Source organism: Bactrocera oleae, chromosome 4 (assembly GCF_042242935.1).
Source record: "Bactrocera oleae isolate idBacOlea1 chromosome 4, idBacOlea1, whole genome shotgun sequence".
Lineage (NCBI taxonomy): Eukaryota > Metazoa > Arthropoda > Insecta > Diptera > Tephritidae > Bactrocera > Bactrocera oleae.
In genome coordinates, this window is record NC_091538.1 from 3,885,203 (window position 1) to 4,029,381 (window position 144,179).

Below are 144,179 nucleotides of genomic sequence, written 5' to 3' on the forward strand. Positions count from 1 at the left end.
CTTTATGGGTCAATAATACCCGAGTAAAACAAACTAATAATAACAGCTTCGTTCTAAGTTATCGTTTATTCCTGCAACATCGAAGAGCTTTGATTTTTTGACTACTTTAGTGGTTTTTCGGTACAAATGCTTGTGTGTATGTGTGCATATGTCGAACCTTTTGTAAGCATTCGTATGTTAAATCGAGTAGAAACTTAACAAATGATACATATTTCATGTTGAGCAAGCTTCTATACAACACATATGTATTGTTATAATACAGTCAACACGACGGCGTACATTTGTAACTATTTGCAACACTTTATTATTTAGGAAATGAATTTACATATGCATTGATTTGCCTCTACTTGACCTACGTTCCAATTTAACTTCTGAACACAATGCGGCAACTAAACTTGCTTCTAAAATACCAACACAATATATCACTAACAGGAAGACTGAATACATTTTAGCATACAAAAAACCACTCAAGCTCCTCAAGCGAAATGCGCATTTAGCTTGGCTTCATGTTTCTTCCGATTTTTCTCGGAATAATTACAGTTAAGCAGCTGTTAATAAGCAGAGTGTAAGGTTAGCGACGGAAAAAATTCATATTAAATGTGTGCCATATTGCCGCTTATGCGCCTAAAAGCAAGCTACGAACACATCTCTACTCATCACAAGTCGCTTGTGCGCTTTTTGCGCTTCGCTTCGTTGCGCACGATGAAAGCAACTTGAGACTGTTGGTAGGTCGAACTGTTAGCGTTGTGCTGGCACTGTGACGAAAAAATAATAAAACAGCCAAAAAACCAGTAAGCCATCTACAACAAAAAGTTACAAAATGCTTCAACAACAGCAATTCGTTTTTGTTTTTTGTTTGAGCTACACGCGCGCCCACATATCTACATATTTAGTCACACACGCCAAACAATGAGATGTGTGTGTGTGTAGAAAAGAAAAAAAATGGCGCGTTGATAGGTTTCTTGTTAATTTGCCACAAATGCCACAATTGGGAATTTCATTTTCCATTATTTACGGCAAGTTGACAACAGCCATACACATTACGACAGGCTCCACAAACCACTACTCATGCATATGAGTGCGATAAAATATTCTTTTTGGCATCGGCTTGTATCTTCGCATGCGTGGTCGACTCCCAAAATACTTTGGAGTGCTATTAGCATAAAGTCACTTGACGTCTGGCATGCGTCGCTTTGGGTGGTAGGGGCAGATGGCGCGGAGGCATATATTTAATATGTGTGTTTTTAAATATGTGCAAGTAAACGAACTTTTGTTGTAATTTTCTTAAATATCGCACTTCTTATAAAGTTGTTGTAGTCTAAATAGAAAATCATCATATCCAGAAGAGGGGCGTGCCTTCTGAGTCTATTAGAAAGAAAAAGATTGTCCGCAACTCGACAAATGGATTAGATTACACTGTGATGTTATTGGTAATACAATATATGGTATATAACAAGTAGAAGACCTAAAGAAATCAGTTATTTTACAATATAAAAATCTGAGGTCTTACATATATTTACGGTTGCTAATTTTAGATTAGAATATATTTTCTTCTACATAATATTTTATATATCAAATTTAATCAATTAAAGTGGTCGAAATAGAGAAAAAATTTTATTTATAATTTTATTTCGTATTTCGATGTAACCCCGCATGCCTCCTAAATAATAATACTACTGGGCCATAGAAGAGGTACATATACTAAGCCTCTTTGTGAGTATTATATTTATGGAAAGAGGAATAAAACTAATTATTAGGCTATTTTAGCCTACGAAGAAGTTTGGATCAACCAAAAAATTGAGTTCAACTGGTCTCGCTCTCGTAGGGAATCTGTGAATACACCACATCAAGGTCAAAATAAATCTGTCGAAAAAGCTATATAATCCGTCATTGTAGGCTGTCAGCAGTTTAACTGCCTTTTTCTGTACATTGACAATACTTCTCTTGGCAATTTTGTTAAGTAGCAATGGTCCAGTATTAACCACGATAAACATGACTTATTTATATTAAAAATATTTCAGCTTCAGCTCATGTTAAAAAATGGCAAACATTGTTTGAACAGAAAAACTTTGTAATTAAACACAGAAATAAAAATGTGGAGGAAAAGATTGTGGCGACCATTCTAAATGGCAGCAGCGTCTAACTGGCGACGCGCTGATAAACGAGTAGGTGCAACAAGCGCATACATGCATAAATATATAAATATGAGAACACACATACATATATCCAATTCACTTGAAACTGCCTTGGGCGGTGTAGACAAGTGTTGCAAGCAAAACGCAAAAGAATAGCGAGGAAAGTGCAACAATGGCTGCGCAAACGACAAAAACAAAAGATAAGCTGAGTTGTATGACAAAAGCAACGAGCGGCGGAGCAATTGCTTTAATAACAAGTGCAACCTGCCGCATGCTTACTAACAAACACATATACGAGTATATAACTTTGCCTGCAACATGGCATTATGTGGCAGGGAAATAAAAATTACTGCAATAGGTGCTAATTACAGTTGGCGGACGTTTGCGCATCACTACACGCGCGCTTATACCAATTAACACCAGATATATGTATGCTCATATATGCTGTTAGGGGCATGCAACGTGCGCAACTAAATATATTATATGTATTATAGGCCGTCGTATGATTGCGCAAAGCCGCTGACCGTGGCTCGTTTGTAAATTACGCCAAATGTGCGCTGATGATGGCATGTCAAAGTCAACAGCAAAAAAAAGCAATAACTACAACAACAAACGCACGGTTGCAAGCACACCTACGGCCAACCGTCGCGCAAATAATAAGTTTGACTTGTTGCAGCAATGAAATGAAATGCAAGCAATGTGCCGTAAAAAGTAGGAGGGCACAACAGCAAAGACAACAATAACAAGTGCGGCAAATATTAACGCGCAGCTATGGTGCAAACAGCACATTGTATCGGCGTTACGTGCAACAAGTGTCTGCAGTTCCACAGAAATACTTACAATACACTTGCAACATGGCATTTGTACATAGTATGTGCTGTGTCCAAATTGCAACCCGGTACTTTTCGCATGGCCCAGAGGTGTGAGAAATCGCAACAGCTACAACAACAGCAACGCCAAATAAATGACAACGTTGAATGAATTGTTGCTGTTCGCGCCTGCGCATTCAGCCAATGTATTCAGTTATGCAGGCAGCGCCTTGTTCGTTGCTTCTACACGTTCAACGCTTTGCTCGTGTTCTTTGGCTCATTTTATTTATTTCCTTCCACTTTGCGCTGTCACTCAACGCCATCATTTGCGCTAACAATCTGCTACAGATGGGCAACCATTACTTTTTTTGGCAATTTTAAAACGCGCTAGTGATGTTGTCAACGTTGACGTGTTGCATGCAACATTAGTTAAAACGTTTTTTGCACTCTTCGTTCGTTTTATGCTTTGTTTCGTCTAAATTTTTCATACCTTTCTCGTTTAAATTAATTACGTTTCAGTGCCTTCTGCAGACCAATTTTTCACAATAAACTCTTTTTTTTGCCAAACCTCAACATTCAACTTTTCGGTTCGCTCATTTGTTCTTCGGCTGTCTCGTTTATCCAATCACATGCACATACTCCTCTTTACTCAAATTTTCAATATATTCGCTTAGCCATTTGTATAAACTTCAGCTGTGCGCGAATATGCGGAAAGAGTGTTGCGCATGCGCAGCAATTCTTCAGTTATTTTAGCTTGCACTCATTATGCGCGTAATTTCCCCTCGTTAAGTCGCATACATAAACTATTACATGTGTATTTACATTATGTGCTTGTCGCTTTTGGCCGGACCGACTCATGCTGATACTCAAGCTTGCATACTTGCCACACCCCTTTTTAGCAATTACAACGCGCAGTTATAGGTGCTCGCGCGCTTAAGTGAGTCGTCCCATTTTTATTTAATTTCGAATTTTTATTCCATCAACCTTTTCTTTCTTTTATTCCATTCTTTCGCATTCAGCGCGTCTGTTTTCTTTGTGCTGGCAGCCATGTTTATTGTTGCTCCGCTCTATAATTTGCCGCATTTCGTGCCATTTTTTATTTGTTACGAGTTGCGGCATCTGTTCTTATAATACAAGGGGATGTTGCTAACGGGGGCGTGGCCTATGTGGTTTCATTGAATTTGAGTTTCCGCTATTTGCCGACGGCTTTCTTTGACAACGAAGTTTAACAAAAATTCTTTTATTGGATTTCGGAATGTTGTGGCAGATGTGTCACTAACTCACTCTTGGAAAAGACCATACATAATAAATACCTAAAATTATTACTAATTTTCTTGAACAATATTTTAAGAGAAATAGAAAATTTGCGTCTAAGCGTTCTTCGAGCGCTGAGTACGGAAATACAGACTCCAAAGATAACCTAGCTCTGACAGCGTAGTTACGCTGAACGGCTGTGCTTCAGATATTTTTTTTTTTAAATAAAAAATGCTGTCCCTACACCACCACAAGTAGTAGATTCAAACAATTACTTACAGTTTAATACACAGAATATTTTAAATTTCTTTCAAAAGTTCAAATTAAGATCGAAAATATCAAACAAGCACACCGTTGGGTGTAATGAACTGTGCGAAAGCTCGTTTTTTTACAGATCGCACAATGTAAAAATGCGGTAGCAACACTTTGGGTAAGCAACGTGCAACACATGCATACGCCTACATTAGCGATGCCACCATATACTTCGAAACATACGCCCACAAGCTGCAGTGCCCTACTACAAGTACTCCTAAAGGCGACTACTTGCACCTGTGCAAGTATATTAGTCAATAACCGAGCCGTCATCAATCATGGAAAGGCACACTGTACGCGACTAATGTGCCGCAGCTGTCAAAAATTAATAAGTCATAAAAAATATGACCGGCAGCAAAAACTCAGCGCAGACAGTGGAGCAATAGGTGAGGAAAGTAAACGGCGTGAGCGTTTGTGTTGGCCGCCTCAGAGGTGAAGCTACTAAAAAGGTGTGAATGAATGTGGCGGACGTGGCAGTTGACAGCCGAACTGCCCTTTCAATGTTGCTGCGGAGCGCACAGGAGCCATGAGTGAGAATTGAACAATAGCGGGCATAAAAAAAAAACACATCGGCACATAATAAAAACAAAATCTGAAAAAACAATAGAAATGAAAGCAAAAACTTCGCTGCGAAAGCTGGCAAACAGCGTGGGTATGGCGAATGTGCCACATACTGTGGCATGTGTGGTGCGCACGTCAATGGCCCGCTAACGCTCAAAGAGTGCAATGAACAGTTGTACCGCCATGGGTGCGGAAATGAAAAACAGTTAATAGGAAGCTGCTTGTTGCCTTCAACTTAGCCATTATGCAACATTTAGTCAAAAGGGTGGCAAACAAATTCATTCTACGTAAACGTACACATATTGTGGCAGCTAATGGGAAGCAAATGTTGCTGATGACGTTTATGTGCCGCGAAGCGCGCAAATGTTGGAGTTTCGAACGAAATATGCAATATTTTCAGTAACAATCATTTACATATTGCACGCTTCGTTGCACACAACAGTGGCCAGTTGGGGGCGTTGGGTCGTAGCTAGCAATGTGGCAAGCTAAAATGATAAAAATGTGGAACTCTGTAAAAAGGCAACAGGAAAGCAATGAAAAACTACGAAAGGTAGAGGAGGACTACTTAATATTCAAAAATATATCAAGGACGCAGCGAAGTGATTTAGCTTTAATCCCAACAGATCTATAACGGCTATAACACACAGACGATAAATATCGAACTCAAAAACTAGACAACCTATGGCCTTATGCTAACTTTATTAGTTGGTTATTAAAATTTGTCTCAGTCGGAAAATTGCTATGACAAAATCTGGTTTTTATGCAGTGGATAGGGCTCTAAAACTCTGTCAGGTTTGCTGATATATACCTCAAGTCCAAAATCAAAAGGCATTCGTCCACTTTTTTTTTTAATATAAAGGGTACACGGTCTTAACATATATCTAGCCAAGGAATGTTCTCTCAATTTCAGTTTTAATAAGCATTATATATGCAATGGAGCATGTACATATAGTTTTGCGAGCTATTTAGACCAGTTTTTTAACAATTTATATTTCCAAAAACTAGATTAAAAGCAGCGGGCTCCACTTCGGCCAAATTTTAGATAGATACGAATAGAAAACAAACTGGTATAAATTTTAAAACTCGCATAATTGTGGATATAACAGTTTTATAGAGTAGCCATATATTGAACAGAAAACTCCTATGGCAAAATCCGGTTTTTTATATAGTGAGTAGGACTCTGAGGCTTTGTCAGGTTTAATTAAATATATGGTACATATCTCAAGTCCAAAAATCGAAAGGAATTCGTCTACTTTCTTTGGTGGTATAAAGGTTACACGGTCTTAATATATATCGGGCCAGGGAATGCTCTCTCCATTTCAGTTTTAATAAACATTATGCAATCGGTCATGTACTCATAGTTTTGCGAGTTATTTAGACCAGTTTTTTCACAAATTTTTGTTTCCAAAAACTAAATTATTACAAATGGTCTTTACTTCTGACAAAATTTAGATATAAACGAATCGAACAAAAACTGATATAAATCTTTAAACTGGAATAAGAACGATTATAACAGTTTAATAACTGACATAATAACGATTATACCAGTTAAATAGTGTACCCATTTGTTTAAATAAATTTAAAAACTTTGCCTGTTAATCACAGCTTAACCTCAAGGTACAGAGAAGTGGCGAATCCAAAAAGCATACGGCTCACTTACCTATTTAAGAAACCCATGGTTATTCGAAATTTCTAAACTCTAGAATAATGTCGTCACAAACGTTAGGACGTAGTTATACTTATTTACAAGTTATGTACATCCCTGCATAAATGCAAACTAGAAAATATCTGAAAACAATAACATGGACATATTATTTTAGTAGACTGATACTGATAACTGATCCATCGAAGCGTCTAAATGTTCAACAGGCGTAAAGTCCACAATCAATATGCAAATATTGAGCAATATACAGCGGTAGTAGCACCATGTTGCAAAAGTGAATGCCGAATACATACATACAAACTAAACAAAATCGAGAGAGTAAATACCTTAAGGAGCATGGAAAAATCATGCGAGGAGAATGCAAAAAAAGGCAAGCTTTGATTATGCAACTCTGAGAAAAATATATGAAGGTATTCATGCAAAGTAGTATATAGCACTATAAGTAGCTGGCAGGCCTGCCACTAATTGTAGAAGTGCTTTAGAAACAAAATGGCTGTGTTGAAACTCGCAAACGATATTCTCGGTGTTTGTTATTCGCGCTCAATTTGCTACTTTTCCCTTTGACTTTCGTTGCATTGTTTCCACTTTCATTACGGTCTAATGTAGCAGAACTTTTCACGAGTTTCAATGCCACTTACATGCACTACAGCCGCTTGTGGCGCTGATGAGACGTCCTTACACAGCTAACTAACCGTCCAACTAACTAATTAACATACCGAGTTCATAAGTGGATGAGTTATGGTTCGCCAATACAAATCAGTGCAATCAGAGTTTGTGAGAGTTTCAAAGCTGCCGCACAGATTACAACAATATTCTAGCAACACACATACACACATATATTCACAAACGAGTGTGAGTTAATAATATTGCGCCATATACCTGTGAGTACGCACCAAAGCTATGCCACTGCTCCTAATTGTATGCTAATACATTCTAGGTAAAGGTAGCTATAATGATAATTATTATGATTTGCTGGAAGAAAATTTTTTCTGCTACGCTAGCCAGCAGCTGTTGTTTACATAGTTTTGCTTGTATAATTGCCATTGGCTGTGGCGTTGGCGTTGACTGGCCATTGTGCGTGATCAGGATACAATTAATGCCGCTCACCTACAACTACAAGTACAATAACAACTATTACAACTACTACGCACTTTTGAAGTGTGCGTACATATGAAACTTTAGCTGAGCAGTCTTTACGGCGTAGGCTATCGTAGCTTTAAGCTCGACCATTGTTGTTGTTTGCTTATTCTCTTGTTGTGCGCTCACTTGTTATTGGTCTCATCTGGGTTTTCCTTTTGGTCTGTCGAGCAATTAAGCAAAATTTCATCTTTGCATTGTAATTAGTTGATTACTCACTGACTTGTTGTTTTTTGGTTTTCATATATGTTTTTAGATGGAAATATGCAGGGGTTCCACAGCGATTGATTGCTTGTTAAATGCATATTTGCATAGCGTGAGTTTGTGGGTATTGCTTGCATTATCAGAGTGTGTTCGGATGATTTGAATGCTAGAGCATAATGTATACATATTATATAATATTATATGTATATCTATCTATCACCTCTTAATACTGTTTTCCCAGCGTTTATTGTTAAGGCGTTGCATTTTTTCATACCCATGTTAAGAGCGTGGAGAGAAGCTCCGCGACGAAGAAGTAAACTTCAGTGAAAAAAATACATCGTTTTTAATTAAGCAAAAATCGTTTCAGGTAACAACTTTTCTTTCAAAAATATGTTAAATATTTCAACACTTTCTTTCAAAAATCAATATTATCCCTATTTAACATGCCTTTACTAGTTCGCAATTAGTAAAAATCTAACCAGTTTACAATGTCGTGGCATACATAAATATATAACCATCAGTAAATTTGATTATTTTTTATCGCTTACGTAAAGTGGCAAATAATTATTGCGTGTTAATGCAACAATGAACTCAAAGTGATTTTTAATATATTTTAAAAAGGTTGGCGTTAATGACTGATAAATCGAAAAAATATGATATAATCATTGTCGCTACATACATACAAATAATATGCATACAAATGCATATGTATTGTAAATATAATATATAATATTTAAAAATACAAAAAATACAGAGTCCATGTGAATGTACTTATCAGCATAAACTCCATTTATTTACATTTATCTACATGCACTGCCACTGCGCTAATTGCAAATGCATAATTGCACACATATGATTATTTAAAATTATCAATTTGCCTCAATAGTTATAATGTAAATGTATTTGCATACTCTTTGTATCATTTACATACCTAGGCACTTGTACTTACCCAAGCATATATATGCGATTTATCCACAATTTCTTGTTATTATTTCTCATTTTCACTATTAATTAACTCTACTCAAAGAAATTAATTGCATATTTCGCCTTTTTGTTGTAATTTTAATTTTAATTTATTTTAGTTGTCCTTTATATAACCACCATGCATACGTATGCGCTTGTTTGTGGCAACATTGGTGCTTTTATAAATGGCCATTTTAATATTATAAATAGACGTATTTAAAAAAGATTATTTTGTTTATACAATTTGTATCACTGATGAAAAGTTTCGTTTAAATTATATGCTGCTTCTTATAAAAGAAGTAATGAGTTCGGTTTGGCAATATGAGTTTTAATATGGCCATTATACGTAATAATTATAATAACTAAAGCGGATACTCTTTTCAGGCGCTTGAAGGTGAAATCTTATATAAGAAGAGCAACTGATCTAAAATCAAGTCTCTCTGGCGTGCGTAAACATTGCTTTTAAAAAAAACCCGTTTGGGTAGTCTGACCATAAGAACTTTATGTTGAACGTAGCAGTTAAATTTGGTAAGTGGATGCATCTCTATTCTGCTTCAGTTAATAATGAAATATCTTAATGAAATTAAGTGAGAAAGTTTTCTTAAAAATGATATGCTTCGGTATGAAAATATGCTGCCTTTAAAGGCCTACTACTCTTACGCTCATATACCCAATATAGTGATTTATGGCTCTCCCGTGGCCTAAGTGACATACATCAGTTCGTGAGCGATATATCTCACTAGAATTAGATAATGTGTTTCAACTATAATAATATGCTGTTACAATACCCTATACCCTCCTTCATATAGCTATTATAGCAACTTTTGTGCGCTCGGTTGACTTTATCATATAGCATATGCGTAACAAAAAGTGGCGCTCACTGTCAACGACTTTTTCTGGACTACATAAATACAATAAAATAATTTTCTTTTCGTGAATATCTCATGGTAGTTGGTTCACAATATTGCTTAACGGGTGAGCAAGGCATATAGGTTCACTATAATCAAATTCACCTCACGAAGTTTGATTTACGCTTCATGAAAGCCCTGTATGCTTATTATAACCTGACTTGGGTTTGCAGCGAGAACTCAGACACAGTGATCAAGATCGGGTATAGCTTTGCAACTGTGACAGTATCTACATACAGAGGTTGCCACAAAAACAATACACGCATGTAAGCCCACTAAATCAACATAGGGTGTAGCATGCCGCAAGTATCGAAGAAATGAAATTTGAAATCGCTTATGAAATATTCTAGAATTTGCAAAAGTTTTATTTTCAAAAAACTCTCCGCGACAAAATAAATTGTGCATATCGAATTGCCGCACATACAATTGAGCGCAGTGTGAAAGAGCGAAAAATGCTTATTGCGAGTAAATATCCTGCAGCAATCACAGTCAACAGCCTACACATCGCAGCGCTCGCTAGTAAATTGTTGCCGCCACCACTATTGCAACCTACAGAGGATTTAATACGCCGACGTTGTAGGACAAATGGTTCTCCGGCTGTCGACTGGCTGTTGCAGTATGCTGTACATCGACGCAGACGATGGTCGCTGCGCGCACAGCTTTTGTGCGCATTGAGCGCGTAATGAGCAAATTTATGGTCAATTGATAATTTAGTGGCATACGGACACATCAATTATGCGCAAAGTGCGCAAGAGTTGTGACCAGCATCTTCCACCAGCTTCGCTGCACAAATAGCGAGCATACGGAATAAGTTGTGTGTCTGTTGCTTTCTGCAACTGTCTGTGCATTGCATGCGTTGCGCTGAAGATGAGGTATTGTTATTGAATCGAATGAGGCACAAATTGTACAAAATGTTTCGCATTTTTTACCGCTGTGCGCTTTGTGCTACACTTGCTCGGCGGCGGCGTTGTGCTTTGTGGCAAGCGGTTTTGCTCTTACTGCGCTTTTTCATTGTGCGTCAACTCATTTTGTTGCCACACAGCTGCTCGCCTCCAATGTGGCAAGCGATATGTGACGCGCTCACACGTTGCATTCACATGAGTTATGTTTATGTGGGCTTCATTAGGTTTTTTTTTGCTTCATTCTTTTTAGCGCATTTTATTTTTCGTTTCTAAGCTTTAATATAATAAATTTATTTTCCTCTTACTTTTTGGTTTGGCCGCTTCATTCCAACCATACACGATTGACCACGCAATAATTTATTTAATTTGCGCGCCATTTTTATTACCGCAAATATTTTTTCGTTCACGCGTGCGCAATCGCTCTTCGCCTCTAATGCAGCTTGCTGGTGTTCATTTTGCCGCACCTACACTGCACAGCCTCCACATTCTACAGTCGTGCCATTAACTGTGCTATGCACCTATTGATTTGCCTTTTGAGCTACAGTTGCCTGCAGTTCTCCCTCCGCAGGCCGTTAGTTGCAGCGCAACACTTTGTCTGGGCCATTCGTTAGCTTTGATGTATTGGCTCATCGTTTGCCAAGCACCACCGCCGTAGAGGCCGTATTTGCGGCCAGCATCTTCAAGTGCCGCCGCCGTCAAAGCAGGTTGTTACCGTTGTTGCTGTAGTAGCAGCCTGTTAAGCGCTTTGACAGTATTTATGGCTAAACTAAGTGCACGAAGATATACTTTCGTAATTTCAGCTAAGGTCAGAGTACTAAATCTGTAAGTACATAGCTAGCATATAACCATAGATCTGTATCAATGGCTTTTAGAAGCAGTTAATTTTAATAGAAACATATTTAGTGCCACTGTGGTGTCTTAAGTCGTTACTTACTTAATGGTTATTACAAAAAGAGAGAAACAGGAATAAAAAAAATATATATTATTAAAATATTTTAACAATAGAATGGTCTTAAAAGGCACAAAAAGTTGGCGGTAACATATTTAGAATAATCCTAAAGTATCGTTCATCGACACACGTGCTTTTAATAACACTAACAAGAAAATGAAAATTATGTTTTCCTTATTGATTTAGAATTGCTAAAAAATAATGACGGATTTATTATTGTAGATTTTATATATCTCTGACAAATTCCAGACAAAGTCCGAGCAAGTAGCAGCTGTTTGGATGAGACCTATCGCCTCTTGAGAAACGTTTCAATGGAAAAAATAATAGGCAAGTCGAATTTTTCATAAAAAGTATGCATCAAAACAAAAGTTTACCACCATAAATAAAATTTAGTCACGTTGCGTCTATTTTCTGCCATACTAATATATATTTTTTAAATGTAGAAACCACACAAAAATCATTCCTTCAATAACAGAAAATATCATCCATTAAATATCTTCACTAGTGGCAATTACGTGTTATTTATGTCCTACATTTGCACCATTCGATTAGTCTATACAGTAAAAAGAAGCTTTTTTCCAGCAACTGCCGGACAATAAGGAAGAACGCAAGCTAAGAGTCAGAAAGCGAGTACGCGGTGAAAAACGGTGAAGACGTACTTTTTTATACGCCACTATGAAACAGTAAATAAAACATGGCACAATTCGTGCTGCCATTTAAGTTAGTAGCGCAGCAGCAGAGGATCATCGCCAACATCATCATCCTCATCATAAGCCAGTACAATGCTGACTAAGCAATTCACGGCGTACTTCATATGCGCATACGAAAGGATACAGCATGAGAACGTAAACTTTGCGTCAAGTCTAAACTAATAAAGTCGAACATAAGTTAAGTTGCGCTCAATGGTATGGTTGAGCAACAAAAACGAAGCAAACGGCGCAACCGAGTTATGGTTGCATTTTATGAATGAACAAAAAGTGTGTGTAGGAAAGCTACGAAAGCAACGCAGTTTGTGTGTGGTTTGTATGGGACCCAATGAGAATTTTGGTATTGGGTTTTGGAGATACAAGTATGTCCATGACAGTGACTTCATATGCAAGATTATGCGCAATCTCTAAGGTAGAATAAAATTCATAGGTGGCTTGCGCTGATTTTATATAATCATTTTTTCCATAAACTGGTTGAGAATTCTGGATGAATAGAACTAATGAATGAAAATAAAGCAGTTTAAGGTTATAACATAATGCGTCTAAATAAATTTGGTTCTGAATGCAGTGTACTCTAGTTAAAGTTAATAATAATAAATTTTTGAGAATTTAAAAAGTACTTTTTTCGTGGCTATCGAACGTACCATAAAATATTTATAACATAGATCTCTAAGTCTTCAAAATAATAAGTGACTACTATATTCAAAAAGACATTATAAACTCAGTTTTAACGATATTCAGAAAATAAAAAACACACAAGTCGGAAAACACTGAAGGCCTGTATTTTATACCCGAAATATACCCAAATATGTATTTCCTGCAAGAGGTCGATAGATTTTTAGGTGGTCAATAGACTAAAATTTTTGTAAACACTTTTTCCAAGAACCAAAATATCTGTCAAACAACGTGTACTATGAGCTTTCTCGTCTCGTCTGTTTCGTCTTTCCGAAAGCGCTGTAAAGTTTTTCGTGCACGAAGTTCTTGTAGTCATTCGCCATCTCGCAAACAATATAGAAAACTATACATACTAACAATTTAAGCCACTAATTGAACGCTTTGCTTGACACATCAAATAAATCACAAAATTTTTGCAACAAATAAAAGCTGAAGAGGAGCTTACAAAAACTACAAGTGGAAGCCTAAATGAAGCAAATGACTACCGCTGCAAAGAAAATGGTCAACAATGATGCTAATAATGATGATGATAATAATACTGGATGCGCTGTACAGGCTAGTGTTGTCTACTACGCCGCTGCAACACGTAACTGTGGCAAGTTTAGAGACTATGCCGCACGAAGCTAGTTGATTTAAGCGCACCAATTTTGTGCTCACTCATTTGAGTGCGTGTGTGTGCACTCGCTGTTTTTCAGCCTTGCAACATGCAAGGTGCATGCAGCATCTAGCCACTGCACACACAAGCTGCCGCGGTTTCGTGGTCAATGGCTATGTTTATGCCGTTTAATATGCCATAAAATATAGATAGGCAACGTTGGCAGTTGGCTGTTGTATTGCGCAAAAACCACGTATGTTGCACGAAAAATAATCAAGCGTAGCTGAGCTGACCAAAGCAGAAAATGGGTGAAGAAAAAGTCTAGCGCTCACCGCAAATGACGGCGCAGTTGCGCTGCTGCACGGTAGCAATGGTAATAGCATTTTCATATGTGACAGCAATGCAGGCGTGTATAACGCAGCGCATGGACTGTTGCTGTCAACATTTTTGTTTTCGCTATTTCTACCTTTCGCAATATTTTTACGCTCATTGCTACGGCTGCTGGTGCCTCATTTATCTGTCGATTTGGTGCATGTGTTGCACACTTTGTCAGCAACATCATCGAAATGTTGCCCTTGAAATGTTGCCACAGCCATTGCCATTGTCATCAACGTCGTCGTTTGTTGTGCAGCTACTTGCAACAAAAAATTTTAAACAACAAGTGGACGCGGGTAATTTATCATTGATTAAGCAAGGCTAGAAATACAACCGTGCATATGTATTTGTTTGTGTGTGTGTGTGTGTGTGCGTGTGTATGTTTGGTTGACAGCGTTTTTCGTCACTGTTGCCAAACATGGTGACAATTTGTCCATTTGCAGACAAAATTTCTTGACGCAACTCAAATTGTTATTATTGTGTTGGTTGTTATTGCTGTTGTTGGCTAGTCAGGCTTATATGTCTTGTCTATGCTTAGTTGCTGACGTAGTGGCAGCAGCCATTGCCATGATGACTTGTCTATTTGCTTAAAATGAAATATTGCCGGTAATGTGCTCTTCTGCCCGCAGCCACTTTGCCATCCCTCGTCTATTCCGGCTATTTATTTACTGTTTAGTTTTTTGTTTTGCCGCGCGCTTTTTCAGCTTTCAGTTACGTTACACGCTTACTACTTTTATTTTATTTTATTTTTTGATGAGTGAAGAGTAATGGCTGCTGCCACCCCTTATTTGGCGCTGAGAGAAAACTAATTTCGTCTAGACTCGCAGCGCATTTGTTAGTGGTGATCTATCGAAATAAACTTCCATTTACGTATGTGAGCGAAGTAAACGAGCCAAAATAAGTAGATAAATAATCAGTAAAGAGAGACGAAGAAAAACTACACTCTTTCTTTATGAGTTTAAGAAAATAGTTTCATTATAGTTATAGGTATAATAAGATTTAAATATGCTGCTGGAAAATATTTTTATTTCAAATATGTCGGTCAAGCTGTCTTCAAGAAATCAATGAGTCCATAAGTAATGTTATTAAAAAAAAATTAAATATTGGCTGTATTCGATTCACCATATCTCTACTCGCTATCTTTGTGCGCTGCTGCAAAGTAATTGCATGCAAAAGCAACAACAAATTTATTGAATTAAAACCGTACAAGAGAGTAAGCGAGTTCCTCATTAAACTGGTAATTTCAAAGCCTCCACGTTTTATTTTATTTTGTACCAGTTTTACCATTGTGAATGGCTCAAATGAAAAGTTCCTCTCAAAAATTAAAATTCAAGTTGATTTTTATTCATTTCAAAACTTAAGACTTGAAATAAAGTATATTTATTTATAGAAAGCATAAACTAAGAAATTAATAGATTACTGAAAAACTTCTTCCGTCGAAAAGTAGAATTTTTCCTTCAAAAAAAAAGCTCACAACAATTGCGCTTGCGTCATTTAACACAGAATTGTAACTGCAGTGCTTTCAGTTTGTGTTCAATAACGGGTATTGCTTGTTCGATTCACTACTCGCCAATGCTTGACGAAGTGAAGACAGCTATTATCTCTTTCAAAGCTCCTAATGATTTAAAGTGAATCAAAAGTATTCAAAAGACTCTGTGTTATTATCTTCGCTAGAGAGCATATTGTGGATTGGGTAGGTGATGGAGTGTGGAGAAATAAAGATTAATATCAAAAGTATTTTCTAACTGTTTTTCTATCCTGTGGTAAATGAATCTTTATAAATCTGTGTATAGAGCTTTAACTCCATCCATTTGGAAATTGCCTCGAACGACAATATGGTGGGCCATTTAAAGAAAAATGTATACAGAGTAAGGCTCGCCAGATCAGGATAGATAAAAGCAAAACTAAGCTTTGTGATCTTGGACCGGGGCAAAACAAAGAATATTGCACGGAAATAAAGTGTAATTTGAGAGTTCAAGTTCTTCGAAACTATGATAAATACAGTAATTGCGTGTGATTTAGCGTACATTTTTGTGTATGTTCTTGACTATATATAGATATATAGAAACATTTGATATGCGACTTTAAAAATATTCGTTTGATTTCTTGCCGTTTGGCAACATTCCTTGTCATTCTTTTTCGTTCCAGTCCATTTCTCTTCATTCCATACTGTTTCTCCTTGCTTCTTCATTTAATTTCGTTTATCATTATTCCGATTTTTTCTCTACATTGCGTTTAATTTCATTTCATTCCATACCGTTCCTTGCCATGTCATGCCATTTCTCAACATTCTATTCTGATAATCTCCACCTAATATTATAAAATTACTTATGAAGTATATCCCATCATTCCTCTCCATTCCAATTTATTTCTATTCACCGTATTACATTTCTCTTTCATTCATTCTTCATACCATTTCACTTGACTCGCATGCAAATTACATTCAATTACCATATGTGTAATTAACCGCAGCTAAATGAGCAATAAATAAATAGCACAAATACCAAACATATGGACATGCAACAGTTGTGGCTGTCTCTTAAGCCTGCAACGGGTGAAGTAACCCAGGAAAGCAGTAGCGGTGTTAGCAATAAAGAATGACAGAATAACACTTAAATACCAGCTACTTGCATACGCATATGTTGCATGCAACACAGCGTATAACAGCGTACTCGTTAAAAACGTAATTGGGTATGAACATTTAAATGCCAAATTAGAAATGTCGCGCTTTAAGACAATGTCAACACCATAAAAGCCACAAAGTGAACGATGAACGTTCGATGCGCCGCAACGCAGGCCACAAAGCCAATACAAGCGTTCGGTGCGGGCAAAGCCAGAAACTTTTGCGGCAAGTAAGCAAGCAAGCAGCTGGAAGAAGGAATTTTAAATAAATGCGTGAAGGCTTGAGCTGCAGCTTCCACCAACAACTTTAGCCTTATACATATGTACAAACTGTCGTTGCACTGCAATGCAACATCATGGGGCATGACCATTTGCGCTGCCGCGTCAGAGGTCGCTGTGGCCGTTGCCTTTGTCGTCGTCGTTTGCTAATATTTTATTAGTCACTCGTCTATTGGCCTGCAGAGCAACTGCTGCTGGTGGCTGTTGGCTGACAACTCGGCTGGGTCTAAGTGGCTGCCGCGAGTTGTTGCAAGCATCTGTGTGTGTGTATTTTTTCTAACTTTTTGCCTTTTTCCGTTTTCTTTGCGGTTGCCGTTTGGTTGTCACCGTTTGTGGCCATTTTCCAATTCAATTATTTTGCAATTCGATTTCGTGCTAAATCTGCTATGCTGTCCTGCGCCATTCTCCGCATACGCCCCTAGCCACCATTCACCGCCGTGCTCATCATGTCTGCCGTTCTTTCTTTCACCCACTTCTATTGTTCTTATGTGCATTCAGTTGCTGCTTGGTTTTTCTTTTTGTGACTTCTGCAGCATTTTTTTCGCTTGTGCCACTTTTTTGCATTTCTTTAAATGGCATTTTCACTTTAAATGTATTTTTACAGCAACAAAATTGCATTTAAGGTTAATTTCAGTGGCAAATACCTGCCACAAAGCGTTGACTACACCTGGCATTCGTAACGCAATGGCTGCTTGTCGCGAAGACACCTTTTTGCTAAAATATTATTGGTATGCCATTGGGCACATTGGTCGCATTGATCGCACATTGGCTGCATATCATGCCCGAACTCGGCGAAAACACCAGCGCTGTTGCCACAACTGCTTTGCGCTTGCTGGCTAACTTAGCCGCGCGCCTGTTCTGCTGCGGCTGTGGCTGGCGGAAAGCTTGAATTTATGTGCTATAAAATATGTGTGCGACGTGTTGCAATTTTAATGAAACTGTGTAATTCAACTACACAGTAACTTTTAAGGGAGCATAGTTTAATTGAATTCGATATTTAGGTCATAGAAGCGTCCAGATTAAATTTCAAAGCGTTAGCTTATATTAAATTAAATCGATGCCAGTAGTTTTAGTTTAGAAAAATATTATCCATTCTTTCTATAAACAAAAAATTATTTTTGAACTCTGAATAGCAAAATTTAAAAAGCTGAAAATATAGTATACAGAACAACGAAACCTTTCTTTAGATCAGAGTTGAAAATCGTCAAACCCACTTAGGAACTTTGATAGTCATCTAAACCTCTTATAGCGTGCCACCGCACACATTCAAAGCGACTAATTGTTTATTCCAAGCAGACAATTCCATTCGCGACAGATATCTTCGGGAGACCCGAATGGTAATGTTATTATCTCTTATAAACAACACAAGCTGTTAATATGGCGTCCCTTTAAAGTATTGTATATTGGGGATATTACTTGAAACTTTCCGCTTTCTCTTCAATAAAAAAATGTTAATGTATATAACGTCGGATAGTCAATACATTCACGCTTAAATATTTCGCTAGAATATAGTTTTGGCATAGAGTCTCTTGTCCAGTCCTTGTTTGCTTGATCCTCAACTAATCTTGTCATTGCTAATGCAGAAAGTTACACATAGATTCATTACTACTTATAAAGTGTAGATTCTTGAATATTCAATGCGTCGCTATAATAGCAGTCGTTGTCGGCAAAACTCTTGTACTAGAGCGGAATGAGCGATAAACTTAATTTGTATACAAATAAAGTGAACCAAATTTTAGCCACTTGGTGCCAAATGGTTGGCTATAATGGAAGTTTGGTTCTTCGATATACTAATCAAAGCTCTACAAAGTAACCTCTACAGGGGTTACCTGATGGAGTCCATCAGTATGCTGATAAAAATTACCGTCTTCGAGTTTCGGACCATTTTGGACTTGGAAAACTAAACATAAACATCGCAACGCCAAGCACTAACTACAAGATCTTTAATGCCGATAATTAACTAAAAAAATATTATTTTCGAATCAAAACATAACCTTAACCCATATCGTTGCTGAAAAGCACTACTTTTCGCAACTCCAGGCAGTAAATCCTGCAGCTCCAACGTCATAAGAAATTAATCTTTACTTATGTAGCCGTATAAATTATAATTCAAACCGAAGCGGTTAATTAACTTGCAGCCTACCTCAATGCCGCAGCAAAAGTCAGAGCGAAATGAGAACAGCAGAAGCAGAGGCATAAAATGAAATTGAAGAATATTGTGCAGTTCAATGCCAATTTGTTTGCATTTATTTAAATTTATTGCATTTTAAATTGCAATTCCGCTGTCATTATGTTGAGCGCAGTGGGCGACCGCCATGGCGAATGCGCACGCCTCATATGCATACACATATGTAAATGTGCGTGTATAACAACAGGCACGCAGGTAGTTGGCGGGCGCTCTCCGGCCGGGGGTGGTGGGTTGGGAAAAAACAAAAAAACAGCAGCAAAAAAGGAGTTTCATTAAGTAGTTAATTTGATTTCTTGCGCTTTTCTGAATATTAAATCGACATGCAGCGCAGCAGCGGCAACAATAACCGTCATAATGACTACGGCAACAACAACAACAAGTGAATCAACAATATTTGTTTGAGAGTATATTTGCAGTGTACGCGCAACGCATACACACTGCGAATCGATAACCAACGCAGCGGTATGGTGCACGCGGCAGCAGGATGAGCGCGGGTAGTAGGCGCGCAGCGCTTGGCGGGCTTGTGGCGACTTCATTTCATTTCATTTGCGTTTTGAATGGTTTGCTGTATCAGCCGGTAGAATTATGAAATGAAAATATAATTGGTAATTTATTGTACTCTAGATTGGCGGCATCGACATGCGACTGCCGCGGCGCAGGCACACAACCGACCGACTGCGGCTGGACAGTGATTTTTTCGATTTCGAATCCGTTTTTATTTATTCGTCTCTTTTTTGTTTGAGTAAAAAATTCTCTTTATTGCTGTCAATTGACGTTGTTGGCGGTGGCGCTGGCGGCGGCGGTTGGAGGCCGCGCTACACAATACAAAACACATTCAATAAATAAAAGCGTTTAAAAAGTTTATGCACGTCTGCGCTTATGGCAGTGGTACCTGCGTACTTATGTATGTATATGAGCTACGCATACGTCGCGGTTGTATTGCGCGCTGTGAATTGTCGGTGTCTAGTGGTCCCTCGTAACCGCCAGTACCGCCAATGTGGCGGCCAAATAAATCACAACTTTGCAGACGACACGCAATTGCCATCAACCTTGTGAGGCGAGCAAACAAACATACAAACAGGCGTTTATATGTAAATATATATGTTAGGGTGGATTGTTGGGTGTGAAAAAAAAAAATAAAATTTAATAAATATATATATATTGCATAAAAAAAATAGTGTACCGGAGCTTCGATTGGAAACTGAAATCCTGAGCACTAAAATATACCCTTAAATGTTAAATATTTTAATACATCGAATAAGCTTTCAGTGGACGGAGAAGAGGTACACTAAGTGGACAATAAAATTGTCGGACGGTAAACTAATTATTTAGCAAAAAAAATGTAATTAAAATCGAGTTTTAGTCATAATCGCAAATATGAATAGTTGAAAACAAAAAATAATTAAAAACCTCAATTAAAAGATTTGCACATGTGCAAACTTAAATATAAATTTTTTTTTACTTGCGCTGAGTTTTTGAAAATATAAGAGGCAGTGGCTTTATTACAACTCCATACCGTTTTTAGTGAAAATCAAACAGTACAGTGTTGAAATTAAGCGATAACTATTATAAAAAGGAATTCATAAACCAATTGAGAATTACAGATGGTGTGAAATACCAACGAAATAAGAGTTATTTATGAAGCAAACGTGTGTTTCTTATAAATCAATGCTCTTTTTTGCTACTACCTCAACTTGCATTACTTCCCTCTTTCACCGTTGCCTACAATTTTCTTTATCTATAACATATGTATAAAACTGGAAACTCAATACTATTCAAATCTAGCATCAAATTTTAAGGTTCTTTGATAGCCACTCACACTTTGCCGCAAAAATGCTTGTTTGCCTCAGTAAAGCACGAGCATACGCACATAAAATTTTCCACTTTCTGACAATCAAAGTTAGCTAAAATTAATTTTCAACCTTTATGCCAAAATTATTGTGCTTTTTGAAAAGCAAAGGTGCTCGTGTAGCATATTTAGCATTAGCATGTGTATAAATAAATACTTTCGTAAACATATATAAATAGATATGCGCACAAATTCACACCCAAAAGTTCATAGATCTTTTACACCAATCCGATTAAATCAACCTTGACGACTTGACTTTCTGTTATTGTCACTGTCAAAATGCTAATTGTCTTAGACCAACGGTCGTAGAAAACTTTTGCCTATCTGTTGTCTTGGACACACCATTTGACTCACTAACGCCCTAGCAATGAGTCTGAGAAAATGTGACCGTGACTTAGAAGACTCGTAGCAATTTTGAGCAATTGTCATGGATATCAGTTTCTCAGCGTTGACAATGGCCAGCTGGCAGAGCAAAAGTCCACCGACGCGAATGCTATGAAAGGAAGTTCGCATTGTACACTGCTGGCAATTTTGGAAGGGAGCACATTCACCTTTTGCCGACAGGTTAAATGTGTAGTTACGTGTTTGCTCTGAGTTACTAGTAAATGATAAATATTAAGTGGCAAAATATGTGAAACTAGTGAAGCAAAAGAGGCGGAAAATGTGGCATGAATGGTGAAAGGCATATCGTAGCCTTTTTAAATGAATCCTTTTTGAAGTGGAATTACCTACGTTCTGGAATGGATACTAGACGGGTATGTTTGTATTTTGAAAAGGGCTACAACGTGTTGTGATGGTAATATATAATTTTGTTGTAACTCTAAAAATATGTCGCTCTTTATATTCATAAAAGTATGGGCTAAAAAATTATTTAGCATAATATTTGACAAATTATTTTGCGACTTAAATTCCTGACAAATTTAAATGCAAATATAAACCATTGTGAGAAAAAAAATACCAAAGGCTTCTGTATATATCTATGGCGTTTAATCGCGTTTTCCACACTGCCACAACTACACAATTTTGTGTTAAAAAAATTTAACCTTGATACAAGCTTTGTTCACCAATTAATTGCGAGTGCAAAAATTCCTGATTTTCACTTTCCTAATACATACAAATATATTTTTTTGCGTAATTTACAACAAAAGCTGCACTAAAAATAAATAATTTAGCGCTTAACACGACGCATTGGCGCAAGTATCACTATCTTGCACAGCATTCACCGCAGCGTGATGAAATATTTATATCCACCTGCCTGGGCGACGTCGATGAGATGTGTAGAGCGTTTTAAGTGGAGCAGCGGAGAACGCTGTGGCCGCGCGGTGAGCGCTTACGAGTCGAAATTGCAATTTTTGTTCATAATTAATTCAATTTGACAGCAATTACATGAAAGTGCAATAAAGTTAACATAAATTTTAATGTGCATACATTTTAGTCAGGCGTCCGCCACCGCGCAAGGCGCACTCAAGGCGCGCACACATACATGCATACGCGTTGCGTATACGCAGCTTTAAACGTAAGTAATGTGACTGGTCGCAATCAAAGCGCTTGCAATTGCACTTAAGTACGTCGAAATGGCAGCAGTTGTCAGCGTGGTGGCGAGGCGTCAATGCTACGCAGTGAATATGTGTATGCACGCGTGTTTGCATGCGGTGGAATGTGCAAAATCGCGTTAAAATTGATGTAATTTACGACAATGGCCATTAACTTAAATTAGCGCGAACACAAGTTGCACCCACACACATGCAACGGAGCAGGCGGTGAAAATGCATTGTTGCATGCCAGATAATTGCGCATGTGATAGTGCGGTTGTCCGAAATGTTGTCGATTTCGGAAATTCCAAAGCGTTAAATTCCAACGCGTCAACCAGTCGCTTGCGCCTGAAAGCATACTATGACTTGACTGCCATGTTTATAGCTTTTGTTGCTGGTGTTGGTGTGTTGCCACGTTGGCTTTGTTGTATGCTAGCAACCAGTCACGTGCATTCGTATGCAAAAATGCGTTTATCTTTGGTCAAATAATTTTAATGTGCATCATTGCCACTTCCACAAGCATTTCGCTCTTTGACTACAACTGCTTGACGAACCCATTGTCTCTCGCTCTGAGTCATGCCGACTGTGACTCAGTCAACCGCAGTGCAGAAATTCGCTGTCTGTCTGTTTGCTGGCCCTTTGATTATTTGTTGCACGTGCTGTGTTGTTGCATGAAGCGGCTTACATATGAATTTATAGATATATGTAGAATGCATTCAATTAGTTAATACAATTGTAAATGCATATATGTTGCTGTCGATGAAACACTTTAAGATGTGTTACTGCTGTAGAAATATTTTATATATATATATATATATATATACGCATAGCTAAGTGTTTCGTACTCGAGTTAGATATTCGATAATTTCACCTATTGTGAATACTTCGTCGAAAAGAACGCATGATGCACAGAGAAGTTGGTTAAAGGAGCCTCAAATTATTATTAACAAAACATCGAACAAGTTTTTGAAAGAAAGGCGAAGAACTCGACTTTGCATGAGCTTTAATTTGTTTCATAAAAATACAATGTTTCTTCCAGCATTTTTTGCGCAAAATATTTCAATGAATGGAACGCTAACAATTTGTTTGTTGGGTATACTGTTTGTTTGGTGTAAATACAATTCATACTTGAGTAAGCACTTCACTGGTCATTCCCTGTTATTTTATAGTTACCAAGACAACAAATCCACAAAAAGGCTACAAGCAAATTAACAGTTGATTTTCACAGTAAAAAGTCACAGCTTAACAGAATGAAATTTCCATCAACAGAATAGGAAAATAAATTATTAGAGAATGTATTGGAATATTTAATAAAACAGTGACCTGAAATAAACGCCACTTTTTAAATAAACTAAAAACTTGTTAAATATGAAAAACAATTTCTATCGAAAAATATTCAACTTCATACCAAACAAGCCTACCTGTCTTCGAGAGAAATACAGCCATTTCTACCACTCACACTCTTGCCAACAGCAAACGTTTGCCTCAATGCCACTACCTACAATTATACACACCACAGCTTCTCTACCAACTGGCATTATCACGTACCATTACAAAAATTATAGTCCCCCATAAATATTTGCTGTCGACGGGAAATACTTTGATTTTAATTACACAAGAATTCGCATTCGCATTTTTATTGCACTTGACTGCTCGCTAGGTATTTAACTGCACTTTTGTGCGTACAACAAACACTTATGCAGCATGCTGATTGTTGTTGTTGTTGTGCGCTTTTTCAACAATTATTATTATTATTTTTGTTTATTACCGAAAAAGGCAAATTAATTTAAATGCTGGCTTGCCGTAATTAATTGCACTTTATGGTAAGCACTCAGCGTGTATAGGCGAGTCTCTGCACGGAGAATGGGAGAAAGTGAGTGTCAGAGATGAAAAAACGTAGTAGCAGTGTGCGATTTCAGTATTTTTATGCAAATTATATATATTTTCGCTTATCTATGAATTTATTTTATTTGCTGGCTATTAATGTTGCTATAAAATTTATAGCAACTATTATTGTGCTAGCGGGCTTTTACAGTAAATTGAAAAAATTTTATTGAAAGTTGTGGCAATTGATATGACAATCACATAGAATTTTGAATTATGATATTAGACTATTATATGGCTAGAAATTGTTGTTAAAAGACTTAAACTGTCTCTTTTACTTAGCCTATCTCAAGGCGCCGATAGTATTGCAAATGATATTTATTCAATTTTTATTATTTTTAATGGTTTAATCGTATTCTGAATGGACTTAGGGTAAGCATCTTAGATCTTACAACATCGAAAAAGTGTTTAGTGGGCAGCTAACATTCTGAAGATGGAACGATAGGAAAATAAGAAGATGGAGGGTTATATTATTTTTAGTAGGTACACAGACTAATGTATCACAAATTCTCTTCATTTAAACTTTTTATGTTTTTTATATTAGGAGGTAAGATTATTGAGTCTCAAAAGCTCGTCAAAAGCTCGTCGAAAGTTCGTAGAATCATCATATAAAGATAAGATCGTCTCCCTTCGTGAATCTGTTGTGTATAAAAATCTAAAAAAATGAAAAAAAAAATTTATAATAGATAAAATTAGACCTACTAACTTTACCAAAGTATTTGTAAGCTCTATCGGCGCTCTCCTTTTGTATAATTTTTCTCTTTTAATTTTTTTTTTTTGTGTTTGTTATTTTGGTGCACATTTTTTCAAGCGATATTATTCTCATTTACTTAAATATTATCATCCTCTAGAATTCATTCTACACGAAACACACGCTCATAAAATATATAGGACGTATTTTTAGAAAGATGTATTTTTCTAGAAGGATAGCTGTCATAACGGATCTTACATTGTACCCATCTCTTTGACATTTATGTGCCGAAAACTTTAGCAAATTATTAACCAAATATTTTTTAGGCTTTTACAGCAAAATTACATAGCCATTCGCTTACATATATCAGCGACGAGGCACAGTTCTTGCTTGACAGGAATGTAGTTAAAATAAACTGTAGACTATGAAATGCAGCAAATGCTGATGAAACTTTATAGGGTGTCTCAAATTAAAAAAAATTTGGAAAATTGGTTTCAGAGTTCAAGGGGAAAGAACGAATTTGCCACATAACTCCATGCACACACTGATTTCCATGCCATTGGACATGAGCCACAAACAGCACAATTTATATGATACTTTTATTGATTTTCCGGTGTTTATTTCAATTAAGCTATCATTTACCTCCAAAAAAAACACCCGCCATGTAAAACGCGATTGAGTTCTTAGTTTTTACACACAATCCATTTTAGTTGAGTTTCAGTTTCTTATTCAAATTACAAATTGAAAAGTTGGCAACTAAGGGCAATTAAAGTTTCGCAGCGCAACACAGTGTTCTTCACTACCGCCAAAGCCCCAACAAAACTGTTGGCTAACAACTATAAATGCGCATGTGTGTGTGTGTCTAGAAGTACGCTTTCGCCTGCTGCGAGTGCTCATTTTTACCAATTTGCTGTTTTTACTTTGGAAGCAAGCTGCTTGCTACTATAATTTTCTTTTAAGCTCGTAAAACTTTCAAAACTTTGTGTTATTTTATTTACTTTTTCCATTATTAAAGATGTGTGTGTGTGTGCATTTTGCTGCCTGCTCGAGTTGCGGCATACGTTGCACACGCATATATGGCTATGTGAGTTGGTAAAAACAGGTTATAAGCAGCGCATACATATTTACTTCTTTTTCTTATGAAAGTAGTCAACTCGAAATATTAAGATTTAGGCTGCTGAATTTGAATTTGAACAGAAGACAGCTAATGACACTAAAGTAAATATGTGTAAGAGCGCAGTAAAGCTAAAAATAATCATTGCTTGCTAATTTTTAAACCATAATCTTTAGAATCTCTTCACTTTCTTTACAACAGCTCTACACATAAAATTTAAATTCTTACGAAATTATGAAAATAATTTTATTTCCGCCTGCTCCTACTGGGTCAGCTGCTCGCACACCACTGGCACAGCGTGCATTTTCACCAACACCTCTCTTTCGTTGCAGTTTGCTTCGGTATCCACCTACTCTGTAATTAAAAGCTCGCTATTATATTCCAAGCAGTCTACGCTTACGCACTCGTACACATAATAAATATGTGTATGCTTCTTAGCTGGCTTATGCGCGCCTTCAAGTATGCTAACAATAATTTTTTTCTTCAGTTTCATAGCAATTAAATAGTCTCATTTGAGTGCGAGTGTGTAACTGTATGGACAAGTGGTTGTGTGTGTGCACACTTTATTATAGTTTACTTAGTTTATACTTTTGTAATTAATTGTAGGCGAGGTTTTAATGTTGTTTAACTTTATTTACATCATTTTTCGTTTTTTTCTCTTCATTTCTTGGTGAAAACTTTGATTTGTGTGGGTATTTCTTATTTTCTTTGTTTCTTTTATTGTATGGAGGTGTTTTGTTTATTAATTTTGGCCAAATTGCCGTAAATTTGTTTCCTTAAGCTTGTCGGTAATTAAAGCATACCGGTATTTAAATGTGAAGGTCATGGCCTAAGTGGGTTTGAAAATATGAAATAAGTATTTTGTGTGGACAAATTGATTTTTTGTTAATGTGTGCGGCGTACGGTGTAACAAACAAAACCAAAAACTGGCGTTTTCTTAAAAATAACGCCAATTACTCAGCTTTCAGTACTTTGAGCGAAGACTTGTTTTAAGGTTAGTTTTAAATTCTGATCTCCCGGAAAACCACACACAGTCAAGAATTTTGACGCATACAATGCCTACAAGTAGCGAATCACAAAGCTTACTGTAGGTAAAGGAGCTCACTGGAGCACTGGCAATTTACCAAAGACCTCAGTGAGATATTGAGAATAAAGAAGAAGCTTTCTTCGCCTGCAGCGAACTACCTGGCTGTATACACGTATCCAGTCTTTAAGCGCCAATAAAGTGTACAACGCAAACAAGAAGAGAAATAATTTTAGCTTTGAGTATGAAATAACTCAGACCACAGCACTTTCAATAAACAAATAAATATTAAGAAAATTACCTAAGCGCATACCAATATGCCATTCATTGAAAACTCCTTTAATTCTTTGCACTAATTTGCATTATAATCCGCATTACGTCACAGCCACCAAGCCGGCAGCACACTTGAAGTTCGTTGCGTACAACAACTATCTATTTAACACCGTTAAACTGCTGCAGCGACACAAACGCGAAAAAAATGCAAAAGCGTGAAGTCAAGCGCTACAAATAGCCAATGGATGGTGAGTGCAATAATCCTTGCTGGCTGCTACTGCTGCTGCTGCGCTTCTTAACATTTACCCTTGACTGAGCTTGCCAAACAAACCGCCGTGCCAACGCGCTTAACATCCCGTTACGCTGTCAAGACATTGCGCGACCTTCGCTGTCGGCTATATTTGCTGATTTCGCTGTTAGTCGCTATTCTTTTCATTTACTTAATGCACACAATTTCACTAAGCTCACTCGTACGACTCCTACTTAGCGCTGTTTCTTGAGCCAATCTCCGCTCCCTGTCTCTCCCGTTCTGTATGAGTGTCTATTTTTCGCTAGTCTTTAGTTTGAAAAGCAATAAGAATTAAAGCTTGCTATAGTGTATTATGTTTTGCTACGTTCTATTTGCCATGAACTTTCGCCCTTCGCTAGACAGCCTGCCCTTCTGCGTGCTAGACGCATCTTAGTAATTGAAAGCCGGCAACCTTTTACTTTTACTTCGTCGAACTTAACTGGCTGTTTGACCCTCCTTCGCAGCTTACCGCTTTATATCTTTTCTTTATTTCTTTTAATTTTTTCCGCCGCCATTTTTCATTTTTTCAACCTGCCGCTTGTAATAAAATGCAACAGCGCGCTTTTGTATCGACTGCCACCTAAGCACCTCATACACCTCATACACACATTAGTGGAGTATGGATTTGAGTTTTTCTGTAACTCCACGTTTCATCGCAGGCATGCAGACACATATATACAAACAGGGATTAAAAAAATTGTTATCCTATTCGAAACTGACGGCCGACATGACTGCCTTGACGAATTGTCTACTACTAACATATTCTACTCACTCTCACTTGTTGGCTTGCAATTTTAGTTGGAAAGTAATTTCCATTTTATATTATTGTTCACGCTTTTTTATGAACAACTTCATTGGTGAACTGTTGTTGGAATAAAGTCTTTGAAATTCTTGTATTTTATTACTTTATAATGGCTCAAAAATAATTACTGCAAGTCCGTATCAACATAGCATCAGCAGCATAGTTGCAGTCGTTAAATTTAAAGCAAGTTTCTGTAACCTTTAATTCTATCGCTTCAGACCTATTATCTGTACGATGTATGGCCTGGATTACTGGCCGTTCCACAAGTTCAGAAAAAATTCTAAAAAGCTCAAAGAACATAGTTTTTAGTAAGAAAATGCAAAGTTTTACTAGTCCTATCAGTATTATTTGGCGGTGTTGCAATCTCGCTGCAATTAAAGCATATTCGAATACTATTCAGTATTTTACCAGATGATTGGGAAGATGAAATATGACTAAACGCTAAATTGAAACTTTTATAATCGAGGTCTTGGGAAATGCTTTTCTGATGTCGTCTTGAACCGCTCCTCTTTGAGTTCATATACCGCCTTATTTTGAAATTATAACCTACAAAGTAGTGGACCAAGAGAAGAATCCAGTGGCGGTCCGTACCTTTTCGAAGCTAAACGTGATAGCTCTTGTAGTTTATTATACTTAGACAGCCAAAGATTTAGAACTTCGTGCGAACTACCGTCTATAAATTTCAAACATTCCCGTCACCACCCGCAGCGAGCGCAATTTGCAACGCAATCAAGTTGTACGAATGGCAACATTTGCAAACATAGACCTTTTAACTTACAAAATGAACACAAACACCACGCCACAAAAGCCTTGGCTCATCACAATGGCTCATCACAATGAATGCCAATAGTTTGGCGGCGGAAATTGTCTTGGTGGCTTGGTGTCGGGCGCGTCACATTAACATGTGGCTGGTTTAATTAAAATGTTCAAACTGGTTTAATGGCGTTAATGACCGACACTTTTGATGTGTTTGTACGCGGATAACAACAGCAACGACAAAAACAACAACAATCACCAACACAATGCGCATTGCAAATAACTTATAAAAACATATAAAACAGCAGCAAACGCGGCGGCAATTCCAATAGTTGGCATCCAAAGGCTAAGGCTGCGACCAAGTCAAAGACAAAGGCGCTGACGAAGGCGACGGCGACGGCACACAGCAAACAGCAGGCGGCGTTGAGCAACATTTTACTTCATTAACGAGCGAATGCGTCGCAACAGCAACAATGTTGTCGTACGACAGCAACATCCGCGGCAACGCCGCCAACTACTGATGTCAGCCGAACCGGGCGGTAGCCGTGTGCGTAGTGGTCGTAGGAAACAGCCAAAGTTGGACATCAGCAACGTGTTTGGCATTCTTTCCTCTTACTTTTATTGCTCTTGCTGGCTGCTTCGCTGACAATTGTATGCTTTTGTTGTTGTTGCTTGCTTGCTTGTCGCTCAGCATCAATGTTTTATATTGTAGTGCGCTTTTGCTGAAATTTTATTTTGATTTTGCTTTCTTTGATTTTGTGCGAAGTACAGTATGTATGTGACAACATGTGTAGCTGCTGGAAATTGCGTGCGCTGGTTGGCGCATGCGTGCGCATGTTAAGCATAAGTAAAATCATTTCATGTATTTAACAACAACATGTCGCAATCGCTGTTCAACACTTGTGCGCATTCTTCTACGCTTGCATTTTTTGTGTGAAGTTAAATTGGTGCAAGCAAGTTTATGGACAATGTGTATTTGTACAAGAATTTGTGCTAAGGATAATGTTTTCTCCTAACATGCGATATATAATATAAATTTAATTTGGAGCAAGAAGAACATCCTGCTTTAATTGGTTGATTGATTTGCAGATATTAGGTGTATTGAAGTAACCGAGCGGAAGCTAAATACACATGAAGGCTCCGTTACAGACTCATGCTAATAATTTCCATTTTCGAATGGATTTTACCGCACACGAAATGAGCAAAATAGCTTTTGGCGCTGCTTTAAACAAATTTTTATGTATAATCATTTTGTTTATGGCATTACGATCATTGCAAACTAATATTGCTATGCTTTGCTGCTGAAACTCTCTCTTGCTGAAGTGACGTCATCAAAATAACTCGTGCTGTCAAAGTAAAACTCTAACACTACAACTATTACCCATTTGTACCCACATATGTATATTGATAAGCAAGCTGCTATAATCACCTGACATTCTATGCGCCATCTCTACATCCTTCTTTCTCCTCTACAGCTTATTCTTCTTACATAATATTGTCATCATTTCTGCACTCATATTTAAATACCGTACGTCATTACAACTTTGTTGTCACAACTTTTTCTTACCAATCTTCACTGTAATATTGATTTTGCTGCGTTCGGATCGTATCAATATTTGATGCATTAACGTCAAAATTTTCGCTGACAGCCAGTTGTCAGCAATATTTCATAAATGTCTGGAGCAGCCAGTCAACCATCAGTCAGCGAGCATCAAGCTACCAAGCAGCATGCTTTGCCAGGCAGCGTGTGCGCGCTTGTAAATCAATTTTTTGGCGACCGAAATTGATTTTTTCCTACTTCACTTTTGCAATGTCTTGCGTGTCATTAATTTGGTGAAGCGCAGGTAGACGGAATTGTGCACAAAAGGTGTATTGCGCTTGTGCTGCTCTTGAATTCAGTTGTCTTGTGTGGTTTTGCATCACAATTCTGCCGTTATGCGAATTTTGGTGTATCTTCTAGATCTCACTCGATTAGAATCGGAGCTTAAGTTAACAGTTCACTTAGCAACATACTTTTCGGTGCATTGCAGAATTATTTATTGAGTTAAATATTACGTAGTATCTTTAGCTTTAGATATATCTAGTTTCTCGTCCTAACCTAAAGATAACAAATACAAGATGGAAGAACCAAAGATATTGCTTGTTGCAGCGCTTTTACCATGCAATTTACTCTTACCACTTCATACACTTGTTGCGCCGCCGAAATGAAATCAAACAACTACGTAATTGTAGTACTTATCACGCGTTATATTGCGGGTATTTGTTGTTGTTATGTGATGTCAAAAGTTGTAAAAACAAGCATTGTTGCCGCACAACAGCAGCCAAATCAGCAATAATCATGTGTCAGACAGCAGCAACAATAAAATGGAAAAATTGTCTATCTAGTTTTATTGCCGCATTTGCGACGTGCAACAATCAGAGCTGCCAACGCAGAAATAAATTTTCTCAACATATGTCATTTTGCAGGCATACATGCAACACGCACACAGCATGATTGTTAAACAACACAGCAATCATAACAACAGCAAACTGGAAAAAAAAACACAAAAATAGCAGACAGACACAAGCCGAGGAGGTGAGGGTGCTGGCGGCGCAGTGGTGTTGGTGTTTTGGCTGCCACGGCTGATTGCAACAACCGCAATAATCACTGCTAACTGGCAGACAACAACAAATGACACTTGCTCGCCAGTTGTTGTTGTGGTTGTTGTTGTTGTCAAAAAGCTGTTATTAAGCATGAAACCGGCATTTAATCTTAAAGCGCATCTGCTGATTTACGCGAGAGACAAGCGCGGCATAAAGGCGGCCTCGGTTGAAGGCGTCGGCCGCTTGCGTATGCACTAATAAACACATATAAATGTAGTTGCATGCCGACAACTGCAGCAACTGCAGCAACTCAAGCAACTAGTATGCCGCTGTGACGTGCTGATGGCGTTGAAAATTTGCAAAAATGTTATCGCAACGCAGGAGTCTGTGCAACCGGCAAACTGACCGTGCAACTAATGCACACCTAGCGGCACTCTACGCAGCTTCGTCGCTATGTTGGATTTGTTGGTGCCGAATGTCGTTGTGGTCTAACCACTTCATTGTCGGTGTTGTCTAGCTGCTGTCGTCAGCAACAGCGGGTCATTGGTGCAACATGCCGCTCGCTCACTGTTGCTCTTGGCTGGTCAGTTATTTTGATGGTCATTGATTGGCTGGCCGGTGCACTTTTGGCTTGAGGGGCGCGTACGTGCATAGCGAACATCTTAATTAAAATTTATGAAGTTAGAAAAAATCACCAGTTCAACTGGTATGTGCAGCCAAACGCAGTGAATGCGTTTTATTTTTTATTAATATATTATATAAATATATAAGTTATATATTATTTTTGACCTTATGAAACTTGCGCATGAGATGAACTTAAAAAGCCTTTTCGTTATATCAAATATTGAGCAGGTTCGCAGTGCCATTTTAGTAGATTGAAGCTCACAATGTCTTGGTAATGAAGAATTGAGTGGAAGTTAATATAAATTACAAAATGGTAGTTTGAGTTTCGTTCCAGCCCGATCTACGCCACTCTAACGCCTTATTTAAGATTTGGCGAAACTCATCGAAAGATTCCATTAGTTGTTGGGTCCATTTTTCCAACACTTACCATTGAGGTTGACATTGAAACTAATAAAATAGCACTCGGTTTTGACGTCAAAACCCCGGAGTCAAGGAAGCATAAGCTCTTGTCGTTCATGAAGGCGGAAAATGTTCTCCTGAATCTTCTGCTAAGTCAGAAAGCCAACACAGAGTTTGTACAGATTGAAAGTCGCGGGTTACTTCGAAAATTATGTGCAGAATCCAAGACAGATGGTTTCATAGCCTCACTGTATATAAGCTCACGGTTTCACCAGATTTTCAGACATAATTTTTACTCGCTGGCTGGCTACACAATTAAATTGAGTCCACCAAGTCCTTAGTACACTTACTTTTCAACGATTTGTTTTTGAGGTTATGTATTTGAGTTTTAACAGGTCGCTATAACGCAATAAAGCCAACCCTAGCTACGACAATACCAAATTAATATTATATATAGAAATTTTTCATTCATTAGACTCGGGACTTTCACTGTAAGTTTTATATCTGACCGCTGTCTCATCCAATTTTGTTTGACTTTAGTATATTTGGATTGTGAGAAAATTCTTGAGTTTCAATTTAAAAATAAACTAATTAAAAGATTATGACAGCGCTCTTGCGACCGGTCTGGCACCTTTTGAATGTAAATCCAAGAAAAAGGCAAATTTTGTGGCTAAGAAGATGCCGCAAAGTTGGTGTGGGAGGTCGAAACCTAGGGAGGCATACACGTTACACTGCATGCAACGCAGACAGCTTGACGACGATGACAGTGATGTTTTAACAACAACAACAACAGCAGCAAGCAACAAAAAACGGGGCAAACAACATTGCAAACGTCAATGTTGCGACACAATGCAACTAATTAGTGAGGCATGCAAATGTGATGTTGCGCGTAAGCAGGCAACGCCCACCAGCAGGCAACAGCAACCCACTCGCACACATAAACACGCAGATAAGCTGATGTGAATGTGTGCAATGATGAGCATCACTGCACCCGTTGCGTAAGTGTGAGCATGCCGTGGCGCGACTGCGGTTGTCATGCCTCCTTTCACTCATTCATGCTGTAACTCACTCACGCTCATTCGGAAAGCAATGGAGCGGAAACATTTATCAATCGCGCGACTAATTAGGCAAGATTGCGAACAAATGCAAAATTTTACGCGCACAAGCACACAAACAAAAGCTACGCGCTGACGGTGGCGAAGGTGCTGCGCATTGCTGCTAAAGCTTTGCAATAGTTGTTGTTGTGACATTTGGCGCTGTTGCGTGTCGTCGTCGTCGTCAATGATGTGTCTTCTTTGTTGCTTTGTCATTGACACGCACATTGCTGTCACACCACGCAGCCACATATATTTTTAGGCATACAGACAAATACATATGTTGCATGATTAATTTGTCAAATCCAGCGTGCAGACGCATGTTGCATGGCAAGTCCTTGTTGCTGCTATTTATGCGTTACGCCCTGCTGCCACACCTTGCTTTTTCGGTATTTGACGCTTATTTGGATTCTGTATTTATTCACACTTTGCGTTTGGAACTTTTGCTTGTTGCAACATACAGTAAAACACTGTTCAAGGCACACTTTGCACTTGCCACCTGCTAGCCAATAATATTTTTTTATCATTTGTTAACGGACTTATTAAAGTCGAACTGTCGGTTTCCTCTAAGAAGCCACATCAATAATTATTGAATGCAGCAACAAGTTTCCTAGAATGCCATTGTAGCTGAGTGACGCTCGCTTCAATTTTAACAGTATAATTATAGTGATGCACAGCCAATAAGTCAACGAGTTCCGTATTACTCTACCCAATTCCCGGAAAAAACGTATTCAGTTTGGCTTCTGCAAAGCAAGTGATCATTTGCCCCTTACTAATAATACCGGATTATTTAAAGCAATCCCAAAAGTATGCTACGCAAAATCAATATATACAAAATATATAGGAGAAGAGAGAAAAATATATAAACGGAGCGGTTGAGAGAATAAGTAATATAGTAGCATAATCACTTACGTTCACAAAAAATAATTTCTTATCCAAATCTTTAATTTTTACCTTGCAAAAGAAAAAACGCTTAAATTCAGCGCGTTTCTTTAGGAAGTTTTTAGATGTTGCTAAAGTTGTGAATGTGCAATCTGTAGACTTAACACGTCTCTCATAAGCACAGAGATGCATGCAATATAAAACAGAGAAATCTGGGGTAGAGGAGTTCGAAATTTTCTCTTTTGCAACTGAGAATAGCTGCTAAGGACGTTCTTAAGTTGGTTTGTTTTCAGTGCTTTCTAAAAGCCTTATGCCTTATCCATTCTACGCCAATCAAAAGTTTTTTTATAAACCTAGACCCAAACATAAAGCAGTTGTTTGATAAGCCTAAATGTATACTTTTCCAACGCCAGCTAAAAATGTATTATATTTTCGACATATATTCAATTTCTTGGACTGATGCGCCACAGGAATCGAAAATTGAAACCAAGAATTTTAAAAAGTCAAGTCAAAATTTACCAAAAAAAAAAATAGAAAAAAAAGAGTGCTTTTGTGTTAAATATCATCATATTTTCAGGAAGGTGCTACATATTGAGAATATTTAGACTTTTAAGATTATTATAGATAATCCAAGTTCTAAAGAAATTCACATCAATAATTTGGGTTAAAAAAAATCCGGCATAGTATTTTCACAGCACAAATTTCCACCGCTAAGAAGAACGTTCGATAAAACATAGTTTCAAGTATTTAAGAACGCGAGATGAGAAGGCGTGGAATCGTTGTTAAATTTTGAATTGAAATAGTTGAAAGAGATAATCTAAAGCTTTAAACACTTCCAATATCTCTAAGCTTCTACATAATTATCTTATTAATTAGAAATGAAGCTTGTAACCATCAGCTGTACTATCAACCACTATATTCAAGCTACTTTGCAATCACATTTTTTTGAGTTGAACTTAAATTTTACCATTACTCATCTTTAAAAATGCTCTTTTAACTCGAAACAAAAAGTGCTTCGAACACACATCAAGGGCTTCCTATAATTTATTCAGTATCTACTACATCTGTGACATATCCTAAATCAATTTCCTTGTTATGCGCCACAGTAAAGGCAAGAAGAATATGCGCACAAACTGCCAAGCTAGGCAAACAGAAGTATCAAACTATGAACTGCTTGAGGTGCGGCAGAGGTGTACGAGTGGTAGGTATAAGTTGCGGCACATCAGTGACGCCTCGTCCGTCGCTCATCAATTTCAACTAAACGATAACATGCGCACACACTCCCCCTCACTCTACCTGAAGATATGTATGTACTAAAGTTGAGCAGCGCAAGCTTGAGTGTGTGCGTGCAAATGTCTACGTCTGGTTAGCTGTCTAACGCGGCTGCTGGCTGCCGCAATGAAATACGAATTTCAGCACAAATTATTCAACACTTCGTAGTTTGCAGCAGACATGACAGCTGAGATGAGTTACATGAGCAACTAGTGAGGCATGCAATATATATTGGAAGAGATACGGCGCACAAATGTCTGCACGTGTTTGTGTGCGTGTCGGTGTTTGTGTGTGTTATGTTGCATATATGTACTTGTGCGTTGCAAGCATGTAAGCGCCACATGCGTTTAAACGCACGCAACTCAACTATATGTGCATATGTATGTGACAGACATTTGTGGCATGAAATATACTTATACGACGGCATACATGCGTAGCTCGTCAAAGATTTTGTCGAACATGCGGTTGGTAGGCAAAGCAGTGGCATGCTGAGACGCAGCGCACTTTACTATTAACTCAATAATAAATCAGGTTCGCACGTAGCGCAACAGCAAATGGGTATAAATGTGTCTAGAGCTTTCGTATCGTTGGCTTCATTTGGCCTCGCAGTACACTGGCAGCGATTGTGGCAGGCAACCGTACAGCGTAAATGTGGCATGCTACTAATAAGTAATAGCTACAGATTTATATATACATATAAGTCCCTTTTACAAAAACAAAAAAAAAACACATAGTCTTGCAGCAAGCGACTACAAGCACATGTGCAATCAATTCTTCTTGCAACAATTCACGTAAGTCAGTTGGCCTTGCCATCATCCTTCCCGCGGTGACACCACCGCTAAAGTCTCCCATTCAGTTGGTTCGCCTATTTAATCTTATTGCTTCAACTACAACCGTTGACTGACATTTGTGGCAGTAAATCATGCCAATTTAAATGACTGCGCACACACACACATCTTGCCATGACTTTATGACTTTTTGACATTTTACTCTTTACCTTGAATTCTCAACATATGCGTTGCCGTAGGTGTGCTGGCACCCTGCGCCCCGCACTGCCTTGCTTTCTGCACGCTTGCTGCCTCCTCTAGTAATTTTTCTTGGCTGCCATAACGACAATTGCGACAAAATGTTGCATTCATCATTCACACATGTTGCATATGCGAGTAAGTCACTGGCTGCTAATGCACGCTTCGAGCGTGTGGCTTTAAGCGTACAAGTGTGTGCCTACAAGCAGTCATCCTTTTTACAATTTATCACAACTGAATGTGGTTTCTTTGCGCTCCGTTATATTGCTCTCACTCTGCTTGTGAACATTTCAGTTTCATAACAAATTAGTTGAAATTCGTAAAAGTCACAGCTTCGTTTGACCCGTCAATTGATAGTCGGTTTGACTGCACTTTAAAAATGTCATGCCATTCTGGCGGGTATAGACATTTTAATTTTGTTGCTCCGAAGTGTTGTAGTGAGTTATATTTTCAAGTGAATCGCAGTTCTAAGGTCTAATATTTTCGATAAGATCCGTTCGATTTATTTGCAAGCACCTCCCGGCTTTCAAGCGCTTAGTAAATTAGACATAATATCGAAAGAATTTATATATGTGATCTCTTAGCGAGCTCTCGCACTAACAAAAGCTCCCTTTAGTGGTGCCGAAAGTGATCTAAATCACCAACGTAAGTCCACACTACAGGTATAACCTATAAAGATAATTGTTGAATTTTTTGTTCCAAAGCCCAAACCTTCAGTTGACTGAGTACGCTGGAATCGAAGATCTTTCTTTTTGCTCTCCTTCACCTCAATGGTGTTAAATATTTGAGTGTAGGAAGATCTTTCAAAAGACCGTGTTTGAGATATAAATATCGTTGGCTCTCAAACTTTTTTTCGGTCGCTTTCGGTATGACAGTTTGACAGCTATGCTTGTAGGGAATTATCTACTTTTAAAAACACACCAGTCAAGGGAAATAATAAATAGAACATAATAATAGCAAGCATGCGAACTAAAAAGAATTATACCATTTTTCTTATTGGCGCTAATAAATAAAAAAATACTTGGCGAACATTAGCCGACAAGCTGCTATTGCTTTGCAAAAAAAATTCAAAAATATCAGCAAGCCAAAAGTACAAAGGGCTAAATTGCGCTTAGAAAATAAAATAATAACCTATGCATACATATAGTATAAAATATATATACATATATAATATATAAATTATGCACCACACGGTGCATTGTATATCTGTAGTCGGCGCATGGCGCTTAAAAGGCAAATGGTCAAATAAATTTGCCTCCGACAATGGTGAAAAATATGAGCAGGTACTTAATTTGTCTTAGCGAACCACATAAAATCATATAATATAAACGCTACGAATATCAGCTAGCTTAGGGGCAACATACTACATGCCCCATGTTATGCCGCATACACAATATATTTGTTTATGAGCCAAACAAATAACCATTGGCGAGTTGAAGGCAGTAATAAAGGAACAAGCGAATACAGGAAAGATAGTCAGACGCTTTGTCTGTGGCGTTGGCTTCAAAGCATTAAACGCAGCAAGGTCACAAGACGCTGAAACAAATATGCACGAGCATAGTTGGGAGGTTCAATAAGTGTTGGAGCTTCTGGCAAGTCTTTCACAGCAGCATCAAAACCAGTGAAGTTAAAATATATTTCGTTCCAAGAAGCTTTTTATACATTTCTATGTACAAAAAGTGAACTGATGCTGTATAAGTTATGATATTAAGAGAAGCATTATTAAATTGGATAAGTCTGACTTCGAAATATATAGTTTTTTTGGTTGTAATGCTGTGAAAGAGTTTACGCTTTGAGCTTCTAAGAATTAGCTCATGTTTGGCTGGTAATGCACTTATGCGATTTCGTTTTTAAGAGATCTTAAAGTGTCGTCAGCTGATCTGTAGCATTAAGCTAAGACTGCAACCATAAGAAAAATCAGATAAAGCAAAATATGGATCAGGTTAAAATTTTGGTTTATTTCCGAAATTTCACATTATCAAGCGAAAGTAATATACAAAGTGTTATAGGATTTTGATCATATGAAGAAACCTGCATAATCCATAAGGTGAGATCTGTGCTGCACATAAAAATCAAAAATTAATCGTCATACGATTTTCACTTTCTATAAAAAATGTTGTTGAAGAATACACGGAGCGGCATAATGCTTAGATAAAACCAGGTAATCATAACTGGAATGATGAGCGCGGGTACTAAACACTGTCTTTCGATAAAGGATGGTCTGTTTTTTAGCTTTTCCCGAAATCCACTACCTTATCTAAGCACCATCGTACCTCAAGAGATCTAAAGCGAACAACGTGGGCAGTTTGCGGCGTCGGCGATGCTGCTGTATGTTGCCGGCTTAGTTGTCTATGGAGCAAACAAAATTTAGCGATAAACAAGTGCAATGATAGGTAAGGCCATCGAATGGACACACATACACATATAAATATATACACATGCACAACGAACGCACGAGAGCACTTAACGCGCATTTGGTATGCTGCTAGCTGTTTGCACAGGCGCTATGTCCAACTCGGCAGTATGACAGCGCGAGCGCTGAAGCGGCGACGCAATTGTCTGATTCATATAAATATTTATTTATTTGCACACATGTGCACATGTCTGTGTAAATGTGTACATAAAAGGCATAATATCGATAACTGCTTAAAGGTTCATTGAGTGTAGCGCCGCTCTGGTCGCTGGTCTTTGTTCTTACCGCTGTGTGGCAAGTACTCGATTTTGTGGCAAGCATTTCACAGGAAATTAAACTGTGCAAGCGGCGCATTTGATTTAAAGTTAGCTGCCGCTTAAAGTATGACATTGGAGTTGCACTACAAACGCACACACACACACGCACATACACCTGCAGATATATATTTGTTTGCTTGACGCCAACAAGCGTGGACAATGTAAATATATATAGACACATTCATACACACAATATTTGCTCGCCATTTCTCAAAAGCAATTGTTGGTCATAACAATAAATACGTTGCATGCAACAAGAATACAGCAATAACAACAACAGCGCACACTTTTTCTGACGTTCTTTATAAGCAATGCATGCATTATTGAAATCTCTTGGCATTATGCCTCGCAAATAAGGCGTGTGCGTCTGGTCATAGCGGATGCAAACCCAACAAACACATATGTGCGAGGCAGTGTATGCTCATAATAGACGGCACTCTTCCTGCGCTCCGCCTGTTTGTCGCTTAAGTCTTTTGTTTGTCACTTGTATTTGTACGTCATTTGATTGATTGTTGATGTAGAGCCGCGCCGCGTCTATATGCCATAGTGGAGTGCTATGCCACGCTATGTGGAACGGTGCAGTTTTCTTAGGTGTGGCATATGTATTTTTGTTGTTGTATATGTATGTTTGTAAGTATCGCAGTCCGCACGTTAAGCGCCACTTGCGCCGACATCAAAGTCCCTAAGGCACCAAGGACAGTCGCGTTGCTAATATAGCTATGGCATTTTGCTTAATCGCTGGCCTAATGTCTTAATTATTTGCTGTTTTAGTTAAAAGTTCTCGCTCTTGGGGGTTTTCACTTACTTTTATCCATAGTTGGTATTAATGAGTTTTGCTGTTTTCTTATAGGTGAGACTACTTTATATATAGAAATGTCGAGGACTGATATGCGATTGCGCTAGTTCTCGAAATATATTTTTATTTCAGCCAAATTAGTTCTCGTAAAAAGCTCAAAGAAACCAAGTATCGCATAAAGTTCACTCAAATTAAGACATTTTACACTTCACCTTTTAAGTTGTTTTAACAAGCTCCAGTGTCATCTGCGAACTAGACAGTGCTATTAACATAGTTCCGATTAAATAGTTAGCGATTATCGATTTGTAAGCTTCCTTGATGATTTACTTTGAGAACATATCGATGGGAGATTTGCTAGCATAACAAATGGCGTCAGTTTATTTCGAAACTTTCTTAAGGGCATTTGAAATTCCCCTAAAGAAACCGTCCGTTGGTATTGACTGCGACTCTATCCAACTTTGATATAATATGTGATATTCTTATTCTATGAAATATGAGGTGTAAAGACGATCATTGGTTGAATTAAAAATATAACAATTTTTTTTATAAAATATGAACTTGTTTAAGGAGGATAAAAAATTACAATAAAATTGTCTACTTCAATCTCTGTTATGAAAATTTTTAAATGAACTTAAATACTCTCAACCTCTTATAGGTTGTTCGAAAGCTGATTATTTCGTTACTGAATTGTTACCAAACGCTCTAGTCGATATAGGTAATAAATTTCTACCAGAGTCCGCTACAACTAGCAGTATAGATAACTGAGGCATTATATTATATCTCCATCTGTAAAATTTTTTAAATGCAACTTATGAAAGGACTGCATATATAAGCTAACTAGCCATCGTTAACTTTTTATAAATAGTTTCCGTGCAGTGTAGTTGGCCATCTTCTTAAAACAGCTTTACAAAATTTATTATATGTATTTGCGTTTCCCTATCGCAAAACAGACTTACGCCTCTATGCCGCATAACGTTTCAATCATTCACACTTTTGTTTGAAATTACCGTCTCTACAAAACATATTCTCTTTGCTTCGCATGCTTTCGTCATATAGCAACATTATGCTTACTAACGGTTTCTACTTCACACCCAATATCCAACCATAATCGTAGAGAAATTTTCAAGAAAAGCGCTTTTCAAATAAAATTGTCTGCGCCAAGTTTGAAAAATCGCAAGTTAAATCAAATAGCATAACTGCGTCTTTGGTGGCTTTGTTGCCTTATTGGTTGAAATTGAATTTAATATTTGATTGCAGAAATTGAGAAATACGCCAACACATATATAGCTGAATACGCGACCATGAAAATGTGTGCGAAAAAAAATCTTTGCAATACAATAAGCGGCCAATGCTGTGTGGCAGTAACGAAAAAAAAAAAGAAAGAAGTTCAAGGCAAAAGCATTTTGCAGCAGTTGATGCTTTGTATTAAATGTATAAGGCGCTTGTAAAGTTAAAGAACCACTATAGAGTTGCCAGTTTGAGAAAATTGGCCAGCTAAACCGCAGCGCTTTTATTTGAAGAAAGTTAAAAAGTAGTAGGAATGAAATGTTTCATTGACAACTAAGCATAAAATGCATAAGCCAAACAAGCATTAAAATAACTAGTCATCTACTTAATCTTGACACTCTGGCAACACTGCACGCAACGCTAGAAAAACTGTCTGCCACAATAGACGCTTAGTATATAAAGTTGTTTGCGAAGCTCCACAGCACACATTCTGCAGCAAAAGCGGCAGATGGGAAATGCTAGCAGTATTGTTGCGCTTTACAGAAAATTTTGGCTGAATAGGTTGGAGCGAAAAAAATTGCAGCCAAAGTGCACTTTAACGCTCGTTAGTTTGTTGCGCTTAGCTGCCGTGAGTTATGTTGCGATTTTTTCTCTATTTCGCTATTGAATTTCGTTGCTTTGTGGCTAAATGGACACAAATATATATATAAAGTTGGGAAAAGCGAAAAATCATATAATCATTTTAGATTTTTCGCGTTTGCCGGCTGTTGCTGCTATTGCCAGAAATATCTTCAGTTTGTTGTGTCTGCGCGGAGATTGGTTTTGCACATTTTCTGCTTATAGCTTCTGGTCTGCCGGCGCTTATGAAATTTTAAGCTCTTAGACTATTGTATAGACGACAGAAAGTTGTAGAGAAGGGTTGAAAAATGTTATAAGTTGAGAGTTGAGCATTACTCGATTAAAAAATTAATTAAATTGTAACGAGCGCTTGTCTGAACGCTTTTCATATATTCTAAACAGTTCAAAGTATACGAGTGATTGCAAAAGATGAAGAAAAATTATTTAACGAATTATCGAAAGAAAGAAAATTCAATTTCAAATTCTAACTAAGGGATCTGCCACGAAGGTGCGAACCCAAATGATTCAGTCAAACCAAAATTGTCTTACAGCAGATAAGCCTTCAGCTAAGGACAAAAACAGGTACAAAAGTAATATAAAGACCACTGGCAAAAGCTTTGTAGTTGTAATACAGTTGAAGAATTGTGTAGAGCCAATTTAATTTTTTAGAACGTGCTTTTTACGAGACCATTTTTCGCCCACACGTAAAAATTTTTCTTCCGATCCAACATATGAAAATTAGTTCTATCGCTCTTGGACCCACTATACGTTCGTTCATCTTTTAACATGAAACTCACCTCACTCCCCATCTTTCTGGGCACACGTCCGTGTGTGTAGTAAGAATCAGCAAGTTATGAAATGAGAAATTTGGATTACGAAATACTTGCTAAATTAAATTTCGAGTTAGCATGATCCGCTTTAAAGTCGCGAGAACACTTAATCTTAGCTTTACTTACTTCTTGCGCAGCTTTACTTCTAGTTATACACTAATAAACAGTTATTTACGTCACTACAATGAGTACTGCTCTACTTCTTATTTATTTGATCTTATTGCTCATCATTTGTCTGGCCACACTTTCCAGCAGCCAGCGTACCTCCAAATCGCATCAAGTCATCATTATTCGTTAAATCGTGGCAATCGCTCTTATTTACCGAGGGTTTGCCTTCCTTTCACCTACAACCTATGCGACGTCTCTCAATCCAAAGCTATTTGCACCATTTCTTTGCTATTTCCTGCACATTTTTCTAAGTGTGCCAGTGTTGCCTCGTTGCTGTTTTTCACGCTCGTCATCTCTTTTGACCTTTTGCAGTTAGCTAGCCGGCTCTGTGCTGCTCTCCGCCAAGCATGCAATGTTGTTACATGGCGTCCTCTGCCATTGACCCAGCAAGCTTGGTGCGGTTCATGCGGACAGCGTACGATAACTTCACGTGCAATACACACACACACACACACACATGACATACACTCATAGTGGATTTGCGGTCGCGTGAAGCGCTACTTGCTTGTTTACTTGCTAGTTGCTAACACTATTGTTATTATTATTGCTGTTTGGTGTTGTTGCTTGTTGTTACTTAGTTGTTATTGATGCCACACTTGCAACATATTGTTATTGTTTTTGTTGTGTAATGATTTAAACGTTTGCAACGCTTTTGTCCTGTTCAACTTTCACATCGGCGTTTGCATGAGTAAGCTGAGCGTTTGCTGCGCTGAGTTGAGTTAAGTCACCCACCGCTGGGTTGTTTCCGTTACTTGAGAAACCTTCAACACTCAGCTGACTGTAGTTGCCTCCTTTAATGTTCTACCTACTTACGGCTGCTTTCACACCCTTCACCCAACTGCTTGGCGCTTGCTGCTGCTTCTTCTTCTTCTTTTCGAACTCACTCATATCGATTTCCAACGATTTTCCGTTACATTGTTGTGCTGATAGGTTTGTTGTCTTTTGTTAGCGTAAATATTTTTATACAACGCCCACTCTATATAGACTACCGCCCGCCCGCTCGCCTGTTGTTGTTGTTGCTTGGCTGCCACCATAAATTGGTTTGTTTCTGCGTTATTAACAATTGACATTGGAATTTTTCTATTGTTCGCTCTCGTCGAGTGGCGGTGTCTGCTGTGTGGATTTAGGACCACACTTCGCTGGCTTTTCGCTTAGTATCACTATTGTTGGTTGTTGTTGTGGCTGTTGTTGATTGTAGCTATTGTTGAAAGTGGGTCAGTTGGTATATTTTGTTAACTTTGTATTGGGAAAGTGTTATCTTGATTGCCGTTTATCGATACTAAAAAGATTTTTCCATTGCTTTTAAATGTTGGCCATTATGATTTGTGCGCTTAAATTGGTCCCGTAAAGTTCATAAGTCCGCAGACAATGTAGTTCACAGGAGGTTTGGAAAATACTTGTGTATTTTTAAAAATTTAATTTTTCCTTTGCAAGGGTAATTTATAGGTTTTAGCGTCTTCTAAGTCTGATTAAGGGAATTCCAGTAACAAGTAGGAACACTGTAGGGAAACTAAGAGATAGATCCAACGTTTTCCACAACAAAAATCTAGTAGTCTAATAGTCACATAGTCTAGCCAAAGATTCAGCTTGTACAGAAATGAGAATCGCAACGCTTACTATGTGCATTTTTCAAGTTGCGAAATGAGACTGTATCTTGTACTTGGAGTTCGTTCCACGCTAACTTTAACCAAAAATCTGATTCCAGCGGAAAGCTTGTCTGCAGTTTTGATGCTTTTTCAAGCAGATCAATCTGGTTTATTAACGAAGAAATCTCATTTTTAAACACATTATCTACACACAAATATACAGTATCAAGTAGAAGCCGAATTAACGTTGTTTCGTTAAATCGAATATTCAGAAACAAGTTAGGTAAGGTACTGAAGCTGATCCTAGCGACCAAAATCACAGAATCAATCTACTAGAACAGTTGAAACCCGGTTCAGATAAACTGATAAATATGTATCAAAACCTTCATATGTGGCATAAAAATTTTTTGAATCCTTGTCTTGCTAAAGCTGGATAGTGCAAAAGAGAGGTAGACGTAATTCTATCTCGACTTCTTCCAGACAATATTCTTAGCTTCAGCGCAGTTATTATGCTTGACTTACAGCTGTTCTTGTTTTGTTGTTGTGCTACGGTTTATCCCAGGTTACCAACGCCGATTTGTGTTTTCTTTAAATATTTATATAAAAAGCGCTTTCTAAGTTTTTAGGCAAGCATATACACACATACATACAAACTCATATTAATTCGTATGTCAATACATGCACTCAAGGCTAGTTATGTGCGCAGCGAACCAGCGCACCCATGCTCTCAATCAATGCAACCACGTGTAGGGATAAAGCCAAAGCAGAAAAAGAAGAAGAGTTTGCACAAAATCGATACCAAACCCATTAGGCCAATCCCCATTACCACAACCTGTCTAATCTCTATCGCATATTAATCTCTATTAGTTTTTTATTCGTTCATTTTTATAAGCTTTGAATTTTTCCGGAACGTACAGCATGTCCTAGTACCCCATTGAAATGTCATGGAGTGTGGCAAGATTAAGCAGCCATTGTTGTCGCTGTGCGAGATCGTATATATCTATAAGTTTGTAGGTATGTATGTAAGCGCCTACTCCACAGCGCCGAGAGACAATGAAATGACACACACACACACACCCACATATATATATACATACACATTTACAGTTACAAAAACGAAATAAACGTGCGGTATAGTGATACAGCAGCCAAGCAACTGACGATAGTTAAGAAATAATGCAAAAAATGGTGAAGCAATGCCAACAAGAACAACAGCAACAGTAATGTGTTGAAAAATATTGCACATTGCGGGTAATACGCTTGGGAGCAAAAACCGGATAATGATGCCCCACACAGCAGCAATAATAGCTACAACAAGCACAAGCACCAACTTTGAAACGTTGCATGCGGCCACTGCCGCGTTGTACGTCGCCTATTGTTGCTGCAGCTAAATTGTAAACACTCAGCAACATAAATTAGTATGTGTGTGTTTCTGTGGCAGCGGCTGGCCTAGGCATTCCAATATGTCTAAAAGCACTTGTGGCACAATATGCAGCGTCGTGTTGCACGCTTTTTTATTGACGTTGTGGCAATGGCGCAATTTGCTTTTATTTACAGCTGTGGAAACTTTAAAACAACAAAAAAATTATATATAAAAGCTTGCAAACAAATATTATATAAGCCACTTACAGCAGCATGTGTGTATGTGGCTTGGTTAAGACTTAACGGGCATACGTCGCACCCAACATCGTTGGCAGTGCAGCAACGCCGCAGCAGCTATCAAGCGCTGCCGCTGCCTTATAATCCTTAGCATTCACATCCATCTACTTAACTCGCTGGAGCAGGCTGTCGAGCAGCAGTTAGTGACATGTAGCGCGCTATCCAACCATCCATCTAGCTATTTAGCCTTCTCGTCAGCACAGCTCAGTGCCAACTCACTTTTTCCTCTATTTTTCCACGTTTCTTTCCCCCTATTTCTTAATTTTTATCATTTCTGCAGTTTTCATTCACATCAATTGACTTTTTTTTTGTATTTTTTCCTTAGTTACGCTTATTCTATGCTAGGAGTGTCAGCATTAAGTCCATCAGTCGCGCTGCTTTTGTTTATTTATCGTTGATTTTTTTGTTTACTCAAATCACTGTACCTCTCCTTTCCACATAGCACATCTCTGTCTCTGCAATTCCATTGACCATTTTCAGTTTAGGTTTTTCTTTTCAATTGGTTACCCGTTGGACCTTGACTTGCTGACACACATCTTGGAGTTAGAGCGCTGGACTTTGGCTACTCACTTTTTACGTAGTTAATCCACTCAGAAAATAAGAAATTTGCCTTGGACAACATGCGTATAATAACACGATTTACCATTTATAAAGTAGACTATAATAATACAATAATATGTTTATACTAAACCTATCGAAATATATTGACTTTAAGCCTATATTCAATTTACAACAAGATACTTTTTGTTTCCTGCAATTCCACTGTGGCCAGGCATCGAAACCAGTCTAATCATGTAGTAACTTGTTGCCAGAGATAAGAACTCTAGAACATCTCCACACTAGTCTCGAGCTATCAGCGAGCTCAGAGGCAATATCGTCCTTCTACTAACCGAGTAGTTAGTCACCCACTCTAAAGGAGGCCGAGCTCCAGAGTTTTAGATCTACTGCTGCTTTAATGGCAGCCACTTTCGCTTGGAAGACGTTACAACGGCCATTAAGTCTAAAACTGGAGTTCCCAATGGTATACTCATCCACCAACACACCCCAGAAGCTTTGGTGTAAGCGTAAAAAAGTTCAAAGTAGTGTAAAGACAGCCAGGGCTAGGCTCAACGACCTGGTAACTATTTTTGAATTAAATCGCAGCGTGCGAGGATTCTGAAGCGGCTAGGCTCGCAGTTAACTAAGTTTCCAGCTTCTTTGAGTCTGTTAGCAACTTTCCGGCATAGCATTAAGCATCATAGTTGTTTATAGTCATAGAATATTATAAGCTTGACCAGAGCTCGAATAAGATTTCGACGAACAACTTTTCAATTTTTTCTTATAATGTCAGACTTCATAAAGAACAATCATACAACTATTCTTTTTCAAGTTCCAGCCATTCTTGCGTATGAATTGGTCTCTTGTATGTCGCTTTGTTCGCCGATTAAAATATCAAGCGATATCTCCTAGGCGCATGCGTTCTCCCGAAACTATGTAATATCTCTTATGACCTCTCTTATGATTTGTGTGTCTTCCGAGCGCCAACTTTGCATAAATATATGCTTCTTCCATATTTTATTGCGCATATTTTGTTTTATATATATTTTTTTATTTTTCCGCTAATTACAAGTGTTTACTGTTTTTTTCAGAATCTTATCGGCTTTGTTCGGCAGCTCTTCTTTTCGGCATTTTCTCTTTGTTGTACTTTATGCGTCTACTTTTCTGAATTTAATCATTCGCCGCGCTTTTGTGCCACTTATTAAAAAGTAAGAAGTAAAGCGTCATGTCAATGAATCCTTTGGCGCCGCTTATAAACTCATTTTGCTTCTCTCTCCGCTACGATTCGCTGGCGCCTTCATCTGCTGCTTTCTGCTGGCGCTTATAGCAGCTTTTTCTTTTATGCGCTGAATTTTTTTTTTCTGTTGGCATCGCAGTTATTTGTTGGTGTGTTTGTTGTCTTCACCGCTTTAAGTCTATCGCCATGTTTGTTGTTCCATTCGTTTTGTACTGCTTTTAATTCTGCTTCTTCATTTTCATTCGCTGACAATGAGTTTTTATTCGTTATCTCCCCGTTGACATGCGCGGCGGTGCCTTCCCTGTGCGCTCAACGGCCGTCGGCCGCTTCGTTGCCATGTTTGCTGTCATTGCAAATTTTATAATTTGACAGCTTACATGGTACCTCAATACTTAATGCTGGCCACCATCAACAGTGCCACCACCAGCACCACTATCATAGCGACTACCAACGCCGCTGCAATGATCGCCGCGATGCTTCAACTCCGGCTCGTCGCTTTCCTTTTTAACTCGCTGATTAGTTAGTTGCTCGCTGTGCAGTTAGGGTATAAACTACGAGATATTTTGCTACTGGTCTTAAGCGCTGCTTAAATGTTAAAACAATAGTTTACAACAAATAATGCTAAATAAAGCGCAACTATCACTCGTTGGTGCTGCTCGCTTATAGCTTCTGTAAGCAATTGCTTTTGCCACATAGTAACTGCTGGCGTGCCCCCTTCAATCTAGCTGCATTATCCTCCGTGGCGCACATATACTTAGCTATGGAAGCTAGTATGTGCTGCTCTTTTGTTTATGTGTAAATAATGATGACAGTCAGAACAATGCGCCGTTTTGAAAGGTGAGTGCGCGCTTCAAGTTGCTCAAGCGCCTGTGGTGGCTAAGCCGCTACACTTAACCCTACACATATAAAAAGCTCTCTCAGCTGCTTATACTCACATATTTTATTTGCTCTATTTTTTATCACAAAATGTTTTTGTTTTTGCTTTAGCATTATTTCAGTGAATTTTATTGTTTTTGTTCGCTCATTAATTGTGTAATACAAGGTGGGCAATTAAATGCAATAAATATATTGACTTATTTATATAATATATGGACATATATTAACACGCAATTCACACATCAAGCATTTTAATAGCTTTTATTTTAGTCTTTCTTAAAAAAATTCAAAAAAATTTAGAAAACGAATTTTCAAAAGTCTCTCGATTTAAGGAAATATCCTTCTTAAAACCAAGTCTGAAACACAATACATTCAAACTACATACATGGTAGGTAGGTTGGTAGATAGAGTAGCAGTATAAGAGCGCCATTGTGATACCACCGCGACTAATGTTCCTTCACTAAAATTAATTTTAGGACGTTTAGTAATATATATTCTAAAAAACCCGTATTCGAGACTCAAAATAGGTTTGACATTCACATCACGCTTCGTGTTTAAAAAAAACAAAAAAAGTTCAATGAAAAGTGCAACCGACCAGAATCTGCTGAAATCAGGGCATCAAAAGCTATGTCAAATCAACCATTAGAGCAGAAATACTACGCTGGACCCGGGTTCTCTAAGTCCCCTAAGGCAAAGATTGCTCAAGCAGGCTTAGAAATCCTTCGTGATTTATACTCCCCCACCAGCGAACACTTACATCACACGCATGCAACGCGCAAAAGCTACTCACAAAGGCATATCGTCTATTTTGTGGCGCGTAAGAAATGCAAAGCCAATTATAAATTTTGACAAGTATTTGCCATCAATTTATGTGCTTTCGCCACGAGCAAGAAGATATCAAATAATATGTGCCAAAATTTCAGCGCAGACTACCAACGCTACTCATGCTGCTGCACAGTGGCACCTACTGCGTTGACCCACTTACAAAAAACAGTAATAAGCGCAAATATGCGAATACAAATGTTAAAGGAAATATTTTTTATAAAAAATTATACAAATATATTTGGTTGTAAAAAAAATATGTATAAAAACTTAACTGGTTACAGTTGCCAACAACTTGCGGCAGCAACTAAAATTCCAGCTTCATTTATATGCTGTCTGCGTTTTCGTTTTGTGGGCGCTACGCAATATCATCAGCGTCAAAATCGGCAGCCACATAAATTGCAACTCATTTGTTGCTCGTTAATTTTGCAAAATACGCCAAACAACAACAGCTATGCAACAACAACAATAATGTATGAAAAGAAATGAGTATAAGGCGAAACGAATTGCGAACGCAGTGAAAAGCCAAATTAAATGCAACGCAGGCAGCGTGTGGCATGCAACAACACGCACGCACACACGTTGCTGGTACATACAAACAAAGGTCACCTTGCAATGCGGCGACACGCTGTGCGTTTTTGGCAATGCGCATGCGCATCGGCAACTCACTGCGTGACGCTTTGCGTTGTCGCATCGCGCTTTTGGTTTCATGTTGTGCGCGCTTCGACGTTTGTTGGCGCTTTGTTGCTTGTTTTACGCGTTTTATATTTTGAATTTTCTACTGCTTCGCGTATTTCTTTCACCGACATTGGCAGCAGAAAATTTATTACGCTAATTAAAATAATTCTTAATTAATAAGATCGTTTTTGTTTGATAAACGACTGCAACGGTTGGCTTGAACATGCTGAAGTCGGTCGCTTCAATTTGCGACTAAATCGATTATTTTTCGTAAAGCTCGACAGCCGCCGTGAAAGTAAACCAAGCATAGTTCCAATGAGAAGACAAAACGTAGTCTAAACTTTCTGATGGAGGAAAATAGTGCACTAGAATAAAGAAGCGATTTATGTCTGCAGTTCGACTTGCTGAAAATGAAATCGAAGAAGTCCGAAGAATCGAAGATGAAATCGAAAAAACCGAATATTGCTCTAAATGTCAACTCAACTGAATATGAATTGTATATTCAACAGTTTGGCATACTAGTTGGTTTTTGACGCCAACTACTTAGAGATAGTGAGCCCATGTGTAAAAATTAGCTTTAAATTTAAAGTCAAGCCAATTATTCAAAAAAACCGGAGAGAAAGACGAAATATATATTGAGTTAGCACTAAATGAGATTAAGTAATAGCTCTCAGCTCTATACGGCGAATCCGCTATGCCACTTTAATTAAAAAGTAGTCAACACGTGATTAGTTTCATCCTTTATTAAACATGCAAATATGTGACACCAACTGTAACCTCTTTAAAAACATCTGCTGTTGAGATTTTTAAACCTTTGTATACACTTGTAAGTCTACCCAACTAAATTAAAAACATAACGAGGGTGCAGTAGCTGGCTTGTCACCACATTAACGCCTACCTTCGCGCTAACTTCCTTTCTACATTTGACCATATGCGTCTTGCTTCCTCCTGCTCACTCTCACCTTTTTCACCATTACTTCTAGACTTCGCAACAGATATAGCAATACTTGCAACTTGTAAAATAATTACCTCTTCCCTTGCCGCAGGTATCAACACCACAAACGTGCCACATGCTTGCCAATAAATTTCCCTTTTGATAGTCAAGATCTCCGCAACTACGTCTGTTACATTGTTTACACCTGTTGCCCGTTTGAGATCGTTGGCGCGCTGATTTGTTATCGCGCATCCTTGCACATCCTTGCTCTTGCAGCAACGATTGCACCTTGTTGCACGGCCAGCTAGAGCCTGTTTGTTCATCTGGTTGACTGCTTGGCTGCATTGTTGTTGCTTTGCATGAGTATTTATTGTCATTTGTGGTGTTTGGTGTATTTAACTGGCGAGCGGCAGCAAACAATTTACACCTTCTGCTGTGGTTTTCGTCGGTTGCGGTTGCATTAAATCAATTTTCGGTACACAAAGTTTGATATTACAAGGCAGTGGACAGCAAATAATTTATAGTTGGCTAGCTGTGTGTATTTCCTGCTGAGTGACACATGTTGCACGCACTTGGTTTTGGCGGAGGTATGCGCTTCGAAGATGTATGTCGTTTGTATTGAGGTTTTGGGAAGTGTTGCAAGTTAAAAAATTAATTTAATTAAATTCAGTGGGAAATAGACGGACTACACAGCAAACACATTTTTGTTATTTGTAGATCTGTAAACTCGAGCATGAAACTCTCGTAAATATTTGTAACTCAGAAGGAGGAGAGGTTTTAAGTTAATTGTGTTTAATATTAGCGGAGCACAAATTTCGTCAGAACACCATTCTTAAACTAAAGCTCGGAGATTTTATTATAGTTTTCTTAAACCACACAGACATCTCAGTTTTTTGCGATTTATGTACGAAATATAAAAATAAATGAGAGATTCCCCGATTTTAGACGAAAACTTTGCTAGTGTATATATGTATTAGGGTGGAGCGAAAACAATTTTTTTTTGCTGAGCCTGAGGGTAAAATTTGTAGATTATAAAAAAAGAAAATTTTTAGATGAAAAAAAATGCATTCACTTTTATTTTTTTAACATCCAGAGCGAACTCACTTTTAAAGTAAACTTCGAGTTATAATTTTTATTTCGTAAAAAAATTTTGATAAGTATTTTAGAAGCTGTGGAGAGTCCTCTTTCTGGCCAATTAAAAGTTATCAACTTATAAAAAATTTTTGTGGTCATTATTGCAATTTAAAAAAAAAAAGTCTTAAACAACAACATGCTTTCCTTAAGCGTTAAAGTACATTTTCAGTCAAAAACCGTCAAATTCGGTAATTTTTATATAAAAAGAGTTTAAACCAAAAAAAAAAATATCTTGTCCAAAAAAAAATGTTAAAAAAAGTTTTTTTTCCATTTGGTTATTTTATAATCTACAAATTTTACTCACAGGCTAAGCAAAAAAATAAAAAAAAATATTTCACTCCACCCTAATATGTATTTATATGCAATTGAAGGCATGTACACTAGTAGTATTACAAGATCGCCTCTATATAATCGATTTCATTTGACTCCACTTGAAAAGCATTCTGAAGCAGAAAACTCAAAGATATTATTATCAACACCTAAAGTTCACTAAGTATCACAGTAGCACCGCAAGTTCTGCACTGCAACACTTAAGCGGGTTTCACTGTGCAAAAATTTGTATAACGTGGCAGAGCTGTTTAATTTAAAGCACTTACATAATTTTAACACATATGCCACATTCCATACACTTAAGCTGACTTTAATGTGTTGCAAGCGCTTCTTCCTCTTCTTCTTGTTTTGCCGTGATCATTTCAGCAGCGCTAATTTCCCAACTCCGCCACACAACCTTCGATTTCTGCTCATAATCGCTGGCCGTTGCCTCTGCAGCTAAATCACGTCATAGCAATTTCGCCTAATAGTTGCTTGTTGTTGTTGCATTGATTATCCAACATTACGAAATTTTCACTGCTCGACATTATGATTAACATATCACGTTGCACGTTGCGGTGGCGGGCGCAGCCAATTTTCGCCCTGCTGCTGCAAGTATGTTTCAACATTCTACCGCCGGCTTTCCCATCTGCCTGCCTTGCCGCCCGACAGCTAAACACTCCCTTTCGTTGAAGGTGTACCGCTGCCGGAGCTCCTCTCCTTTATGTTGCACGTTTTTTCGTATTTGTTGCATGCATTTTTTTGATTTGTGTGAATGCTGTGAGGAGGAGGAGGCGATGAATATGATTTGTAGCGTGGCGAGGTGGGCAGCGACGTGGCGTGGACGCGGCGCTCGTAAACAAGAGTATCTGACACATTGCCTAATGGGCAACTAATATGCAGCAAAGTGACTTACAACAATAAAAAAACAACAACAACACAATAAACGTTGTGTGGCAATAATCAGCATAACAGCATAACAGCGGATGCAGCGGCAGCCAAACACGTAACGTATAATGGAAAGGCGCTCAACGCTGCAGTGTTGATGGTGTTAAACAGTCGAACATGACAGTACTGCAGGCGGCGAGAGCGACGGCTAAACAAGTTAGCTTGCATGTTTGCACTCCGTGGCAGTCAGGCAGTCCGTCAGTCATTCGGCGTGCAGTGAGACATTTGGTATTACACGAATTGTGCCTAAATTCATGCAGCACGACTGCCAACTGCCGGCTGCTGTGTTTCGGCATGTCTCTGTAGTAATAGCTAGAGCATAACTTGCAAAATTATCAAATGCTTTCAATACGCGGCTGCAGTTGCATATAGTTTCCCTTCTCTCGTGAGGCGCACTTTGAAACCACTATGTCATATGGGCATACAGTAACTTCCTTTTGAAGGTGTAGTGGACTGTGGTATTCCACAACAAGTCCGAGGCTGAGGCATTCTTTGTTTCACTGTGAACACTCTCCCGAAACTACACGTTATTATTTTAAATAGAGAACTTTGGAGATCTCTCCAGTAATTTCTTTCCAGTTCCGAAAATCTACTTTAAATGCGTTTCAACTTAATAAAAATTTCAAGTTGCTGAAAAAATCATTTTTGAGCTCATACCATTTATTTCTTTCTACTTCCCAGAATCTGCTTCTGTATATGTTGCTGCTTACTGTTTTCCTGCAATATGATTTTCTTCAACCCAACGCAGCGACCTGACGACCGCTTTAAGAAAGTATATGGGAGCGAGTGTATTTAAGTCTAACGCCGCGTCTTAAAGGGTCATTCTTAAACTATCCGACAAAAACTATTAATGTAAAGAGGACCAAAAGTTTTAAGAACCCTAGAAATCAATCCTGATCACTTATTGCTTGCGAGGACGTTGATAGATCAGGTGGTCGAAAACTAAAGACAATCTAAGGGTTGTCGCCCCGAATCTCTACAGCAGTTAACCTGATAAATCAAATGTCGGCAGCAAGTTAGATTAGGCGACATTATTATTAAAAACTGCCTTTAAGCCTAATTTTTTAGAGAGAGGTGAGTGATGGCTAAAAAATTAAGTAATTGTTTTAGCAAAGCCCGAAAAATAATAAGATTTCATTACGCTTAAAATGACGATCTATGCACATACATACATCTATTGACAAGACTTTATATAGAAACTCTTTGACGAAACTTTAAATCGAAAGTTTTCAACATGTACTAGATTATACACATGTTGTTTTATTAAAGTTAATAGCTAAGTTTGGAATTTTACTATAAATTGTCGCTTAATTATTACCTAAATTTTCCTACCACCTTAACTTAACTGGCAAGCTTTTCCTTCCTAGAGTTGGTAGGAATTTATACAATACCATACCATTCGCCACATTAACTCTAATCAGCGCCAACGCGCATGGTAACAGTCTACAATATTGCAACAATCAAATCCAACAACAGCGCCTACATCAACACCAACGCCAAGAGCCACAGCAATTGCACGACTAACATTTTAAAATTGCAAAGAGAGAGAAAAACCAAAAAAATAAAATAAAATTACGAGAAATAACAAAATGTTATTAAATGCTTTGTAACGGCTGACTAACCACGTGTTTGTCTGTTCCCCCGCATGCAGCTCGAGCTGTCTGCATATTTACCCTTTGGGGACAAAAGTGAAAACATGTCTTGTTTTCGTTTAATTTTTACATTTTTCTCGCTCACTTAAGTTCGAACTTTCAGCGCAATATATTTGAGATGCATACATGCAATTGCGTAAGTATTTTTATACCCTGCACAGGGTAAATTAAGTTTGCGACGATGTTTGTAACACCCAAAAGGAAACGTCGGAGACCCTATAAAATATATATTTATGTGATCAGCATTATCAGCTAAGTCGATTTCGCCATGTTCGTCTGTCTGTCTGTCTGTATATACGCTAACCAGTCTCTCAGTTTTTGAGATATCGAGCTGAAATTTTATACACGTCCTTTTCCCCACAAGAAGTTGCTCATTTGTCGGAATCATCGATATTGGGTTATTTTATCATATAGCTGTCCTCCAAACTGAACGATCGGCATGAAGTTCTTGTATCGAAATCTTTTGCAATTTATGAGATATCTGTACGAAATTTAGTATAGATTATTTTTTAAGACAACGCTACAATATCTGAAGAAATTTTCTAGTTCCGATTACTATATCATATAGCTGTTATACAAACTGAATGATCAAAATCGAGCTCTTGTATGGAAACGTCGTTATTTGTGAAGGGTATTCCAGCTTCTGTGCAATCGAAGCTAACGTTCTTCCTTATATTTTATATCTTCTGCTTGGCAATCGCTGATGAAGTAATAAAAAATTATTTCACTGCAGCCAAGTGTTTACTGAGCTCATTGGCTGTTAAAAGGGTTTTGTTGGCAAATTTAAATACATTTACACGTATATAGGTAATATTCACCAGATACCGATATAGAAATATCGGCACAAATTTCGGTTAGTTTTTCATTTAAACATAACTGGTTGCGGTAGCTGAAACCTCTTTAAAAACTTTCTGAACTCAAGCGCGGATATTGATTATTTTCGTAGTAGAAGCTTCTAATGCAAATAAACTTAACTTATGGAACGTAGAGACTGAGTGAGTTGTTTTGGAATAAGCGCCACGTTTTGGAAGTATTGAAGCAAAAACTTTAATATCACTAAGATTCAAATCTGGACTATACTAATTCCAAAAATAGAAACAATTTATTTGAGACTGAACAGTAGATACGCTACCAACGTATATTTAAGCATACATATTTAATTATTTTATGCTGAAATAACAGTTTTCTCTATATAAACCCCAACTGCGTATACGGCTTATTAAATAAAACGTTTATTTGGATTAAATATTTATATTTCCAGCAAACAATTAAATTCGATTGCGGTAAAACCTGCAACTATTCGACAATACTTCAATTAAATACCCGTTAATTTACGAGCGTTTAACCTTGGCACTTTTAATGGCTCACTAAATGCACGGGCGTGTCCCAGCACACACACATTCGCAAACACTTACACACTGCAATCGTATATACCCTGTTACGTAAACGTGCAAGTTAAGGCATTCAAAGCCAATAATTAAGTCCGTTGGATATTTTCGGTGTCTCCAGCGCAATTACAGCTAGAAGTAGTTAGCCGAAGACCGAATTGTACCACCATTTAACCGCCCCCCCCACATTTTGCTTAGCTTTGCAGTTCGTGTTGTTGTAGCTGTAGTTACGCTAGTCATTGTCGCTGCTGGTTTGCATTATGCCAAGTCAGCAGAGTATAATTACTTTGCAATTACTTAGCCGAGGAAAAGACGTAACGCAATATTAAGCTGGCGTTGCCATTCTATGCGCTAGTATTTGGAGCGATTCGTGGCAAGGTCGCCGTGCTTTCCTTTTTGTTTGGTTGCTAATAACAGTTAGTTAACTAAAGCTAGTTCCATTCAAATTGCTTCACTACTTAAATACTTCCGTGGTAATCGGTAGAATTGTGTAGTGCTGGAAGGTGAGCAGACATAATAGATGAGTACATTGGATGAAGGACATTGGCTGTTTCGGTTTATTATTTTATTTATTATTACAAATTTGGTGCATGTTTTTTTTTTGTGCAGCGTGGCCTCCATTCATGCCTCGAGCAAAAGTAATCGCACCACATAATCTTTCAGACATTTGCAAACATAGTAAACGCATTTTGAACCCTCCATCAATTCCTTTCAGTTTTTGCAGCAAGTTTTATTGCCTGATTGCTTTATTTATAGGCGGTCTCTCTGACGAGCGTTGAAAATAACATGAAGTTCCTATTGAGAGCTGATACAGCTCTGTTTTCGACAAAGTAATAATATTAAGTTTAACCGTCTTAACATGTTTTTGCATAACTATCAAACCGTTCCAAGTAACGCACAAGAAGGTGCCGTTTAAATGGGTTCATGAGGTCTGTATGTTACTGCTATAGAAGATATTTCGCTCCAAAAGCGTTCCACAAGCTTATTGAAGTTTGAGATCTATTACAAAACATGCACTTTTCTCAATGTACCGTAGAAAATATTTTCAAAAACTGGGAATGTCATTATAGATCCAAAGCGTTCTTAACTCGCGTTAGAGGTTTAAAGTACTACTTCAAGCTCTACATACAAAAATCTGTTGATATTTGTGTTCGTAAATATGAAATAATATAATTTCAATGCAATCTTCTTTCAAACGAGTCGCGATTCACAATGATTTTGGGGCGTTACTATGTAAACGACTTCTCGTACGAACTCTACTGATTTATAGCATACGCTTGAGAGCTCAGCCAATTTGCAGTACAAACACTGTTTGATGTGCGGTAATCGAAATCGAGTGTTAACATGACCTCAGCAGCGGCGTAGGCGCTTTCGTAAACGTCATACACAACCCGCAAAGGTCTTCATGACACGGGCGATTGGTGGATTATTAGCTAAATGTTGCATGACCGATGGCCTACTTACAAACGCATAGTCCAAATACGCATGTTGGTTGCACGGTTTCATGCCCAAGTGATAAACTATCAACATTTCACGAGAAGGTACAACGTAGCCAGTTTGACAGACAATAGTTCGCTTTGAACTGCTACTTCAGTAGTGAGCCAATATTAGGTGTTAGCAACTGCGCTCATGTTGCTGTTGTAGCTGCAATGACATTTGACGCTGTCATTACGCGCGGTGCAGCCGACTTGGCATGCATGTAGATATGGTCATTGCAGTCAGCAAGCTAATTCCACCGCAGTTCAATTGCACAAACGTCATTGTGAAGACGTGTAAACGGTAGGCGTGGCGTATGTGCGTTTTGCATCGTGCGAAGTGGGTGGAAATCACTTAAATGTAAAACTTCGCCGACACCTACTAACTGTCGCAAATGTTAGCCTTGTTGGTCGAATTTTACTCGTAGTAAACCTATATAACAGGGACATTTGAAGCATGACCATACTTAACCACCCCTCAGCTCGGCGGCAGTGCCACCATCTCATCTTGCAGAACTTTGATTGATTCGTCGGTATTACAAGTATAGTGCAGTAGCCATTATAGATACCAAATCGTTGCGCGTACTCAATTGTTGCACAGTGCATTGAGTTTTGCCGAAATAAAGTATTTGGAGTGAGATTAATATTTCCGCTGTGAAATTAAAAGCTTCTACAAGTTTAATCAACCGCCAAGCTTCGTAGCAACAGTAGAATTCTCTGTTCGGACTGTATGCTTAAATCGAGCTTGCTTTCTGTGGGTCTTTGCATTCATTCTAATTCAAAATTCTTGCAGGTGTTGTAGACTTGGTCAAAAGCTACACTGCGCTAAATTCTAAATTTTTCGTTTCAGTGGACTGCAGAAACGGAGGAAATAATAGAGCTTATAGTTTTTCCCTTCCATAAGCGTAAATAAACCACTGTGCGCATCGCGGCCGCCGTTGCAGCCATAATATTGTGATATGAGCACATTATCCATTGTTATTGCCGCTGTTGTAGTTTATGTCTGTTGTTCCACGCAAGGATATACTTATACATATGCATATATGTGTGTGTATTTCTGCTGGATAGATTCTCATAAGCTGCAATTCATCGCAGGACAATTAAATTCCTTTCAAATATTAATTTGCTGTTGTAGTTGCTGTAATTTGTTGTTGTTAGTGTTAAATCATAGTAGTTGTAGCTGGCGTTTTGAATAGCCGGTTTAAATTGCAGCACATTGCAATTTGAGGTAATAATCAGTTGAATTGCTGTGAACGGTATCTGCCCACTATTGAATTTGGTTTGTGAAAGTGCAGTTATTTGCTCGAATGGACTTAGCTCGCTGTTGCTGTGCAACTAGTCAAATACTTATGTGTGCATGCACACAGCGATTTAGCTAATTGTAGTATAGAGGATAATGATTTTTGGCTTAATATTCTGTTTAAAAGCTAAACTACATCCTAAACTTTAAAATGCTCAGAGCAACATCGGCAGAGCTTTGTTGTTCCGATCTAGTATTGCTGTTCTACGCACAATGGCTTACATAGTACTGGGAATCAATGCTAGAAATTATAGTTGAAGCTACGCTTTTTTTTATGACGGATTTTCCCAAAGAACTCCTTGTTCTTACGCAAACAAACATTAACACCAGGTTTTGTTTCGGAACAGTTTATTCTATTTTGGTCTGCTAGTTCAATATAAAACACCTCTCACTGCATACTCGGCTAAATTAAGCTGAAACTATAAATTTAATATATTTTAAAGAATTCAAGCCTCATAAATGTTTTTCAATATATTACATTGTTGAAAGAACCAAAGGTGAGACACGGCTATCGAGCACCGAAAAACCGCACACCCCATGAAGCCGATCTCAGCTGTGTAAGAAACCAAAAAATAAAATAATTTGAATTAACAAACAACGAAAACTATGCCAACCGACAATGTAGTGAAGTGGCCTTAACCTCGACAACACATTAAACGCCACATATACACACTCATTTATATATGTATGTATGTTAGTTATACACACTTGCGTGCGAGTTAAATGAGTAAACTGCCACATCAAACACTCAGCTGTACAACAAACACTGCTTTATATATAATGCGTGTAGTGGTATATGTGCGCTTGTATTAGTTTGCAACAATTTTGCAACTATAGCAGCAAGCAAGCGCTTTGGCTCGCATTTCAAAAGGCTCTACGAAGAAGCTTCAGGTGCTTTGTGGTTATGGGTTTGCGTTTGCGCAAACAACCCAGAGCAACGTCAAGGTAATAACTACACATTTCAACGTATGTACACACATGTTGTTTATGCTGTCATCGCATACAGACACATAGAAAACAGCATAACTGTAAACGCTTTAAAGCTAGGCTTGCTGCTTCACAGCTTAGTTATAGTGAAATTTTGTTGTTTTCTTACTATACTATGTACTATAGTGATATATCTGCGCATATATATATAATATATATTTAAGTTTATTTGTTCTTATGCGTATACGTCGGGTCATTATGAATATGCCTTAAATGAGTGAGTGAGTGAGTGAGTGATCTTAATTCAGTATAATTAAATTTACTTCACTGAGGCTTCTAAAATGCAACACTGACGCTTGTAGACAGGCGCTGATTATTTTTTGTATTGCTAGTTGGTTAAGAGGAAATTTCAGTAAGTTTTTACATACAAAATGAAACGACAAATCATAAAAATTAATATTATAGTTGTTCTACAAATATTCAGTCATAGTCTACATATATGATAACCCACAATTTGTAGAACCCTATCTAGTGAAACCGTTGTCTAACCAGTTTCTATAATGGTGTATGCCTATTTCTTAAGTTCTCTTAATGATGGAACTGCTTGTAATAAATTTATACAACGCATATATTCTCTCCTGCACTAAACTTTGTTAAGAGACCGAAATTCTGACAGTCCTTGTGCGATGAATGAATAATTCATAGTTTGATATCACGGCGCTCTTTGACAACGCCTAGTCTCTAATATACACTTTCCTGACTTAATATTGACGTAGAAAATATACAGGATTAGTTATAAAAATCAATACTAGCCTGGATTGGACTGCGAGTATTAGTAAATTGGTGGTCATTGGGCTTATATATATATATATATATATTATATATTAAGGGAACTTAAAAAGGGTTTCTTCACTATATTATAAGATTGCTACCTTTTCTTTTTTCCTATATTATATATGTAGTTGTCACTTCGGTCCATGCAGTTCTCTTCATTGAGCTAAAGCTGAAATATATCTGTATCTAACTTGTATTCCTGTCCTTGTCCATATCAATGTCGTTCTTTCCTACTCCCTAGCGGGTTCACACAGACAGTAATCTGTGTCAGTAATGCTTTTGCACATTTTTCAAATAAAACTTTTCCAACTATGCTCAGCATGTGAACATTTTCTATGCTCTGCACTTGCAAACAGCCATGCAATTTTTAAAATTTTTGTTGTAAAAATATAAGCACAGCTGTATACTTATAACGCTTCTGACTGTATCTGTTAGGTGTACTATGTTTTACTACGACTTAGCGTTCATCTGCGGTAAATGAGAAAATTTAACTTCCTTCCACAATCATTTAAACTGAAAATATAAAGACAAAGTATGCTAGCAACGTTTGGCAAAGTTCCAAAATAAATTTTTCTAAGTACTAAGTATTTGAATATTTTTGTTTCATTTATATATCAGATATAACGCTTTTGACGAATAGATGAAAAAATTTCAATATAAAATACTATATTCACTCAATCTCTAAATAGCTGTCATATAAACTTTTATAAGCGCGCAATATATGTCAGTTTTAAGTGGAATCCTTCTGTGGTAAAACGAAGTTTTACCGTTAATTCTAAAGTGCTTTAATCTACCATAGTTCTTAGCATCATGTGATCGTTCCAGGCGCTATCATGTAATATTTGTCCCATCAGTATGTTTTCGTGCTACTTTATCAACTGTCTTCTAGCCATTTCTATTCATTAGTGTGTCTAACTCCACACACAAATCCAACGCACTCTCCAAAGAATATAATATAAACCCTAAACTCACAACTACTTTACTTTCAAGAACGCGTAATACGGAAGATACATTTCCCCTATCTCGAGTGACCTTCTTTTAATTTTTATGCCAAACACCTGCCTCACACCTGATCATATTGAACGCGTGCATACAAAGCCATCAATATAATAAATCAGTAAAGCCAATATAGGCCAGTCACAACAGGCGAAGCAGTTCGCTTCGACGGCCTTGAAACAATTTTGCGGTTTTTAACCGGTAATTTAATTTATCTAAGCCGAAGATAGATAAACAGGTAATGGTTTTAAGTAAGGGTCATTAGAGAAAAACAAAAAAAGTGGCAAGTATAAGTAATTAAAAGTAGAGAAAGGAAGGCATGTGTAAAGGCATAGCAAATATGTATGGACAAAAACCATAAATTTTCAGAAATAAGTTGAGCATTGAATTTAAAAGAATTGAGTTGAGTAAGTGCAAAATGCGCGCATAAGAATGCATAAAGCGATTTCATTAACTCTTGGCACAAAAGCGCTTTGTATTAAAAATAATTTTCACACATTATCTCATTACGATAATTCACACATTAAGCCATATAATTGGCATATGAACTTAAGGAATTTATTAACCGTTGTTGATAATTTTCAATTAAAAATTATCTATTGCCACAAATTTTTCTTTTTCAATTGCATGTTATTAAATTTGACTTGCATTAAATAAATATGATAGCTAAAATCGCTTTAAGTTCCCCCCACTCCATTATTTTCACCGCCACCAACCGGCAGCTCAGTGCATAACTGCAACACAGGGTGTCTAGTGCATTGCATTGTATTATCACAATTTCTTCACTTAGCTCCCTGTGTTGCGCTTAAATGAAATCACAGTTCATTTGCTTGTTTGCATTTCTTCTTTTGCTTACTTTCTGTGCAGCTCGTCGCTGGGCGGCTGTGAATGTTGCGCTGTTTTACTGCTGCTACTGTGCACTTTTCATTTGCATACTTTCAGGCTTAAGCAATACACGGGCAACGCTCTGTAAGCGAGAGAGAGCGCCCTGAGTATTGCAATGATATGTAAAATGGAAAGTGAAATGTTGGTATGTAATATGGTGAAAGTAACAAGAAGTGTGGTGAGTTTTTCCAAGGCGCTGCTGTCGTTGTGGTATTTTGCTGTGAGTGTAAGCATATGTAACCCAGTAGAAAGTTGATGTGGTGTAGAAGTAGTAGAGATATTATAATGATACACTAATTTTTTTTATTTTATTTACTACAAATATAGTAAAGGTGGTTGTAAAAAGAATCTAGAAAATAGCAAGAAAAATATCTTACACTTATTTCTTACACAACTGTATATTATATTTCTCCTTCAAAAAAAGTTTGCTTTGAAACTCTAACGCCAATTATTAGTTGCAAAAGGTTTACAGGACATCCGCAATGACATATTATTATTAAGCAGCCACTTTTATTTCACATATAGTTTACAATCCTTACACAATAGCATGTTATACCTCACGCAAACTCCCTTTGACTCCTATTCCAAGCCTCCTAACATGTGAAATTCAACAAATTTATACCCGCACATATTTCTAAAGGGTTTCGTGTTATTCTAAACCTCCTTTGATCTTTTTAAATGATGTTGTAAAGCAATACTTATACGCGTATTGGCATCTGATTGAAAAAGTGGAATAAAATATTTTCAAAAACTAATAAGGAAAAAGCAAATAGCAAAGAGCGCAAAATAACAAAGCATCTGCAGCATAAAAAAGGGTATAATCTTCGCACAGCAAAGAAAAACAAAAGCAAATAAGCAAACAAGTACAATAATAAAAAAAAATTCAAAGCAACGTATTGTGTCACCAAATTTTTGCTTACGCAGGTCTTTGCACACGCACACTACGCCTAATTTTTTTTTTCGTTGTTCCTTGGACCTACGCACTAACACACACGAATTGGCCTATCACACCTGGTTACGCTCTCTTTCCTACCGATTTTTCAATTGCTAATCGCTTGTGCGCCACTGAAGCATATGCGGATTTTTTCTTTGATTTTATAAAGAAGTAAATAATAAAATACGCTAGGATAATGCATTTTTCGCTTTGATAATTGAAACCGCAAATTTACGAACCTCTCAAAGTGATTGCCTCAATTTTGCTTTGCCTAAAATAAATATTTATTTTCTATTTAATTCGTCGATATATTTGCCTGCACGAGCGTGTTCTATGCTTTTGAAAATTTCTATGGAATTGTGAGTGCGAATGAAGGAGCAAAAGAAGGCTTAGTTGAGCAGGTATGGGTAACTGTACTAAAAATAATGTTAACCTTGGACGCCATTTTAGAGTACTATTACTACTTTAGTTACAAACCTTACACTCCATAGTTTCTCTAATCTGTTAAACACACCTGCACTTTTTTACCGTATCAGCTATAGCTCCGGAGATCGTAAGTTGCAACTGTGCACATCCCGAACAAATACACTTTCTAAAGAAGAAGTCGGGAACGGTTATTTGTCCGCTATAAATTTTTTCGAATCAACGACGAACGTGTCTTTTGTAAACCCTTTACACTTTTCCACTATTTGCAGTCGTTAATAGTCGTGCCGTAGAGACCTAACTTTCTTAAAGATGCGATATCCATCTCGAGTGAAATAATCGTCTGAGTCATATAAAGGGAAGCCAGTAGTGTTAACTAGTTGATCTTATAGTCTTTTGGCAGTGGAAGAGTTGAATGCAGAGACAACTCGTAAGACTGTAGGAATCTGCCATAATATTATTATTGACCCGCTTCGAATAAACGAAAAATATGCTTTAAATCTGAGCCTTAAGCATTTGCCGCTTTCTACGGTGGAAAATTATTCAACAAAACACTCAGGAAGCACTTAAAAATTTCAGCTAAATGCAACAAAGGCTAAACTATAAAAAAGAACGTAAAGGAAAAGGAGGCAAAGAAGGATATACAAACAGCTATTATGCCCAGTCGTTTAAATAGAATCTGTGTCGCTGTGTTGTTGTAGCGCAAAAACCCAAGTAACCTAAATTGGAAAATTGGAAAAGCGTTGCTCGTTCGGGCAGATACACAATCCTTTTGTGCGACATACACACACACACGCACATGTGCATATTGAGTCGTAAAAATGCCAAGCATGGCAGCAGTGTGTGGGTATATGACAGGCATTCATGCAACACGCCAAAAAAGGGCGTAACTGCGGCAAGTTTGGGCGGTGTGGCGGCGCGTAGTAGCTCCAGTTGCCGACGCCGAGCATGCAGTCGCTTGTGAATGAATGTGTGGTAACTGTGAATTTAATGCCGAAGCGGCGAAGAGGCTGTGATTGCATGCGCAACACACACGCGCTTACACGCATTTGCTGGCTACAATGCAATGCAATGGTAGAAGCAGAGAAGCAAAAAACAAAAAAAAAAAAAGAAGCGAAAGCTAAAACACAAAGACATGCAATTTCACACACTCAAAAGCCGGTGACTGAATGCAAGATGAGGTTGCATGTAAAAGCTACAATGTGCGCACAATACACACACTTATCCTTAAATGTGTTTATGCACTTACACAATCAAAGTGGCAAGTGGCAAAAGGAGCGCGACTGGCGCAGTGAGAAGTCGCTATGGAGTTACGCCCGCACACACTTATGCGCCGAAAGGACAAACTATATACACTAACAGGCACTCGAGCGCAGCACACAGTTGTAGCGCTTCTCGCTGCCTAGAAAAAGCTCAAAAAGTTGTTAGAAAAAAGCACAAAAAGCAGCGACTGCCACCTAATGCCTGTAAGAAAGTGTGAAAAAATGTCGCATACCACATTGACAAAGTGTACGAAAAAATAAAGGATGAGCAAGAAAAATGCGAATGCAATTTTAGACAAAAGACTTTACAGATTGCCGCCAGCTTAGTGAGTAGTGCGAGGATGAGTCGGCGAGCGCTTTGGATTAACGGATGTTGGTCTAAATGCAGACAGCCGAGTGTTGCGTGTGTGTATTAGCAGAGCAGGCGAGTAAGACATACGTGGCTTAAGAGAGTAGTGAAAATTTGCAGGGAAATGCAATGAAAAATGGAGCAAAGTGCTTTTGTTACAGAAAAATAGTTGAAAGAAGTTGCAAAGAAAAACAACAATGTGAAAAAGAATTCCAACGAATATTTGCGCTGAGCAAAATGTGTAAGATTTCGATTTAAATGGCTGAGAGAAAAGGTGAAAAACATTTATTACGAATAAATCTAAGGCACTATGTGAACAAGCCACTGTGAGAGAAAAAAAAAGAAAATGCAACATAAAGCCCTGCTGTCAACTGCGACTACTTGAAAAATTAACACCGAAAATTAGGTTAGGTTATTCAACGCTGATTGAGTGAGAAACTTTATTTAAATTTGAAGTATTCACAGAGTTTGTGTCTACTTGAGATACTATAAACGAGTATAAATTAATGTCACAAAGTTCCTTCTTTATATTTGACTTAGAAGCTGAGGTAGCAAAAATATACACATAAACATGAGCTATTATAAGGTAACTGCTGTTTTGACTAGCAACGGGAGGGTTGTGAAAACTTAAGTTGTATCGAAACTGTAGCTGGATATGTTCGCAAATATTCTAAACCTAACACTAAGTCAGAACTTATGGATTATCGTAGTGCTGAAAAGCAGATTTATTCTTAAGGACCATCTTACTACCGCCACGTAAATGATATACGGGTGCACTATTCTGCCATAAAGACGTTCTTAAGAGAGCCATGCGCAGCTTTACCATGAACAGGATTTAAAATTGTGTCTTTACAGGATACATATCTAGACAATTGAGCACGTCTTCTGAAAAGATGCTGGCATGTTTTCCGTAAACCCAAATTTATATATATATGTCATTCTACGTAGAGTTAGGCTGCTTAGAACAGACTATTATTAGACTACGTCCTAACGTATGGTAAAGTTAGGTCCTTAGCTGTCCAAAGTTCTATTTTTAATGGCAATCGGTTACTACACACATCTATTCATATAAAAACATTAGTGGAAGCTCAAACTATCTGCATATATCTTACTCTGCTCAAACAGCACTCTGCATTTGAATATGGAAACCGGATATATCACATCCCTAAGCCACATACTTAACATTGAAACCGAAATTAAAGGGTTCAATTCCGTTCTGCAAACAAAAGCAACAAAATCTGCTTTGTTAAGAACATTAAAAGAATTCTACACGCCAAGTATGTGTGTTTTTGTCGCGACAACTTAACCAAATAACAAAAACAAAAAACGCGCAGCGTAAAAAATGTCAACGCAATATGTCAGCAAGGATATTAGATTGCACCAACAAGCGTATAAGCGTCTAAACGAGGAATACAATAATAAATAAAATACGAAGCGCGCCAGGCAAAGGTACGAGCATAACTATCAATTGCGCTTCAAAGCAAAAAATTATGTGGCGAGCAATAAAAGGTGGAACGGCAGCCGCAAACAGCGAAGCTCCTGGCTGTTTATTTGAAATTTGAATAAAGTGCCGCTAGCAAGCGATATTTGTTTGTCAACCTCAAGACGTTCGATGCGACAATTTATTTAAAAAAAAAGGATATTTATTCAGCTCCTGTATGTGTGTGTATGTGTGCGCTTCTCGATTCCTTAAATAGTGCTGAAAAGAAAAGGCGGCGTGGCAGGCAAACAAAAACGGCGAAAATAAATGTTTGCATGAAGTGGCATTAAATGGGGCTTGACAAGGTGTAATTAAGCCATCACACATACACACACATATACATATGTTCTTTTATCACATACACAAGATATATAAGATATAGGTATATGCTCCACTTTTGTGTTGAAACATGCTGCGCTTGGCAGCTGGTGACAAAAATTGCGGTTCTTTGGGTATCGGCTTTTTTATTTACTTTGAAATTGAATGCCTGCATCATAAATTTACCTTGATTATAGGTTTTTTTTTTGATATACGGCGATGATATATAATTTAGGTGATTTAATAAATAAATTGTATATCTTCAAATGAAGTTGATTATATTTCTTAGCAATAAATATTTTTCAGCAATGCAGTTCTTCAGATGCGGGAGATGTTGTTTGTTCGATGGTTCTTATCCAAAAATGTATTTTGTAGTCAATGACGGCGTAAAATTTTAAATGTGTTCCATGCGCTATTTTCTGGCCCATTGATTCGCCATGGAATTATTTTTATCGGAATGTCGGTCTAGGCTTAAAGATTGATTTTAAACATTCTAGTACAACTGACATAGTCATAAGTAATTTTTTGTATAATCCGTTTGAGAATTGCAACCTTTGGCCAATGAAACCATTACCTAAAAGTATGCTATGGTTAAATGATGTGCCATACCTGATAAAGCGGTCTTAAGCACATATGTGTGAGGGCGTAAATTAGAAATTCTTACTACCAGCACTTTTTCGGTTATCTAAAATGACAAGACCTTAAGGTGCACTCATATAAATTTTTACTGTGCCAGGTTGATCTTTTTGAATCTACCCTTTTAACATATGCGACATTTTACCAAGCAATTCTACCTCTTGTTCCAATTTCTTCAGCTGTATATATAAATATATATTTTATTTACTTAATTCATCAGCTTGTATTTGTTTTTAATTATTCGTTCAATATCAATTTGCTCTAGAATCTCCAGAAATAATTAATTAAATGGGTCAGTACACAATACATTATTGACTACAAAGAATTTCAAGATAAGAGCAAGGAAAGATTATTAAAAGCTCCATACCAAACTTGAGTTGACAACGTCAGAATAGATAAAAACCCAAAGTGGAAAGAAATGAAATATCAGCAGAATGTTCTTCGCCCACCTTTGTCAATCTCAGTTGGAGCACTCGTTTTAAGTGCGTATGCGTTGTGAAGGTGTAGAATATGAAAATTCTTTCGCCCCACAAGTTTGTCTCGCCCCATATAAGGCTAGTGGGCCGTGACCACTGACAAAAGTATAACCCAGAGCCATTCGACATTCGAGAACAAGGCATATTGACGGACAACAATGGAAAACATAATAGGCGAATATAAAAGTGTGACGAAAAGCGCAATTATAGAGCACGGCAAGTGCACAGAAGAAGCAAAAGCGAAAATAGTAAAAGCAGCAAACTGTAAATGACAAACAAGCACCATTAATCACAATCAGAGAGGACATATGTGACAGGCAACAATACAAATACAGATTACACACAGAAAGGCACACAGTTACTACTGGACCCTACGAACACCAAAGCATAGCTTGGGGCCCAACCCATAACCAAGGCGATTTTTTGGAGTTCCATCGCCGCAACGCATGCTTTTAGGCGCCTATACCAATAAATTTGAACAACCGCCATGTTCACGTGTACAACTCTATAATTGTTGTTGTTTTTCTAACTCTTTTACACAGAAATGTGCAGAAGTGTTTTTCGTGTGCGTGTGCTGCTGCTTCAGGCGCTTCTTCGAGGCATGTCAACTGCTGACTATTGAAAGCGACACACACACATGTGCACACTCGTTGGGCAAACTAACACAATGCCACAGAAAATAGTATTTCGGTGTGACAAAAACAGCTACAGTTTGTCATTGCATTGTTCTATTATCCTGTCTGTGTCTCTTATCGCCTGTTGTCCCCCCGTCGGGTATTGTTTGTTTGCTTGCACCTACGCCCACGCCCGCTCTCGCGTGGCATTGTCTATTTTGCGGTTGCTCACTTTGTGGGTTGTTAAGTTGGCTGCCGAAAAAGCATGGCTAAATAACTGTTTGATCGAGTTGAAGAGTACGAACATTGTAGGAAGCGAATGTGAAACAATTTGTTCTGAAAATACCGGAGTTACTAAAGAGAATACTTTCTGAGGCATTAAAGGTAGGTTAGTAAATTGAATGACTAAAGTTAAAGCACACAATTTAGTTTGGAAAATCGTTTATTTTAATTTACTCGAGAGTCCAGCTAGAGAGTTGGGGATATTTTGGAGAACTATAGTTGCTAAAATTGTTTTGAGGCAAGCAAGATGAAAGTATTTTGACAACTTTTCCTCAACCGTCCATATTTGGCCAGACTGAGGTTGACATTTTTTGGTTGTCATACCTTTGGTGAACAGCGTGAGTGGACTCGAATCGATTTTAACTAACTCAAAAAATTTGTGATGCGTCTTAAGCGTTTCGTCTATACATCTGGGTTGCTTCATCCATACTAGGACTTTGAAATCACATCGAAACGTTGTTGCCAATGTCAGATTCGACTCCCGAAACCTAATTGATATTTACTTAAGAACCCATATTCATATTAAATTTAAATAATTTATGTATTTAATAATTATTATGCATATGAAATTTAATTAGTTAGTATTGTCACTTTTTTACAACCGCAAATCCGAAGCAGACTGTCAAATTTAATTCGTCTGCATATTTTAAGAGCAAGTCATTTCACTTAATGCATAACTAATTAAGTGAAAGTAAACGGAAAGAAACAAGGAAATTTTCAAAAAAAAATGCCAGAAAATTATCATAAATCTCACTTTCCATACAGACACACACACACAGACTCACCAGCAAAGAAAAACAACACTGAAGAGAGAGCAAAGTAAACACAAGAAATTAACTGAAGAACATAAAAAATTAAAACTGATTTGGTGCATAACGGAAATGCAAAAGCAAAAAACACGAGCAAACATTTTGCTCTCGCAAACAAAGTAAAAACGAAAGTTATGCTGCTGCAACCCAGTAATGTTGCAATCTTGCCGACAGAACTTGCTGTAGCGGAGCAAGGTGAAAAGAAATCTTTGCATTAAACTAGCGTAAGTCGGAAATGGAGGAGAGATGCTACCGAAGTGCTTGAATTAAAGCGTCTAATACTGCAAGATACACATCGCTTGTAGACACAATATTTAGTAGCACACAAAGCTGCTCACAAATACATACATATTAACGCTGTCTCTACCGTCCATTCTACGTTACTTTATCTGTAAGTTTTTTTGGTTACATAACGGTATGTAATGTAATAAATATTCTCAGCAGTAGAACAAAACTTAGGCAAAATAAGTACGCCGAAACAAAGGAACTAATTAAAACATTAATCTAGCTTAAAGTTTCATTAAAAGCAGCGTTTGTAGGCGTTCGCAAGGTTGCATGGCAGGAAAGTGCAAGAAAATATTAGAGAAAGCACGAGCTTACATTCGAGCAAGTTGTGTGTGGGCATAGTGGAGCATAGTTGTGAGTTTCAGGAATGAAATAAAAAAGAAAACTGTGTAAACTTGCAGTGGACATAATTTTTCAAGCGCTCAAATAATTCGAAACAACTTAGAAAATTGCGCCATGATTATTTTCAATTTCGTGATATTCATTTTGTGAGTAAGAAATTATGAATATTGAACGTTATAAATAATTTAGAAAATGTCCAAATATTTCCAGTCTCTAAAAGAAATACTGATTATGATTGCCTTGAGAAAGGTATAAGTTCTTGGAAGAATTTCACTGTCAGTACTTTATAAGAATTTTCCTTTGAGAGGATATGATTTTTTTTTTGGGGGGTCATTCATGGTCACAATTTTCTAACACTTTTGAAGTATTTCTAATTTATTTTTAAACTACAATAATTTCTATAGTTATACACCAGACGAAGCTGTTTCTCAAGTAAAATAAATATAATAAGAGATTTATACACTGTTGCGCACAACTGCTTTTCGGAGCCCTCACATAGATGCGCCCTGCATGGACTAGTATTTATAGCGAATTTGAATCTCAAAATCAGCTGCTATCTGCTGACTCATCTAAAGTGATCTTTCATAGTTTTTGCAAAACTTCAAAATGCAATAACTTAAATTTCAACGAAAAACGACAGTAACTTGAATACAGATGCGATAAATCATGTCTAACCCACGCTTTACATACAAAGACAACTTCGCCCGCTTTATCACTCGCATGCCAGGTACTTTACTCTTTCACTTTTCAATTTAAACCATTTCTTCTTTTATGTTTTTCATTTCCGAAAAACACACCCAACCGGCTCTACAATGCAGTCCTGCTGTGAATTTGCAACGCTGATCATAATGATGATCGTGTTGATCTTGAACCAGGCGCGACTTGGCTAGTCGGCTCAGATGGAGCGCGCATTTAAATGCCAGCTATTGTTGTTGTTGCGCGTGATTTGCAAAGGTCATCAGACAACTTGCACGGCAACGGCTGAAGAAGCGCACTTTCGACATTGAAATTCAATTGAATTAAAGTAAAAATAAAACCGAAAAGTTTCTGTAAAAGGACTAACAGCAGCAGGAGTGCGATGAAGTGGCGTGGCATCAATGCGCATTCAATGCTATCGTAGTAACTAAAGCGAGGGTAGCGCGAAAAAAATGGCAGATGCAAAGCGCAAGATTAAGCCGTGAGTTGGCGATGCCATTTGCTGCTGAGCACACAGCTTCCACGGCTGCAACATACAGCGCCACATTTATGCGCTTGTTGCCACTGAATTTTGCGGCAAGTACATTGTCGTTGCAATGCGCATACGGCTGTGCGGTGGGAGAACGTATTTGGACGGCGCAGCTCAGTTTGCTTGGTGCTAATACAGTTCCTTTGTTGCAGCTGCCTCCTGCTGTTGCATTGTTTGGCGCAAGGAGCGCACATGAGTCCTTGGCTAGCAGACTCGCCGACTGCCTTTTTGACATTTCGGACACTTTTGAGTATGTGCATGTGATGTGATCGGGCGTGATGTGCCTGTTATTGGCGTTGAGCTCCACGTTTTCATGCCACAGTCGCTATGTTGTCGGCGCCGTACACCCATTGCCACAGCTCTCTGCATTTGTTTCGTTATTTGTGCTGCTGTATATATTTTTCCAATTCGTTTTTGATTGAATTCATTTCCTGGAATTACATTTGTTCCTTTTCATTTGCTGTCATTCTTCCACTATTTTGCAGTGTTTTTTCTTCTCATTACTTTATCGCATTTCTTTCGTTTGCTGTATTTATCGGGAGTGCAACTGCACTTCGCGCATCTGATAACTGCAAATGAACGTGCAACATGCCAGCCGGCTGCAAGTTTTTATTTTGCTCGCGCCGTGATTTTGAGTTTGATTGAAGTATTGCTGCGGCCAAGCTGCTGGCGCATCATTTTTTAGCCGACGAATCTGCTTGCTGCTAAGTACAAGCCAGTTTCGCTGATCTGCTAGCTTCAAATTCACTTCTGCTTTGTCGTGTTTCTCGGGCAGCGTTCTTTCTTTCTGCTGATTGCGATCTGATTCCATGGAAAAATTTGCATAATTGTGATTTGGTTAAAAGGCTTTTGCAGTTTTTGCGCCGTCTACTGTTGCAAGTGCGCTTAATTGATCATTATCTGGTCGTCGATGCTTCAGTTTCAATTTCATTGTCAGCGCATTGTGGCTTCCTCATCTGCTACCTTCTTTACCTTTTCTGCTACTTCTTTTGAGCCACAATTTCGTATTAAATCTTTGTATATTTGTTGTAATTATTTTCACGACTGCAATTTACTATTATCTATTTGATTTAGTTTGTTTTCTTAGCCATTCGCTTGATAGGTGGCTGCCTAAACTTGAATAACGTTTTTTTCGATTATTTCGATTTTCTTTTTATTTGTTTTTAATTGCTATATTTAATTACTGCGCTTTTTGTTTTATTAGTTTGGCACTGTTCTTACATTTCGAGTGTCTTTTCTTATAATTTGAAAACCGTTTGACATTTATTGAGTAGAGTCATCGCTGATGTCAAGTTTTAGCGTAGTCACGAAATGTCAACCATCTGTCAGCTGCCATCGAAAAGCTGGAAACGTGACAAAGTTTCAAAAGATTTTGAATTTGTTTGTTTTTGTTGATATTTCTATACTCTAAACTAATATTAAACGAATGAGAATGTTGATTATAAGAATTATAACATATTTATTTTTTGCAGCAGTAGCCAAAGGAATACCTTTTCTCATTTTCAATCAAACGTGCCAACCACATATTTTCCTGCATCATTATTTGAAGAGATTTTGATCCTTAAAGATTGTTGTGATTTTAAAAGCCAGCAGCTAGGCCATTCTCATAAAAAGTATAACAACAACTGTTAGATATACCTTTGAAACCCGTATAGTGATTGCTTTAGCTGCAATTTTAAGTCAAACATTTTTTTTTCTAATATTTAATCTGCCTTTTATGAAATTATTTGCTGAAAATCACATCGGCTGATCTATGCTCTATACTTCGACTAAAAAGGTGGCGGGCATATGTAAATATATCTCAACATGTGTCTCGAAGTTGCTTTTTCTTTCTTTATTAACAGCTTTGTACAGCATATATGTTAAATCTGCATGTTCTTAGGCCACACGCTTGAGCATCGCAAATTAATTTAGGTTTTGCCATTTCACGCGAGTGACAGCCCACTCAAAGTCTTGCAACGCGAGTAGAAATGTGCAAAATGGTTCGCCTACATCATTTGCTGCATTAGTTACGGCAACAAATCGCTAACGGTACATGAGCACGTGTTCAAAGCCCACTTGCTATCAGTTGACATATTCAATTATATATTCTGGCTTTTTATATGTGTCTTGATAAGTTAGAAAGAACAAATTTAGAATGTGGTATGTGTACAAAAAGAAAAACTATTATATAAACTACATATTATTCGTTACAGATATATTAAAGTTATTGTACCTAGGATATAAATCGTCACGTTGATTTCATGGCATACGGTCTTAGCCATATTAATGCTTCACAGATAACATTCAGTCTAATTTGTTGAAAGTTCGCGCTAGTTAGCCTTGAAAAAGACATTTTTGTAGTCAAAATGTGCAATATAAGGTAATACTTGTATGTCAACCCTGTGTTCAGACAAAGCTGACTTCGAATACTATCAACTCCACGCTCTACCCGCGACAATTCAATAAATCCAATAAAACAGCCACCTAGCAACTACACAAGTTTTAGTCTACCTTCTTCAGTGACTGCAGCTACAGCAGCACCCTTACTCATATACCATATATGTATGTATAAGAAAATATATAAAACTTCACTTATTTATAGCACGTTGAGCTATAAAAACATCCAGTTTATATTTACGCTTGACATTTTGACACCTGAAGGCAAAACACATTAACATTAAATAGGCATTAATTTTTAGTTAACTTAAATTAAGCAATTCAACGTCGACAACGAGACGGAATGTGAATTCTGAATTCAAGGACAATGACGCGGAAGTCTTAAAATAACACAAGCGAGTTAATCGTACAAAGCTGATAGTTCGCAGACGCCTCGGTTGACATGAGTGTCACGGAGTTTTAGTGTGAACTGTGAGACATAAAGACAAAATAAAAGGAGTGAGTATGGTGGCAGGAATTTTTATAAAACTACGCATGCGCGTCATTAATTTACCAAAGGACAGACGATAGACTATTCTTGAATAAAAATAAAAGAATTCAGGCGAACTTGCTGGTATCGAAATCAAGCGCCTTAACAGATTTGTAATGGATTTAAGCTGCTTTTTCGATAAATGAAACGTTGCAGCCATCTTCAGAAGCTTTTGCAACGCAAAGAACTTTACACTAATGGTTCAAGTGTGATCTATTAATTGGGGGAACAGCTTAACTAAAACCACTAACACAACTTAATTTTAATCTCTCGCTCTCTTCGTGGTTTTCTGTCTTTCAAAGAAATCTCCACTTCAAAGCTTCTTCAATTTTTCTATGTATTTTTTTAACACATTTTGAACCAAAATTTCATCACCGACCACTTAAATCGTACGCTAACTTCTCTGTCATATTTTTTTACACTCTTTCGTGCTTTCGCAATGAATTCTGCTAACAAAATTCTTAAAATGTCGCCATTATGACAAAACGATCGCATTCGCATTGCTGGCATTAAAGTGAAATGTGCCGCTGAACAAGCAATGTCACAAAAAACAAAAAAAAAAGTAACAAGTGTAGTAAAGCAGAACAAGACAAAATCAACAACAACAATAAAATTTTGCACAAAACGTCATTTGAAGCCGCACGAACTCACGCCTTTTGGTATACAGCGCGTACATAACTTTTTTTGTTTTTTTTTTTGTATTTGTTATTGTCGTGGCATGCCTGCGTTTGGTGCCAAGTTGTGAATTAAATGCAAGTCAAGTAAATGTTTGATGTTATTTGCTGCTGTTGCACCCGCAGTCGCTTAATACAACTCGTACAACTCTCCTTTTCTGTGCGCCAGACATTGTCAAGTTTGCTGCTTGAGTCTTTCGTTTTGCCAACTTTGTACGCGCTAAGAATTGCATTTGCGCTAAACATGTCATTATGACTGCTTGCTTTTGGCATTCACTTTGGTTTCTGTGTTTATTTCTTTCGATTTCATGCTGCTGCTGCTGCTGCTTTTTCTTCGCACCCGCCCTCTGCCCACGGTTGCGCTTGTTCATTTTATTGCATTTATTATTATACATTTTTGGCGCTTATTGTGTGTGCGTTTGTATGTGTCAATATTTTGTTGTAATTTCTTCAACAAGCAGCGCCTCTGTTCTTCTGCGCTGTTTTGTTTTTTTTTTTTTTTTTTTTGGTGGCGCGTCGTGTTGACTGCTGATTTTGAGCCTGATTCCTCGCCTTGTCTGTTGTTCTCATCGCTGCGTTTGCTTTTGTTGCTGTTGTTGTCATCTTTTGGCGCGGCGCGTGATCGTGATAAACAACGATCACCATCATCATCATCACCAACATCATTTTACAGCAGTCACACAGTTTTGTTAGCATTTTTCGCCAGTGTTCTGGCTCGTTGCATTTGTATTCAATGTTGTCGCTTTTATAATTCTGTGTTTTCTCTTTGCAATTTTTATTTTTTGGCACATTATTTCGTTTCGAAGAATATTCTTTCTTATGCCGAAGTTGTCGCCGGCGTCAATGTTATCCTCGCTTAGCAGGTAGCACTCAAACTTGCAACACGTTTCGAATTCAAATTATATTTATGGATTCTTTTTACTATTGCATTGTTGTTGTTGTTGTTATTTTTACTGTATTACCTTATCGACGGTAGTATTTTTGTGTAACCTATAAATTAAGCGAGAACTTGCTATGAAATTACTTTGCTTTCAAATAAAAGATAATATATATTTAGCATATGGATATGGGTCTATGACTAGAAGGAGCTTGTTGACTGTGGAATATGTTTGTTATATATGTATAAGCAAAAAACATAATTTAATGAATCAAATTTCATTTGTGACAAGCAAAAGGGGATACGCATTAGGTAATACAAATCGGTACTAATGGCATATAAGATCATTAGTTAAGGCCTGAAACTAGGTGGTAGTTCTAAGCATATAACAAAAGCTTGCCTGCAGTTTCAGTCAGCACTTTCACAATAATCATTTCAGACTTCCAGAAAGTTCGCTATCAAAAGTCGGAAGTTCTAAGTACGTTACGAAAGTCTGCTGTCCTAGTATGGAATGCAAAAGGTCTACGGAACTAATAGCTCTTAGCTAGATTCACATGGCCGCAATGATAGGTGTCCTAACAGTACACTGTTGCATTGACACTGACGCGATGAGGTTAAAGATTTTCGAGGACGCAACTTGTCAAATTGGCAGCAAGGACGATGAGTTGGAAACCTCTAGACACTCTCGCTATACATTCTACGAACTCGATAAATCGACTGGTGTAGATATTAGCCGGCTAAATATATTATATTTGTGGCTGGCTCGCTCCGCTTTGTAGATATACGACGATATTTTTGATCCGTACTTAGGAGTTCTGTGATGTCCAGACAAACGTCTCTAGCAGTCCAAGTGGCATTATTCGTGGTCTCACGAATCAGCCTATTTATCTTACCTAACCTAATTGTGTCTAATGATGTCTGATAATTTACAAAAACCCTAAATTTACTGAAGAAAGAAAACGGAAACAGACTTTTCGACAATAGAAGTTAGTTTATTATGTTGATGATAAGAACAGAACAGAACAGAAGTGTTCTCCAAGGGTTTTTAAGGTCTGTTCTATTGCATATAATTCTATAGAGCTTTGCCAAATGTAATGTTCCTAAACTTGCATATAAGAAAGATACTTTATAGAGATATGTTCTGAACATTGGCAATATCAAAACTATTTCCTTTCAAAGTTTCATCGGTAGGCGTAACGTACTATCAGTTAGGTTAAAAATAGTTGACTTTGAAATTTGGTACGAACCTTTGTATTTCCTCTACCGATTTCTCAATGAGCTTTTTATGGCCTCAGTGGTTAAAACAAGCTCCAAAATTAAAAATATATAGACACAGGACGGTATTAGAAAGCAGTACTAAAACTCCATAAAAATCTCTCCAGATCCATAAAGCTTTCAGAGAATTGTGCCTCTGAGTTTCTAAGCATTTTCATGAGCAGATGAGCCAATATATAAATGTCAAGTTATGGCATTGTGCTAAAACGATAACTCCAAGCAGAAGCTTAGCTATGAAAGAAATTACTTAGATTAAATGTACGTGTATCGATGATTTCTTTTGCCATAAAGCAGCTATCTAAACCAGTTACGACAGCTAATTGGCTAATTGGCTAATATGTAAATTATAAATACTTATGAGCCATGTGAGCAAAGGCCAGGCGATATTAAAATACTTTAAGATATACACTGCCAGAGCAAAGCTCATCAGTTGGCGCTTCTTAGCTGTTCACGCAAGCGCCAGTATTTTTAAATAAATTGAAAAAAGCAATAATTGCCAATCAATATTGTGGCGAGCACTTGTCACAGCGCGTGAAGATGCTGCGGAATTGCTGATGACATGTAAATCGCCACAACAACATTTAGTTACTCTTCCGCTCATAAAAGTGTCTACAAATAATTTAGCTGTGCTGTTGATTAAGCAACTTGCCGGCAGCATGTTGCAAGTATTTAATTTAATACGTTTTGTTTGTGTTGTTTGCTCTTAAATAATTTTGCATTTATTTTTGCGCTCCTTTTTGCATTCGCTGCCGCTCAACAACATCTCCAATTAGTTTGCCGTTTTATTTGACAGCCGGCAAACGTCGCAGCTTCAGTTCGTTGCAATGCAACAAGCAATATTTGCACATCAACAGCGCTCCGCATTATTGCAGTCGCATACGCACTTGCTCTTGTTGCAGCTGTCGCTGACAGTAATCCTACTTGTGGTTGTCTCAGTGGCGGCAGCAAAATCAATACCGAAAGCAGTCGTGCGGTCAGTTAGTCAGTCAGTTTAACGTCGCAACTGAGCGAAGAGCTACGACAACAACAAAACGAAGAGTTTAAATGTATTTGCTTGTTGCTTGCTCTGCTGTTGCAACAACAGACAGGCTTAAGTTCTTAGCCGCGTACAGCAGCAAGTAAAACTGGATTTCATGCCACATAATTTCCTTCATGCCATAGTTATGGCCGCCTTTGCAGTGGTTGCACAGATTACGTTTTGCTTGTAGCGCTCTTTGGCAGATGCCGATGCGTGGCCTTGACGGTGACACGACATAAATGGGCAATGATAATTGTTTTGATTGGGTTTATGTTTTATGTATTCGATTGCCTTTGCGCGCTGAAAGTCAGCGGATGACTTGTCAACTCATTTTTCATAACATCGTGTGAAAATTATGGCAAATGAGTGTGAAAAAGACCGATCTAGGGTTAAGCAAAAAAGTTGTGAAGTATTTGCGACACAAAAAGAGTAGGAAGTACATTACTGTAATGAGTCATAGCGTAGAAGCTTCTCTCGGCTATATCATCGCATTTAAAGAAGAGCATTCAGATATTTTTCAATTTGTACATCTCTTGTAAAGCCTCTGCTCGGCGTTTCATTAATCGAGGAGTATAATATTAAACCGAGTAGTTTAGTTTTCTCGCTGATGGTACCAGGCGATGTCGAACGATGCCCGTGATTCTGAACATACCGAACATGTTGACGATGTTACCCTTGCCAATACAGATGCTGTTGATCTCGGAGTAAGTTACCAATTAATTAGCATCCACCAAGGAAATCTTGAAATGGCGGCTCCTTGTGACATTATCCGCCGATGCCAGACGATGTAACGTTGCTAACTCTAAAAATTGGTTCTGTCGGTGGGACTCCTTGCGAAATAACCTGTGACTATTATAAGCCACTCATCATATTTGAATAATTCACACTCATAAATTATTCTTAAGATGAAGTGGTAAAAATATTTAGCACGCTTCTGCAAAGACAATGCGATGATGTTTCAACATGGTGATAATAAACATAAGTGCCAAAGCAGAATAATGAAGATTTCCATGAAACAAAATGAAGAGTGAAACGAAAGAGAAACTATGTAGTGCGCAGGCTGCTTAACTGTGAGTGCGCTTATGTGCGTTTAAATGAAGTGTTTTATGTCGCTGCTGGGTACATAAATGTTGCATATTGCGTGACTTCGTTCGACTCACTTGTTTGGATATGTTACGTATTTATTGTTTCATCTTGCGTCAATTCATGTGAGCTGTGCCGTCGCCACTATTCTGGCCGCAGTCGTCGCATTGTCGCCAAAGAATACACGTGAATGCCACTGAAAATGTTGTTGCTGCCCTTACACTAATATTTTAGAGTGAATAAACTATGAAATCACATATAAAACGCTTGCCTTTGCTTCGCGAAATATCTGTGCTTTGCTACCAGTGACACTCCCCCTCGATATTTTCGCAAGCGCTTCACTTCAATTTGGCGGCCCCATTTTGTTGTCATATTCCAATTTGCTCTTACATTTGCCATTTATGACATTTCAACATGTCAGATGACATTTGCACAAGTGTCGCGCTTTAGGCTTATTGAGAACATGTCAAACAAATTCAACGCTGTCTCATAGCTCACCAAGGCGGCCGCCAATAACTCATGTCTACTGATTTTTTTATGATTGCAGGTTCTGAAAGAAGCTAGTGATGCATGAGGAGAAGAGTGTGTCACAGGGAATTTGAAGACTGTTGCGGAAAAACGTGCACGCATGTCTAGCAAACAGATGTCACTCTTCAATACAACAAAGCGACAGCGCCGACATATGTACCCACACAAGAAATAAATAAGAAACCATTCAATCCACCATTCATCTACTTGCCCACCGCTGACGTTTTCTCTTCTAGATCTTATTTTAATGTTGATTTTTACTAATGGTTACGCCTGTTGTTCGCTCAGTCAGCCCTCTTCTTGCTCGCCTAGTTGCCTGACTTTTGAATTATTGTTTTGTTGTTGTGGGCGTTGGGTTTGTTGTTGTTACACTGTGACGCACTTAATTTTACATATACAAAGTGCGCGCGTGATTTTGCAGCTTCAATATGTAACTTCGTTCGCTCATCCGAGGCTCATACGTGTCACTATTGGTGCTTCTGCTGAAGCTACTGCAATGTGGATATAAAATTTAATGAGTTACGAAAATAGCTGCAAATAGAGATTATAACTTTGTGAAGTATATTTTAAATTTTTATGTTTAAAATGTTTAGAAACAGATTTCATTGAGGAATACGCGTCAGTGTAGGAAGTATTAGGGATATTGAATACTTGACTGGTCTTACTGATGCGGCGCCGGAACGGCTTTTTAGTATTTAATTAAATTACTTGAAAGCTCTATTCTCTAAAATAAGTAAAATATTTCAAAGAGGCTGATTTCTTGTTGTCATCGAAAGCCCCAGAAAAATTTTTCTTGGAAGGTTAACCTAAACTCATAAGGGCCATATATATTTTACCGTTTCTTTGAAGACAAATAGCCAAAAGAAAACTCCAAAGTAATGACCTGCTTCCAAAAATGTTCTAAACACACATTGTCAACTTAAAAACAGCAGACGTTTAACTAAGAATATTATTAAAATATGTAAAATTATTCTCTAGAATTTGTAAGCTAATCTCTACAGACATATTCTCCACTTAACACAAAAGACATTACATGATTCATGAGCAGATAGCAAGCAAGCTTTGCACTCTATATATGTTTTGAGAAATTCTCTCTCTGAAGCCTTTGCAGCTTACTTCAGGGTGCATCCGTTCCGCAGTGTTTGGCAAAGCCTATGATGGTTCGAATTACTGAGTTTGCATAACTCGATCGGTTGTTTAGGACCCTAAAAAAGGGTCCAAAGACACATAACCATTTTCTAACGTCTTACCAGGCAAATTATGGGAACATTTGTCCGTTGCATAATCTTTGGTCTCTTTCTTTCCTCTCAAATCACTCATTCGTGTTATTTTTGTTGGTGTTGCAACATGTACTTTCCAGAGCATACATTTGCGTTTAATGTCGTCACGTGCGAATGCAAAACACGGCAGTAAAATACTAGCTACATGAAAATAATGATGTAAATATCAAAGGCAACAACAACAGGAGAGCAACTTACAACAACATAACAGAAGCAATAGCATAACTATGACTATAATAAACGATGTAATGGTGAGATAAGCGGTAACAGCAATAACAAGGGCAACAAAAACAACAAATAGCGGCGCAGCAGATGCACAATAGCAAATGCCTCAACGACGTGTTGTGCTGAAGACCAATAATAACAAGTAGGGAAGGGATAAGTTCGGGTGTAGCCGAACATTTTATACTCTTGTAATCAAGGATCAAAGCAGGGAAAATACCTTCAGGTGTAGCTTAATTTTATACTAGAAAAATGTTGATGCTCAGATGCATCGAGCTATATTACCCTACTTAGGGGCAATTTTTATATAACATATATTTTTATAAAACGCTATAAACAGATCTTTAGCTTGATATTGATCGATTGCCTTGAACAATAATCCATCCCTATAATTATATTGTTTATAGATGTAATAACTCTTTCTTTACATTTTATGAGGTCATTGACCCTTTTGATTACATTTAGCCAAGTCCACAACCATTGTATCCTTTTAGCCAAGTCAACAACCTTTGATTACATTTAAATAATCCTTCGTTTACACATCATGAATTTTAAATCGCATCACATCGAGGCGCGAGAGTCAACTAAGCAGCGGCCATGCACAGTGTCTGCTTTATTTTTACAGAACCAGCTGGCAGCCAGCTTGACGTGAGGTCATCTCATTACTTTTAAATCACATCACATCGAGAGTCACTGCTTTCCTTATATAGAGCCAGCTGGGAGCCAGCTCCCCTGGAGCTCACCTGGTGATTTCCAAATCAAATCATATTGAGACGCGAGAATCACCTAAGCACTGGGCAGGCACGATGCCTGCTCTTTTTTTATAGAGCCAATTAGCAGTCAACTCCCCTGAAGTCACCTCAAGACTTTTAAATCACATCACATCGAGAGTCACCTAAGCACCGAGGTGCCTGCTTTACTTATATAGAGCCAGCTGGCAGCCAGCTAACCTGGAGGTCACCTTATGACTTTAAAATCACATCACATCCAATCACAAAAGTCATCTGTGCACCCACCAGTCACGGTGCCTGCTTTACTTTCAGCTTGCAGTCAGCTTAATGTGAGGTCACCTGGTGGTTTCCAAATCAAATCGAGACGCGAGGGTCATCTAAACACACACCAGTCGCGGTGCTTTACTTTTATAGATCTAGTTTGAGGTGAGGTCACCTCATTACAATTAAATCACATCACATCGAGGCGCGAGAGTCACGTTACGTTACATACGTTCTCTCATTCAACATCATTATTCATTATTTAACGAAATCTTGAATGGATTTTATCAAATTTGGTATTTTATGAAGTTATATTATAGCACGTAGACTCACTTAGTTTTATTGTGATATTTTACTTCGCGTCAGCTAAGATAATATTAAAATTATACTCAACTGATATATTATATATGTGATATAAACTCAACCAAAAGGATAAATTTAATATATTGACTTTTCAGAATAACATCACCAACGAGTTTAAATGATTTTTGTTGAGTATATATCACCCTATATCTATCTCGATCAGTTTTAGGTGATACAAACAACCGTTAGGTGAACAAAACTATTTTACTCTGTAGGTGCATGTTGCAAGAGTATAAAAATGCATGCACCCTTTCTTTGCCACATAAAACCAACGTGAAGCAGAACCCTGAAAAACCAAGTCAAAAGACAACGAGCCAGCATAGTGGCACGTCGCTGCATGCTGCTGATGCAACTTGCCGCGTTGATGCAACACACAGTGAGGCATGTGAAAGCGGAAGGCAAGGCGAAACGTTGTTGTAAAGGTACTGCGGTGAAATGGCGAAATGACTTTTGGGAATTTACTGGCTTGCCAACAACAACAACAGATGCTTTGGCGAAAGAAAAAAACGCTTGCAACACGCAGATAGTTGCAGGTATCAGTGGCAGCGAAAGGACGTAAATGCGGCAGCGACAAATAATAAAAGCATAATTTGAAAGTTAAATGACAGTGCAACTGCCGCAACAAAAATGTTAAAAATTGCAAAAACAACTATAAGGCCATATGCAGGCGCACAACAATAGCGACTGTTAGAACTCACCCAAATGGCGCATTTATGCATGCATTTGCTGCCGGCATTGTGCGGTTGGCGGAAAATGTTGCCATTGTTGTTGTGGTTGTTTGTTGTCATAGGTCGCTACCATTTGACAGCGCCCACTGCGTGTTCAGCTCATTTGGCTTACTTGAAATGTTGTTGTTGCTGATGTCCGTTTATGCCGCCACATTTGTTGCAGTTGTTGTTATTGTTGTGGTGCATTGTTGCATACCTACTGCGCACTCAACTATTAGCGCACACATTTCGCTGCAACATTGCCAGATTGCGACCGCAACAATTCATGCCATCAGCGAACTGACGGTCATTGCTATGCATAGTAACAACAACAACCACAACAACAACAACAAAAGCCATGCACCTACTATTACACGCTGCCCTATATACACATATTCATATTATCCTCCGGGAAATATCGCGGCTGATGGACATGCGTGCTGGTCCACATACCATATGCAATTTGACAATAACAACAACAACAAAGAGTGCTTTCAATCAACGCTTCAATTTCAACGCTTCCATTAGACGCGCGCAACTCGCGTTTATTGTCGGCTGTTGGCGTCGTCTGCAACAGCGCGAATTCCAGCAATGATGCGGCTGAATTTTGCATTATCCACGAGTGTAAGTGTGTGTGTGCTTACAAGTTTGTGTGTGTGTGTGTGCCAGTTTGCATTTAAGCAGCACAAGTGATTTTCAGTTACTCTTTAGTCACTGTGTTACACTCAATGTTCGCGGCAACTTTAGGCAAGTGTAATTTAGCGCTAGTGATGATTGATGCATAGTAGTGGTTGTTGTTGTTGTCCATAGTTTCTATATTGTTGTTTTGTATTACTAGTAGTGAAATTAATGCCAATATGAGCGAGGTTTCTATGTTTGCTTATTTCTATCTTTGTCTGTGTTGCACCAATTCCCAATTTTAGCTCATTAATTTGAGTTTTCGTACTTCAAGGACACTTCAGCAAAATAATTTCAAATGAAACTGTAATTTCCGATAACTAAGCGATATAAAAATTATTCGAAATTTCACTTATTATTTTAGTAAAGCTAAAGTTCCGGCATTTAGCATTACAAAACTTTAGGCGGTCATGAAAACCTTCAGCTGAACAGCTGATATCCTGCTCTCTACCACTTTCCCAGTAAATTTACTTTAGGTACACTAGAATTAGAATAGTATGAGGATGACACCGAGACCTAGGGTCTATTTTGGGGTCATGTATTATTTCCTAAGCTATTATTCGCTTTGTTCGATATTCGAATATTCCAACTTTGCAAAACCAAGACATAGTTTACTTCAGAGAATAATTTCTATATAAAAGGGATAAAAACAGTTGTCGCTGGCGAAGTTATTGCCAGATGTTTCAATATAGAGAAGAGCCATAAGTCAAGCCCCCACAATTTTATTGAGGTTTTCGCCATTTTTATTTGTAGATCCCCAACTTTGCGTGCATTACGGGAACATACTTTAGTTTGAGGGAAGTTCAAGGCTAAAGAGCGGTTATGGTGTATACAAAAAATATACAAAATACGTGTTTTCACTCATGCTGCCTTTGCTAAAACTAGGAGTATAAATTTTGTATCTGTCGTGAGCTATAAAAATTATGAAAAGAGAGAATTTAGCTAGAAGAAAAAAGAGCATCAATAACTAGTGCTTTTAATACAAGTATCTACCTCTCTCATTCATTCAAAAAATCCTGGTTCTAAACCTATACAATCAAAGACTATATGTACATACAAAAAAAAAAAAATATTACCCTCTACCCACTCCCCGAGAATTTATCACCATTATTTGATAATTTAAGCAATAAAACACCAATGTACGTAGCATTTGCGACAATTACGCTGTCAAATGTGAGAAGTAAAATAAATTCACCGCAAAAGGTCGAAATGCCAAAACGAGCGAAAATAAAATGAAATTTGTAAAAACTATTCTTTGCAAATGCGCACGCACGCAACGCCTATTTTTCATCTAATAATTCCCTGAGCGCACGTGACGCGGCGACGCGCCGTGCTTATGATGCTGCTGTCGGCATGCCAAGCTAAAAAGATTACATAATACATATATGATGAGATACTAGAAAAGTGAGAATATGCTTAGTACCTCGGCATTTGAGGATGGTGAGAATGCTAAGCAGCAAATATTGGTAAATCGAAGGTGCAAAGAAAACCACCACAAAATCTGCGGTATTGTTAGAGCAGTGATCTTTTGCCGCGTACGTACTAAAATCCGCACACGTGCCTAAAAGCAGCGCGCAGCCGGAGGAGGCGTACACCAAACAATCAATGCGCAATAGCAAGTTCGACGCCGAAGCAGTGCTGTACAACACCACTTTGGAAGGCGTTTTCGCTAATGATTTTCCGTAGAGAATTCTGCAGTGTGGGACGTTCAATGCCACAAAACAATAACAATCCATGCGCCCGATTTGCGCCTAGCCGCCACACGCGCTCGTTTGTTATCTTTTGTGCGCATTGTCTGCGCTTGGTCGGCTTGCAACACTTCTATACATGTGCGGGTATCTACGTTCTTCTGCCCACCAGGTCCCACCTGGTCCCACCTTTTAGGGCTTTTCCGCACCTTTAATAGTCGCCTAAGTGCGAGTCTATAATTCGCCTTGCCTCCTGCGTCAGTTTGGCGTGCCGATTTATGATCGTTAGCCGACTTTTACTAGTCACCGCCGTTGTAGTTGGCAATGTTAACACCTCCGCTTACAAGCCAACGTTTTGAGTTAGTTTATTGTATCGCTTGCTGGATTCTGGTCATCCTTACAGCCATTTACATATACGAATGTGCGCGTTTGTGGTTAGCTGGCGCGTGTGCAACGTGTCAATGTGCCGATAGTTAGTGCTTGGCGCGTAGCGAAGATTTGTGGTTGGCAAAGTGTTTTAAGAATTTTCTTATGCATTTTTTCGCCAGTTTTGTGCATAAAAATTGCGCATAAATCATGACTAATTTGCTCGGCACGATTTCAGTATTAGTTTGGAGTTAACAATAAAAAACGAGTAGTCTGTGATGTGCGAACGAAGTGCGAAAAAATGCTTTACTTACAATTCCTGGTCAATATATACTGACAGTTGCTGCAAATGGTTCATATAGTTCTTTAAAAACGAGTGAACGTAAAATATTTAATAAAAAACAGCAGCATATACCACAAGTTACTCGATTCGAAGTACGTTTGGAACTCATTTCAAGTGGTCTTTATACCTTAAGATTTTTCGGAGCAAAGTTTCGTCAAAATCCACAAAATTTGCCGTATTTCTCGCAAAAACATTGGCTGAAGTCGGTTTGGGTTGCTGAACTTAAACAAGTTTCAACGAAGGCTATATTGCACAGACTTCAGACAGCTCTTGTGGGAAGCCTTTAGTGGAATACAAATACTAATGTAATCAGTAGTTTAGTTACTGACAATATATTCCTTAGAAGCTATAGTGTCAAAGAAATATTTAAACCGAATTTGATTTCTTATCAGTGCTTCAGCTAAGTTTTGCAGAGCAATCTTTCGTAAGTTTTACTCTTTTACAGAATGTAACCGACATTTCATCATCTTTAAATACACTTGCGTCAAAAAGTTTTCTTACAAATCACCTATCCGAATTGGAATGTAAATGTTTTCAAACAAACGGTCAAGAAACAACTCGCAGGAGCAGCTGAAAGCACAATCAGTAGTGCATGCAGTGGCTGCCAAACTGCACGCGATCAAACGATAAGAAACTACAATCCAAGGGAAATGAGTTTGCTGTGGCTCAAGCGACAACGTTGACTTCGTAGTAAGTACATACTTACAACACCGAAAACTACTGGCAAACCAATTTCAACAGCTCAGAGCATACTAAATCAAAAGTAGAGGATGCAGTTGAGAAAAAAACAAAGCTAAATCCGACCAGCAAAGAATCAGCAAAGTGCCAAAGCAGCGACGAAACGAAAGCAGCGCACTCGAAAACGTTTTTGTGGTTGCAAGTAGCAAGCAGCAGCAGAACGAATTGTGGTAGCAGTGCGTGGAAGCACTCAGCTTTGCATAGGCAAGGTGAGCGCGACAAGGAGTAAAGGAGCGTGTGTGGCGACGGGGGTGTGCAAAATTAAATCAAATCGTTGAGAAACGGAAATTTGAATTTCCGAAAAAGGTACTTGAACGACTACAGCTAAGCAAGCCAACTGAAGTATGGAGGTAACAGAGTAACCGAAAAAAGATTTGCCAAACCACTTGAATGCCGCTGCAAATGCTCAAGCAAACGACGCTTTGTATACACTTTTAGACAGTAAAGGCAAAATAAATTGCTATTCGTTCTCTTACCATTAGCCAAGCTGCAACGTAACGCTGGGTTGCACTGTAGCAGTAAGGTTGGTTAGCTGGATGGCCAACGCTGCTCTGGTATGTCCAGCTCGTAAGTGCTCATTTGAATGCAATGACTACGGCATTGCTCGTCTTCCAGCCGGTACTCTTGCCGCGCCGCAGACTTACGTTCAAATCTGATTGTGTTGGTACACAATTGAAATAATTTCCGTACTGCCGGTCGCTCTTACCGCCTCGCCTCTGTCATTGTCATCATGGCAAACTTTTTTGCTTGATTTGAACAACAAAACTTCTATAACTTGCGCTCAATTTGGTTACAACCTGTTTACTTGGCTTTCGTTATTCACTTGGCTTGTCGTTTTATTGCCCTCTTCCTCTTATTTCCGTAGCTATTTTTAGTTTGTTTAATTAAAATTGCGTTTATGGAATAGGAAAAGAGACCGTCGTTACAAAATGTTTGAAAAAATCTCTTTATTGGAGTATGCATAGATTAAAGCCGGTTATTATATTAAGCACAGATAAAAGTTTCGAAGCTAGATCACATGATTTGTGCTCGATATCACTGAAGCGAGTTATACGTACTAGCACTTTAGGTTGTCAGGCCACAGTAGTGCGTTTCAAGCCGCGATGTCAGTCACTCAAGAACAGTTAAGTTAAATTATTCGTAAGATATCAGCATGCCTGGCAGTCATGAAATGTCCTTATAAAATAGTTCTTCTTGAAATCGGTTGACTGCGGGGAAATCACAGATACTTCTCCAATTAACGAAACTAAAGACTCTATGAAGTCGGGCGTAACAATGTGCCGTTTGCTTGAACGCGATTATTTGAACTCCATCAAACTTCAAAATTGGATTGACTAAGCGCTGTGGTTGCTTGCACTTAAATTATAGAGCAGCTAGTTTTGACAAGTGTTCAGCAACATCTAGCAGTTATTTTTATTAAACATTAGGGTGGAGCGAAAAAAAAATTGTTTTTGCTTAGCCTGGGGGTAAATCTATTCTTTTAACAAAAAAAAATTTTTAAAACCTCAGTTTTAAAGTAATTTTTGGAGTTAAAATTTTTATGTTTCTAGAAGCTGTGGAGAGTCCTCTTTCTGACCAATTAAAATTTATCAACTAAAAAAATTGTTTGTGGTCATTACTGGAGTTTTAAAAAAAAATCTTAAATGACAACATGCTTTCCTTAAGCGTTAAATTAAATTTTGAGTCAAAAACCGTCAAATTTGGTTTATTTTATAAAAACGTGTTTAAACCAAACAATTTTTTTTTGTCCAAAAAAAATTTTAACGCGAAATTTACTTTAAAAACCAAAAAGGCCAAACATTTTTTTGTTTTGAAATCTACAGATTTTACCCTCAGGCTAAGCCAAAAAAAAAAAAAAAATTTTTGCTCCACCCTATTAAACATAAACTATAACACTTTTTTAAGCTACCATGACTAGTGACAAATGACGGATCAGAAGTGTCTAATAGTTGTTGCATCAGTAAAATATATTTCTAAGCAATTTGGAGTCTATATTTTAATTACATGTATTAAGGCCTATATCCACGCTTAGATTAGTAAACAAGTAAGTGGCTTGATTTCTGTTTTCTCGTAAACCTTCTGCTTGAACACTTACTTTAAATTGGAGATTTGTTGTCATTGTTATTGCTCAATAAATATTTTGGACATTTCCAACACATAATTACCATTAATGGCCACTTGGCTGTCACCACAGCAAAAATACTTCGCACTAAAAACATTAATGGAAAGCAGTCTTAACTCCATTCAACAGAAATTGGCTGAAGACATGCCGTGGCTAGGTGAGGAAGAGTAAATACACTGAAGCAACTACTTCTACACCAAAGGCTTGTGCTTTGCCGCACTATGACTGTGAGCAACAATAACAATTGGGCAATACTTAGACATTCCAATCCAACTAAACAAAATCTCTGTATGTTTGTGTGTGAATGTGTATGCATTGTAGTAATGTGTGAATTTCCTACTTAATTACAAGCAGATGACTTGTGCATGCTTGTGGTTTTTGCGTGGTCAAAGCTGATTTTTGGCAGTGACGCTGTGATTGCCATTTGCTGCTACAAGTGCCACTACCACTTTTTTTCAGTGACTTTTTGCTTAGTCGCCTAAATAGCTGAGTCGAAGTGAGTGTGGACTTGGGTAAGCATGCCAACCTCAACTTTTTTGCGTTACGATAGTTGTTTGTGTAATGAGTGACTTTTTGTTCGGCGCTCGGCTGGCAGTCACTGAACTTCTAATCTACGCCGAAGCAGCGGCGGAAGCGGTAAAATGAAATGAAATGCTTTTCAAATATTTCAATGAATCTCTTACTATTATTGTTGTTGTTGCTGTTGTTGCTGTTCGCATGGTGCGCAAAAACGTTCTACGAAATAGAGCTGTGCGAAAAGTTTTCAAATGGTTCTTTTGCTCAACTGTTTGATTTCGGTATTTTGAGTATTCAATGTGCTCGTTTAGTTGTGTGTTTGTGCGCACTTTGAGTTTGAGAAATAATTACAAAGCAGTTGAGAACAATTACGAACAGCTTAATTAGCATGAATTACGTACAAATCTATGTAAATACATATGTGCCGGCGTGTAGCTATGTAAGCAGTCGTCCTATGCATTGGGTGCTTGGTAATGAAGTGGGAGGAGAGCAGAGAACGGTAAACTATTTGCCGATTGACAGCAAAAAATAGATTAACTGTTTAAATGTGGCTGGAAACCTTTGAAAGTTGCTGAAATTTAGGAGCTTTTTAGGACCGACAGGTGGCGCTAAAAGCATTCTATTTCGAAAGACTGGTAACTAGATGCAAGTATAACTCACTTTTGATGCTTAAATATAGCAGCAGTTATATTTTTGTTGTAAAAGAAAAGTTTTTTCATTCACAAAATATTATATTTAAGATGTTTTAATCCATAATTCAGCAAAAAAATGTGGTATTCGTATCGTGATGTGCTCGGAATATTTACAAAGGCTCATATCTGTCATTCGGTTTGTTCAACATTTGGTATTTCGATAAAAAAATTATGTGAGAGGTTAGGTATTTAAAGCAATTACTTCCACCATGTAGTGCTCTAGACAAAAATTAAAAAAAAAAAGAAAAAAAACATTTACACGGAAGTCTTCGATATCTATATATCCATAGCTTCTAGGAAGCAAAAATATCAATTTATTTCAAATCGAAATTCAAGAACATTTAAAAAATATATAGTGTTTAAATATCTATAACAAAAAATCCACTTTCTGACCAGTCTCATTAAAAGAGAGAGAGACAGCTGTCTCAATGTGTAGCTACTCAGTTTTCTAAGGCATGATATGGTTTGTGATAACGAAACAATTCCGACGCGACAGCAGAAACAACCATATTTTTAGCTGTGAAGCTCGAGTGGTCTAAAATTTCTGTAGATATAAGAGAAAGTTTCAACAGTACACTTATCTGCTGGACTTATACTCGTGCTCAATATAATCAATAAACCTTTTTTGGCTTACAATACGGTTTTAATTCACTTAACCGAATACTAACAAGAAACGACAAAGCAACCAAAAAATCGAACTAAAAAAGCTTTGAGCAAGCTTGTAACTCACTGCTGCAATTTCCGCATGCGTTACATTGACGCTGCACGATAGCAAAAATAAATAGATTAAAAAAAAATCGCATTCCCTTTTTCAATACAATTAATTGCAACTTTTTTAACTGCACTTTTTAGCAATACTACAATACGCTCCTACCGTTGCCCAGCAAATTCTTGTCGAGCCTCAACAGAATGTGGGTTAAAATTAGCTGAAACAATTGTAAGTACAAATTAAATTAGACACTTTGCAGCGCTGCAAGCCTTACGCTGACACGCCAATTGGCTATCTGTAGACCCGGCCCTGCTATCTACTCGCACGCTTGCGTCTTAACGCGCGTTGTACATTTGTCGTTTAACAATTTGCTTGACTATTTTTTCGCGCCACAGCCTGCTAAATTAGCTTGCTTGTTATGTGTGCTTAAATGCAACTGTTGTTGTTGTGCATGTTGTCGTAGTTAGTGTCTTTAAAACAAGCATCATTGATGTTGTTGTTGTTGTTGCTATTGCCAACTATGCAGCTCGTACTTGCGCACACCAGTGTCGTAGTACTCGAAATGCGTGCCGTACTTGACACTTATTTGCGGCACTAAACCGTTAGCACAGTGACAGTGGCTGTCAGGTACCGCAAATTTTTCGATCCCAAAGACAAAAGGCCGCATTTTGCTCTGCACAGAGGGCGCAAGCACACGTATAGTGTTAGTGCTGAATGTTATTTTTTGTTGCTTTAACTTTTTTTTATTGGTCATGGGCATGTTTAGTTGTGCTCCACATTTGGGGTTACACTTCCATGTTGCTCTCATTTTGGCTGTTTCAACCATTTATTTAGCGGTAAACTATTGTGCGCTGTTGTTGTTATAGCGCTATTAGGCTGATGGGTTCAAAAGCCGCAGTTTGAAACTAGAGCTTCGGTAATTTTTTTGATAATTAGTTATTTTATATTTGGAACTAGCCTACATGTGCTCTAAAGCAAATGTGTGGCGTTTTCTAGGCTCAAAAAATAAGTAAGAAAAAACTGCCAGTTCAATTTAATTTTTGTAATTGTAATTTTTGCATCATTGTTATCAATCCTCAAAACCAAAGCTTATTTTTATACCATGAACAAAGTATATTAAGTTTTTCACGAAGTTTGTTAGACGTTACGTTACGTTTTTTTTTTTTTTCAATTTGGTCTTATAAAGATTGAATATATAAGTCAGTTAAGAATTACAGGCAAATTTGGTAGCTTGAGCGAAAATATACGATTTATTGAGAATGTTCAACATTTTATTTGCTTTTCTTGCAAGCGATATTAAATATTTCATCTATAAATTCCAGGGAACATCTCAACGCTGTGAGACTTTTTCTAAATTTGATTGCATTGCCATGACAAGCAAAATCCAAATGACGTTTCATTGAAAAGTAAACAATTTCAATCATTCAACAGCAGATGAGCTACATACTTTTGGAAAAATACTTCAAGCGCTTAAGTGAGGTGTCGCAATTAATTTCATAAAAGTGAAAGGTGTAAACAAAACACTAAAAGTGTTAATGGTTTCAATTTCTAAGTGCTAAGCCGTGATCTTTTTTTTCCATCAAAAAATACAGAATCCTCTAAAAGCGTAGGCCAAATGAAGATACAAAAGTGTAATGCATAAAGTTTAAGTGTTCCTAGCTGAAGAAATGCAACGGTGCATGGCAAGCAGCTTGCGTGCGATAACTGTAAGTTAATGCAATCGACTTTGAACCAATAAGAGTGAAGAGTTGGAGGTGTTTAATATATACACTTGAAAAAAAAAAAAGAAAAAGAAATAAAAACATGCTTAGATCTGAAAGCTCGAGTGCTAAATAGCACGACAAGTGGATGATTGATTTTTTTTTCAATTTTTTCCAACGTGTTTATGTTTAACGCCAGATCTCTTACATTATTGTTCATAGAAGTTATTAAAAGGCCAGCAAAAAGTAAACAAAAGATGAAAAAAAGCAGCAGCAAAAAAACTGATTTGTCTTACGAGAGTAGTGGGAAAAGTTAAAACCGATATGTAGGCTCAAGCAAACAAAATAAAAACAACAAAACAGCAATGATAAGCGAATTTCGGCATTCAAGTGGAAACAAAAACCAGACAAAAACAACTAACAGACTAGTAAACAATAACAAGTCGAGGAGAAAAAAGTGCTTTGAAAATTCAGATAAATAGAAAGTATCACTTTCATTAAGAGATCAATAGCAAAAGAGACAATTCACAGAAATAATGGACGGTAGTAGTAATGGCAGCACATAGCGAAATGAAAACAATAAGCTATGAATACAACAATAAATAATAGGCGCGAGTGTAGATAAGCTGCGTTGGTCAGCAGCGAAAATCAGTAGAGTTACAGTTACTTATAAACACGTGAGCTATATGCAGTTATACAATATATGGCGTATCGGTGCTTATCTATGTAGAGCATGTATTATATGAGTGTTGGTTGCCAAAACTAATGATGCGTCATATTAATGATGCGCAAAGAAATCATCTGATTTGAATGAATGAATATATATTGCACAGACAGCGCTCATATTTCTTCACTTTTCCAGTGCAAAAGAATACAATGATGCAAACAACAAATGTGTAGCAATTAATAATGACAACATATTACGAGTAGAAAAAATTATACAAGGCTTTAGAGCCTTAAAGTAGACTATAGCATTTACTAAGGAATAAAAAAGAATTGTTTGAAGCAATGGAACCTAGTAGAACACCCACCTCGGGTCTCAAAACACAAGCAACACAGAGCATACCACATATTTACTTTGGGCTAGTGTTGATAGTGAGGATGATGGCCAAAAAGCTGGCACTTCTAAACAAAAGGGAGCTAAGTAAGATTAAAGAGATCATCACAGCGCGCTTAACCTTAGATCCCATCTTCAGAAAATGAGAAAAGTGGATTCGGCGATCTCTTTTTTCTCATTTTTTTTTTATTTTTTCTATGATAGGCATGATAAATAACTCGTCAAGGCTTAACTCAAGCGAAAAATTATACAGAAGCCACCAAATCCACAAAACGAAATATGTTTGCAAGTAGTTGGTAGCGAGATATGATTTTTCTATCTGATAATAAGAAAAAAATAGAAAACCGTTAGGCGGAGGAGCTTCACGTTACAATTAAAAGCGCATACTTGGAGAACCTTTCTGAGGGGTGTCTATCAATCAATTTTTCAGAGCACGAAGCGAAAAAAACATTCGTTTTTTTTTATCCACCCTAATGTATATATTCAAAAATAAAACTCACAAAAACACAGGCAATGAAATTAAAGCAACTAAAAATTACTGAAAACTCAATAAATTGAAATAAATACAGAAAAACAACAAATATAAATAAAATAGCACCAAATAAAGTGAAGAGTACATCTCTTATATACATGCAACAAAACAACAAACCATCAACACAAGCAATAACAACAACAGTAAATGACCTGCGCTAACGACAAGTTAGCGGCAAAGTAATGAAAACGCATTGAAAATCAATTGGTCCACATAGATAAGCGCCATTAAAGTAAATTACTAAAGACATTCCCTAGATGGCAGTAAACAGATAGAAAAATCGAACACAACCGACATGCAGACATCAAACCGCAAAAACACTGAGGGAAAAAAAGAAGAAGAAGAGGAGGAAGAACACAAAGATCACGCAGTTAAAGACAAGTCCAAAGATAGCGTAGAGAAAAATCAAATTCATTTACTGCAAATATTTCGACACTTACGAGTGCTAACGGCACACACACAGCCATTGTAGCGGTTCATTGCTACAAATACAACAAAATTAATGAAAATACTATGCAAATTAAATTGTAAGTGAAAAAGCAACGCTGGACTGACGGACAAAATCATTTGCAGCTAACAGCAATGGACACATGCTCAGCAAGAGTCACACACACACACACACACACACATATATATATACTTTTGATCCCCAATCTAGCAAGTAAATGTGTTTGTGCCAACTTGAGAGTTGTGGCAACTAAGTGTATATATTAAGAAATTGTCGTGGTTGTCGCTTTTATTACTGATTTTACTACAAAAACAAAAACAACAACAACAACAATTTATTGCAGTGTGACCACAATGTGGGCGTATGCGCAGACAAATCTTCTACAAATGGCATACCTTAGCCGTACTGACAACACTTTATGTGCTTTATATGCAAAATAATTGCGTGTACATGAATTTCGAAGAGTTCGATTTGGTTTCCAAATTTTTTTCTATACTCATTTGTAAGGCGCTTGAAAAATCGTGCACATTTAATAGCGAAAGTTTTCACATTTATAGTGACATTGTGATTTTAGTGTGTTTGTAGTAATTTTTGTAAATTACCGTTCATTAAGCGAAATGTTTTCCTATCAGAAATACGTTGGTTCATCTCCCCATTAGTGTCCAAGTTCTTTGAGGCGATATATGACATCATCTTCTTAACGCTAAATATAGTATAACTAATAATTAAATATAAGACTGTATACTTAGAAAGTTTATACATGTTCTGAGAGATGTGGGAACACTACTTATGGTTGCTACACACATTGAAATTTTCTTATATTATATAATGTACCACCATCGTTTTTGATTGAACAAATAAAAACAATTTAAATCACTGCTATATTTGTTGCATACTCAGGGGATAGCAACTCAAAAATATAAATCAGGTTCACGAATATAACATGGAATAGTAAATATACAACAACAAAGCATTGAAAGTCTTAAATTTTATGAAGCCACAATTTAATTAGTAAAAAACTTTGCTTTATGACTTTAAATTTCGTAAAAAAATTTTGATAAGTGCTCTAGAAGCTGTGGAGAGTCCTCTTTCTGGCCAATTAAAAATTATCAACTTAAAAAATTTTTTTGTGGTAATTTTTGGAGTTTTAAAAAAAGTCTTCAACGACAACATGCTTTCCACAAGCGTTAAAATAAATTTTGACGCAAAAACCGTCAAATTCGGTATTTTTTATATAAATGTGAAGAGTTTAAACCAAAAAAAAATTTTTTTTTGTACAAAAAAATTTTAACTCGAAATTTACTTTAAAAGTAAGTGAGGGCCGTCTCTAATTTTTTACGCTCCACGCTATTCAATATACTTGTATCAGCGTATACCTGTTTACTGAACATAAGGGTTTGGCTCTCCAGAGTACAAGTACACACGAAATTTACTTATATTTGCATGTATTATCGCCTAAAACTTTGGTTATATTGTATGTGCATGTGCCTTGTTATGGTGTAGCTAACCTACACTTGCTCCGAATCGATAAATAGTGTTAGATTAGTAACTCGAACTTTTGAACTTCCTTTCGTTAATACTCAATGCTTTCACTTACTATTTCTGTGCAAAGTGAATCAAGTACGAAATATACAAAAAGACCAACAAAGCGGCAGAGTAGTATATTACCCAATACCTTTACGTCAAATTCACACCTTTGTATGTTTACAAGTATTGGTACTCTAACCTATTGTATATAATTATGTTTAGCATATATGCTTAGCGAACATCCTTGCCCTAGTCCCACTAAGTGTCGGCCGAGTTTTAGTGTTCGAACAAAGTGAAAATGAATACAAATCGTCTATCGACAAGTGCTACTTCACGCTCACTGCTTCCTGCATTTCCAGCAGTTGCTACTTAAGCTAATGGAAGCAAAGTGGCGCCAGCGAAGAAGTGCAGATTTCGGCTCGGGTTAGTGGTGCAAACTTTTCGCATGCCATTGACCTACTGCCAGTCAAGCGTTGACCAGCCGGCAAGCCAGCTGAGCAGGTAGCAGCTTTTCCTATTAAACTTAAGTAAGAGCATATAATTTGTATGTGTTTGTGTGTGTAGGTGTATGCAATTATCCAAGCAGCCTTCTTACAATCAATAAACTTGAGTAGCAGTCATTACAAGCTCACTTAAATAGACATTTACGGCTCCACCAACACATAAAGACGGTACACAGTTCCACATTAACTGCACACCGCACAACCTAAAGCTTTAACTGCTCTGACACCTTGCAAGCAGCATTTATCTTTACTCTTAATGAACACATTTACACTTTCATGTCGGTTGTGCATATTTTGTGAATGATATTTATCTGTCATTAAGTCTGCCATCATTTGCCATTACTGACATACCAACCGCGTCGCGTCGGCAGCAGCAACCATTCAACCGACAATTGAAATTGGCATTTCGACGAAATTTGCCATTTAAAATCGATTTCCAGCGCCATTTCGTCGGCACTCATACGCCTCCGCGCACAACGCGCAAACATTCCTGTACTCCAGCCTTACACACACACACTCGCAGTCTCGCATATGCACTTAAAGCCTCTTCGCTTGCACATTCCAAGATTTCACAGCACTGTTGGCCTACTTTTGCACCGCTTTCTGCACTTTTCCTCCACTTCATAACGGAATTGTACTCATACATTACGCTGTGCCGTTGTTTCCTTGCTCTTCCGTTACTTACTCGCTTATGTTTATGTGCGTGTGGATGTGCGAAGTTTTCAACCGCCAACTTGATAATATTCTCATCGTCTTTTCAACGCATCAAATGGGCAAATAAAAGCAAATTAACAGGCGTAAGTGTGCTCGAAGTGGAGAATACCTGCAAAGTTGCCTGAAATGTGATGAAAATGCGATAAGGAAGAAGCGCCAAAGTGTTTCGAGGCAGGCGAGATATTTAAAGTGGTAAGCGTTTTCACGAAATTGTCTGAAGTTGAGCGTAGTTGTCATTTCCAAAATTTAAATGAAGTGAAACTACAAGCAGTTTGTTATATATTGTTCTAGTTTTATAGTATTATAGATAAAATCGAATGTTTCTATAATAATCGAAGGCTTGCGATGAAATCTGCACCAGCACACCCGCTTCTTAAAAATCCGTCTCCATTTGCGATAGCCAAAAGTACATGTTTCGAGAAGTGAAAAATTAACTTGAACATAATTTGATGGTCTGAAGGAGAGTTAAATTCGAAAAGGTACGTGAGAAAATTCGCGTGTTATATTAGAAGTGATGTTCTTTGACATCAACGACATACTGCATATATAGGAATATTGAGACAACTATATTCTCGTTTAATTCCTCAAAATGGTTCAATGAAGGATTCAACTGACTTAGTTCTCCCTTAATTCGAGCCTTCACGTATCTAAAAGTTGTCTGGCTCATTTGCTGCTATGGTACGCTACCGAAAACTACCACTAGCAATGGGCTTTAGTCCAAACTAGGCGCTGTTGAAGGCGCCAGCTCAGTTCTTGGATATTTGACCAAACAAGCTCCGAAGTTAAGCGCCCCCAGCCAGCATCAGCAATCACTTCGACAGAGTTTCGCGAAACTACAAAGCAGTCACAACATTTTTAGAAAAAAAGCACATATCTGAAGCTCCTTTTAGAGCTCATTAACCATTCCAATGCATTAGACCCATGCTACTACCATATAATTCATATAGAAGCTTCACTTAACACTTGGCAAATACTTGAGTTGTTATCGTCCTAGAAGTACCTTGTCAATTGCATCATTCCGTTAATTTTGTTCTTGCTGCTGTTCTTCCCGCACGCTCCCTCACCATTAGCAGCTTTAACTATAGTACTTTTATAGTATAGTACTCGAGTATTTGAAACTTTCGCTAAGCGCCACTGCTAATACATATACTATATACATAGTTACTATTATGTGAGTATAAGTGAATTTCGTTGGCCCCAAATTATATTCCACAATATGGTAAATACTCGGCAGTGCCAGCAGCAAGCGGATTACCTACTACTGTCTTGTCTTACCGGCAGTCTGACGAAAATCAATTGTTCCCATTATTATAATGAGATTACTTACCAACGCTTAACGATGGCTGACTGATTTGCTGACTGACTGGCAGTCAGCCGCTTGCGAGGCTCTACACAGTGGAGTGGGACACCAAAGCCGGCGGTGAGAAGTGGTGTGGTACACCTGTATACCTGTGCCGCTGCCAGCGCTGCAAACGGAAGGAGTACTTCGCAAATAACTGTTTATATATATTTTGGTATCTACCTAGTAGCAGCATTCCGTTACAAGTCAGCAAAACGAGATGAAGCTGCTGCTGCCGTTAAGCATTTCGGCACTCGTCTCTCATCACTCGCGTGCCGCAATGTATGAACGAATGCATAAATGAACTTAAGCAGGAAGTAAAGTTGGTTTGTTGTTCAAGCTGCTTTTGCTCATTTTATTGCTGTTTTGTAACAATAGCGTTGCTGATAGCGCTTGAGTCGCTTATGAGAAATTTGTTGCTAGTTTTTTTTGTCATTTCTATTCGTACACCGTTTTGTTTTCATGCCGAAAACGTAGTACTTATGTAGGATTTTGCATGGAATATGAATCTGAAAGTAGATAATAATCAGGTTAGTAGTTGGCGAACATAAACAACAAGGTTGCCCAGCCACTGCTGTTGGCGACAGTTGTTGCACGGTATTTGGGTGGGTGTATTAGCAGGACTGAGAATGCTGAAAGCTGCTTTATTTTCAATTGAAATAGTACCACAAATTCTAGGTTCGCAGTTTACTTTATTATATTTAAAAAACATTTTATTAAGAGTCTTTGTTGATGTTTTCATTTAGTATTTTTTAAAATTATGTTTACCAGAGACGTTACCAAACATATAGTCTAAGAGCTACTGTTTTTTCATTATATGAGCGCTTATGTTAGTAACTTCACTATTTTATATTTTTAGAAGAAATATAAATCACTCAATACTTCTTTAGTCTCATAATTGCAAGGTCATTGCCCAAATGTAGGCAACGTTTCGAATTTTGCTGCTTCAAATAACGTCAAAATACTTTGCCTACAATTAGGCACATTTTATTTGCCTTTCATATAAAAGTTATATAATTGAAGTAATTTTATATCATAAAATAATAGCAAATTAAATATCAATTAATCATGTATGGAACAATCACAATTTTTGAAGCAAAAGAAAAACTGAAAATTATTAATTAATCATTTCTTTGCGACTTTCAGGTTAATGTAACACAATTTTACCGCACAGCTGCTGCCAAAGCTGCTAATTTATTTCTTATTGAGTAGTTATGAAACGCTATTGACTGGCTACAGATTGATTAATAAGCGCTTACGCAGCAAAAAATGGAAGTGGGGCTGAGTTGCTTTCATTAAAAAAAAACACTTACTTGCATTTTTTTTATTAATTGGAACTTTTATTAAGTGGCTTGACTTTTATAATACTTTATTACAAGCAAAAACGGATGGTTTAAAGAACTTCTTTGCAAAACCTAGAAAGAGTAATTTAAGTTGACATAAGTTGAAGTTTAGAAGAGCTGTAAGGTGATGCTCTTTGTAGTATGCGCTGTGTAAAGGACTAAGATATTTACAAAATGAAAGACGAAGCAATTTTTGTGTGTCGCCTAAAGGTATGCTTTGAAATGGTTTAGTATAGAAAATAATGCCTGATAGTGCAATAGTTTGAGATTTAAAATGTTATGAAGATAATTCTATTGATAATGAAAGTGATGTTTGGTTGTGGCTGTCTTCCTACCAAAGCGTGCGATAGACATACGCTTTCAGGCTTCGAATTTTTCTGGATTGTTTTGATAGAAAGTGGTGATTTCAACATCCGCCAATAAATACTAAAATTAAATTTTAAAAATTGAAGAAAATTGTTTACCAATTTTTTGAGTGAAAATCGTGACAACATGTTGGCACTGAATTCTCACTTTTACCCCCGTGTTTTATGCGTAAGAGCATGAAGCTTCCTTAAGCCAAATAATTTTCAAGGTTGAGTATAAAATAATGCTGCAAGGAGCGGAAGCGCTTTCAATATTTCTACTTTCGTCGGCCTTCTGTTTTGTCTTACTTGCCGACTGTCACCATTGTTGCTGTTGAATGCAAACACATACATATATTTTGTTTATTTCCCGACAGCAAGTTTGCTGTCACCTGACGCTTTGGCATGTTGCCACATTACAATTTCCGCATGTGTTATCAAGTGTTAAAAGTTCGTCCTTGGCGAAAGCTCTGCTAATTTTCTGTTTACTTAATACTTTACTGCATACTTTTTTACTTTAGTTTTCTGTTCCTCCTTGCCACGTGCGCTGCTTTAGCAGCTTATTCGAGTTTTTTGTATCAACTGACACCAACAATTGTTTTCAATTTATTTCGGCATTACACTGTACTCACACCATTATATTTGTGGAGGCATACTTTTAGGTAAGTAACAAACACTACTTTAGCAAGCCAACCGGTTTTATGAATTTCCACGCAAATCTTTCTTTGTAGATAGAAACAAGCATACAATATGACCAACAGCACCAAAAACAAAAATCTATACAAAAGCTCCATGCATCTTCAAAAGTTGCTTTGCCAACTAAGCCCAATTTTAGCGCTTGGTTGACTTGTGTGTTGAAGCTACCTAATTGTCCCACAGCCTACCTGTTAGCTTGAAAATATATGTACATATAAGTATAAGTATATTTATTTATATGCTTGTGTGTAAATATGTGTCAACCTGTTTCGCGCCATTGTCGCGCGATCTTCCACACTTAAGCACAAGTATTTCGCACGCCTCTACCTTGTGAGTGTCGCTTGTACCATTATCCCTTTGAGATATGATTTTCCAATATTACCACCTTGAATTCGAGCACATCGTTTGCTCGTTCGCCGGCATCCTGCGCAAATATTTGTCAATTTGTTTGTCATACCCATCGACGATGCGGGAATTCACGCAACTCCACACTTTAATGCAATCATTCACACGCACACACATGTACACATATTTCATTGTGTATATCCCGCGTATTACTCACCCGAAAGAAGCTCAACGACACTTCGCATCCGCCCACTGTTAACGCCAATGTTTTGTCTAACTAAGTCCCTTGCACTCAGCAGAGATTTTTTGCACACCGCCACACGAACATCGCACTCCAGCCACCCCTATGCGGCAGTGCCGCTTCAGCTTTCAAGCGAAAGTGCTATTTTTCGTTCATTTCTGAATTTAAAAGTGTAAATTTCGAGTATCTGCTTCAACACACTTTACCTCCCCTCCCACATTGGCGGGTACTCAATTTAAATTCGCTATGATTTTTCAAATAAGCTCTTACTCTCACTACTCTCAAGTTTTTCAAAATGCTTTTGCTACATTGTGCTGGTTTTTACAGCGCACGTTGCCACTTTGCACAATTTTCACATTTGCAATTGCACTGACACTCTCTCCAGCATGGCGTTCTTCGTTTTTTTTTGTATTTTGACACTTTAGCTTTTTTTCGTGCGACATTTGTCAGCTTGTCTTTGCTGGGCTTATTTGGGTTTACACACTTCAGCTCCACTTGTCCAATCAATCAAACGCTCGAAATGCGAGCGATATGTTTGGATTTTGATTTTTTCTTCGACTAATCTACGACACGTGACCAATTTTAATTTACTCTGTAAAATTAAGTGGTTAAACAAATTTAAACTGGCGGTAGTGGTATGTAGCAAATTAAATAAAGACGTATCCAAATTTAAATAATTTGTTGAAAAGATCGGAGCAGTTGAAGCGATTCTGAATGAAAAAAGTTTTGCCTAGTAAAATAGGAGTGCTTTTAAATTTAGTTTTAAAAAGTAGCAAATTATTAACCATTTGAGAAGTGCAGGCATATGCTTCTGATTGAAGGAAATAACACCGCTCCTAAAGCTATGCTACAGAAAGTAGTTTGCTTAATATTTCTAAGCAATCGAGAATACTTAAATCATCAGAATTATTGACTTCTTAAGGCAACAATATTTCAATCTGTAATGCCATGTTGACCTCAAGCCTACTGATCTTAATGCAGCATATTTTTGAAATATTTGTCTGTATCTCCTTTTAAATTCAGTTTCTTTCTACATGAGGTTCACGAAAATCGCGCCAGCTCCACCGTCCTGTTGCAATTGGTTCAACGATGCGAATGTAATTAAGAGTTCATGTTAATAGCCGCCTCACTGCCCTTCATCACTACCAAACCAGTTTGCAGCAGAGCCACCACCAACAGCGTTCAATGACCAACGAATGCTGCTCCACAAGCGTTGAATTGCGATTGCACTGGATTACCTTGAATTAATCAAATAAATTCGTTGATTTCCGCTGCGCGAATGCAAAAATGCATAAACAAATTATTTGTGGCACTGATTAATCACTTAACAAGGCCGACACCAACGATCGTGGCTTCACACGCTTGCTACGGTGCGGCAATAAAGAACCGGCGTGAAGAGCACACATAAAACAGACTTGCACTCACTATCTGCTGCAACAGGAAGGGCCGTGCCGATATGACCACTGTGTGTGGCAAGTTGGCGGCAAAGCACTGGCGCAGTCATAAAATCCAGCAAACAAGTGGCTTAAGCAACATGCAGCAAACCCTTGCGCCTGCGCATACCTTTAAGTGCTTTCTTGTTGTTATTATGGCATTTATATGCATTGCTGTTTGTTGCAGCGGGCTCACAAGCGCCGCATTCAACTGTCAGCTCCTATAAGCTAACCGTACGCTTGGCTGATCTGTCGCGGCGGTTAGTGTATTTGTATTGCAGACGCGCCAAGTTGTAAGCAAGCAGCCGCAGTTATTTCACACATTGCTGCAGATAAATTAGCTGCAACAGCTACAATAACAACAACAAATGCAAATTCGTAATGTATTCATATCATTTGCGCTTGTTGTCTGCAATTTCTTAGTTGTTTTTGTTGTTAGCCATAGAATCCTTTACACACCAGCTAATTTGCATCGATTGCTCGCATGCCGGCTTAGCGCTTGTCTTGCCAGACTCATGTTGCAACTGGCAAACGCATCGAATTAATTGCTCAGCGGGCGCTGTGCAAGGCCGAAGCGGCGTACATATGTATGTGTGTGCTTTGGCTAGTATTTTTAAATTAGTGTAGATATGGTGAGACTTATGAAAGTAGTAAGGTTTTGGTCAGCTTAGCTTAACATGATGTTTCATGTAGAAACAGAAACTGGTCTTACAAGCCCTACGCTGGAGAAAATTGCCATTTCGAAACGTATGCAACTTAAGAATTTATCGACCAAATTCATCGGTAAACCAATGTTCATAACTTCAGCTTAAGATATAGAACTCTTGCCTGGTGCTGTTGGAAGGTTCTTTTTTTGTATTTATTACTCACTTGAAAGTTATATTAATGTTGATTTCTTTTTTCCTATCGCTGAGTATACTCATCAGTTTTTAAATTAAGTTCAACATCCTAAAAAATAATTAAGGCTTTGTAGCCACACTGTTTTGGATCTAATATTTTATGCAAAACGAAAATTGCTGTAAAATGAATATTCTGTAAAATTATGTTTAAACTTGCAGGGCATTCAAATTTTTGAAAGCATAATTCTTAAAAGTTAGCATACAACAGCAAGCAATTATGGACAAGTGAAACAGTTTAAACAAAGTGCAGACCTCCTAAATGTATGCTTGCAAAAACGCATAAGGCTTGCTAACCTCAGCATAATAAGAATATGGTTCTTCCCTCAAAACAAAATGTCAGCAGAAGCTAAATAGTAAAGTGTCTTCTTAGTTGCTTATGAAATGCGTTTATATTTACATCTATGGCATAAAGAGTAGAACTCGGTGACTACAAAAGCTCTCGGCACATCAATAGAGCATACCTATGTAAGAATAATAGTAAGTAGAAAAATCTAGCTGCCCGATAAGATCTTTACAAGATATACGCGTAGTTTTAGTGCACTTTCAGCACCTTCAGTAGTACAAAACTGCTTTACTGTTATGCTTAGTTATATGTATATAATTATTCAAAAAACCAAAAACAATAAATAATACACAATTAAGTACCTTTCAACGACGCTAAGTAGCAGGAAGAGGAAAATAAAATATCTAGAATTAACGTATAAATAGTAAAGCAAGAAGAATTATGTAAACCAAAAACATGAAAATATGCTTTTCACAAGAACAATGTGGCAACATAGCAAGCTTGATGCTATCACAACACATCGCGCGCTGTATGTCTGCCTCAAAATGTGGCAGAATATGTAAATTTTCAATTTATGAAAATTTGAAGCGAGCAACTCGACGAAAGTTTTCGAATAATGCAAGTGCATTTTGAAAAGCGGAAAATTGTGGCATAAGAAAATTTAACAAATTAATTATAAATACGGAAAAAATTGGTATTCATATGCGTTGAGCAACGTATATGCATGCAGTTGTGTGTGTTTGTGCATGAAAAATTAAACAAAAGCATTTCAACAAATGAAATGTTGATGAAGTTGCTGACAGCCGCGCCAACAAGCAGCCAAGAGTTGCGCGCTTCCGTTTCGCTTCAATTTTTATTTCATTTTAATTAATATGCTTAACATTATGCTAGTGCGTTGTTGTTGTTGCGTATGAATTTGCTCGACTTAGTGCAGCGAGGCGTAGCAAATGCACAGCATAAATTTACAACGTTTGAAAATGTTTATCGGAAACAAAACATCTGTGAAGTTGCTGTTGTAGGTGAGTTGCCGCGGCATGTTGCAGGCAGACCAGGTTGCGGCGTTTATGTGTCTGCGCGCTTTTTGTTGTTTATAAATAAAATTTTTATGAACAAATAATTAAGACATAATAAATTGTTGTTGATAATAATGCAAAATGGTCGGATTAGTTGAGGTTTGAAGGAAATGAGCCGTCAGTATATTGTTGTAATAAAGTGTTGGCCGTTAGCTTATGGCATATTCTGTGGCAATGCAAATTGCTTGAGAAGTAGTTAATGAGAAATTAATGTTTCTTGTTAATATTTAGAATCCGTTATTTTAATTAACTAAGTAAATGCTGGAAAGCACTTACAAGTAATAAGAACAAACTATAGTATTTATGAATTTGTTTATGTGAGAAGCTTTAAGGTGCACTAGATAATAAGTAATACGTATTTTTCTCGAATATACTAGCTGTTTTCGATTTAACAAGCGTTACTCTCTAGCGAATCGAACAAACTATACAAGATGCTCAAACAAACGATCAGCACTTGTGGTGTAACCCTGCGCTCACAGGCCTTCTACATTATCTTTGTATTATACTAAGTGCCTCTATGTCCTTCTTAAACCTGCTACAAAGAAAAATCGTAAAACTTTACAGGAAAAAATCAAGGTTAGAATTTTGACTATTTTCGAAAAGTTTGTATCAAGTTCGCTGGCACATGACACTGTACTTTAATTTTTCTAGTGTTAAAAGCGACATTATCTATTTATTTTAAAGATATAGAAAAATAAAGCTAAAGCATATGTAATGTTGAGCAAGATGACTCGACATATTTTTGTGAATATGTATGGAAAATGTTACTGCGGCAAGCGAACGCTCATAACACGCATAAGATTCAAGTTAGAAACTGAAAATCGATTAAAATTAGACGACATTTTTTTCGGCTAAAGTTTCTCTGTGAGTAAATATGATAATAATTTGAACTTTTTTTTAACAAAAAAATTTTTTATTCACCAAAAATGCAATGCACAAACAAAAAAAGTTAAATGCTGAAATCTTCGCAATTTATACAAAATTTAATTGCTTGTGCATTGAATAAAACACACACATATGCATATGTGCAATTACATGCATATCTTTGAATATTTCATTTTATTTTTGGCGTAAATATATTCCTTATTAAATTGATTTCTTGCATTACTAATGAGCAGCCATTTAGCCGACAAGTGCTTGCACAAATCTTCAATGCTCACGAATTCTACGCCACAGCTACACAACGCTAATGTGGCGAAGACAATGCTGTGTGGCACCTTTCGTGCGCTGTCAGCCGCATAATTCAGCTAACTGTTAAATTTAAATAAATTACGCTTAAATTCAAATGTTGCAAGTGCACTTCACTCCCCACAGCGCTCTCAACCAGTTGCTTGCGCTTGCACTATCGCGCTTCCCATCCTCGTTAAAGCAATCAATTCTGTCTGCCAAAAAGCGCTGAAACCTCGGCTGCTTGCCTCTGCTAGCTGCTGCCGCCCATTAAATCACATTAAAAGGCCTTTAAAATGTGCATTAAAAAGGGATTAGAATTGCATTTAAAGTGGCGGCAAATTGCAATAAAACTTGTATGCAGCAGCGCAACAGTCAATAGGTCGTGACTGCAGTTCGGCACAAAGCTTCGACGGCGCGCGTGAATACGATAAGACCTCCCCCCGACAAATGAAAAGTGTCTGCGACTTTAAAAGTGTCGAAAAATAATAATTGCGCAATGGGAATCAAAATGCGATGAGAATTTTCAATATACTCGCATACCATACTTAATGGGTGAGGCATGAAAAGCCACGCTGCATTAGAGCTATATTTTCTGTAACAAATTGTACCAGCGACATATATTCTGCCAATAATATGCATGCCTCTTCACCTAGTTAGAATGACCGTGGATGAAGGCTTTTTAGCTAATATACATACCGGCTTGGAATCCAGTTTCTTAAGATCTTCGTTAATCTTTGTGGACGCGAGTATATAAAGCTTCTACTAAGGGTTCGTATGCGTTATAGCTGCTTTCACGGAATAAATTTTAGGTGCACTGAGATTTAACATATACGAGTGTCTCTCTTTACACCATCTTAAAAGAAATCAAATTTTTTTAGCACAGACTGAAAATAGTTGAATTCTCTTAGATATAGTCCACAGTACAGCTTTTGTGTTTCTAACTACTAACGGAAAAGTACAAAGAGAAAGCAAAAATTAGAAATGTTACCAATTTCGCACGAAACGCATTCAAGAGCAATCACACGGCTAGCTCGCTCGCACATACCGTAATTTAGACACTTGTGTCTAAGCGACACCGTCTGCAACATTATTGCACACTCACTCGTTCACTTGCGCACCTTAAAGTGGCAACTCGCGACGCCTAAATAGGATGGCTTGGTCCTCGCAAGTGCGCTGCAATCGACAGCGCCACATTTGTCGTCATCGTTCGCCGAACATTCATTACCCTGGCAGAAATAACGAATTACTATCGAGGGTAATCATTATCCAAAGTAGTCATTCACTTATGCAGCAACAAAGCAACTAAGCAGCAAGAGCATTTGCGCAGACGCAGCAAGCAGCGCCGGGCGATTGGTAGTGCGCATCACAAGCTGACTTGCTGGCTAACTGTATGTGAGTTTGTGTATACGATTCACTTGGTCGACTGCCTGCCTTTCTGTTTGCAGCAGCCAAAGCTGCAGTAGTCGTTATAACTACACTGCAGCCGGGCGATTGCCGCGCGGTGTAAAATGTTTGAGCGCGCAACCTGCAATTACCATCGCCAGTTGTGATAGTCGCCTCAATGATTCGCTGACTTGCTGACTCTCCATGGCGCATTGACTCGTTGGCCTTCTACTGCCAGCTTGGCTGCACTTCCGTCCAATTTCGATTGCTTTTGCTACGCCTCACTGTGCCTCCGCCAAGCGTTCCAACGATTTCGTTCTTTTGGTGCTGCGTTGCATTCCGTGGCGGCATTCAACGCCATCTCTGTGCGAATGTCCACTTGTCTGCATTGCTGCTTGGTTGCTTGGTTGTCTACCTCTTGTGCTGTTTGCTTGCCTGCACTGCTTGGCTATTTTGAATTGGATTTGAATTGAATTCTTGGATATGCATTTGATTGCCTTGTTTTGTTTGCCGATTAACCGGTCCGCTCTTGCGCCATTCGATGCCGCGGCATTCTCGGCACGTTGCTTTTTCACGCTTTCCACATGGTTGGCATTTTTTAATGCTCATTTTTGTGCCGCTTTTTCTTGTGCCTCATTGCGAATGTTTCTATTTAGCTGTGTGCTGCTTAACAAATTATGCAGATTACTTAATGTGGAATTTTTAGTCGTATGCGTTTCGATTTGAATTTGCATTGATAGCTTAATCGAATAATTTGATAATTGTGCGCATTAATTGAGCGCCAGGTTACGGTAAACTCGTGTGTACTCGGTGGCAGTTAAGGAAGTGCAAGGAATTGATAGTCACGAACACTTGAAATAAGCAGCAATGGGTTTTGCATGAGAAAATTGCACTTAACTGTATTACTCTTGAGCAGCCTCTTGATTTGCGTGACTGTCTAAGGTCTGCGAAAATTCTGTCAAATTAATAATTAAGAATAATTATAAACATTACGACTATAACATTTTTTTATTAATAATAAAGTGTAAGATCCGCTTGACTCAGCCAATTAGTTACTCAAACCTCTCATAAAAATTATAATTTCAGTTATATTTCTTGCCATCTGCCTTACCATATTCTCCCTTAAAATTTCCTTAGCGTACCATAGAATGTAGCAGCTTAACGATATCAAATTTTAGCTTAAACTTAACTTAAATTTTTTTAATTAACTTAATTAAGCATCTTGCTACTCATTTACGTATGAGATATATCAGCGTAAAGCGCAAAATTTTTAAAATCAGTTATCTGCATAAGACTATATATATATTCATATATCTGTAAACTAGTCGACAACACTCTTTTCTTACTAAAAATATTTTTAGATTAGTCTCTAAACCGTTTGGAGGTGAGTTCTAAACCTCTAGCCAAGTTATTTTTTTCTTTAACTAAACGCAACTTAACTTAACACAGTCTGCTTAGCCATAACATAACTAAATTACAATTAAACATAACTCAATTTAAGCTTGTTTCATTGAACTATACGCAACGTAACGTAACGTAACGTAACTTAGCTTAACTTAATTCGACTTAACTTAGTATAACATTACATAACTACTTAACAAAATTAAACAAATTTTCCTGACTTTTAGCCATGCAGGATTTTAGAATAAAAAATTTAACTGACTATACAAATTCACACGCCTACGAGTTTGAATTTGCTGCATGTCCTTAACACAATGTGTTTATAACTGCTCATCGATTTTGTCATTAAGCCAAGAATTTATCTGCAACAAATTTTTGCTCCTACTCACTTTGCTCGGAACCCATAAATTTACGACTGACCTCATTGCTTAACAGATTGCAACGAATGTATAGACATACATACAAGCATATATATATAAGTAGACGTGCATACATAGAGATGCGCACAAGTATTTATTTAACGCATGTAATAAATAGACCAACACAGAGCCAAACACAGGCGCAGGACCGAATGCAATAACAATGAAAACCATATGGCATTATATTGAAATTGAGGCGACAAGCGCACGCTGAAAAAAGGAGTGAAGTAATGCATTAACAACAACAACTGCTAGTAACAAGCGCAGAAATGTAAGCTACATAACTGTAAACGACTAAGGAGTCGGCAGCAACGGCAGGCGGCCTTGTAAGTCACGCTGGGCGTTAGTGGTATTTGTTGTTGTTGCTTTTGTTGCGTTGTTGCAGCTGCCACTTGGCAAGGCTGTTGACATAAACACAGCAAAGTGACAACATCAATAATTCGATTAATATCGCTGGCATAGTTGCTGTACCAACTGCCTCGCTGGCTAGCCGGTTGCTTGGTTGGCTTTGCAGCAAGCAGCAATGTTGCCATTAAACCATAACTATGTATGTACGTGAAATAACAAGCGGCAATAAACAGCTGTGTAATAATAACAACACAGTGCATGGTGTAACATCGAGCAAGCCACCAGCGCCATAAAATCCAATGTTAGCCCATGCATATATTGGCTTGTAAATAGGCTTTATTGCATGTGTATTAGTTAGATGGAGTAGCCGCTTGCCAACATGCAGCACAAGGACTTGACCTGGTTGCAAGTATAATATATAGTTGCAGCAGTTATCGCTGAAGCCTACATATAATGGTGATCGAGCATAAGTACTCTCCTCGCTCCTTCTATAGCATGTTAAACACGCTTGAAAAAAAGCCAAGAGTAAGACTGTTGATAATCCCAATACCTCAGACGCATATTCTAGATGCACCCTATATACTAAAGATTCAATGCATATCTTACGAACTCTAACATTTGGTTAAATATCATCGCTTCCCTTTAGTAGAGGGTAGAAAGTAGCTCTGATTAGTGCTAGTAGAGGGAGGCGGGTAAGAACTCGCTTTTTTTATTAGTGATATCGGGTATAGCGATCTTATCAGAGAACGCTTTGGAAACTAGATTTTTTCAACGATCAGCGCTGTTCTAAAGATAAACTATCAGAAAACTGGTTATGGTTTAAACTCAGTTTCCTATCGAATTGACTTTTGTAAGAGCACTGACTTATGCTGCTGACAATTTTTGGATGAGGCTGAACTTCTTCTCTATCGTAAGAGTCAATGAGCCTCCTATAAGCCTAGGTGCGTCGTCGGATAGCCACTATACCTACCTACACACATAAACATCTTCTTTGACAGATTCATATGTCATGCTAATATGGAAAAATATTATAAATAATACATGTTAAAGATGCAAGGTTCACACGATATCTCACGCCAACGGAGATATGAATAGAACAAATCTTTTGGATAGACATAATTTGAAATATAATTATTAGGAAATAGTTCGCTTTGCGAAATTGCTATACTTGCAACGTTAGATAAAGTTCAAAGTTTAGCAGACCAGGCTCAACTTAGAAGGCGCTTATCGTAGTAAACTATAGTGTATGCAATAGATGTAATGACTGTTTTCTTTTTGTAAATGCAGCTTATTACTTCTACACCAATACACACATGCCTTCAAGGGCACAACGCCATAGCGACTGCAATGCGTATACTGCATCCTGCCGCGCTCAGCAATAATTTAAGCCTACTGACTCTCTTGTATTTGTCGCCTTATTTGTTAGTCATTGTTTCTGCAGCAAATATGAATGCATTATATAATATATACATAATACAACTGAATGGGTCATGGCATGGAAAATATATGACAATAATTATGTGCGTGTGTGTGTGTGTTCACCATCTTATTGCCAACAGCACAGTAAGCTATTAACTTGTACTTTTTTCTACTTACAGTATGACTAACGGAATTGGGTCAGTTGGCTTGCAACAATACGAGCGTGTTATTATACAACAGCCAACTAACCAAATGGCCGACTGCCAGTTGCCAGCTGCAATTGCGAGCATTATTACGTCGCTTGTTGTCATGTGTAATTGCAAATGTAATTGTAATTGCGTTTGTTGTTGTAGTCGTCGTTGTTGCCACACATTATTCTTATCACATTGTGCGACGACAGCAAATATTGCAAGCAATATTGTTGGTTGCCCAGCAGAAATCGGTAGGAGGGGCAGGTAAAGAGGCTGAGCGCGCAACTGTTTACGCTGTGGCTGGGAAAAAATATTTATGAACGCAGAAAAAATTCGAACAATGTTGCCAACAATATTAACATAAAATTTCACATTTTATTGCACAGCTGCAATGCGAAACGAAGTCTACGAACTTATTTATTTGCCACATGCAACGCCCTGCAGTCAACAAGTGCGCACGCTTTGTCGCTTTAAAAACTGGCTCACATATTGCACCTACAACTTGTAATTGTTGTTGTATATCACTGTTTTTTATGCGTTGCACAAATTAAATTGGCTTTAAATTGACAGCTCCGTTTGTGGCCGGCAGCGAGCAGAAAACATAGCGCAGCTAGCCGGCAGCCTAGTCAGCGCTTGGCTGCACAGTAATAAACACTCTGCTCTCTTCTTTGCCTTATTTAATTCGCTCTAGCGCATGCATTTCTACCATATAACGAGATATTTGCCAGATACCGTCGCAGGCGCTGTACCTCAATTATGGTGTGAATATAAATTAATTAAGTGTGCAGTATTGGAAGTTGGTGGAGTTGTTGTGGCACAGCCTCCACAAATAAGGTGCTCTAAAAGTTATAGTTTCAAGAATTTAAAACATATTGGTGCTTTCGTTTCTGAACTTGTGTCAAACACCACTTTTATGCGAGATCAAAGTGCTCTTTCAACTCTTCCATATAAAAGGCATTGGTAAAGAAAAATAATTGAGCGAGTCTATTGGTAGATCTGTATTGGAAACAAATGGATCTCGTGTTATACTAATACACACATATACGTTTACAGCTATCACTAGCATTACATAACACACATTTTCTACCTTTTATTATTACGTAAATAGTTAATAAAATCAGCGAGTGTAACGCAATGCGGCTGCGAGTCGAAAGTAAGTGAAAATAGTCGACGGTGGCAACAATAAATTATATTATATCTGGTTATATGAAAATATGTGCGTCTGCTATTATATAGACCGACACTCTTCATGTGCCAACGCAGAAACGCCGCCCAGTTGCAGTGACTGCACTACGTTTTCCACTCAAGCGCTCGCCATCCGCTGCGGAAGTTTAATTTAAGCGTTTTAATTAAGTTTTCAGTTCATTCGCGTTTCTTTGAAAATAATATATATGCTGTGGCGTATGTAGCTAGGTAAAAAGAAAGCAGGAAAAATGCATTAAATGCGCAGTAGAAGTAATGCATATGAAAGTAAGAAAATATTTATTGCATGGGAAAAATATGTCACTGCAATATGTAGGCATGCAGGATGCAGCTTATTATGGAGATTACCAGCTGCATAATGCATAATGAAATTCATTTGGTTACAAAAAAAAAAAAAAATAAACTCGTATAAATAGCACTACGGTATGATGTCAGGGAAGCGGTAAAAATAATGCTTTTCCGAAGAACTTTTGAAAAGCTTCACTTCACAATATATATATCATGCTAAAGTCAAAGAAAGCTGCTTCGATATACGATAATAGTTGTAAGGCTTCTAGGCGCCCATTGTTTAATTTGCATGCGACTAAAGATCTTAATAGTTGCCAATTGTTTAGGTTGTGTGAAGGCAGACAAGTTAAAAGCAAGTTAAAAAGGGTGGACAGCGCTTATATAGAAAAAACATACAAAAAATATTCGATAGCTTAAGTAGTAGACCCATGCTAAGCAAGCTAAATCATAAACTGAATCAACTTCTCAAATCTTCTCCATATTTTGAAACTCTATAACGTTCGATCATATAAATTCTTGCATAACTTTGTATCAGACACATATTTTCCAGCTAAGTGCTGCTACGCAAAGTAAAACTACAATCTTGTTCGAAAAATCAGACAGTTCAACCTTGCAACAAGTACCTATGGGCATCCCTACCCAAATGAAATACTCTAACAGCGCAAAAGCTTGGTTATTAAAATAACGATAACCAGTGTTATCTGGCAAAGGGTGCAAGAAAACTATATTTACCACACCATTAAAATGAAGAAGAAACTACAAAAACGGCATGCAACCCTACCTCATTAGCCTCCCGAATTCGCGAAAAATTTCAATTAGCGGTAATTTCCAGAAATTACATGCCACAACGTGTTAAAAAGAAATAGGCAGCAGCGCAAATACAAACGTGTGTCAGAGCGTGCAACACATAACATACATATGTTGCACACAATAAACATTTTGTACAGTAAAATATTTTGGGGGAAAAAATTGCTAAAACCGCTTTTTGCAAAGACTGAACAACATAAAAAAAGATAAAAATACCCGAAGTTTCAAATTATATTCTCGAAAATTTTAACGTTTCTTTTCTGCCGCTTTGTTGTTTTGGGCAGCGCCTTTTTGCAACAGCCTATGTTGCACGTATAAATTATGTTGCACTTACCTGTGCTTGTAACACTTAAAATGCAACTGGGCATGCAGATATTCGTGTTGCCACACGAGTTGCAATAGGCCATAAAAGCAACAACAACAGCAACAAAAATTGGTGTTGCTGCTAATGGCGACTGCAACTGCCATGTTGCAGCGCCTATTGGTGTTACTGGTGCTGCTGCTGATGGTGGTGCAACACCAACACCTGAAGCGTTTCAGCGCAGCAGCAACAAAAACAACTTACCTACCAACAGCAGCAAGAGAAATAACACTTAAGTGCACCCTTCACTGCATGTTGTATGCAGCTCCGCCCCGAAAATGTGTTGCGACAAGAACTACCTGCGCGCGGCAAGGCGTTATGGTTGCCACTTCGATAAGCCGGCGCTGTTCGTTCTATCGTTTTTCTTTTTTTAAACTTACTGCTTTCTTATTGCTGTTGTGGTGTTGTTGTTGCAGCCATGTCGCTCGGCGAATGAGCGATTACTCACGCGAAGGTAATTTGGCAATTGCTTATTAGCGCAGTCGCCGCTGCGGCAACAAATGCAACCAGTCGCCTGACCGGGCAGTCAGGCAGTCAACCACCATTTATATCACCTCCTTGTTAGTTAGCGCAGCCATGCCTGAAAGTCGCGCGCGTCCACCACTCACACAAAGAGCGTCATAGCTGGCATTCACCCGAACGAGTTAGCGGTGGAGACACAACTTGCAACAGCAGTGTGGCAATTGCTTTCGTCTCTGCTGTCTGATAACCAGTTGTGCTGCTTATTCTGCTTCTTTCTATTCTCGATATGCACGTACTTGAGGTTTCGCCTCTTGTGACTTGTGGCAGTGATCAATCGCAACGACCATTTCGTCTGTCCGTCTGTCATCGCCGCCGTGCCGCACAGCTCCCTTGGCAAAGGAAAGCGCGCAGCACTTCTATCACTGCACAACCAACCAGCTGCATCTGCAGCCACACAGTGCGCCTTTTCCACTACCTTTTGCAGGCAGTCGTTTCGCGCATTGTGGCTGCGCATGCGCACATTTCGCACAAATCGTGCTCGCCGAACTTGACGTGCTTGTTGAGCTCAACGCTGCCGCTAAAGTGTCTGCGCGCACTTAGTCATTTCATGCGCTGACTGACGGACTCACTGATGAACTGACTGACTGTAGCACCGTCGTCAAGTTGTAGAGCCTGGTTGCCTTTAGCGCCTTTGCGTAGTCACTGCTGGACGTTGCCGCAAATACACTTACACATGTGGCACGTCGCCAGTAATCTGCTGGCATATCTGCCCCACCATAATTTGCTCGTCGTCGTGCTGCTTGCCTTCTTTGCTCTTGCCGTTTGCGCTGACCTTGCCTGCCTGCCTGATGTGCTGTCGCGCCGCGCTCCTTCAACACAGTTGCAAGTTAATTTGCCATTTTGCAGCTCAAGCCAACACTTTTCCAAGACTGAAGCACTCAAATATATATGTTGTTAGCAGCAATTTGCTGTTGCCACTGCTACTTGAGTACTCCGGCGTTGGCCTCACAACTGCGGCATTGCTTCGCTCTCCTTGTGTGTGTATGCGTGTTTATTAATGTTGTGAGGTACGATCTCGATTCGCGGAATTACTTGTAGCCGCTATTTTTCATTTTATTCGTTTGTTGGTGTTATTGTTGTAATAAAAATTGCTAGCTGCAAAGTGTCGCTCATTAAGCAGACTTGACAGATGCGGCGGAAACGAACGGATTTCAGGTTTGTTCTTGATGCTAACGTTGAAAAGGAAGAGCTTAAGAAGAGCGAGATTTCCTACAAAAGAAACAGTAAAAAACAGGGTTTATTTTTCAGAAATCTTCAAAAAGAAATTTATAGAACGTTATTGATGCTGTGTTTCAGCCTGCAAGTCCCCTTCAACAGGAAGGCGAAACCAAGTACCTGAGCCACAAAACTTGCTTGAAGCTCTTACTGTTAATGAACCAGACTTCGTTTGGGGTCCCAATTCCTTCGTTACGCGCGAGAATCTTCAGAATGTTAAAATTTCACCAGTCTCTGAAGAGCATTCATATAGTTTAAGTATAGTTGAGTAGACGAGAACTATGACAGTCCTTTCTCGTAAACAGTACCTCATTGCAGGTGGCTTCAGCAAGCCTTTGAGAAGAAAAATTGCACACAACTTCTTTTCTAGCACATACAGTTTGTAGAAGTCCTTTCAAAGCTTTAAGTATTTCATATTATTGAGTTTTCATAGTACTCAGAGTTTCCCAAACAATGGCTTAAAAATGTGCCATCTTCACCACCACCTTCATTAAATCACTTTAAACTTGCGCATCTCCGCGCATTATTTCCAAACATTCTAAGTGCACCTTGATGTCGTAATTATAAGTCAGCTAATGAAGTGCCTTCTCGGTGCCAAACAACCCTTCTACGAATGTGTGTGTGCCTGGGTGAATGAAGGAGTTAAAGGCTTGCACACGCACGGCCTGACGATTAATCCTGCTAGTCGCGTAATCAGCCAGACAAGCAGCCAACATCAGCGTTTTGGAAAATTTACTAAATGTTGCATATTATGAAGTTAATTTATCAGCGCGAAAGTTAAGCTGCCACACAAAGCAGCTATTGTGCCACACACAAACACACACACATACCATTAAGGAGACTGCAGGTTTTTCGTTTTATTTATTTTCATGCTTTTTTTTGCTCACTGCTTTGCTGGCGACATACCAGTAAGCTGCCTCATTTATTATGTTACTCAACGGAGCAAAGTGTAATTCAACTAAAAAGTAAAAGCAGGTAAATACCCCGCACACACACACACACACATTAACGCCGAAGTATTCAATAAAATTAACAGCAGCAACAACAATGTGCGCCAAGCACAATTTTGCTCACTTTAACTCTTCTCCTTTAACGCTTTGCCTTCTGCTCTCATTTGCTTGGTAAAGCGCTTGAGCGCCTGCTGCTGTGCTACGTTTTCGATGTTTTCTTAGCGCGCGCGGAAATCTTTTGTTTTCATATTGATAAGCGCAAGTATAGCTCGCACACAGCTAAGCGTGTTTGTGTGTTTAAAGTGCGGCAGCAGCAGTGCGAAATTGAAGGATAAGGAACAAAAGCACGAACATGCTGCAGTAGAATGCGCACAATTTCATGGCTTTGAAAGTTTGGTCGAATTACTTTCGTATTGGCGTGTAATGATGCATGTAAAGACGTGGCTTTTGTTCTATGCAGACGCGGCACTTCTCAAAAGGTGCGCCATATTATCATTGTGTGTGTGTGTGTGCGTTTGTGTTTGCTTACATGCCGGCGTGCAGTTGAGTGTGTTTTTGGCTGAGTTTGACAATAATTGTAATCTTTGCTATAATCTAAACCAAAAGGTTTCGTCTTACAGAGTTCAATGCTTGGGTTTGACAAACATGTTTGGGTTTAAAAAAACTGTCTGACCTGTGGTTTCGAAGTAGGAAAGAGCTTGGAGGAGGTCCCGCTGTAGGGAAGCTAGAAACTCAAGAGAGTATATATCTCATGCTGTAAAAAAATTTAGCTTATCAGATTTCAGCGTTTATACTCAACTCACTTCAAATCGATTGCTTAACTTTATAGAACCCTGTCAGTTTATTCAAGGAATCCTTATTTTAAATTAATTCATTACTAGTCATTAATTTTTCTTAGCTATACATCATGCTTAGTATATTAACAGCCCGTAAATCTGTACCAAAGTATAAGTCATTCATTTCTACAACTACTTCAAGTCTGCTTACCCTGAATCTAACAACACTGGCAAAAATTATATTGGCCAATATCAACTCACCAAATCTCGTTCGTCTGCACTGATTTATGGCATTTCTGCACCCTCATTAGCTTGCTTGCTTATTCCGCTTATACTCCCGCTTTGCCATATCTCCCAAATCCATTTTGTTATCCTTTACATTTATCTTGAAAAATACACTAATTGAAGGGTATTACTTTCTCAAAGAGCACAAAAAATTTAACTGGAAGAATTTCAATGTTTTTATTACAATAATGTGAAAAGGGGAGTAGCAGGCGCGGTAGACAGTCGCAAGCCACTTCCGGGAAAAGTATTGAGCTTTAAGTTTTGTGTGTAGAAATCACTTCAGCCAAATGAAAAAGTAGCAGTTTTTAAATTTCCCACACATTTACTATTAGATATCTGAAAATTTCGTTTAATTCTCCTATCTTCGTGCAATTCTCAACAATATTATAAAAAAAGTTTTATAAAGCGTGGTGATTGACAGAATGTCTATATGGTTATAAATATATATGTAAACTGCATAAAACGTAGTTAGAATAAAGAAAAAGCATAAAAATAGTTTCAAATATGACTCATGTTTTTTTAAGATATGGAACCAAAAGGCAAGCATTTTTTTGTTTTGGTTTATCAAATATTTGATATATAATATTAGCGCAGATACCTTGTTTAAGACACACACTCATCTAAGACAGTTGCCAAGTTTTGAAACCTTTTTTATCAACAACGAAACAGGACAACCAGCTGAAACTGGCAGGGGTCTATAACGACATATGTATGTGTGTGGGTGACTACTAACAGCAATACATACAAGCACTTTTTTTTTGCTGTACAAAAGTTTGTGCAACACATTTAATCTATACTTTGACAGCTCAAATTGCTGCTACTTATAACTAGTGTGGTGGAAGGAGGTTAAGTCGAAGCTAGTTTACTAATGTTGTTTTAGCGTAAGTAAAGTTACACGCTACAACCAGAAGCAGTCCGTGCCACCATGAGCATTAATGTCTATAAACATTTCTGGTTATCCATATAACTACATGCATGTATGTACAACATATGTATGCTTGTGTATGTATACGTTTATTTAGTGGCGCTGCCTAGAAAGTTTCACACTTTACCAGACGTAATTTGAGATAAGTCAAAGTAATTTCTGGCTAAAAATTTGTTAACGCTGTTGGCGCTTTGTTGCGGCTGACTTTACGATTATTTGCCAAACCGAAATTTCCTATTTCTTTAGTGTTGGTCTGGCGGTTGTTGGCGTGTGCTAACAAACTAATGTGCTAACTCACATACATACATGCATACAAACATTTTCACACAAACACACATATTTATATATACATACCAGCATATGTACTTATATTATGTTTGTGTTATGTGGCTTGCTATTTACAAAAGTGCTCTGGTTTTGTTGAAGTTGCATCGGATTTCAGTTTGTGGCACTATTGTGGCCTTATTATTTGAAATGGCAGAAAATTGTTGTGGCTCACTGGCAATGTAAGATTATACATGCACAAATATGTATATAAGCATATGTATGACTCAATGTTATAACTAATGGTATATAATAATAATAATTTTTGATACGAGCTAACAAGCCTGTAGGCAAAATTGGCGTCTCACTTAATCAAAAGCGTGTAAAGGTATTTGGTTTCATTGACTAACAATTGGGTTGCTAGAGTTATTATGGAATCTAGCATTCTAAATTAAAGTTGATATAACTGTAGCTCTATAGTTTCAACAAATTCAGAATTAAATTCGCTTGGTTCTTAAGCTTACAAGAATTGGGGTTAGTCTAGCGTATGTGCAGTAATTCTGAGCTTAATGAAAAATCTACTCTAATTTAAAATAAACGCTTCCTCAAATCTGTCGACCAGCAGTGAACCGCCCGTGGAGAAGTTTCGGTACCAGAATGGCTTTTGGACCATACCTTTGCAGTGCCATATACCTAAGTCATGCCCGATCTACGGCAGTTCTTAAGTATATTTCTGTGAGTGAGTAGTTGCTCCTTTCCTTATATATACAAAACAAATATTTATATAAATTTTTTCGCTTTTCATTTCAGCTCTTCTCTTTGATCTACGTCACCATACGTAATTAGCTCAAGTAGTTATTCAAAAAAACCATTTGCGAAAAGATCAAAGCTCTTTTGCTCGCATCCAATTGCAAATAAATATATAAATACATTTTTTGAAAAGACACTGAATGGGTGCACGCGCCAGTTGAAGAGGCAAATGCTCAGCACTCTTGGCTTTCGTCAATTAATAAGCGCATTAAACGATCAAAGCTAAAGTGAGCGAGTTATTCGTTTTTGACGAATGAAATAATTGAACAACTGAAAATATAAAATACTTATTTAAAAAAGTTTATTAATAAATGGGTATTGATGGTTTGAATAAAAAAGAAAAAATAGAAAAATTATAAAAAATTATGAAAAATTAAAAAAATTAGAACCAATAAACTAAGATGCAACAAAATAACTTATATTAAAATATAAATAATTTTAATAAAAAAAATGCTTTTAATATAACTTTCATATCAGCTTATATAACATTACTTAGAAGTGAAAGCTAGTTTATATGGTGGATATAATAATTAGAGTTAACGAACAAAAATTACAATTCAAAATATAACTTGAAAAATGTTAAAATACAGTTTAAAAAGTTTACCGTTTAATTAACAACTTTTAAAGTATTTAGCATAATTGAAAAGCAAAAAAATGGTAGCTCCCGCCCAATTTGTTAACTATAAAAGCAAACGACTTCATAAAATTAGGCAATATTAAATAGCTATTCCTCAGCAAGTTAACAAGAAGAAACAAAAGCAATAAAAATGTGATCATGTGATCATGTGATCAATTATATTTACGGTTAGTAATCGACGATTTTCCACGGTTATTGACAGCGCTGAAACACGTTGCCCAAAAAAACTAACAAAGTTTATCCTAATGCCAAAACAGCAAATGCAATTTGCCAAACACGTCACACGTTAAATTTTATTTGCAAACGTTGTTGTCAGAGTTGCCAATTTGTTATGGCAAAGCCCTAAAGACATGGAAATACTATGCAACATTAGCAAAAAATTTGATACTAACAGCAAATTAACGGTTTAGCTTATTACTCATAACGGTTACTTCTAAATTAGAGAATTATTGACAGCCTTGCCATAAAATTGCATTTTCTGATAAATTAGTTATGGCAATAAATTGAGAAAAATGAACATTTTATCTTTAAAATTTGCGCAAATTAAGAAACAAATACATATGGCTTATGATTGGTTTTTGAAAAATACCGAAAATTTCGAACTTCAAAATTAAGAAAAAAAATACACACTTTATGCCAGATTTTAATAAAATACCCTTAAATTTGTGCTACCAAATTCTGCAATTTTCAAATATCAAATATATTAATTCATATTCGCATTTTCAATATTGTTTTCTTAACAAAATAAAAGCAAATATATGGTAGCACTTTACAATAATATATATTTATTTTTTTCTGTCTATTAATAATATTTTAAACACAAATTTTAAACGATTTCAAAATCAAAATAATTTTGACTTAGGATTATTCTATTTTAAGATAAAAAATTTTTTAATTAAAAAAGTTCAAAAAAAGTGTAAATAAAATTGTGATTTCAAGTTTTCTAAAATTTCTAATAATATTTTTTTTTCTTATTTTCAAACGAAACTTAAATATATATAAATTAATATTAATAAATTAATAAATAAATAAAAAATAAATATTTCAATATCAGCTTAAAAAGTCATAATCAAGTACCTCTAACTTTACTAGCCAGTTTGTGATTAATTTGAAAAAAAAAACAAGAAACAACGTTAACTTAGGTTGCACCGAAGCTTAAGTACCCTATTAGTGATCTGATCTGAACAATTTCTACCGAGATTAGACTACTGCCTTACACAATAATCCTTGCCGAATTTCTTGAAGATATCTCGTAACCTGAAAAAGTTTTCCATACAAGTACTTATTTCGATCGTTCAGTTTGTATGGCAGCTATATGCTATAATTTTTATTTATATACTTTGAGAGAAAAGGACGTGTGCAAACTTTCGGATCGATTTCTCAAAACTGAGAAACAACAGATAGAGGATCAGATAGACCCCACTAAATCTACTAAGCTCGTCATACTGATTATTTTGATATATATTTTATAGGGTCTCCGATGTTTTCCCTCTGAGTGTTACAAATAACTTGGCAAACTTAATATACCCTGATCAGGCTATAAAAATAATATGAATACCCAAATATAACCCATAACATGGCATAACTGTTGAGCGCATGCTGTTTTATCTACTAACGGTAATAAATAGCAGTAGTGCGTCAGTAGTAGCCAACTATGCTAGAGTAGACAGCATGCGACGCTGCTGACACCCATCAGCGCCATCGCTGCTGGCAGTATATGAAGCGCTGTGGCGCATAAACGCTTAAAGGGCGGCAAAAACGCAAATAAGCATAACAACAGCATACGTAGATTTTTTTTATGTTTATATAAATTTGTAAATATCAGCATATGTAGCTACAACGCTCATTTGTTTGCCACGCTGAACGCGCACTTTTATGAGCCACTGTTGTATTATGTGAAAAATGCAATTTTATTGGTTGTAAAACCTGCAACGTGCAGCAAAAAGCAAGCAACAAATTCTTGCCACAGCACACATCTCTATACAAGTGTATGGATGTGTGTGTGAATGTGTGGGCTTTGAGAAAAAATCCAACTGCAGTGACAAACACTTTAGTCCGTTTAGCTGCATTGCTTGGCTCGCAGACGTTTTATGATCATTTTGTTGTACATTTGTTTGTTGTTTTTCCTGCTCTGTTGACTTGCTGTTGTCATCTGGGACAATCTGTGTACGCTACACGACTACACAGTCAAGCGCTTTGTTATCTTTTTATTTCCACGTTGTTATTGTTGTGCTTAAGTAGGCCTATAAAAACGGTTGGCAGCGCTGCAGTCGTGGAGGCGCGCAGTTATGCACATCATTCCGCAGTCATACGCGTCGTCACTGTTGCTGCATTGATTTTATATAGCTTCTAGTTGTTATTGCTACTTTTGACATTTTCGCTTCGCGTTGTAAATTTGCATGCAGCGTGATGTTTTATTTATGACTTGCTGCAGCAACAGTGCGCGTCGCTGAGATTTAGTTGTCACCACCGCCGTGAAGATGCCGATCAAAACAAAATACACATTTCCTGTACAGACGTGGCGCATGCGTGTGGCATATCAGCGCTGTGACTGCTTTGCTCTGCTTCTTTTTTTCAGTCTGATATTTTCTGTATTTTGTTGGTTATTAAAATTTTTATGCTCTTCTAAATTTACTGCAGCAACAACTGCGTCCCTTGACAATGCCTGCGCAACAAAGTGTTCCCTTAGCACACTTGTGGCATGAAATACCGTGAACCGTTTGTAAACCGTGTTAGGTGCTGAGCTGTACACATTTGCTGGGCGCTAAATTCCACAAATGAGTTATAAATGTTAAGTATGAGCTTCCCTTGCTTTTAGCAGCATAAATCGTTAGTTTTATGTACACAGCATAGCTTACTTTTTATTATGCAACCTAATATATGGCAGTTGCATTTGCATGCTTGTGCGCTGAAATTAAGCTTTACTTCACTCCTTTGTTGCACTAATTGAAGCCACAGATCTTCTTGATGAAGCTATTAGGTTTGCTCTTCCAGTACTTTAGGAATTTGGCGTGAGTTTTATTAGTTCTATTCACTCATATAAATATGTATATATTTTTGTTACTTTATTTTTAATGTGCAATGCAAGCCGGCTTCATCTTTTTTCAATCTTCTTGTAACTGATGGAACATTTATTTATTCTATACGTGTTTTTATTTTATATAAACAAAATTTTCGACCAGCGCTCTCGCTCTCTCTCTCTCTTTCTCTCTTCACAAGATGGATACAACACCCACAGCATTCTCAACCATGCCGATCCACCATATTTTGGGGATAGCAATATGAGTTTAACCCGACATTGTGTTCAGATCTCAAACTCTCCTGTTCGAATCCTCAAATTAGGGTCCACATGTGAACAAAAGTAAATTCGTTATTAGAAAACATTCTTATAGTATACCATAGCACTCAATATTATAACTCTTTTTAATCTCATATTTTTGAACTACTGATTGGGTTTGTTAAAAATTAAGTGATTCACAGTGAACATTCAAATCACATGGTTAAGCTTATTTAGTTTAATAGTAATGATAGAAGTTATTCAGTCAATATTTTTGTTTCTTGTTAAAGCGACATTACTTGCTCTACACTTAAACACTATATCAAGTTGTTGTTCTTATAAATACCGCGGCACACCGTAATTATAGAATAGAAATGTTTAACTGTTTCTCCGACTACTTCATTGGCGCAATTAATATATTTAGTGTCATAATTTTTTTATGATTACATTGTGCTTTTTTACTTTGCAGCCCACTTGCACTTTTGTTCATTTCTTTGTCAACCCAACTGGCGGCCTGACAGCCATGTGTATGCAATTAAGCCGCAAAGCATCCGCTGATGACACCCATAAGAGAAATGGAATAATAAAAGTAAAAGCCAACAACAAAAACAACTTTCTAGCAGCTGTGCATTTGTTGCCTGCCTTATGTGGCAGCTCAGCATTAGAAATAACATCAAAACTGTTGCGGCGGAGCAAAGTACCAAAGCAACCGCTCAACAATCCAACAACTCGGCAATTAAGCGTCCACAATGGCCAATCGTAATTGCCAACACACTCGCCTGTAGCTATCATAATTTAAAATACCGTATTTTTTCCAACTTCGCTTAAATGACAGTTTTTCGCAGCCCCCTAGTTTGTGCTGTACTTAATTGAGCGCTTGTTCTTCTTTGTTTGTGTGCTTGGTTTCGTTTATAGTATTCTGCGTTAATTCAAAGTTTTTTTTTTAATATTCTTTGCTCTGTTTAACTCATATTTTATGCTTTTACATGTTAATGTCTTAATTGGCATAGTTTTAATCAGTGAAATTAGCGCCCGCTTAATTGTGAGTCGCAGTTAATTAAGATTTTAAAGTTTTCTAAGTGTAAATGAAGCAATTTTTTTTATATGAAGCTATATTTTTCTTATTATATAATTAGGGAAATGACAGAAATATTTTATTTTATTTCACATCTATTATAACAACAGACATCGATATTTTTTTTTTATAAAAAAAAAACATGAGGTCAGTTTTACTTTCTTGATTTACATTTCTACTAAAATATAATTAACCCCTAATAAGTTCTGATGTTCTCACATCGTCAGAAGTTTACTTGTACGCTTCGTTTATAACACACTCTTCTTTGTGCTTAATTTTAGGCAATGCATGGAAGATTCCTTATTTCTAAAGTAAATCGTTGCCTACAATTAGGGTCAAGATTCCTCAATTAAACTAACTTAAATTCAAACCACCACCTTTAACTCGAAATGATTTCCAGCTAAATCTTCTAAATTAAGTATCGGTAAGTCAAGATGGTCAAAAGTACACAAGGGCTGTATATTTGGTCTAATCTTTTTCCAATTTCGTACCATTTTACAGTCACCTGAATGCTTATATATAGCTTAATGTGCACTGAAAACTTAAACTGGTCCAATTGCTAATCAATTATAATCAAGAAGTACAAGAGATCATACAAAGAATCGAAAAGCGCTTGAAATATACACCGCGACCCGCTTAGAACAAAATTGGTATACCATATGTGTTTGAATTATAACTTTGGCAGAAGTCTCACTCGTACAATTCAGAAAAGTGATCTAATAAAAAAAGTGCGTGATCCCAGATTACACCATACATATATATGATAAACACTCCAGCGCTACAAAATTTTGTATATTAAGACCTAATATGAGCCATTGTTTATATTCCTTACATTCATTGATTTATGAAAATACTCGGTTTCGTTGCTCTATAAAATCATACAAGGAATTTATAAAACTGGCTTCAACTTTTGTTTTCTGATTTGTTTGGTTTTGCTAGAGCAATAAATTCTTAACTTGAAATAATATTTTTGCTCACAACAAACTAAATTTAATTTCGTTACACTAACGAAACTTCAAACAAGCAAGAAAGCAATTTAATTCCCATTAAGAAACTGCAAGATATTTTATTTCACTAATTCTGCTTCGCATTTTTAATTTGAAAACATATTGAAAACTCACATAAAAAGTGAAATTATGCGCAGAAAATTACAGGCAACCGTACTTTGCTTGCCTAGCGCTTCCGCAGCGCAGAAAAACTCCACAGCATTAGCATTGGCAAGCCAACGAATAGAGAATTGAAGAACTGAAATGGGAGACGGACGCACAGCAATGTTGAAAAGCACGTGAAAAACACACAAAATTATGCAATATGTAAAATTGCAGCCGTCCAGACAGGCTACTGACTGCCAAGCTGACTCGCTGGCCCGGCCTGTCCATTCAATTATTGCTGCGCGATGCAGATGAGTAGAACTGCTGTGGCAAATGAGAGTGCTGCAAATAAGCGAAGTAGGAAGGAAATGTGGCATTTGCAACTACTTGCAAAACAATACTTTCCTCGCTGCTTAGCATACAATTTGCTTGTTTGCGTGTATGATTGTGTGCGTGTGGTAGCGAGCCAGCTTTTTTCATAAGTTTTCTGGTTGGTACTTGTCGCATTTTCATTGCCAAAATGCCAATTTGGCAATGTCTCCTTTGCTTGCGGTGCACAAAAGAAAAACCGGCGCTGCACAACCTGGTAGAGACTGCAGCTAGTACTATTTAAATACAGATTATTTGATGTGAACCGCAAAAATGTAGACATTGAAGTTACTTTTTGAGACCGCTTAGAAACTTAGAACTTTGTTCATTAAAAATAATTTTTATAATTTTGTAAATAGTGAAGAAAGAAGTTCGTGTTAAAGTAGTATATAATGCATTACTTTTGAACTATATGAAAATCTTGTTTGTTTGAAATCAGTGCGTAGTAAATAAATATTTTGTTAAATAACTTCGAAATTAATTCAGCTTACAGCAATTTATAATACATTACTTAAAAACTAGTTGTGTAACTAGTTCGCTAACCACTGCTTATGGCTACATTTTCGCAACCAATCGCAAAAAAAACTCTAGCTTACTTGAGTTACTTTCTAACTACTTGTAATTTCATAACACATTACATTGTAACTAATATCAGAACTAGTTTGTCGCACCACAGTCGTCTGTTGCTACGTTCCCTTACCACTTTTTTCACCCGGTTATGTAACATAACCGCTTGTCAGTTATTTACTTGCATTTGCTTAGTTGGAATACTTTTTGTGCCTCTGCCTTCATATCTGATTGTCTCAAGATGTCTGCGGTGGATAATCTTGTTATCGTAAAGCGAAATTTAATTGAACAGCGACGACGGCAAGCAACGACAGGCGGCAGCGCAAATTGTCAATGTGCAGCATTTGGCTCAAGCACGCAATTCTGCTTCGTTTATTTTACCATTTTTACTTGCATTTTATATCCACTTTTTTATTTTGTGTATTGAAATTCAGTTTTTATTCACCATTTGGCTTTCATTGGGTTTTCCGTTGGCATTACTCGCTACCGCTTTCATTGCTCCTGAACTTGAAAGAACCAAGTAATTGGTATATCAAATTTAAATTCCACTTATTTACTCTTATATAAATTTTCCTTTTCATATTGTACGCTTTTGTTGGTGTGTCACCGAAAGTCCTGTCGCATAACTGTGTTGACGCAACATAAGCGGCGACTGCGTAGTTCTCAAAGGTTTGACATAACAAGCAAATTATCCAAGTATAAATATGTATATATGTGTGTGTTGCTGTTGTTTTTGCACTTCATGTGACAAATTCCCACAAATTGTCTTCTAATTGATTGACAATTAGTTTGCGTTGTATAAGTACCATAAAATGTTCTCTAGCGTCCATTGTGCGTATTTCAGCATGTTTTTCTCACTCTACGAGTAAGTTCCAGCACTCGCATAATGCTTTAGTAGTGACTTTGACAAACAATACCTTTAAATGAGTTCCTTTCTATTCAAAATTTCAAGAATTTCGCTGGAAATTTGATACTTTTGTCATGAGAAATAATTTTCCAACTATTCAGTGCCTATTGTGTCCAACCTTTCGGTCTAATTTTGTATGAGAATTTTAAGAAATCGCTAATTTCGCATTTATATATTTTCTATTATATTAAATGATAGATTTTTGTAAACATATTAACACTTCGTTGGACTAGAAGCTTCATTGAGGGAACTACGATTGCGAAAACAGCTCGTTAAAGCTACAATGGCTAGTGGTTTAAAATGAAAGTAAAAGTGTATCAAGCATCCTTAAATTAGTAAACGTCTCTAAAAGTTCTTTCGACAACTGAACTATTTGAGACTTTAACTTTTTAATTAAAGGTATAAAATGTTGTAAGTGTTTATAACAAAAATAAGCGCGACTAGTTGAAATCGAAACCCTATTTGCCACTCTGTTTAGCAGCTCATATATGCAGACTTAAAAGGCAAAAAAATCATGAAAAAAATAAGTAAGTTATTGTCAACTACTCTTATTTTCACTGTTAACTCAATTATTCGAGGAAATGTTTCTATCAATCTTCACCAAATATGCTGAAAAAGAACTGCATCCTCAGAGAAAAATGTGATATTCAGAAATGCTGATACTTTCTAAACAAGAAACTTCACATATTTGTAAGTCATAAAGTTTTCATAATACAAATTTGAAATGTTTAACAATGTTGCCATATACTACAAGTACTATATATCACGAAAAAATATATTACTTATTATTTTAAGTCTGGGTAAGCTGCTTGAATAGTTTACTCTTGTGTAATGCAGTTGCTTTTGTTTCGTAATAGCAAGTAGTTACAGTATTAAAGTATTAAAATTGTTAAATGTTCATAAAATTATGCTACGTAAAATTCCAACTCAAAGCGCAGCAATTTTCCTGTGAAACAGGCGGCCACTAAGGTAACTCATTAAAGTGTTAGCACTTTCGTACAGCCAACATAGTAAATCTGTTAATTGAAATGTTTAAAATTCGCAATTTAATACTTTTCATTTGTTCACTTAGCACAATGTATTATCTAAATCTACGATAATTATAACTAGCTGGTTTCTTATGCTTCACAAACAGACCACATACACAAAGACACAAGAAAACAGTATTGCAGAAAGAAGAAGCAGCAGCCGCAGTAGTAAGTAACTACAAGTAGATGTGGAAGAAAAATGATTTAACTGTAGTTTGGCTTAGTTTTCGACCATAAGTACATAAGTACCTACTTAGATACTCAACCACAAGCATTTCCTCAGCGCCGCAGCGCTTCCGCACTCTGCCACCAACTACCGATATATGTACATAAATGTATGTGAGCACGTGCAAACCCATATAAGTGTGTATGTGGAAAGATATGCGCCATGCACAGTGATGTGGAAAATCTCTTGCATGTCAGCTCCAAGCGAGTACTTGCGCGCTTAAGTTTCAACTGCTAAAGTACCAAATTACACTTAACAACCGCACACACATACAAGCTGCAGACACTTGCTGCTAGGAAAAGTGGCAACAAAGATTTCCTGGCACACACATGTACTCACAAACATATATAATATATGCATGCTATGTATTTTCTAATGCTTAGCCGCTATATTGCACTGCCAGTGTGTAAATTTAAGTGCGCTTGCTGCATACTTCAAGGCGCATAAACATGCACAGTGCTTTGGCTGGCACGCTTTGCAATACTGTCTGTGCTAGTGAGTGTTGTTTACTGTAGGCTTGCGTCTGCTTGCATAAAAATTAATTTTATAGCGCCAATTTGCATTATAATGTGGCAACACCCACTTGGTTGAGCTTTTAAGTGCGCGTGTAGGTTTTAAATTTTCTTTGCGCTTATACGCATAAGCGTATTGAATATGATTTACTAGTAGTTTAGGTAATTTTTTGTTGTTGAGATGCTTTAGTGGAAGTTGTTGTTGGGCCGAAGATGTAAAATATGTTTACTTCTTTCTATGGACCTCTTTCAACTATTTTAGTTTATTATCAGTAAATATTTTTATTATCTAAATGTGTATGTGCATTTTTAAGTAGCAACTTTTTAACGTATTTTATACACAGAAATTATTTTAACAAATTCTTTTCTTTAGAAAAACGCTTTCATAAACTTTCATTATATTTGTTGAACAAAATTGAACATTTATTAGATGGCAACCCTATTTTACTTTTTTCATTATTTTTCATTTACATTTTCAGAAAAAAACCTGAATGACCTTTTGAAATTTTTTAATTTTCACGCAAACATTGCCTACTTCAGCCAGAAGCGCCGATTCATCCACTATTTGTTGACAGCTAAGTTCATGCTAACTTGAATACACAATATTGCAAAGTGTGCAACGCTATAAACAAGCAAATATGTGTGTGTGTGTGTGTATTAGTCATGCTGTAGTTTGTGTGTATGTTATTATTTTGTTTGATCGTGTCACATTCATTACTATTGTAGGTGTGACTAATTCAATTAAACCGCGAAAAAATGCCATGGTGACAGTGACAATTATTGTGCTACAGCACAACAAAAACAATGTGTACCCAGTAAACACTAAATATACATAATATATACATATATTTATTATAAAAGCTTCTGAGAAGAGGTTATAACAAGAACTCAAGCGCTACATTATAATAAGCGATAAAAAGCGTTTATTATAAAAATGTCAAAAACCTTTCAAAAATATACTGTAAAATTTGCAGACCAAAATTTACAATATTTTTGAAGTTTTAGGCACACAAGGAGAGCGCGCGCCGTAGTGTGTATGAAAGTTAAGTTTATGTCAGTATTATATTTTTTCAAAACTTTGAACGTGTTTTCTCGAATCTATTGTATGTGTATAAAATTTGTAGGGCACACAGACTTCAAACTATTTAACCAATTTGGCTTAACTCGTTATTCTTGATACATATAGCTAAATACTTAACTTTTGAAACATTTATTTTCTGATATTTCATTAATTTTTTTAAAAATTTTGTCAGCAAAAAAAATTCGATTTTCAGTATCATTTTTTACAGGTCTACTATTTTTTATTATTATTATTCTTTTTTTTTGCATATTATCGGTTTGTTCACTATAGTAGACTATAAACAACAATAATCTCTTCGATTTTTTTTTTACAGATGAATACGAAAGGCTGTGTGCTTCTCCGAAACCGCTTAACGTTCCTTCGAAGACTCCAATTCAATAAAAATAATTATGAAAAATCAATGTAAAATTAAGTAAACAAAAAAAATTTCTTTGTATGCTTGAAAGTAGTAATAAAAACATGTAAAAATTACAACACAATCGCATATTATTTTCCTGCTAAAAAAATTTCACGAAGAAACGTCGAAATTTCGGCTGTCACACCGGGCTACTAGCTTACTCTCAACATCTTTAATTAAGTGTTTCAACTACTTGCAACATTTTTTGTTTGCCCGAAATTTTATTGTTAGCAACCAAATTGTTCGCTGGGTCTCCCTGTATTTCATATGAGTTTTGCCATTTTAATCAAACAGTCCGTTAGTCTGCTAATTTTACCCTGCTGTGATTTTTCCATTTTCCCAATTTTACACGCATCCATTGTACCGTTAGCATTTCATTCACAAGTACTCGCTTTTATTTGATTACAACGTTAGCAACTCCGCTTTCAATAAATTTTCATTTAACTAGTTTAAAAGTATTTACATTGTTTTTATTGTTGCTGTTGCGCTTTTACGCTTTAATTGTTTATTTCTGCATATGTATTACATAAGGATACATGATTTTGCCTGATTTTTTTGTGTAAAATCATGGTGTCACATTTTCAATACAGTGGATTTTAGCTGCATACAAAACGTTACAAATAAACATACACACATACACATATATATATATATATATATTCAATCTCTGTAACCTTGTTGTAATTACATTACGGTGGGATGTGCGCCTGTCTATTAAGCTTCGTTTGTAGTTGTATGTACGCAACGGTAAATGTATACGACAAAAAATATGATATGTCGTATATGCCTTCCGTTGCGTACTTATTTAATTAAACTTAATGAATTTTTTTTTCTGTGAATCTTAATAAATAAAATTTACTATTCCAAATATAAATGATATTGAACTTGAAATACGAAATGTTATCTCAAGTGTTCAAAATTGTATGCTTGAAGTTACAAACGTACGAGTATAGAAGATATCAACAGAAAATAGGATATTTAAATGTGATTCTTAATTTCACATAAAGCAAGTTATCAAAAACTCAAAATAGAGAGGAAATATTAAAAGAATAGCAAAAAATTGTGTACAATACTTATTTTTGATTATACCAGTTTTTATACCAGTTGTTTGTTTATACCAGTTGTTTGTTCGATTCGCTACTTTTCAAGGCGCAGCAAATTGACAACATCAAATGGATTGGATAACGCTTTTAGCATCCGAGAATAAGCTTTCTCAGCTACAAAAAATTTCATAGTTTTAAACCACTTTCATTTTAAATTCTTTCACAGGGAACGAGAGAGACAACTAGTATCATTCTATATAGCCCTTCAAACCTACAATGATCAAATCAATACCGGAGTTTTCGACTTGGTATAATAGTCTCAATTTATGTTCGGTATTTGGTGCCGTAATTTATATGGAGATGTTGTAACATCCGATAATTACCTCAACATTTATACTTCAAAACAATGCTCTCAGTTCTTCAGTAAGTAGCAGACACTTCAAGTGAAAACTTACTTAAATATAATGAAGAGCAGCGAAACAGTTAGCCACAGCGTCACGAGAGTGCAGAGATCAAAGCTGTTCGCAGGCACAAAAATTAATATTAAAGTCTAAAGGACTTAGTGAGCTCTCAATATGATGAGCAAGTACATATGCTCAATGCATAGCTGCAACTAAGTATGTATGTATGTACTACAGCATTCCATATATGCTAACAAATCATGCGCGTCCTTCTATACCTCACTCATACACATTCTGTTTAATTAATGTGCGCTTCTTCCGTTCGGTGGCATTACACCGCGTTATAATAACTTTATTTTATAAACATTTTGCTTTGCGCAAATAAAACACATTGACATTTTTCAGTAATAATTGCTGCCATATATTAAAGCGCATGAAAGCAAGTGGCATGACTAAGCAAAAAAGTAAACATAAATGTTTTTTGCAATGGCTAAACTAGCGTAGGCGCAGAAAGTACAAATGTGTGCTTACATATATTTGTATTTATATGCGAGCATTATGATTTAAACTCTTCACTCAACACCAGTGCATTAAGGCGGCACTCAGTAATTGCAAAACTGCATTAGCATAAATTGTGATAAAAGGATTTTGAGAGAGGCATTAATTGTCACAAATATTGTATATACGATATTCTAGAGCAATAAGATCAAAATAGAAGGAATAGTTTCCATATGAAAAAAAAAATTATAACAAAAATTTTTTTTTTTAATTTTAATACAGGAATCTAGTTGAGCTAGTAAGTAACTGGTATACCCGTTTTCTACCTCATATATACCAAGTTCAGTTCTGGCGCATTCTTTACTTTTAAGGCTCTTTCTTAAGCTTCATAGACAAGTTCGCTTTGGGTTGTTTGGTAGCGGTGTAGGCTTTGCTCTTTTAGCTTTTGCCTCATCTTTTAGCCGTTTCGCAAGAACTTACCTGCATACGTTGCCACAGCCTCGTTTTTTGTGATCTGATTTCCCTGATGTTGGCTTTTGCTCAAGATTATTTGCTAATACTCTCACAGTTTTCATTAACTGATTTATAATCCCGATTGCCTATTGTCTATCGGATAATTTTTTTATTGTACACGAGGCTCGGAATCTCTCGACATTGCAAAAAACAAACTTACAAGCATTACCTCACTCGACCGTTTCGTTGTTTGGAAGAGGGTCACTGACAAGCTGAATTGGGAGTACTAAAGCCTTCGGTAGACTTTAGCAGAAGCGAAGGTGGAAGTTACTTAAAAAGTACTTTTTGTGAGCGGTAGTCATACAAAGTGAAATTTTGTCTAAATTTGTGCTACATATGCTATATATATCTACGATCTCACAGCTGAAACATATGGACTAGTGTCATACATAAGTGCTAGAACAACTCAGCGCTGACTCTCATTCACTCTAGTAAACATTAAAAAAGCATAGTCTGCTTTTCACGTCAGCATAATGGCTTCATTAATAACCAATTAAAGGCACAGCGCGTGGCGAACAAATAACGTTGCAATAAAAAAGCCAAAACGTGTATGTACATTCTACTAACACATATAAATCATGCCTTTAGCGTAGTAATTATGCGCCGCATGCTACAGCTACTCCGCAGAGGTGAATCGTCTGCTGCGCTGCCACCGAGCGTGAATTACGTGCGAACAGCAAGGAATGCACCATATTATACACACATATAAAGCACATGTATTAATAGTTGTGAGTGTCACAGCGCTGCTGGTCAGGCCGGCTCCTGCGCACACCTAGTTGAAAAAACTGAAAATGGCATAAAATGAAAAAGAAAGCGAGCGACAGCCTAAAAGTGTAAATGTAGGAGTCTTTGTGTGTGTGCGAAATCTGTGCTGCCACACTACTTAGTATGGCTTTGATGATGCTATTTCCCGTTTGCGCGACGCCTTTGTAATATTAGCAGTCACATCTCAGCAGCTGTCGCGTCTGCAGCTCATCTATTTCGTATATGAATTGCCTTCTACCGCACGAGCAGTTGGCTGTCTTTGGCGCTTGCAACTTGTGGTCTGCTTTGCATAGCGCTCTACATATTACATTCTCCTAACATACGTACATGCAGTGTGTCATGCCACAGGCACTTGCAACATGATGAAGCTAGTCATTGACGTCTGCTCCGCACACATTAGATTGCTATTGTCGACGTCGCGACCGTGGCGGTAGCCGCTGCTGCTGCTGTTGCTTCCTCTCTAGCCGCTGGCAACACAGCTGGCCACATATAATGGCATCTAGCAACACGTACATACTACATATAATCTAGTGTGGCTGTTGTTATTGTTGTCGGCGCTTTTTAACACTTGCACGTTTCTGACATTATGAATTATTCGCGATTTTTTGTCTGCAGCCAACCACTCGGCAGTTTTGCATAGCCATTACTAGAATGCCGGCCGCAGACGAGCTAAACACCCTCGGTATCCCTTCAGTTGGCCAGCCTCCTTGCTGCTTGCCATAGCAAACTGTTTCACTTGTCTCTGGCATTTCATTCCAATTCAATTCTTCCTTTGGCGGCACAACTCACGAGTTCAACTGGTAATGTGTTAAGTCGCCTCTCGCCTTTTTGCCTTTTGCTTTCAACACACTTTCGCTGCGATTTTATTTTTTACAAAATCCAATTGTACATTCATGTGGCATATGCATGTGCGAGCAAATCAAAAAAAAAAATAAATGAAATTTGCAATTTTAAACAAAGCGAGCAAAAAAGCGTCTTTAACTAAATTAATTAAGCTGCTAGCGGCTTTGTCGCCGTCAACAGCTGCCGCGTCGCGTACCCAACGCCTGACGAATTCGCCGGGTATGAAATGGTTGAGCGATGTTGTTATGCTTTGATGTCGTCCGCCTAGCAGAACGAGGTGACGAAATGTGTGTCTGGTATTGTGAGTGTGTGAGCGCCAAGGATGAGAGAATAGCGGTATGCAACAATGGTTTGACACTTTAGAAAAATTGACTAAAAAGTAAATTTTTTAGTGGACTAGGGGTTTCTTTGTTTTAGAATTCTCTGGTCATTGCCCTCAGTTCTATAGCTGGAGGAGGCTACAACTTTAGCTTACGCAATTTAAAGTGTCGCACATATTAGTGACCCTGATTTGAAGTGTGGTCAAAGCTAACATTTTTTCACACCATCATATATATATATATATATATAGGTATATATATTCCGAGACTGTTAGGAAGCTCCTTTAACTACTACCATCTGAAATTTGAGGGAATTTGAGTCTACCAGGAATACACATAAATATTTCTCATCTCAAAAATCCACAAACGTTCAAAATCCAAATATTCAAGAGCTCTCCGTAGACAGTACAAACATTATATGCAGCTTTATTAGAGCCGGCTGCACCGCTTTCTTTGTTGCATTCATAAACTTAAAAAGTTACTACGCCCTACTTTTTACCGCCAAGTTTTTACGCCTAAAATTTGTCAATGTCGAATCGAACAATGCTAATGACTTCATTATAAACCTAACCTCAAAGCATAAACTATGTTCGTAAAGACATTTGTATTACTTGGAAAGAAGCATAAAACCTCTGCGTGGGTGCACAGCATAACACCGAAATGCTACAAAAAGCTTTGTAGCCGCACAAAACCCTAGTTTGAATGAGATTCAAATAAAAGTTATTGTCAGCGTAGACCCAAACTGCAAGGCAATTAGTTAAGCGACAACCAAGCATTTGTTGCCACGCAAAGAGACAAGACAAATTGTCGTGGAGTGTGGGTTATGATGAGCGAAGTACGGAGGCATGCTCACAGCGGCGACCAAATTGAGTTGTTTAACCACACATTTGTATGCACTTACAAACGCACACATATGATTTACAGACGCGTTCATTTGAGTAATGAATTTGACCATAAACATGTGTAGTTCGATGCAAATATTACAAAAAGTTGGCTTCAGGCAAGTTCAGGTTTCTTAAAGTTCTTCTCTAGCATTTTCCATTGAAAGATGACAGCTGTCAATGTGTGACAATTATATATGAGCTAAGTTATGGTTTGACTTTATTTGGGCTTTTAAGCGTGTTTCGAACAAAAAGCTGGTTATCGCTTTGTAAGTCAGCGCACAGCACAACGGAGCTTCTATGGCAGTGAGCAGAAAGGAAACAGCATTTCCTGGCATTAGAAAGCATTGAGGTGTTGACAAAGCCCAGTATTTCTATGAAATGCTGTGATCAATGGATCGCTGGTTATTATGGATTAATTTTAAATAATTTTGGTTATGTTTTCTTTGAAGAAAATATAAACATAATTAAAATGTAGGCAGCTTCACTGCCTAATTAATTGTTGACAGTAAATTTCTATTGTCTAGTTTTGACAAATGTTAAACAAGCAATTCGTTGACAGTTTAGTTTAATTGTTGTAAAAGCTGAAAGCAGCAGCAAAGCTTATAAATAGTAAGACAAAAACTATAATGAAATTAAATAATTTTTTTTTAAGTTAATTAATATATATAGTTTCTGTGTAGGTGGTCTTTTATGGTTTTCATTTTTTTCTAAGAAAATATAAGAAGTAAGGGGGGGTCTATCACGCGACCTCGTGCTAAGATGTCAAAACCAACAAACTTCGTTAATGACCCCGTTCATCTCCTGTATAATGTAATAACAATTTAGCAAAAATTTGGTGAAATCGGCTTATGGTTGCAGTAGAATTTGGCATCTCAAAGAATAACCGTGAAATCTTAAACAAACTCTCTGAGAAAAATATGGTTTGAGCAAGCAGAGCATAGAAAGTATAGACGCTCGCAACAGTATACGATGTTAACGAAAAAAAGATAACTCGGATAGTGAAATAGTTAATAAGTTTTACTATGAGTTACTTGATCTTAAAAGATTTGGTGGATAAATTCCGAAAAACACTTGTGCACTATCGTGCTTTCTTTACCATACATTTCAGGCATTTTAAGATTCCAATTACATCTTCTAAATATTTCGTCACTAAGCGGTTGTATTAATTTTTCGTTTATGCACGAACTAAATTATTTCACAATGTATTCTTAGGCAAACAAAGAGAACTTCAAAGCATAATTAAGAGAGCTATAAATAAGGTTGATGTGTTGGAAGAGAATTGTGTTTTATAGATCTTTTTTTTATCACATAGGTATGTATAAGAAAATGCTAGTTTTACTGTAATGATATACTTTTTAGGTTTATACGGAGAGATAAACGATTAGACAAATCTTCGCCTGTACGAATGCTATATTTCTTTAAATGCCGTTATTTTTCCTTAATAACTCACAAATTTCATCATTAAAAAAATAGAATTATGCGCTCCGAGTTTTATTAGAGCGATGCTATCAGTCGCTTTTTGTCAACGAAGCCATAAAGCAAACCAAGAAATGGAGAACTATAAAACAGGCCTATGATCACACAGTGCTCTTGTGGCATAAGAAATGGGCTGGCGTACAAATAGCCACATGTGGCATATATGTTTCTTTGTATACTGTAGTGAAATATTATACAATATTTTTATGGGAACTTTTATGTCGGCCCGGAGTATGTGTGACAAAAATGCACACAATATTTAATTGCCGGACCACCCGAAAATTTTTCCAGCGAAAAAGATATAATAAAACTAGAAAAAAACTATAGAAAATTAGATAACAAGTAAACAAAGTATGCTGGACAATGATGACAGCAGCAAATTGAGCAGTAATTGCACATACAAAACAAACTTAATTACATGAGAGATGAAAGAGCAGCAGTAAATGGCTAACGGCATTGTTGGTAGTGAATGCGATGACCAGTGTGGCAATAAAAATGTGACAAATAGTTTAGAGTGTGCAGTTTAGGGCTGATGAAAAAAGGTAGTTAAAAAGTACACATTTCTGTGCTAAATTTTTAGTGTATATATGTATATAGTGTTATTTATTATGGAAGCAAATTTTATATAAAATTTTGTTAATTATAAGGTGGCATTGCGTCATATGACCCCTATTTCTTGCTCTGGGTAACTCTAATTTTATAATTTTTGTTTTCAAAATCTTCCCACTGAACATTTAAACACTTACAGCATCTCTCAATTTTTCTTATAAGCGCATAATTGTTGTAGCCCCACAGCAATCACCACATAGTGACCTAATTTACCATGAAATTTATAGCACTTGAATGCATCTCTTTCAGTTTTGCTTCTTTTACAGTTTACTCCAGAAGACCTTAATGCACTGCTTCTCATATTTTTCCACACAACAGCAACGCCATTCGCTTTAGAATTGCTCTTAGAAAAAATTAATACATTGTAATTTTTTAATGACCATTTGACAAACCATTTTGATAGTCGAAATGCCAGTATAGTCTCTCTAGACTATAAACTGTTGACAAACTGCTGGGCTGACCAGATGACAAATGCAGAAATGTATATATATGTGTAGACCTTCTAACCAGCAGACAGCAGTTATGAACGAGAAAGGTGATTGTGTCTGGTATTTGCAGAGCATTTTTCAACTAGACTCAATGTAACTAGTTTTGGACCAACTAACCTAATTTAAATTTTTTACAATTTTTTGGAGATTTGAAAAGGCTTATTTTTATCGAATTAAAATAATTTATATAATGAGTATAGTTTCGCACTAGTTTATTACTAAGGTTAAAACCATAATCTTAAACTGCTGTAGGGTATTTGACTGAATCTCGTTTTAAACTTTACATCCAAAATAACCATTTTTTCAAAAAATATTTATTAACATTTAAATTTCAAGCTTGCCGCATATGCAGTTTAATCTTCGCTAAATTCGAAGCACATATATAACAATCTTTCATACCTTTTTCACATTTTGTGCATAAAACATTTCCGGTTTGCTCCATATAAGTATGAAATTGCTTGAAACTGGTCACTAAGAGTCCACTTATGAACTAATTATTTTAGAAATTGTCATTCACGTCACAAAATTAAACTAGATTAGTTCTAACGATATCGCTACCTGCGTTTACATTGTGAACTACTTTCCAAAGAACCATTTCAGAACTAGTTGCTTTGAAGATTCTTAATTTTTACCCCGTATTCGCCACTTAAAAGCAATCCACAACATATTTCATGCCCCCTTACTTTGCTGCTGTGAGGAGAAGCAAGCGAAAACATTTTCATTATCATTTGTTTCAAATATTTATTAATGTGTTGGAATTCACATAAATCGCGCGGCTAATACTTATACCAGCGATAAACTATTCAACTTCAACCCTATGACAAAGTGTTCGAATGCAGCGTTTGCTTGCCCCCATTCGCTACTATGTATTTATTATGGTAAGTCACACACACAGATACAAATGCATTCTTCCAAAAATAATCACAGCCTTTCAACAAATAATGATGAAGTCGGCAATTTTTCCACGACGCGTCGCCACAATAATTTCGTGTCTTCTTCATTTTACTTTCGCTGAAAGTTTCTAACAAAACTTTGTTATTTTTGTTGCTGATCACACATATGAAATTAAGTTAATAAATAAAACAACCAGCTTATCGCCGCTGCCGCTATTGCTATTATTGCTGCTGCTGCAGACGCTGGTATTTGTCGGTGTCGTCTTTTCTGTTTGTCACGCGCACACATGCATGCATGTATGTATATGTAAATCTGTTTCTATTACATTTGTTATAGTTCTGTAGTTGTGTATGTGTGTATGTGTGCATATGTAAATACTTATGATAAGCATTTTTCCGTTGTCACTTTTCAATTTCCTTAAGTGCCACAAATGCTGCTGGCAGCAGTGAAATAATCGGCGTGACAGCCTCTTAGCCTCAAAAACGCCAGCTAATGATTTTGTCATTCGTAGAAATGGCCTGACAAAATTATTATAATCCAAATTTTATGGTGCTTAGTACTTATTTGGTGTGAAGTGTTTATTCATTTTATATGAATACTTTTTATGATTATGCCAATAAAATCTGGTGCTTGTGTATTATTTGTGCATAATATAATAATCAGAAAGAACTCGGCAGCCTTACCATGTAATATGTATGATATACGGATTGTATATTAATCTAGTATGGCCACAAAGTTTGTAACACGCAGAATGAAACGTCTGCGATCATATAAAATATATCTATATATATATTATATATAGTGGACAAAAAATAAATTATTTTTGCTTTAAGCCCTTTACATTTATGTATATAAAAATTACCGAATGTGACGGTTTTTGACTCAAAATTTATTTTAAACGCTTAAGGAAAGCATGTTGTCGTTTAAGACTTTTTTTAAAACTACAACAATGACCACAAAAAATTATTTTAAGTTGATAACTTTTGATTGGACTCTACACAGCTTCTAGCACACTTATCAAACATTTTTACGAAATAAAAATTTTAAGTCGAAATTTACTTTAAAACTGAGTGGGCCGCCTCTGGATGCGAAAAAAAAATTTTTTTTGTCCAAAAATTTAATTTTTATAATTTACAGATTTTACCCTTTTTCGCTCCACCCTAGTATGTATGTAAGACTATATATATCTGTTGTAGTTGCAAATTAAAAAACAAACTTTATTTTAGAAAACTAGTATATGTTCTCTGATATTCCCTACAACATTTTACAAGTGTATAAATAAATATATCCAGACTCTAAGAGACCAGCCCATCATAGCATATGCTGCAGCTAACACATTTTTTCGCGATACTATCACCGACCGAAAAATTTTTTTAATGCAAATAGCTAAATTTTGAATGAGTATGCTAGTGACCGATTTAAAGCAATCCAAACTACTATAAGATTGTGTAATTGAATACATATATTGCTAGCCGCCAATGCCTCTGACAGCACGAGTTGAACAAGGCTTCCTCTGAACAGAAATAGAGAATACTGATTCATGCATTTTGACTCTTCTTTCTGCATTTTCTGTTTCAAAGTTTTTCTTTAGAAAGTTAAATATATTAGAAATATTTAATGAAAACACAACCACACATTTCAAAATTTTATGTAAATTTCAGTATCCAAACTGACTTTACTTTCGGGTTTGATTTTTCTTGACTAACGGTAGGTTTTTTGTACACATGGGAATTCTTGAAACGCTTGATACTTGACATCAATAATTGGTATACATTTTCATTTACAGTTCTATATAATTTTATTCTACAGACTAAGAATTTCTTTGCCTTGATATGCGAGATCCACTACTTAATAGTTCATTTTGCATAATTTATTTTTGAACAACTGACCTTCAATTAAGTCGAATTGAATGCATATTTAACCAACGTTTTGGTATACTTTTCAAAAAAGTTTCCCCAAACAGTTAATCTCCT